This window comes from Sturnira hondurensis, unplaced genomic scaffold (genome assembly GCF_014824575.4).
Source record: "Sturnira hondurensis isolate 20B ecotype Veracruz unplaced genomic scaffold, ASM1482457v3 Scaffold0024822, whole genome shotgun sequence".
Classification (NCBI taxonomy): Eukaryota; Metazoa; Chordata; class Mammalia; order Chiroptera; family Phyllostomidae; genus Sturnira; species Sturnira hondurensis.
The window spans coordinates 3,220,025-3,364,203 of NW_028097453.1; the positions used below are offsets into that span (position 1 = coordinate 3,220,025).

The 144,179-nt window shown below is 41.3% G+C and overlaps 1 protein-coding gene and 1 non-coding gene across 3 annotated transcripts; one reads left to right on the plus strand and one right to left on the minus strand.

The window, feature by feature from the left end:
• Positions 1-3,643: 3,643 nt before the first annotated feature.
• On the minus strand, positions 3,644-114,337 carry TRIM33 (tripartite motif containing 33). Of its 2 annotated transcripts, XM_037038930.1 has the most exons (20): positions 113,774-114,337; positions 74,331-74,449; positions 73,715-73,859; positions 73,418-73,550; positions 44,554-44,670; positions 41,798-41,912; positions 38,576-38,722; positions 38,019-38,136; positions 36,380-36,654; positions 35,629-35,793; positions 32,296-32,493; positions 21,859-21,991; positions 20,649-20,712; positions 18,214-18,373; positions 16,770-17,119; positions 14,307-14,430; positions 12,607-12,681; positions 10,168-10,320; positions 8,648-8,698; positions 3,644-8,568 (listed from the first exon to the last, which is right to left on the minus strand). In XM_037038930.1, the coding sequence occupies exons 1-20, from the start codon at positions 114,300-114,302 to the stop codon at positions 8,356-8,358; spliced, it is 3,384 nt and encodes a 1,127-aa protein (XP_036894825.1). In that variant the 5' UTR covers positions 114,303-114,337; the 3' UTR covers positions 3,644-8,355. The 2 variants fall into 2 exon arrangements, with proteins under 2 accessions (XP_036894825.1, XP_036894826.1); XM_037038931.1 differs by lacking the exon at positions 8,648-8,698.
• On the plus strand, positions 14,080-14,210 carry LOC118982043 (small nucleolar RNA SNORA44). Its single transcript, XR_005065464.1, has one exon. It is a non-coding gene; the product is annotated as a small nucleolar RNA SNORA44 (small nucleolar RNA).
• Positions 114,338-144,179: the final 29,842 nt, after the last annotated feature.

Consider the following 144,179-nt stretch of genomic DNA (forward strand, 5'->3'; position numbering starts at 1 on the left):
ATCCACAGCCTTCTGGCCTCCACTGTTACTGCTGGGAAGTCGACTTTTAATCCTACTTCCTGGAAAGGAAGGAATTGTTTTTTTCTTGTTGCTTCCGCTATTCCTCTTTGACTTTCAGAATCTTTCACTGTAATGCATCTGAGGACCTATTTTTGATCACATTTGAGGTTCAGTGAAGTTCCTGAGATTAGGTTTAAAAAGTGTTTTAAGAATTAACATTTGTGCCCTGGCTGGTGTGGCTCAGTAGATTGAGCACAGGCCTGTGAACCAAAGGGCTGCTGGTTGGATTCCCAGTCAGGGCACATGCCTGGGTTGTGGGCCAGGTCCCCAGTTGGGGGCGTACTAGAGGCAACCACACACTGATGTTTCTCCTGCTCTTTCTTCCTCCCTTCCCTCCTCTCTAAAAAAAATTTTTTTAATCTTAAAAAAAAGAATTAACATTTGTTTGTTAAGTACCTGGCTCACTTGTAACCTGAAACCACTTTTAAAGTCTTAATTTTCCTGACCACACCGGTAGTAAGTCCAGTTCCAAATCTGTTGTGTCAGCATGTGGATACAAATTATCTGGGAGATTTTTCTTCCTTCCTTCCACCTACTTCTCTTTCTCTCCTCTCTGATGTGCGTATGGTATTTGTTCTCACTGGGTGTTCTGTTAGTTTGAGGCCCCAGGTTTTGAAGAGTATCTCACTCTGACTTCACACTCACGTTGGCCCTATCCTTCGCCTTCCTTTTAAAACTAGCCCATCCCAGCCCTGACTGGTGTAGCTGGGCTGGGCATCGGCCTGCAACGGAAACAGTCACTCACTGGCTCAATTCCTGGGCAGGTCTCGTGCCTGCGTGGTGGGCCTGGTCCCTGTCCAGGGTGCGTGCTGGAGGCAACCCGTCGATGTTCCACTCACACGTGGATTTTCCCTCTTTCTCCCTCCCTTCCAAGAATAAAAAAATCAACTCTTTTTAAAAATAAGTAAAGTGCAGCCCATTCCAGTATTTAGGACACAAATACTGGTGGCAATTGTGGCACCAGAGGGCAATTGGTGGCAATTGTCCTCTTTAACACTTCATGACTTCATGCTTTTAATTCCACGCCCCCTCCCCAACTAAACCTTACTTTGAAGATTGTTAAGTCTCCCAAATTTTTAAGCAGTAAAAAACCCATCTACCTTTCACCATGACCCCAGCTGGTGTTCTGCCTCATCTGCACCGTCTCCCATCGACACTTCACACACAGTTCGCCTAACCACCTGCAACGGAATGACACGTCACCCCTGTGTTTCAGTACGCACCTCCAAAGAGAAAGGACATTCTCCTCTGCAAGTGCAAGTCCATGATCATACCTAAGAGACTTACACGTTCCACCACCATATAAGAATTCATGTGCAAATTTCCAGAGGTCCCCAGAATGTCTTTCATGGCCGGGCTTAAGTCAAGATCGAATCTAAGCCACACCCTACATGTCGTCTCCCGTGGAATCGTCTCCCCATATGTTTTACGCAACAGTCCCTTTAAGACTCCACATCGGGTGTCTTTGTGAAATGTCCTACATCCATTTCACGTATTTAATCATTCCACATAATTCGATTCAGATCAAACACTCTGGGGGAAAACGCTACAGGTGACTGGGCTGGACTGCAAGCACCCTTCTTTCTTGCTAGCTCAGCAGTCCATTAAAACAGTTTTTAAAAAATGAATCTCACCAAGCGGCGGGAGAGGTCCTCGCTGCCACCTGCCACGCTGACAGAGCAGAGGGCCCCACGCTGCCTTTCCAGGTCACCAACAGCCACATCTTCACAAATGAAACAGCGACACTATCTACCTCCACCTGAGCACAGGTAATATGGAAAAGGGAAGCCTGGGACGAAACCATGCGTGAAGCATTGTAGCCCACCCATCTGTGGAGTCCGGAGTCAAATTGGTGAAGGACAAGCTACACCGTTAAGAGCTGAGGATGTATTTTAAAGTCTTGTCTATAGTTGTCTTATCATCATAACAAGGGGAAGATCCCATTTCTAACCTGTCTGCATGGCAACAGTAGGAAGAGGAACAGGGACAAAGGACACGGTTGAGAACCAGGGGCAGGACATGCCTACTCTCATTTCCCAAATAAAGCGAAACTCGGAGTTCATACAGGTCTCTGCCGGTTTACCATTTCAAGCCAAAGGGTTCAAACCAGTCTACCCTATGGTCAAAACCCATGCTTTTTCCACACACAAAATGCATCTAGAAAGGTAGCAATTTTGAAGTTCCAGTCTGATGTTTTACCTGGTTATTTATGGCCATAACTGACATATAACCTAAAGAAATACCACCCAAGTCCAATTTCTTGGGGGGGGGGGGGAGTCTGCACACAATCCACCTAACCCATTGTACTCTTGCTATGCAACACAGAACAGCCCATACCAAGGTCATGTATGGCTTCCATGTTGCTAAGTTCAATGGCCACTTTATTTCTACTTCATCTCTTGCTGTAACACTTGGTAGATCACCGATTCCTCACACTCCTTCTCAAAACCTTTCTCTCTTATCTTCCATTAGAGCTCTTTGGCTTTGCTCCATCACTAATCTGTGGTCTTTTTTTCCTTTTTGTCCTCTTTAAATGTCTCCTCTGCTACCCTAAGTGTCCTACTCTTCTCACTCCGTGATATCCCGGGCAGCAGCACACCCTCACTGCTCCTGGTTCCTATCACACGGGCGGCCCGCCGTCACTGAGGCCTTCCACGTGCTGGGCACAACTGGTGAAGGACGAAGGACGTGATTCCCAAGGATCTGCCAGGCTCTGTCTGTGGCCCGGGGACTTCACATGAGAACCGGAACAGCGGACCCTGCGCTCTAGTTGTCCGTAAGTGCCGTAAGCTCCAGGGATCTCCAAACTGAACTCATTCCCCTCCACTCATAATCTACTCCTTCCTCTCCTCTTTATTACTTTCGTAGGTGCCAAACTAAATGTGCCCTGGGCAACCTCACAGCCTCAATTATTGGTCTATTTTACTTTCTTAATCTGTCTAAAATTTGACTGCTGTCTTCCATTTCCACTGCCAGTAGCTTAGTTTAGGGCTCACCTGGATTACTCACAGCCTGTGACTGCCTCTGTTTCCAATCTTCTCGATAGCCCATTCTTCCCAGCTACAATGGCTGAAAGGCAACTCTGATTATGTCAACTCTCCAAGCCCAACTCTGCTTCCAATTCTTGGCAGGGGGCTCCTTGCTGCCCTCAGGGTAAGCCCCAGACCCTTTAAAATGATTCTGTGCTCCGGCTCAGTGTTTTCTGCTCCCATGTTACCTCTAGTCCAGGCAAACTGAGCTCTTTTCCAGTCCCGAAACACACACCCATTCTCTTCCATTTTCAGGCTTCTGTATATTTTAGTCTCTTCTTACTCTCTGCTTGGCACACTGTCCTACCTTGTATGGGACAAAGAGGTGGCCACTCTGACCGAAAGTGCGGGGCCAGGGCCTTCTGTGAGGCCGGCTCCGCTCTGAGTCCTGCCGGTCACAGCACTCACCGCCCTCACCGTGCCTAAAGCCATACCTAGTTCACTGACTGCTGTTACCTCCAAGGCCTGTGGAAGTAGCTCCAATGAACTCACATGAAGTCTCAAATCAGTGAGAAAGAAAAAAAGAAATTCATTTGAAAACTTTTTCCATTTTCTAATTTAATAGAAATAACCAAAACAATGTGGCTTTCAAACAAGGATTTAAACTAATCTAATACAACTTCTACAACACATTCCAGAGCATTATAACAAGAAATATTTACAGGCAGCTAGTGTATTAAATAACCATGAAAAGAAAATCTTGCTTTTTTATTACATACCAGCAAAAAACACAGGAACGGAACAATTAGAAACTGCAACTTTTCCAAAAAAATTAAATATGATTATTTAGAGGATACAATACCACAGAAACAGCACTTTTTCTTTAAGAATCATACTGAAGGGTAAGTTAACTATGTGCAAAAATAACAGGAGTTGTGGTGGTAGGAGTAGTAGCAATAAAAACAAAGAGGGAAGGAAACCAACTGAAATACCGGGAGCAAGGAAGTAGTAAGGCCATGAATTTAACCCTTGCGTGTGTATTTCTACACAGAAAATTAACAGGCTTTCAGATCGTACAAACCTTTCTTGATAAGCCTACAGACACCTTTCGCTGATTGAAAACATAGTGAATGCCCACATTTTTCAGACCAGGAGACAGACCAGACATGCCCTTTCATTCTTAAGGTTGAGATTCAGGCCACACTCGAAAGGTCATATTGATTACAGTGGCACTTGGAAGTCGCTTCTGTGCCTTCCTACATACAAACTTGGTGAATTTAGAAGAACAGCATTTTTAGTTTTAAAGATCACTTGCTACAAGCGGGCAAAGCTTAATTTTGTACATTTGGTAGTTTGATTATGACAAATGTATCCAAATGGACTTAATTTTGTTTCTCTGATACAATAAAAAGTATATATAAAAGACCACAAAGGCAAACACAAGGAACCAAGACGGAAGGAACACTATCCATGCACTCTGACCCAGGAACAGAAACCATTATATCCCAGAGTACGTGTTGAAATCTGAACCGTCTACGTAAACTGAGGCATATAAATTTTTTTCTTAAAAAAGTACCTTCAATTTTTTTTACTCAAACACCTACATTTAAAAAAATATGCAACTTTCCCCAATTTTTAAAATAAAATGCCACAATATATTGTCATTAGCTCCAGCACACATTTCATTTTCTTCCTTCTTAAAAGATAGACGGGGTGATATGCATACAAACTTTCCTATAAAACCACCCCCGGGCGAGGACGTGACAGGCTTAGGCAGCAGACCGAGAGCAGTGTTATTGCTTTTATCGAGGAGAGCACGGGGGAGAAACAAAGGAAACATCTAGGTCAGCACAGGGTCGAACTGGGACGCACCTCGGAAGCCCTGCATCGCCTTCAGCAGACTATCAACACAGATGGTGCGAGTTAAGAAATCATAGTATGAATCCAGAACTTAATTGTTCTAGTGAAGCGAGTTGGGGTGGATAGGTTTTTCTGAAGCTACTCACTGATCCAATCCTGATTATGCAAATACGCAATGCTAACAAGAAGAGAGAGTTTGTTACTTCGTGTGCTATGTGTGAGTGGGAGGAGGGAGGGAACTGAAAAGGTCAAGGGCGAGGGAGCCACAGCATCCGCTCCCATTTCAAAACACGAGGAGACGGCTGAGAAACATCTGGTGGGCCCCCGTCCAAGGGCAGAGTCAGGAGACCTACACCTATGAACTTGTTAACACTAATCACTAATTATATGGCAGGATACCTGCTGAGGTAATTAATAAATCTACAGTTTGCACACTGTAAACCCTTTGCTTCTATTTAAAAACATCATTTCTTTGGATTAACAAAAATTTTGAAAAACTGTTAACAAAAAGTGAGAATTATAACTGACTTTAAACTTTATTTAAAATTCCTTAAGAAATAGAAGTCAGAAAGTACCTGGTTATTCCGAAAAGGGTAACCTCAACAGTGGGTCCAGCGCCTGGTCACTTCTCTGTGGTCACGACTGGGTGTTTCTCTACAGAGCATGACCTACAATCTGACTGTCTGGGACACGCACGTGGCTTGACCTTGCAATGCAATTTCTGCAGCAAATCAGCTCAGCTAAGCACTAATAAAACACACACATTTAGGCCAGCAAAACAGACTAAGGAATACTTTGTTCTTGGTGTTCTGATAGAAGATAGAAACTGAAATGTGGCAAAAACCTTGCAAGCTTTTAATAACATCTCCTAATTGAAAATACTACCTTTGAATAAAGAACGCAAGTGCCAGCGATCGAAAGAAACCGCCTCAGTAACTGCTGTTCAACATTCGTCTTTTTAAAACGTGATAGGGAAACATGTAAGCTATCTCAAATATCAATTTGTTTTTATACTTTTGAACAGTTAAATTAGCGCTGAACAGATCAACTTAGAAACAGCTTAGATCAGTTGATCAGTGTGCAGACAAAAGTTGTAAACAAAATCTAAAGTGAACACCTTCAGTTAATGGTAATTCCTCAGTGGCACGAGGGCTTCTGTTAACAGAAACGGAGCCCATTAAAGGCTGACAATCAAGTGGCTTTTTAAGAACCAATCCGGAAATAAAACAAAGGGGGAAAACCCCATCTAACATGGAAATGTCTTTAAGGGAACATACTATCTTTTAAGGCCCCAAACATTGAGAAATAAACATTTACTTTAAATTTTGTTTCTCCCTCCATTGGTAGAAACTATATATATGACTCACCTAATAACTGTGAAAGAGAAGAGCAAGTATTAAATATCAGACAAAATAAAGATAGACAGCTACTTGTCACTTCCCAAACACGTGCCCTTAGGTACGTCTCCTGACAAATTAAAATCACAGATGTTGTAGGGAAGAGGGAAATGAGCACAGAGAAAAGTATTTTAAGACAGTTTTCTCCTTCTTGTAAGGAAACTTTTCATAGGAATTTGAAATTTGAGTTAGATAACAGAACAGTTAGGGATGGTTTCAGGTGCAGCTCACAAGGAGGCCCAGAGAGAGGCGGAAAGGAGCTGGAGAACGAGGTCGGTCAACAGCGGTGGCAAAGCCAGCGCTGTTCGCACACCATCGAAGGCCTGAACTGTGTTCATGTCCACCCCATCCCTTGTCAACAAAAGAAAAACCCAAAGGAGTTTGCATAATAATTTCTTTAGAGCACTTTATTTGATTCAATATGCACTAAAAAATATTTACCTCTTAAACAATCATGTCAGATAATTGTTACTGTGTAATCTGAACCACTTAAGCTGTATTTTTTAAAAGGCAAACAATTTGCCACAAATCTGCTGATGTCTGAAAATATCTAATGGAGAGTCTTCTATTTTGGTCACTTTATATTCTAACAGGTCCATACAAAAGTAGGACTACAATTTTAAACCCAACAGAAGAGAAGCCTGTATGTACACAGTCTAAAGCACACATCTTGGACAAGAGCATCACAAATGAAGAGAAGAAAAACGAAGCAGAGCCAAGGTGGTCTGTCTGCCTTGGGTGCCAAAATCCAGGTGAGATTGCTCCACTGCCCATCCAAGTGGGAACTGGTGCATTCTCAGGATTTCCTTACAGCTCTCTTCTGTCCTTCAGGCCCTCGGTCCATGCAAATGTCCCACTTGGGGGCAGATGAGTCATCTAACCCTACCAGCTTTCTTTCAATATTTTGATGTTTTCATAATAAGCTGCTTCTGAAGATTTTCTGAGAAGTCTGTTCTCTATTAAAATAACATAGAACCTCAAAATATGAATGTGAACATTAGAAATAGACAGCATATATTACAAATCCATTCTTGATAGGAACATTAGTAAGAATACACATTAGCTTAAAAAACAGGCTCAGCAAATGTTGCTGATCTGCCAGAAGTTTTCGTTCACTATTTACAAATAAGACAAAGTGAAGTACAGAAGATTTTACACATTTGGTAGCTGACGGGTTACTGTTTGCCAATAGTGGTCTATCAGGAAACGGATACGAAGGAAGACTGGATCAGATCCAGTTGTCACCTTCTCAATCAAACTTAAATACACAGAAAACTAGGTTAATTTTGAAACACACATTCTGCCTTTCACGGGAATATAACTCTGTGACATGGTGATTGGTTGAGAGGTGCAATTCTGTGGAAGGAGTTTCTGGAAAAGGTTACTGTAATCATGTGATCTGCTACGGGAAAGTTACCATGTTTATTTCAGTAGACCATTGAAACAGATTAAATGATGATCAGTGGTCACGTTTCCTAGACTCCAAGTATGAACAGAAAATACAACTGTTGAATCTTTAAACCAATATAAAAACTAAGGCCCAAGAGCATCGAAATGAGAAATAATATAAAGGTATGATTCAATGCACACCTGCACTGACATCAAAAATGGAATCTGAACAACTTTGACTTTACCTAGAAAACAAGCCGGTGCGCGTGCGGGGGAGGCACACACGCTGTTTTCATAACCGTGCACTGTGGTCCAAAAAAGCAACGGATGGCGCAACGGGACCCTCAGGTGTTCACGCCCTGCACCCGGCAGCGGCGCGGCTACCAACGCCTGCCAGTTCTAACAACGATCAGAACTCTTCTTTCTAGTGACACAGCTTTTCGTATCATTCCGCTTTTGCTTCTCGTTTTTACTTTTAATGGTGCAAATAGAGTTCTCTCCCCCTTTCTTGACAAGAATGTGTTTCTGTCCATCACTTCCATCTAATACTATGGAAAAGCTATCGGCTTCTTCAAGGAGGTGCCCACTGTAGGCAGGATATTCGAGTAACACTTCAGTAAAAAGCATTATTTCTCTTCTTTCTCTCTCTGTTTAAACAGTTGGTTTAAGTCCATGTCATTCTATTTTATATGTATCGGTCTGTCATCCGACTTTAGGCGCTTTCTGCGGGGTTGTATAAAGTCTTCATCAGAGTCCTCAGTCACCTCACCATCATCCTCTTCCTGCTCAAACTCTGGCAGAGGCGCGAAGGTCCTGTCTGAGTAGATCTCTGTGAGTTTATCTTCAAAGTACAACGCAACTGCTTTCCCTGCCTGAGCTACTTCTGAATCAGCCTGCAAGCAAAAGACAGGAATATTCACCTATTGGTAACGCATAATCCTTCACCAAGTTTGCATGGTCTGAAAAGCTTACCTTCAAATTAATCTCTTGTGTTTCTGCATAAACTTGAACAACTCTCATCATCTAAAAAGGATACCAGAGTCAAAAAAAAAAAGGGAAATTATAATCCTTTCTAAAGTTATAAAACTGCATAGGATTGGCGACAAAAGTCAGCCATACTAGGGGAAACAGATTATAAATGCTATGACCAGATTATAAGTGCTTTCTGAAATTTACAGAACACGGAACCACTTTCTTTACCAAGTTCTATTCCTAAAGCTACTGTGAAACTTCAATTGTCTCAGATTCTGAATTACTAAGGTCATCTGAATAAAAATCGGTCTGAATACATCAATCTACTTAAGAGACATACATTTGTGAAATGAATATTGGAAAAAATATGCTGCTTTGAAAAATCTGCCCAACTTTCAACATACCACTTAATTGGAACTCCACCCATATGCAATTTATTAATCATAAATTATTTATTATTAAAGCAGATAAAATGGACCTTCTTCCTGACAAGCGTTAGCTATATATAGTTCATGAGAGCATATTTACTTAAAATACTCTAGGTGGATTAGAAAATAAGACAAAAAACTTGAGACTGTATCAACCTAACTCTGAGTGAAGTTTTACTCTGTTCTCTGTGGCACATTGTTTTTAAGGTGACTAGACTTTTAACCTAATTAAGAACCTTTTAAAAAATTTTACAAAGTCACCTGGATGCTCCCAGAGGTAGCTATCAGTACATTTTAATAGTTCAATATGATTTATTTTAGTAATAGTCATATGGCACCCAAATTTCATCAACAATAAATGAGATTTTAGTATTAATCTTGAAAAGATTTTCTGAATTCTCATCCAATTTCATTTTCTTCTCCTATAATAATGAAAATTTTCCTTCACAATAGGAGACTCAACTTTTTCAAAAGATAACCAAAATTATTTCCTTTAAGGAGGCAGATATCTATTTCTTTTCAAGGTATGGATAACAAAGCTTTATCCTCAAAACAAACAAAAAGCAAACAAACAACAACAAAAAACACAACCAAAGTTAACGAAAGCCATACATTGCTGAGATCCCAAAACTCAACACTATACACTCTGAGCTACTCTTTAAAATGAGCCACCAGGGATCAGTTTATGACTTTAAGGTTCTACAGCAACATGGTCAATAATGAAGTCGAAGGACACCGCCACAAATGTCCTTTCTTAAAGGTACCCAAAATGCAGGCTGTCTGTAATCACTGCCTATGAAATACACTTAACTACAGACTACTTCCTATACTTATCGCAACCCTCAACTTGTTTCCAAAGGGATATTCAATAATATTGCTAATTTATTATATTTAAGTATACACTTCAAATTACACATAGTAAACATTCTTCTTTGGAACTGTGGATGAAAATTTTACTATTGACAGAATTGAAGCAGAAAAAAATTTTAGATCAAATTAGAAAAATCACTTGGCGGGAAAAGCAAAACCCAAACAAAACAAGTGAACAAACAAAAACTAATCCGAAACTCTATAGTTTGGAAGCTAACATACTTCATTAAACCTTTCACAGTTCTTGAAGATCAAGCGGACGTCAGCCACGAAGTCATCTGGGACTTGGTAGTGTTGGGAATGTTTCTTCTGAAGCTTCTTTTTCACAGTGGATAAATCCATTGGTTTCTTTATAATTTTATAGTAGTTTGGTATCTTAAAAAAACACAAATAGTGACGGCTAGATAAGTATTCTTCAAAAACATCAAATTGTTTCATTTGAAAATGTACATCATATGAATTTTACAAAAAATACGTGGTGTTAATCGCTGAGCCAGCTACTTGCAGACTTGGGTACAGTGAATGGACTTTGAATCTCTGGCCCCGATCATACCACAAATCATGTCCGGAATGGGTGGCAGTCCCCATGTTAATGAAGGTCCCCAATTTCTACCTTTAATGAGTAGATTTGGAAAGAAAGCAAATGGCAAGGCTAGCCAGTCACTAATGTTAAGGACACATCCGGCTAATCAGAATGTTATGATTCCTCAAGAGGTTATTTTCAAATAACAAAGAAAAAATGGTTGCAAAAGGTATTATTATTAGAATGATATGTTTATATCACAAAGTACTCTGGACATAGCAACAGAAGAAGCAAGACTATGATAACCACCCAAATTTTTTTCTTAACCATTTAGTGGTTATGCTGGAAAGTTCCGGCCCCCGCTCTTGGTCAAAAATTTGTGTCCTTGAGAAATAAATGAACATGGAGAAGCTATTTAAATAGTTCATGAAAAGCAGTTATTTGAAAGTAATTTTCTGCTATTATTTGAAAGTAAATTATTTGAAAGTAGTTTTCTACTATTTCTACTAATTTTAATAAAGCCCCTGAATTTTATTAAAGACAAGACAGGCTTCTCATCGGGTGATTACTCTCTGCAGAAAACATCTTCCTCATGTCCAGACTTCTGTGCTTCGCAGCTCATTTCTGAGCCTCTGCAGTGTACAAGCCTACCAGTCCGTGCTCTGTAACAGGCCTACCAGTCCGTGCTCTGTAACAGGCCTGGCATTCCCCAGTATCTTCATTCGACAGCTGATGGCTAGCAAATAAATGTGTGCAGCATGATCCTGTCTCATCGGTGACGCACTGAGCACCTCCTATGTTCCTTCTGCCATGGGAGTTTAGAGCCTTTATTCCTTACAAAAGCCTCTTAAGTTAAATAAATAGCACTGACTTACACAATTTTCCCAGTCTTTTCTTAATCTTGACTTTTCCAAAGAGGGTTTATGAAAGCAGAGCCAGTGTGAAATTCATTTTTACATGTTTATTCAAGTAATACTTACAGACTGTTTTCTCCCCAACATACAGAGCCTATATTATACAACTGGAATCTTAAGAAATAATTTAGTCCAATACTCTCACTGCAAAGTTTAAAGAGTAAAGGTGAAAAATTATGTCACTTTCCCAAAGTTATAAGGATGGTTAATGGCAGAACTAAGAGAAGAAGTTGTCTTCTGACTCCTAGGTTCAAGTTTATTTCACTGTATCCTGTACACCCATCTTGAAAGTAAAAGAGGACATGGAGCCCTGGCTGGTGTATAGCTCGGGGGGGGGTGAACGCAGGCTGCAAACCAAAGGGTCGCCAGTTCGATTCCTAGTCAGGGCGCATGCCTGGGTTGCAGGCCAGATCCCCAGTGGGGGCCACATGAGAGGCAACCACACACTGATGTTTCTCTCTCTTTCTCCTTCCCTTCCCCCTCTCTAAAAATAAGTTAAATAAATAAAATCTTTTAAAAAAAGTAAAAGAGGACATGGAAATTCAATTCATTAAGTTTTCATTACAGCAACAAAATCTTTAAAAATAAACCTCAATTTTTAACAAGTGAATCTCACATCCATTTGGCCCTAGTGAAATTTCTGANACCCATCTTGAAAGTAAAAGAGGACATGGAGCCCTGGCTGGTGTATAGCTCGGGGGGGTGAACGCAGGCTGCAAACCAAAGGGTCGCCAGTTCGATTCCTAGTCAGGGCGCATGCCTGGGTTGCAGGCCAGATCCCCAGTGGGGGCCGCATGAGAGGCAACCACACACTGATGTTTCTCTCTCTTTCTCCTTCCCTTCCCCCTCTCTAAAAATAAGTTAAATAAATAAAATCTTTTAAAAAAAGTAAAAGAGGACATGGAAATTCAATTCATTAAGTTTTCATTACAGCAACAAAATCTTTAAAAATAAACCTCAATTTTTAACAAGTGAATCTCACATCCATTTGGCCCTAGTGAAATTTCTGATTATAAGAAATACTTAAAATGTTACTAGGTACTATGCTAAAACATTTTACACGGGTTATCACATACAATCCTTCAAAGTACCCAATGAGGGAAGAAACAGTATTAGGAAAGAAATCTGAGCCTTGGAAAGGTCAAGGAGATTATTCAAGAAGCCTGAGTTTTAACACAGGAGTCTAACTTCTTTACCAGGGAGGCACTAAGGTGAACAACTTACCGAAGCAGGAACTGGCTCCTGGAATTCAATACTTAACTCATGACAATAGAGGTAAAGCAGGAGACGTTCACATTTCTGGCCCCCAAAAAAGAAAAGAAAACCCTTAATAAGTTCTTACTGCAAACTGATCATAAGCCTCCTACATCCTAGTCTCCACCTGAACACACATCCAAGTAAAACTGCCTGGTTTCCCATACAGTTTTGGAACGATCTTCTGCTCTACTGTAAACGAACTTACCAACGACAGAAGGCCATTGTTCTGATGTATTATTGACTCAACAATTTATATACATGGAAAGGAGTGAGCCAAGTAACACACAGCGCTCTATACAACAATTTACAGACAGCCTGGTAATCTATAAATTATCGCTGTTGCTGTTCATTGTGTTTCCCTTAGGCCGGCCAGCCATGTGTTATTATTCCCTTTCTTCAAATGATTCCACTCAGGGTCTAAATTAATAAAAACTACCTGTGTAAGTCTTCTCAATCTGATTCTAGAGTTTTTTTTACACAAACAGAAATAAATTGAAATGCATTTTACATTTACGATTTTCATTTACTTAAACTTCTTTTAATATTAAGTTTGTACACTCTAAACACATTCTCTTTATAAACGGCGGACAAAGGATTCTGTAAGTGTGTACATCGGATGAGAGCCAAACATCATGAACCACAGAACTATGTGAACGCTACTCTGTCTTTGGAGATCGGACTATGGACCACATGAGCAGAAATTCAACTGAAGATGAGGAAAAGATTTCAGATCTCGTTTCTAATATGATGAGAAGTTATTAGAGGGTTTTAGGCAAGACAGTGACAGCCTTGTTTGCATTTTCAAAAATAACACTGTACCCAGCACAGAAAATGACCGCAGAGGGCCAAGGGCAGAATCAGGGAGCCCGGTGATGGGACTATCACAACAGTGCAGAGGACAGACCATGACGGTGGTCTCAGAAGGTCGTGGTTAGGGAAAGTAAGAAACACGATTACAGTCATTCCTGTTTCTTTTGTTTCTCAGAGATTTCTGATCTGAGCAACAGAGGTAAACAGTGGTGCCATTCCATGATGTAAAACACTGGGGGAAAAGCAGTTTTTTACGTTGTTATCGCTTGTTTACTGCTTTTACTGTTTGAAGGTAATTTTTTAAAACTCAACATTTTGGTCGGGGCTCTGACTGGTGCAGATCGGTTGGCTGGGTGTGGTCCCAGAAAGCGAAAGATCACAGGTTCGATTCCTGGCAAGCAGCTGACGTCCCTCTCTCACACTGACTATCTCTCCCTCTCCTCCTCCCTCCCTCCCTCCCTCTCTGTCTACAAAAACATTGTGCTTGGGACAGGTTAAATGTGAGAAAGCTGGATATAAGAGTCTAGAGCTGAGGGCTAAAGATTTCAGAGGTCATCAATATACCATTAGACGCAGAGATTAACAAATGAAAATGTATCAAGTTACATGTATATTACACTTAAAAAAATTCAGCATGTTTCCAAGGGCTGTGGCTGGTTGTAGCCACGGGGTCTCCAACTGCGTGCACAAGCAACCTGGAGAGGGTCTGACAGCTCAGGTCAGCACGGTACCTGCAGCGGCCACTCACCTTTCCTGTTACAGCTCAGGGGGAAATAAGTAAATAAATAAAATTTACAGGATGTTTAGCGAGGCAACTGCAGAATCCCTAATAATACATCAATTCATTTGACACTTACCCTTTGGTCCACAGGGCTTAATCCCTGTGCAGTTTTCCCCTTCTTACTATGCTGCAAATTGTCACAATCATATTCAACCTCTGGTTTCCCAATATCTCTGCAAAATGTGCATATCCAGTCCCCACTGAGGAAAGAAACAGGCAATCAGTCCATATTTTTATAACTCACTCTAGAGAAGCTAATTTCCTAGAGGTTAAGACTAATTTGTTGTTTTCTTTCTTTACTACTCAATTGGGGGGGGGGTTCTAATCTTGTTAAATCTCATAAAGAGTGGCTGTATGATAAAAACTTTCCCAGTCATTCTTCAATTGATTACCTACAGAAAGCAGTATGAAACTGATACCTTGGCATTCAGAAGTGGTTTTTTCCTTGTACGGAGCTGATGGTCTGTATTTGTAGCATAAGACCAACTCTCAGGCCCCAGTGATTATAATGGCCCCGTATCCACAGACAAGAGCACAGGATACGGCATCCCTCAGGGGTCCTGTACTCTCTCAGCATGTATTGAGCAATGCGGAATACATGCCAAATAAAACAACTCTCCTCATGGCCGGTCAGAAGCCTAGGAGACACACGCACGGCCTCCTGCAAGTGCAAGCACACGCATACACACCCCTAAGCTTTTAAATCCGCTCAGTCTGTGGTTTGTTTACACCAAGATTTCCATCAAAGCATAAACTCCAGTGAATCACCCATACTCAACCCCGCCTCGTTCCGACCACAGATAAACACGTTCTGAGTGCAGAGACCCTACTAATGTGTGCCAACGGTTTCACTCCCTTCCAAAGCATCTGCCTTTGAGAGAAAGCACTCGGTGCAGAATTCTAATGTTCCAGCAGATGTTACTATTCAAAGGAAAAATACGAAAAGCCTTAATTTCTAACCAAAATGCCAATGCTTTTCTTTTCTAAAAAAGTTAAAAAAAAAAAGAAGGGTTGTTATTGTATCTCTGGCAAATGACTACACCTCCTAAGATTTAGGTAAGAATTACAATTCTTCAGAAAAATATTCTGACACTATTTCTATATCCACCACTTTTCTAAGGCAAAAGGTCGAATTTTTCAAAAAGGGCAGCATTACTCAACTAAAATTATTGCTTCTCAGAAATCTAAGAGGAGCCCTAGCCAGTGTGGGTTGGTTGGAGCATCATCTCGTCAACTGAAAGGTTACAGGTTCGATTCCCAGTCAGGGCACATGCCAAGGTTGTGGGTTCCATCCTGGGTCTGGGAGCATACTAGAGGCAACCGATCGATGTTTCACTCACACTGATGTCTCTCTCCCTCTCTTACCCCGCTCCTCCGCAACCCCTTAAACCAGCAAGGATGTCCTCCAGTGAGAAAGAAGAGAAGGGGATGGGAAAAAAGAAAAGAAATCTAATCATCTACAGATAGAAAAGCAGCTAGGTGTTCCCAAGAACACTGGTTTACCTTGACTTGAAAAGAAACCCAGGGGAAGGGCTGTAGAAGGGTAAAGGGTGAAAGAAAGATGTACGACTCTACTACTTCACGGTCTCTGAAATCAAATGAAGATAAAACAATGGAAAGAAGAAAAAGAGCTCTTCTAAAGGGAACTGCCACATGTAGGTGCAAACAATAATCCCCAAAAGTTTGTGAACTGCCCAAAGTAACGAGGCCAGTGCACAGCAGAGTCGCCGCCAGACTACAGGCTGTGAAGTCCAGTCCAACGCATCGGGTCCACGGTATTAGCTATTGTCGCGGCTTGCCACGGGGTCACCCAGTCTGAGGACAACGCTCTTTTACTTATTTTATTCCCCAAATGGTTCACTTTTAAATAAGTCAGTAACCGTTCATTCCAAAGTCAATGGCTGAAAGACATTCCAACCAGATTTAAGGACAAGTCTGAGAAGTCTGCACGGTGCTTCGGGCAGGCACTGCCACCAAATTAACTGCCTCCAGTGGTCAAGAGGAAGCTATTTCTTAAAAAAGTCAAGACACAGAAGGCGATTTTACAAAGGTGTTTTTTTCTTTAAAATGTCTTCTGAGAGCTTTCAAACATTACAAAAGTAACTTTGGGTGAGATCCAAACGAGTTTCCACAAAACTAAATAGTATTCATAAATAAAATCCTAACTGTAGACCCCATTAAAATTAATAGATTTTTTAAAATTCAGCTTCAAGAGGAAATCTACTTTCTCCAACACCCAAGGACCCTCGCCCCTCATAATTTGGAGTTTTATCTAATTTGTTTACATTAAGTATAAACTGAAGGTAGGAAATGAACTATTTTTTATTATTAATGTTCCACTTATATCTTGGGCGTTTTATCATTCAGCTATTAGCTTCTCTTGAAGGTAGCACCAAAAGAAAAATAAATAGGCCCACGTTTTACAGAAATACTGTGTATGCATTGGTTTAGAAGGCCATCTGCCCTGAATAACTTTCTGGAGTTTTTTTTTTAGCTCATGAAAGTAAACAACAAAAAAAATCAATTCTTTCTCTGATACCTTGGAAAGCTAAGAAGTGTTGGAACATGACAAGTTAGATGGAAAACCTTGGGGCATTTTTCACAACACAAGAGGTCCCCTCCATTTTGGCAGACAGCACACCAGTCCTCATTTGGGTCATCGTCTTTGCTGTTACCGTCTCCTCCCATCCTGGCCGCCCTGTGCATGAGGCTTCGAATTGAGGACTTTCCATTAACGAGGCTGCTGAGCCCTGACTGTTTGCAGCTTTCATTCGTATCTGTGGGCTCAGTTTTCACGTGGTTTTCCAGGCTCGGTAATGCATCCAGCTCGCTCTCCAGGTGCAGGCTGGTCGAGAGAGGCGGAGTCAGACTGCTCTCCGGACTGCTCAGCTGCAACAGAACAAGGACGAATGCCTGAACAATCACCTACTCACTGCTGTTTGCAGTGTGGGTGTGTGTTTAAAGTTTATGTCAACATACGTACAGATAGACTAGCTTAAAATTACTCTGGACATTACATTAGTTACATAAAGGAACAAAATCAGCCCTAAAATTATTTAGGCACACTAATTTATAGTGAATTTAGGCATGTTAATACCGGATCAATCAGATAGTAAGGAAATTAATTTAACAGTTAAGCACACTGATGTGGGAGTGAGCACAGGGTTACACTTTTCCCACCCAGAGTTGACTTAGTATGTTATTTTTCACACAAGAATCTGCTGCATGGTTTTTGAGAAGCATTCTGAAATAGTCTTCCGCTCACTTATCATTATACAACTGCAGGAGGATCGTAACAGTGTAACACAGAATGCTTTACCCTGTTCTGGGGGCACGACCCACACCAAGCTCTGGGCGAAGAGGAGACACTGCTCCTGAACACCGGACTCAGTGTGGGGCTCACTACCTCCGCACACACCGCATTCAACACACAGGGGATCGAGCTGAAATTTCTGGGCCAACCACACAGAACATGAGGCTTTAAGTCTGGGAAGGAAGAAAAACCAAGATCGAAATATCAAAACGAAGAGGGAATTGGGCCTTCTTTCATCCTATATAAAAATTCTATAGTGTTCCACCTGGGAACTCTAAAATGGTTGGTAATTCGTAAGCTAAAGGTAATCTTCCCATCACAGAACTCTTTGTTTAAACTTCTCTCATGTCAGCAGCCTTAATTCTGAACTTACAGGCCCGGAAAATAGCCAAGGACCATTTGTGGCCTGAGACTCAATGGGACTATTGAGATGATTAATAAATTCAGAGTAAGACAGAACTTGATTTAGAATCATGGCAACGATACTGACCAATTACAAACTAAAAGATCATCTGAAATGAGTCCTTAATGTGATTACGTCTGTTCTGATTAGAAAGAGATATTTAGCGAGTACCAGGCGCAAACAGTCACACACAAATACACGTTTGCAGACGCACTGGTCCGTCTGACACACGCAGGGGAGGCCCCTGGCGGCCCAGCAGGACTTTACCATGCAGGCGCTCCTCCTGCCATCCTCCGTCTTCTCCTGCTTCACGGCGCCTGAGAAGCTACATATTTCATCTTCGGTCCCAGGTTCTTGCTTGACCTTCACCTGATCAGACTTGAAACTAAGACTTGTCTTCTCAGCAGTTCTTCCTGATGACCCACAGCTAGTAAGACAACAAAGGCCATGTATGTTTGGCTATGTGGTGTATATAAAAGCAATCATCATTAATGTGAAAACAGATAATTTATTAACTTTAAAATGATAAGGACACTTTAGAATGGTGTTAAAAGGACTGTGCTATAAACTTAGCTTCCACTTCTCAAAAATGGAGATGGCACTTTCAGAAGACCTTACACACACCGCATTACGGTCTGATGCACTCACACTACATCATGGAAAAAGTCTAGGAAGTAACAGTTTCCCAAGGCTAACAGCACAGAATGCTGGTGTTGGCCATGGCGCCTCTCTATGAAAGCAGTTTCAATTCTTCTCTACCCACAAGTATGCGAAGAAAATATCATCAACAGTAGTTCATGAAGCCTCCTCAAAGGAACTGCCACTTTAATTTTTGAGGGCAGGCAATTGGGAAAAGAGGATAACAAATAGTGAAGAACCCAGAAAGTCCTTATTTGGAATCAATGAAATGATACGTGGCTAACCAGTTCCATCTAGATCACGAAGCGAAACCCCTGGCAAGAGGAAGTGAGTAACTGATTGGAAAGACCGCATTACTTCTAAGAATGAACCTTTCTCAGTTTATACTTTTCTTCTAAAAATACTGATCACTGCCCTGCCTGGTGTGGCTCCGTACAAGCCAGCCTGCAAACCAGTGTTGCTGGTTCGATTCCCAGGTAGGGCACATGCCTGGGTTGCGGGCCAGGTCCCAGTTGGGGGCACACAAGAGGCAACTACACACTAATATTTCTCTCCGTCTCTTTCTCCCTTCCTTCCCCTCTGTCTAAAAATGAACAAAGCATTTTAAGATAAAAAAATAAAATACTGATCATTAACAAAATATAATGAACAAGTCATGCAAATGTTTAAAAGGACTAGTCTTCAAAAGTGCACGTGCACACATAATATACAAACTCAGAGTGCACGTCTTTCCTGCGCTATACTAAATTATTGACACTGGAGAGTAAAAGTCAGTTAACACTACTGTCTTCTGTCTTAAACACACCCTTAGTGTGTCCCCCAAAAGACAGAGGAACAGCGAACAATTCGGGAGTAACGAGCATCCCTAGCACCTGGAAGAGAGTCTCCAAGCACCGTCCTCCTCATCAACACGACCCAAGTTCTTAGCGACGTGGCTCCAGGTCTGAGGCTGGGAACGTACAAGACGAGCCTGGAATATCATTTCATAAGAAACGAGGAAGCTTTCAGAGACTCCGGGTTGTAACAGAACAACTACAGGGGCCAGCTTTTTTAGCTGATAGGCCAAAAATAGAAAACTTTAAGCATCAATGAAAATCACATCTATAATGGTTGAGAACATATAAAATATGTTTAAGTGTGAGGTGATAAAGTTAAAAATAATAAGACTCACTGACCACTGTTGGATGGTGTTGGGAAATCAATTCATTATAAAAATCCATAAATAAAGAAAAGAATTAATTCATTCAGCCTTTCCTATAACCAAATGATGACGAAGTTTCTCTTCACAGAAACAGTTTAAAATAGTAAACTAAGAAAGAATACAATAATTTAAAACACATCATTTTTCAATTAGTTAAAAAAGAGAAAATGAGTATTAATGGTTGTTATCATAAAACACACAAAAACCAACCAGACACCACGTGCCCCTCACAGAAGTACCGGCCACCCCCCGTGAAGCAGACCCCCCCAGACCAAACTGAATCTAGTCACACCTCTGATCTAAAGAGGGACAGGGAAAACACAGCAGGCAGTGTACCCCAGAACAGAGCGGGGGAAACACCGTAGGGGAAACAGTGCACCCCCAATAACACCGACCTGAACTTCAACACCTCTACCGATGGCAACGCAAAGAGCTTATCGGAATCTGATCCAAGGAAACCTTTTTTTGTAAAGGCACTTATAGGAAAAACTGGGAAATCTGAACATTAACTGGATCTCTATTGATATTAAAGAACTATCTGCTAATTTTTTTCTGGGTATGATAACAGTTTTGTAGCTATACAATTTTAAAATCCTTATATTTTAAGTGATATATTCTGAAGCAGTCAGAAGTAAAATAAGATGTCTGAGATTTGTTTCAAACTAATCCAGACCAAGAAAGAATGAGTGCGAGTACAGAAGAATTGACAGTGGCCACAACTGTTGAATTAGGAGTGGTAACTGTTGAAGCTGGGCTGTAAGTACATAAGAGTTCACTGTGATAGTCTATTTTTTCAAACATGTATTTAAAATATTTCTTAATAAAAAACAAAATATGTATCTATTCACAATGTGATACTCACCTGCCTCGACTGCCAGTACTAGAGGTACTAGGGGGTCTCACGGGCGTGTGAGAGTTGGATAAACCTGCAACCAATAGGTTAAAATAAATATCAATGCAGATAAGAGTATTCAGAATTCTACCTAATTACAGAATTAAAGGTGATTATAATGAAACTCATTAATTCTCAGAAACCAGACACAGGCTTGGCCTCAGGCTGGCAGACCTCAGCCAGTCTCTCGGTCGAGCCCCATTCCCAGAATTCTTCTCCCGGCAACACCTTCCGATGAGTGACAACCGAGCAGTAAGAGAAGGCTGTCTGCTGTCCTGCCCCAAGTCAGCTGGTAAGCATGCTACTTAGAGCCCTATTATTCACCCCTTATTTTAGAAGTCCTACAATAATTACAGTAAACCTCAAAAATTATATGATCCAAAAAAGGTATTAATGATGCATCTCATGCAAAACTCACATTGAAATCTGAACTATTCTTACTCTGGAAACAATGAGATGGTCTGTTCTAGTAAGGAAAAAATCACAGTTAAGTTACAGCGGAAAAATCTGCACTGTCAATTTGCGGGGAGTTGCTGCAACCAACTCACCGTAAAGTCAAAAAAACAACTGGGATTTGGGAAAAGCTGTATTTCACGAACTTGGTTAGTCACACATCTTAACAGTTTCCAATAAAATTTTGTTTTAAAATTACAATTTGAAAATTCACTTGCTTTCCCCTCCACTTTTTTTCAACAAATTTTCCACTTTTCATTGTTTTACAAAATGTGTTACACTTGGGTTGAAAACGAACAGCAGAGCTCGGGGAGGGGGTGCCGAGTTCTGAACAGCACACACAGAGAGAAATTCATAATTCGTTTCGCTTCAGTTAGCTATGGACTGCCAGACTGCCAACACTACCTGAAAAAAAATAACCAGAAGGAGCAATCGGGGGGAAAATACGATATGTTATGAATTGTTAATTCTGTGGGTCACCTTGGCCAGAAGAGAGTACCCGGTTATTTGGCCAAACACCAGTCTAAATGTTGTCATGAGGGTATTTTTTTAGATGTGATTAAACAATCGCATGAGCTTATTCCTTCAAACCTCTCCCTCTCCCTACACAGGCACACACACACTCCCACTGATTCAGTTTTTTCTGAACACACACACACACACACACACACACTGTCTCTCTCTCTCTCGTTGTAACAGAGTGAGGAGGCACCTCAGCCGAGTTTACCTGACGATCCTGGAGACAGGGCAGAGGGGCCTGGAGAAGGGTTCATGGTGCTTGTAGGCTGTGGGGGTAGGTGACTGCCTGAGATGTATCTACTTAGTAGATTATCTAAACTACTTGAACCAGCATCTTCCAACTAAAGAAAACAAAAAGATAAATTTGCTTTGATTAAACACAGTAGAAGTTATTAATTTTATTAGGATCATCACTTACGCCCAGTTTCCTAATAAACAGATTATCCTACACCTAAACCAGCCTGTTGCTTCCTTGGGCACCCTAAGGGACCCACAGAGTGTAAAGTTTATGTGACTAAAGCTATACTAATATTATTCAACCAATACCCAGCAGAACAGGACAAAACCCAATAATACACTAAATTCTTTATGTTCTAATATGAAAACAGCGTTGACACACCCTGATATGTTTGCCTTTTCTCAAAGTTGATGCAAGACTCTGTTTTTCCATCATCCTTATCCCATCTTCCTTCCTCTATTTCAACATCCAAAAATCTCCCAGAATCATTTACCCAAACAGGAATTCAATGTCAACGCCCAACTCCAAAGCTGAGTCATGTGTATACGCAGGAGAAAGCCCTCAGCCCAAGACACGGGGTCCCTTACTTCACAAAAAGTGGTCATCAACAGGCTGTAGGCTAAAGCCAGAGGCCTGGCACGGAGACCGTGACCTGGTTTCCAACTTAGCATCAGTCCCCACCTTTAAACATTCGCCCACACTGAGAACTGTGATGATGAGATGAGAAAATATTTGTGTACCATTATAAAAACTGCCCTAAGTAAGAGTTCACACTATTCCACATCGGAGACGGCCCAACTGCCCTTAACTAACTGCCCGTCTTCCTGCTCACGTATCGGACTGGGTCTGCATGTGCCCCTCTGCGCCTTCTCTCCCCCTGGGGGCAGGGACGCTTCTTGAAAACTCAACAGATGCATTTACCACTTGGCTTTCCTTACCTCCCAAATAGAAAGAATGACTATAAAACAGGAAAAGATGGCATCAAAGCAGAAACTTTGGAAGAAACTATAAATATATATACCAAGGTAAAGTTGGACTGGCAGAAAAATGAACAGAATAAAGAAGCTCAAAACATACCACAGGCAAGGGAGGATTTTCCTAAAAATAATTCAGTATCCATTTATAATAAAAATTATCAACAAAGTGGGTACAGAGGGAATATACTGCAACATAATAAAGGTTATAAATTACAACTCAATAGCTAACAACATACTTAACAGTGAAAAGCTGAAAGCTCTTCCTTTAAGATCCAGAAAACAGACAAGGATGCCCACTCTCACCAGTTTTATTCAACATAGTTGGAAGTCCTGGCCAGAGCAATTAGGAAAGAAAAAGAAACGAAAGCATCTAACTTGGAAAGGAAGAAGTGAAACTGTCCTTATTTGCAGATGACATAGTATGGACAGAAAATCCTAAAGACTCCACCAAAAAACTGTTAGAATACATCAATTTGGTGAAACTGCAGGATACAAGAGCAATTAGGATTAGAGTAACTAACCCTAAAATTTATACAAAACCCAGAATTACTCTGAAGAGCCAAACTCTAAGAACAAAGTGGGATGTATCATACTCCCTGATATCAAGCTATAATACAAGCTACAATAATCAAAACAGTATGATACTGGCATAACAAATACAGATCCATAAAATAGAGAACCCAGAAATAAATTCTTGCATATACGGTCAATTAATCTACAACAAAGGAGGCAAGGATATACAATGGAGTAAAGACAGTCTCTTCAGTAAGTGGTATTGGGAAAACCTAACAGATACATGCAGAAAAATGTAAAATGGGGCCACTTTCTTACACCACATAAAAATAAACTCAAAATAGCTTGAAGACTTAAATGTAAGACGTGACACTGTAAAATTCCTGCACAGAACATAAGCAGCAAACTCTCTGACACCACTTGTAACGCTATTTTTTGGATATGTCTCCTTGGGCTGGAGCAACAAAAAATAAACAAATGGGACTATAGCAAACTAAAAAGTTTTTGCACAGCAAAGGAAACCATCAACGAAACAAAAAGACAACTGACTGAATGGGAGAAGATATTTGCAAATGATACATCTGGTAAGAGGTTAATATCCAAAATACATACGGAACTTACACAACTTAACATCAAAAAACCCCCTGAACAATCCAACTGAAAAATGGGCAGAGGACCTGAATAGACATTTCTCTAAGAAGGATATACAAATAAATAGCCCTGGCTGGTGTAGCTCAGTGGATTGACCGCGGGCCTGCGAACCAAAGGATCACGGTTTGATTCCCAAGTCAGGGCACATGCCTGGGTTGCAAGCCAGTGCCCAGTGGGAGACACACGAGAGGCAACCATACATTGATTTTTCTCTCCTTCTCTCCCCCTCTAAAAATAAATAAATAAAATCTTTTTTTAAAAAAGGATATACAAACAACAGACACGAGAAAACTGTTCATCACTAATCACCAGAGAAATGCATATTAAAACCCTAAAGAACTATCAATCATCTCATACACGTCAAAATGGCCATCATCAATAACTCGTAGTAAGTAACAAATGCTGGCAGGAAAAGGGAACCACCCATATACACTGATGGCCCATGTACACTGATGGTGGAATTATGAATTGGTGAAGCCACTTTGGAAAATACTATGGAGATTCCTCAAAAAATTAAAGATAGAGCTACCATATAACCCAGCAATTTCACTTCTGGGTGTTTATCTGATGAAACCAAAAACACCAACTTGAAAAGATATGTGGACCCCTAGGTTCACTGCAGCATTACTAATAATAGGCGAGATGGAAGCAGCCTATATGTCCATCAACAGATGAATGGATAAAGAAAACGTGTACACATACACCATGGAATTATTGCTCAACAATAAAAAAACAAAATGTTGCCATTTTGTAACAATATGGGGAACCTAGAGGGTATTATGCTAAATAAAATAAGTCAGATAGAAAAAGACAAACACTATACAATCCCACCTGTATGTGGAGCTTGAAAACAAAACAAACTCACAGAGAAGAGGAGGTGGGTGGGCGAAACGGGTGAGTCAAAAGATACAAACTTCCAATTATAAAATCAATAAATCACAGGGAGGTAATACATACAGCATAGTAACTAGATATACAATACTCAAATAATACCATACTTGAAAGCTAAGAGAGTAAATCTTAAAAGTCCTCACCACAAGAATATAACTTTCGTAACTGTATGGTGACAGATGGTAACTGTCACCATACTTATTGCGGTACAGTCGTCCCTTGCTATATTGCGGCTTATTGCGGCTTCACTATACCGCAGGTTTTAAAAGATACAGAATTTTATATGTTGTTAAAATTATGTAGGTTTAAGAATGTAGAAAGTGCCTTGGCTGGTGTAGCTCAGTGGATTGAGCGCGGGCCTGCAGGCCAGTTCCCAGCAGGGAATGCACAAGAGGCAACCATACATTGATGTTTCTCTCCCTCTCTCCTTCCCCTCCCCTCTAAAGATAAATAAAAAAGAATGATAAATTAAAACATCTTTTAAAAAAAGAATGGAGAAAGCATTTAAGATAAATTAAAAAATCTTTTAAAAAAGAATGTAGAAAGTATTTAAGAGCATATGAAGTGTTTATAAGATTGGAAAAGGTTAATAAGAAAGTGGGAACGGTTTATAGGAGTGTGGGCAGGGTTTATAAAGCCTTAATATATATATATATAATATATATATTATATTATATATATTATATATTAATATATTATATATATTATATATTAATATATATTAATAATATAATATATTATATACCTTAAATAATACAAAATATACAAAATATATACAAATAAATATACAAAATATATACAAAATAAATATAATGCTGCTACTTCACAGACTTTCACCTATCGTGGGGGTCTCTGGAACGTTACTCTTGCAATAGGTGACGGATCACTGTAGTCATTTCAAAATGTATACAAATACACAATCACTAATGCTATACACCTGAAATTAATGTAATGTTTGATGTCAATTATACCTCAATTTTTTAAAGGTAAATAGGCCCTTCTCATTAATGAAGTATTTTTCACTAAACACCTCAGAGAGCCGCATGTCAGCAACATAAAGGGCTGAATGCGGGAGCAGGCTACAGGCTAACAGAAGGGACAATTAAAGCAGACTGGGAGCCGCACCTGCCCACTGGTCACGGCTGCTGGCCGTGGCTTTACTCGTAAACTCTAATCCCTGGAGAACCCCTTGCCGCAGCCGCAGCCTGACTGCGGGAGGACGAGAGAGGAGGGCGGCTACTGCACTAACATACACCACAGACAGCAGCCAGGCCCCACCTCACCAAACAGGAAGGAGGGAACGACTCAGAACAAACACGAAGTCCCACGTTACCTACCTCCGCTCCCACTCTCTCTCACTCTCCTGCCTGCAATTTGTGTCTCTGCCGGAGAGACGACCTGAAGCTGGAAGAGTGAACAGGAAGAGGCAAACCCAGAGGACTCGGGCTTCCCAGAAACTACTGTCCCCAACAGGGAAATGGTGGCCGAAGCATCTGCCTCCAGGTTCCATGAGACACGGATAAAGTCACCGTAAAGTTAGACGTTTCAGTAGAACAACCCCCTTCCTCACTAAGCCAATGGTTTTTGAGCCCCCTGGATAACTGTACAGAACATGTGTGATATAATAACTTCTATGAACTGAAAGAAATACAGATATCAATGAGCCTAAGATAACCAACCATGCAAATAAAAGAAATGTAAATAAAATCAGTGTTATTTTTACCTATCACTCTGACAAAGATGGAAGAAAAGACTGATTTAACCAATGTTGGACAGAGTATAAAAATGAGTACTCTATAATATTTAAATTTGCATGTAAATATCAAAGTTTTCCAAAATTTCATAATATCCAATATAGTATCCAAGTAGTTACTAATACGCCAAATACAAAATTCTTTACAGGACTTCCACCAAGATGGAGGCATAGGTGGAAACACTGTGCCTTCTCCCACAACCAAGTTTGAATACAACAAAGGTTTGGAGAAACAAAGACACAACCAAACGACAGAAAATTGAATTATACGGAAGTCCGACTACATCTAACCGTTCAACGGGGATGGTAAGAGGGGCGGAGCCAGCAGCGAGCAGGGTCGGGCAGGACAGGGCCCCCGACCCAGGCGCGCAGGCAGACGGGAACCAGTTGGGGTGCGGGGCAGACCGTGGGCGCATATTCGCGCACAGTGAGACAGACCACGCAGGCCCCAGGGGGCGAGGGCTGACAGCGGTGGCACACTCGCGTGCAGTGGGACGAAACGCGTGGGCCCGGTGACGGCAGCAACTGTGGCACCGGTGAGGGCCGTGGCGGCAGGCAGTGGACAGGGCGCCATAGTCCCTCTTTGACCCCGCCCCCACATACAACATCACAACCCAGCGACTTAGTTGCCCTGTTCTAGTGAACATTTTAGGGCTCTGATCCTGCTATGGAACCGGCACGAACAACCCGAAAGATGGCGCAAGAAGAACTCAAAGTCCCAGAGCCAATAACTCTAAGCGACCGAGAAATTGCCAGCCTCTCAGAAGCACAATTCAGGACACTATTTATCAGGATGCTCACAGAACTGGCAGATTATAGTCACAAATTAGAGGAACAAAGTCACAAATTAGAGGAACATATGAAGGCTAAACTAATTGAAATGAAGGGAGATGCACAGGAAACCAACAGTGATGGAAAGGAAACGGGGACACAAATCAATGGAATGGACCAGAAGGAAGAACAAAACATCCCACCAGAAAGGAATGAAGAAATGAGAATTCAAAAAAATGAGGAGAGGCTTAGGAACCTCCAGGACAGCTTTAAACGTTCCAACATCCAAATTATAGGGGTACCAGAAGGGGGAAAGAAACAGCCACAAGTGGAAAACGTATTTGAACAAATAATAAAGGAGAACTTCCCCGGCCTGGCAAAGGAAATAGACTTCCAGGAAATCCAGGAAGCTCAGAGAGTGCCAAAGAAGTTGGACCCAAGAAGGAACACACCAAGGCACATCATCATTACATTAGCCAAGACTAAAATGAAGGAGAGAATCCTAGAAGCAGCAAGGGATAAGGGGACAGTCACCTACAAAGGAGTACCCATCAGACTGTCAGCGGATTTCTCAAAAGAGACCTTACAGGCAAGAAGGGGCTGGAAAGAAGTATTCCAAGTCATGAAATCCAAAGACCTACAGCCAAGATTGCTTTATCCAGCAAAACTTTCATTTAGAATGGAAGGACAGATAAAGTGCTTCTCAGATAAGGTCAAGTTCAAGGAGTTCATCATCACCAAGCCCTTATTATATGAAATGCTAAAGGGACTTATATAAGAAAGAGATGATGAAAAATATGAACAGTGAAAGGACAGCAAACACATAGTTATTAACAACCACACCTAAAACAAAAGCAAACCAAGAGGACAGCTAGATCAGGAGTGGAACCATAGAAATGAAGAACACATGGAGGGTTAGAAACAGGGGGGTGGGAGGGGGAGAAGGGGGGAGAAGGTACAGAAAATAGCATAGATGGTAGGTAGAAAATAGATAGGGGGAGGGCGAGAATAGTGGGGGAAATATAGAATCCAAAGAACTTGAGACACATGGTTATAAACTAAGGGGGAGAGAATAATGGGGGAGGGAGGGTGCGGGTGGAGGGGAATGAAGGGGGGGAATAGAACAACTGTAATGGTATAATCAATAAAATATATTTTAAAAAAATTCTTTACAAAAATATGAAAGAAATCATTAGAATACTAATCTGTCGATCATATTAGGAACAGAATCTCAGGTTCATGTATAAGTTCAGGATGTACTCAGGTTCACGGCATACTCCCTCAAAGTCAAATTACAAACACGCATTATCACTATGTAGTAGAGCAAAGTAAAAAATAATTCAAGTTGAGAGAATTTTATTTAAATCAAATTCTACTCTACACTGGGTGGCCATGATGATCAGTATAAAAATATGTCAGCAAACATCCCAAACTGTCTGTGTTTCCTGCCCGTCTGTGTGACATAATTAACACCGCCACAGCTCCTCCCGTAGAGCCCAGGTTTCCTTTTCCTGCGCCATGGAAACTACAGGACAGGAAAAGTGATTCTTCTAGAGATAACAGGTTTGCTTCCCTTTCTATTTTGGTTCATACAGTTAACTATTTCTTACTTTGTCACTCTGTGGTAACACCTCTAATTCCTCTCAAAAGTAAGTGACAGTAACAAGTGGTAGTGAGAATGTGGAGAAACAGAAACCCACACACACCACTGCCGGGGCTACAAAACGGGGCAGCCACTGTGGACAAGAGTCTGGCAGTTCCTCAAAAACACAGACACTCACAATATGACCCTGAATTTCCACTCCCAGAAATTCAGCACCGAGAGCTGATAGCCTGCGTTTGTTCACATGTTCAGAGCAACGTGACTCCTCACAGCCAAAAGTGGAGACCCAAATGTCCATCAGCTGATAGATGGATGAGCAAGTGTGGTTCATCCACACAACGGAACAGTCTGCCAAAAAAAGGAATGCAGTATCGACGCACGCAGCAATACAGAGGGACCTGGAACACACTATGCTCAGTGCAAGGTGCCAGTCACATAATTGTTGGGAACCATCCTGCCTGGTTTCAGAAGCTGTAATCCCCCATGGCTAAGTCTGAGTAAAAGATGTTGGGACTATAAACCACTGAGACAAAGCTTGTCTTCCTGGCTGGGGTGCTGCTTCTGCCTCCTTTACTTCACTCTGCTTGCCCACCCCCCCGCCACCCCCCACCCCTGGGGCCAAAGACTGGTTAGCCAATGATAGGTAAGATTCCTCAAGGGAGGGATGACGTAAGACAGGCACAGTCATGAAGGGGCCATCAGGGAAGGACTTGGGGGCTATAGAAAAAGGGGGTGATGGACCCTCACCCCTAGGCTTTGACATAGCCTGAGTCCACATTCTGTCCGTGAGAAGTCGCCTAATCTGCTGGCTGCCTTACTCCCCTGCCTGACTTAAGCCTGAAACAATGCCGGAGGGTGGTGCAGCCCTGGGCAGGAACACGCAGTTCTCTGGGGCCATCAGGCCTAAGAAAGAATGCATAAAATCCTGTGAAAACTGCTTTGCTAAGAATGCCCTCAATTTTCTAATAAGGGCCCAGGCACAAAATGAGTTTGTATCCCAAAGTTTTATGGCCCTTTAGCTAACTGACCCTGACAGAGATTAAGCCCCCATAGTTCTTTGAATGGTATCTACTGTTTGATCATTACTGCCTGATGATGTCTGATGAGCTGTACCTGTACCTGTGCAAACTGAACTCAATAAAAGCCCACTGAGGAACAGGCTCAAGGCTCTTTTCCTCTAAGAGATCGGCCACCTTTCTCCCCCAAGTAGATCATGTCTTGGTTAACTTACTCTCATCTGTGGACGCGGGGGGCAGCACTCTGTGGGCAGAGCCCCTCCACATACAATCTCAGTCATACAAAGTGTCCAGAAGAGGCAAATGCATAATCTCCTGGCCGCCTTACTTTCCCTGCCTGACTTAAGCCTGAGACAATACACGAGAACAGGAGCAGCCCTGGGCAGGAACAGGCAGAAATGAGTTGCTTCCAGGGTGGAGAGGGAAATAAAAAGTGGCTGCTAACAGGTCCAGAGTTTCTTTTGAGGGGTGGTGAAATGTTCTGGACACAGTAGTGACAGTGAATAGACTAAAAACCAATGAATTGTACATTTTTAAAAGTTGGATTTTATGGTATGTGAATTATATCTCAATTTCTAAAAGCATATGATAGTTTCATAAATCTATAAATAAAAATAAGATCAGATGTGTGCAAGGAAGAAAAAGCTCCTCGGCGAAGTCATGGCCTCTGGTCTTCGACCCACTTTAAAAGCTGAACACAGAGGGCACACATTCCGAGCTTCTCTTCTTGATCGCACAGCTCTTCTGGGCGAGATGACAAGGAAGGTGTAATGTGAGCCTACTTCCCCCGGGATGTCCAACTTCTCAAGGATGCGGAGCACCTACACTTCCAGCACCTGGTGTGTGTGAGAAAGGACCAGACCAAGGGCCAGAGTGACCCTAGCAAAGTATTTTAAGTTTCACATTAGCAAGTCTCTTAAGAACTGAAACCAAGTCTTGTTTATCTTTTTATTGTTAATGCCCCAGGACTTTAGCGCACAGTAAGTGCTTCGTATAACGTGCACGACTGACTCCTTGGACATGACTGACTCCTTGGACACCGTCACACACCTCCTCTGAGTGCCCAAAGCCCCTCAACACTAACGCCTTTCCAGGCCTCCAACCCCAACCACCTCCCTGCTACCTACTATTCATAGAATAGGGGAGGAACTGCACTGGTAATCAGGAGTTGCACTTTCTATTGCAACTTTTCCATTTACTGGGTGACTCTGAGAAAGTCACTAACTTCTCACTCTCACCCATAAAGCAGAGATATTACATATATGAAACAATTTCAAGTATTAAACTGATATACTATGAAAGTTCTTTGTAAATTATAAACTTATAAGTTAGCAATTTTATTTATATACTCCAAAATTTTCCATATATAATCCAGAATTCTCAGTACCAACACAACTACAACTTGCTTTGCCAATAAAGATCTCCCCTAACATCAGGAAAGCAATCAGATTAAGAGAATTTACAGTGAATGAGTGGTTCTGAAACAACACTGGAATTAAAGAAACACCCCTTACACTAAGTCACAGAAACCCAGCAAACACACTGAAATGTTCAACAGCTGCCATGGACAGTCAGGGCCCCAGTGACGCAGACGTCTCCCTGCACCTTGCTCCCACGGCACCCCATGAGAATACGACTCAGTATAATCTTCAAAGGTTATATTTACATTTAAGAATACAAACTGTTTTTGAATCAAATAAATTAGCCAAATTTCAGAAAGCACTGAAAGACTTTTGTTCAGTAAAAAGTTGCAAGAGAAAGGTACAGCGTGCCTCAGAGGCCCTGCAGGCCCGCCCTTCCCCTCGCCACGCCCTCCCGCCGCAGCCTGCACCGCCAGGGCGCCTGACGCCAGGGCGCCTGACACCTGGCTCTCCAGCCTCTCCCGCCTCGGCCCGGCCTGTCTGCGCAATGAACCTAACAGAAACGACAAAGACTTGACCACATTTTGGTCCTGGGTCTCCTCTCTGGATCCAAACCACACAAGGAGGGCTTCACCTAACTCAAGATTTACCTGTTGGCAGGTGAGAGAAAGATAAGCAGTTTACATCTTATAACTTAAAAATACCGAGGAGTAGTTTTAGTTCACGCAACTTTTAAAAATTCAAATATAACCAACTCTTCAGAAATTTCAAAAAATAAGTTTTACCTAAATTTTAAAACAACCAGAAAAATATACTCAAATTCCCTAATAAACACAAGATTTGAAATCTTTCATTCAACTTAAATACAAACCTGTATGGGTGGAATATCTGGTAGCGATGGAAGGTTTTCTGGATTGGTGACCGAGGGGATCAGCTCTATTGCTGTGACGGACGGGCTGGTGGGGCCGCGATTCGCACTTGCCATAGTGGCTGTGGTGGGGCTGGTCGGATTGATCGTGTTGTGCGCCGACACGACAGGGAAGGGCCCGGCATGCCCCGGGTTTGAGTGCTGTCAGGGAGGAAAGTGTCATCATCACTAACTGGCCAAGATAATCCTCACAGGAATGTACCCTGACAACCAGTTTCAACTTAGGAAGGATATACGGGTGTCTGATACCTATGGTTGAGAAACAAAGAAGCAAGCCCTCTCAAGCTTACACAGGTAAAAAACTGTAATTCTAACTTAAGTCTTTTCATTTTTCTATTCATTTTTGTGCAGTATTTAGGAGAAAACAGATTTGGCAGAGATTTTCAACCTGTCAGTCTGGTAACATGGTCTCACTCAGAACAAAGATGTATGTAACTAGAAACCCCCAAGTAAGTCTTCATACAGCATACCAGCAAAACCACCGTTCTGTCTGCATTCCTCTTTTGAGTCTTTGTGTTTTTAAAAATAAAAGTAATAAGCCCTGGCTGGTTCAGTAGATTGAGTGCTGGCCTGCAAACCAAAGTGTTGCTGGTTAAATTCCAAATGAGGGCACATACCTGGGTTGTGGGCTGGGTCCCCAGTAGGGAACACATGAGAGGCAACTGCAAATTGATATTTCTCTCTTTCTCCCTCCCTTCCCCTCTGTCTAAACACAAATAAAATCTTTTTTAAAAAAAGCAAACCTATGACAATTCCTAATCCCATCTACCACAGCCCCAGGGTTTGAGAGAGAGGGAGGGAGGGAAAGGGGGGGAAAGGGGGAGGGAGGGGGAGGGAGAGGGGAAGCAGAGGTGCAACGAGGCTGTCAAGCTGCTGGTCAAGTGCCTAGCTCCAAAACCTGCATACTAATCTTCAAGTGGGTTCTGATATGTGATGAACAACAAAAATTAAGATAAAGACTTGATAAGATTTTTTTAAGTTTTCACAGCTCATTGTGAGATTAAGCTTTGATAACCTAGAAAATGCCCAAAGAATTGAGAAATATTCATTTAATTCCCAGATACGTACTTTTGAGAACAAGTTTCCCAAGCGTTACATTAAAAAAAAACCTCCCACACAAGCTAGTAATAAAAACTGATGTTGAAATTCTGACTTACTCGAACAGTAAGAGGCACACAAACGTACACAACTGGGAAGGAGTGGGAAAGGTTCCACTTCACTCACAAAGAAATGCAGATCCAAAAAAATTTTACTGTTTCCTAATATTCTTCAAGCATGTGAACATGTATGTTGTTTGAACAACTGTACAGGAATAATTGTAATAAAATCTGATCTAAAGATAGTCAAAGTTCAATAACAGCCTTACTATCACTAGATATTTAAGAATTTTTAAATTAAAAGACATTTTTCCACAGAAAAATTCCAAGACTGATTTATAACTTCATCAAACAAATATACATATTATGATAAAATGCTATAGAAGAATTAATAGAAGAGACAGTCAACTTCCAGGAAAGAAGGGAGTGTAAAATGTTGACTTTCAAAAGACTGTGCACCCTGGCCGATGTGGCCCAGTTGTTGGAATGTCGTCCCGTAAACCAAAAGGTTGCAGGTCCAATTCTCCATCAGGGCACATGCCCAGGTTACAGGTCCAGTCTCCAGTCAGGGCCCACTTGGAAGGCAAACTATTGACGTTTCTCTCTCACATGGATGTTTTTCCCCATCTCTTCCTCCCTTCCCCTCCCTCTAAAATCAATGAGCATGTCCTCAGGAGAAGAATTAGAAAAAAGAGGAAGAGTATGCCATGGTATTTGGGACTCCAGTGGATTCACTCACTAGAACAAAATAAAGGTTTTAGCCACGGCCAGTGTGTGGCTCAGTTGGTTGGAGCGTCGTCCCAGAACTGAAAGGTTATGGGTTCGATTCCTGGTCAGGAAGTACACCAGGTCTTGAGTTCAATACCTGGTTGGGGTACTTTTGATGGCAACCATTCCACGTTTCTCTCTCTCTCCCCCTTGCTCTTTGTAAAAGCAATGAAAAAATATCCTCAGGTGAGGATAAAATAAATTTTTTAAACTGTGTTTTACTTTATGTAAGTATTTACAACATACCAGAAACAAACCATATCCTTGCAACCATTTACACTTAAACTTATAATGAAAACGTGAGGGAGCACATATTTTTCCAAAGCCTTTCCAGAAGTACCTGGGCCAAAAGTTGAGGGCCCGCTGCTCTAGGAAGACAGTATTTGTCAATTTTAGTACACAGATGGAACCAAGAGAGTTAGTAAACATTTACACATTTCTGAGTATCCACTCCTAGAAATTGATTCGGAGGGTATGGCTTTGAAGCTGTTTCTGACAAGGCCTCCGAGTCACTCTGATGGTCTTTAAAGAAACATCACTGTTAAAAAGTGGACTGCATTATTTTATAACTAAAAAACCCATGTAAAAGTAGCTTCATTTCAAAATCATGTCTCTGCCCTGACCAGTGTGGCTCAGATAATTACGCAATGCCCTGCAAAGCAGAAGGGTCATCAGGTTGACTCCTGCTCAAAGCACCTGCCTAGGTTGCAGGTTTGGTCCCTGGTTGTGACACTTGTGAGAGGCAACCAATTGATGTTTCTTTCTCACGTTGATGTTTCTCTCCTCTTTGTCTCTCCCTTCCCCCTTCTCTAAAAGTAAATAAATAAAATCTTTAAAAATCTAATGTCCCCTATATAAAGATAATCGATCTGTTATATTATTCCAGAAAAGATAGAAAATGTGTCTCTAAATACATTTATTTTTAAGGGTAGGCTTATCTATATCCTGAAAAGACAGTAAGTACAGAGAAGTAAAACCAAAAATTAATAATAGCACAAGCTCATTTTCAAAGTCCTTTTTATATATTAGGTTCAAAACTTCATGTTTAAAAGAGCAAAAAAAACACTGCAGGAAACTAAGGTTCTAATCTCGATTTCACCATTGTACCTTGTGGTTGTGGGCAAATAATGAGCTCCTGTGTTACTTAACTCTGTAAAATGAATCGGGAGGACTAGATTAAGGGTTCTAAACCCAGAGTACATAAAAGATTTAATGGCGTCAAATAAACTCTTAAAACGAAATACAAAATGTTATATCTATGTGCATTTTTCTGGGACAAGAAGATACACAGCATTTCACAAATTCTCAAAGGTGTCAATGACCTGACCCGCCTCCCACCAAGTGATTAAGAAAAACGGAGTCTTTTAGTTTTAAAATCGTGTGATTCTTACAAATGTAACTCTAGGCATACTTGTCTTTGGAGGTGCGGCTGCATCATGGAATACTGAGGGCCGCTGTGCCGGGGAATCCCTGATATCCGGGCAGCGTTCTGGGCCAGTCTCATCTGATGGGCTTGGAAAGGTCCACAGTTCATGCTGTTCCTCTGCATTGCTTGCACACTGATCAGCCTGGGGGGCTACGGAGGGCAGAGACTGCATTTACATAATGTTTTGACTACATTTATATTTCTCATAAAATGTTATGGTGAAAGTAACTCAGTCAGGATACATAAGAGCATAAATTAAAAAACGAGTAAGTCATTCACCCCATCTCTAGCCCAAAAGCCCCTTCTCTCCAGGTTTTATGTGTTTAAAGCATTAACTTTCCCAACTCCAGATTAAGATCTGATTTGGATAGGGGAAGAGAAGGCAGGAGAGATACAAGGATGGGAATGGTTTTAACAAAAGCCCAAAGCATGTATTAGAAATTGGGCAAAAATAATCTGGCTCTTTGGCCCAAAACCACATGTATAAACCAAAAAAAAAAAAAACCAGGTATGGAAGAACAATAATTTGTGTACCAGTGAGTTAATTGTGTTTCCCATGCTTACTTACTGTCCTTCCTCACAATTGCCCCGCCATACCCAGAACAAATATTTAAACTCTGACCTTGGAGCTCTTTCCCTACATGTCACTTTGAAATGCATGATTCATCTATAGGGGACAGTGTGAAGTCCTGAAGTCTTCACCAGTCATATCGAAATGCAGTGATGTAATACCCACCTGCTGTTGTAACATCTGAGGGGCTGCCTGTCGTGGATGCTGCTGTGTCGTTGTCGTCGTTGTCGCTACAGGTGCGGGGGGTTGCTGCATCCTCATTTGTTGCAACTGCTGATGCTTCTGTGCATACACTTGCTGTTGCATGTGCTGGAGTCGAAGCTGTGCTAAGTTAATCTGTCCAGGGGTTTTACTAATGTGGTTTGTCCCTGGAGGGACTTGCCCGACTACAACATTAGGAGTATACCCAGGAGCTGGTTTACTCTCTATTACTAGATTACCTGAAAGATTTAAAAAATGAAAATGATTTGCATATAATCAAATAAATCATCTACACTTTGTGGATTAATCATTATCTTTTCCCCTTTCCTCTGAAAACTCTCAGAACTCAAAGCTTCCAACAGTACAGTAGAAATGGGAGCTAGGTTTAAAAGATGATAAAGATCAGAAACCTAGTACAGTCCAAAGCCAAATAACTGACTTTTGATTATTCAGAATATATTCTTTTATTTATATACATGTACAGAAAATGAAAGAGCTAAAAGAGATGTTATCAGAGGAGGCACATCTAGTCCATCTAAATCAATTCTCCTTTGACAAGATACAAGAATACTCAAGATTACAATTGCTGATTCCATCTGCCTTTGAATTGCCAAAATACGCAGGGCAGAATACTACAATGCTACGAAACTGCCTCCTGTGGAAATATGTCCTTAGAAATGACAATTTTCCTTACTTTTCACAGAGCCCATTGCTTTCTAAAAGGAGGAAGAAATTTCAGGAAGGTCTGATATGAAGTAGAGCTGACAAACCTTTCCTGTAATGAGCCAGATAGTTTAGGCTTCACGAAAACTGTCATATATTCTTTTTTTATTCATTTCTTTTTACAACCCTTTAAAATGTAAAAAACTTTAGCTATCATGCCACTCAAAAACAGTTTGCTGATGCCTGATCTAAGGCTATAGCCAAATTTGAACAAACACAGAGATTACTTTTTTATGGAAGGCCATCGCTTCTGCTTTTACAGCTTCCAATGGTAAGGGTCTGGCTACTTGAAAAGCGAGTTTACGCCATCTGTACCCAGCTCTGCTGGTCAAGTTTTACGGTTTTGCCTTAGTACAAGCGGAGCAACTGGTCCGTTGCTCTGTAACTCTCATCGGTGGTCTGTAGTCCCCCACTGTGGAGTGACAAAAGCAAAGTCCGTTTCTCCACCATGTGAAAGAAGCTACTCTGACCCTTCAAACACTCCTCAGGACACGCCTCTCAGACACATCAGCATCCTGGACGTCCTCCTCTAGAGGACGAGGTGGGACAATTACATACAAACTACTGAGCATCTAACACGTTCTTCCAGGCAGCTAAGACCTGTTCGCTGGGTTTTCAATATGAAACAGCCAATGTCAATTTAAAAGATGTGGGGAAATGTTTAGAATGATACACATTTTTAAAACTATACAAGAAACTCTCAATATTCTTAAAAATGTAATGAACATAGTCTAAGTGAGTTTCCAATGAAAAACATATTTTCCAAGTTTATATGTTAGAGTGAAGTTAAAAAAATTTCAGTATCTAAAATTTGCTTCAGATGCTTCCTCCTCCTAATTCAGTGTTTCAAGTTAAATTCATAAAACTAATTATTTCTCACCTAAATTGACTACATTCTTTGCCCAGAAGGTGGGATCACAATGGAAACGTATTGCTCCATTAGCAGCAGGGACAGGATCACAACGAGCTTTCAAAATATGGCGCAATTGAAAAGTAATCTTAAAGGGAAAAAATTCACATTAGTCTTAAAATTAAGTACCACTTGAAAAAACATACAAGGTAAAGACATAAAAGCTCACGTAGCCCCACAGTGCCAGTCTCAAAAGAGACAGGATCAGCGCTGAAAGACCACCTAGTATCTACATCAGCAATCAAATGCACATGCTTGAGTTTCTGCCATTCTGGTGGTGCCTTCAAAATAGAATACTGTGGGATTCCACTCATATGAAATTCCATAAAAGACAGAAATCAGGCTAATAATTGCCTAGGGCCAGGGGTAGAGGGGAACGAGGAAACTTTGGTGGCTGATGGAGATTTTCTGTATCTTGATGTGGTAGTGAACACATCTACCAAAATTCAAAGTCTACGCTTTAAACAGGTGCAGTTCACTAAATGCGCAATAAAGCTGCCTTAACATAAAGACCCCGCGTGTCTCACCAGTCGCTTGCTGTACAGCAGGGCTGTGCTGCTGCCACTTGCAATCGCCCAGTTTGTGAAGTTCATAACGTGCTTCACCTGCCGGGACAGGCCTGTGATGTCATTCTGCTGCTGCAGTAACTTCATCTGTCTTTCTTTTGTAACATTCTGAAACAGAACAAGAGATTCACCAAAGAATTCTATGTGAAAAAAAAAAATCAAGTCATAATTTCTATTGAAAACGAACACAGTACGTCTATTTCTTTTTAAGAATGGGAACAGTACAAACAGAAGCTAAAAACGGGCAAGTTAACGAGTTCCTCATTATTCAATGAGCCATTAATCAAGTGAAGACTCACTCACGAAAATGGGACCGAAAATTAGTTCTCCAGACTAAAAAGGACATTCCATATACAGAAATTAATGTTACATATATATTATTTTCCTTCAAAAGATTAAATGTCTTTGTTAAAGATAGCATCTTTCTATATTAGGCTAATCCAGCAATTTTCAACCAGTGTGCTGCAAGAATTTTTGAAGCATGCAATACCTGACAGTATAGTCAGGGGCACTGGTGTCTTTTCCCTTAGATTGTCACATTAAAAAATGACAACATGCCCTGGCCAGTGTAGCTCAGCTGACTGAAGCGCTGTCCCATAAACCAAAAGGCTGCAGGTTTGATCCCCAGTCAGGGCACATGTCTAGGCTGCATGTTCAGTTCCCACTCGGGGCACGTACAAGAGGCAACCGATGGATGTTTCTCTCTCTCTCATCAATGTTTCTCTCCTCTCTGTCTCCTTCCCTTTCCCTCTCTCTAAAGTCAATAAGCATGTCCTTGGGTGAGGATAAAAAATTTTTAAATGATAACAGCCAACACGATAATAGCTATCTAGTGCAAAGGATCCAAAATTATGCTTACTTTTTATCAGATCAGCAAAAAAATGTATTTTTTAGTGTGCCAGAGAATTTTAGTAATTAGTTTACGTGTGCCATAAGATGAAAGAGGTTGAAAATTGCTGGGCTAACCCATTATATGGAGTCTGTTGTGTAATAAGCTCAGAAATAACCTTCAGAAATAACGTTATATAATCTTATTACACTTCTCAGGCCAAAGAAAACTTCCTGTTACCAGTGCCCCCTCCGGGCGCGGCATGAGGTGGATGTTCAAATCTCGTCTTTTAAATACTCAGACAAAATGAGAAAGATGAACTTTAAAGCTCTAGAGTAGAGGTTAGGGAAACTTTTGATCTGACAAAAGTACATAAAGAACAAGTGACTAAGTGAGGGTTGAAGGAAAGAGGAATCTGGAAGAAACGCTACAGAAGAAAAATGAACTGCCTTCTGGGAAGCATGACCCCCAGAAAGGAGAGGTGACGCCCACCGTGCTCTGACACTGGCCTAGCACACAGAACCACCCATCTACTTCCTTCTCAACCCCTCTTCAGTCAACTTGATTTATTGGACAATTTTCTCCTAAGGAAACAAGTGTCTCATTTTATAATGTAAATTAATGAGTAACAGTATCCAGCTGACAAAAGTTTGACACCTTCACTGGAAATCATCCCTCTTATAAAACCTAGGAAAAACTCTTTTTTCTACAAAGTTCCGGAACACATTACACTAGAAAACATCTATTATTTCAATTATCATCAACAGAGTGTGTGGCAAATTTACTATTAGGTATTTATGAATATTTTAGCATTACAAGGCATCTCTTAATTCCACAGTTCTTGAAATGGCTTAAAAACATTATTTTAGACCTATAGTAAAACTGCATTTACAGTAAGTTAAAAGTCATCAAAAATAGCGCCCTGGCTGGCATAGCTCAGTGGATTGAGTGTGGGCCTTCAACCCACACGATTGCGGTTCGATTCCCAGTCAGGGCACATGCCTAGGTTGAAGGCCAGTTCCCAGCAGAGAACTCATGAGAGGCAACCATACATTGATACTTCTCTCCTTCCCTTCCCTTCTAAAGATAAATAAATAAAATCTTAAAAAAAAATAGTTATATACTCAGTGTTCTCTCTATTAACAGAGTCTTTTTGAAAACAAAAATCTATCAGGTTTAAGTGCCACTGGCTAGATATATAACAGGAAAGAAACCACCAACTTTAATGATATGTGTTAGAGCCCTGGCTGGTGTGGCTCAGTGGATTGAGTGCGAGCCCGTGAACCAAAGGGTCGCTGGTTCAATTACCAATCAGGGCGCATGCCTGGGTTTTGGGCTGGGTCCTCAGTGGGGGGCACATGAGAGGCAACCACACATTGATGTTTAAACCACACATTGATGTTTCCCTCCCTCCTTCTCCTTCCTTTCCCCTCTCTCTAAAAATAAGTAAATAAATTATTTTTTTAGAAAACAGTATGTGTTAAAGTATGTTTGTATCTCAATGAAAAAATGAAATTCATAAATAACACTATGCTAACATAATTTCTTTAATTTGTATGTAATTATGTGTCTAATATTTCTCCAGCATTCTACAAAAAAATGGAACAGAAAAAAGATCTGCTATGGAAAATCTGAAGTTAATAGTAATGAAGTTAATCAAATACTCATGTGTAGTTGAAACTGTTATTATTAAGTGGTGCATAAAATATAACTGCCTATCATCTAAGCCTACTTAAGAGCATGAAGTTTTGAGAACCAATAAACTGTAGTCAGCAGAGATGCATCTCTGATTAAAGCTTAATTTGGGTTTCACAAAATGACTGGATTCACATCCATAAATTTACATATACAAATTAATCTCCAATATGCAAAAAAAAGACCTAATATAACAAAACTCAGTACTTTTAAAGTTTACAAATTTCAAAATGAGCAATTTTTGTAAAACTATGGAGTATTTTTAAAATAAAGTGAAACATGCAAATGATTCAAGCAGGCTCCCAATATACATTCATATGCAGGTAAAAGTTAAATTGGGAAGGGGGACACCAATATCATCACATTGGTGATGTGATGGTCAGCCTTGTCTGCATTTACGTCACATTTTAGTAATAATTCTTTCATTCCTAAGAGGACAACACTCTCTCCTAATTTACATAGCTAAAATCAGTGGTATTAAATTGTGGGGCAAAGTAACTAACTCGAAAAAAGGTCCATTTTCCAACAGCACATGAAAAAAATTTTTGTACTTTACTCCCCTATCCCCCACAACCAATCTAAAAGAGCCTTCAATAAACATTAAAAACAGCTAAAGAGTAAGAGAAGCGGTTTTTGTTGAGTTTGGCTTTGAACCATACCTCTAGCTGCTGTAAGAGAGATTTTCCCTTCTTATTAATTTCATTGATAAGGGTGAAAATGGCCACTTTTATTTCCTGTTCTACTCGCTTGTTAGTCTCGTTTACTTCTTTTATCCTGAAGAGAAATGCATCATCAGGTTATCAATTTATCTCTAAATCATCAACTATTACAGAAATTCATCCATTCTGGGCACTTAACCAAGCAATTAAAATTAAACCTTTGTCAAAATGTGTAACTTATGTTTCAGCAGACCCAACCACTCAATTTAGTCAAAACAAGTTATATATATAGACAAAGAATGGATTAAATATTGTCATTTTAAATTAAATTCATAAAGGCCAGTTTATTAATCTAGATGGTACTCTCCTCTAGTTCCTATAACGAACATATTATACAGACATTTGGCATCAACAACGGCTGGTTAGTATCAATTCTGGCACACTGATTCTAATTAATCTTAATGCTTTTCAAGAACAATGTGCAAAAAAAACCCCAATGTTGCAACCAATAATTATCTTTTCAAATAGTAGGAATTAAGCTTAGAGGCATTAATTTTCATTTATAACTTATCCACTTCACACATGGGTCCTAACATACCCCTTTCACGGATCTTCTCAAAATAGTTTCTTACTGCATGCAGTTAAAGGCATAAAACATTTCAATCCATTCCTTCAAAATAGCTATTAAAGGTTCTAGAAATAGATGTAAGTTACCACTGTGGCTGAAAGTTTTTGTTGCAAATATGAAATAGCTGATACCCTGTTATTTACAAATTAGAAAGGGGGAAATCCCACCGATATAAATAAATAAAATGTTAAACAACAATAAGGAAGCCTTCGACTTTCAAAGATGAAGGCGCCTTCAGCTCTGCTTCTGTACAAACCATATATAACCCACACTTTCAACCCCCAAAATGACCTTAATTTGCCAAAATCAAATCTGAGTAACTTTCAACACAATCAATCGTAATAACACAGTTTTCCCTCCTTTGTCTATATATCGGTGCTTATTTGAAAACTTATTTAAAAATTGTATTCAATTCTGTCCTTAAAGTTAATGGAAAACATTTTCTAAAAAATGAGTATTCTGATTACTCATAAGACATAGGGGACTCAAAATGATTTGCCAAAGACAAAAATCATCAAATGTGCTCAAAGCAGAGAACAGTCAGCCACAGTCAGACTCTCAATGGACTTAGGAATGCCTATTGTATGTTCAATCATGTCAAAGAAAAAAAATGCATGTATATTAAAAAATGAAGACAGGTCATCAAAAAATGTGTCTAAAAAGGAAAGTACTATTAGAGATTTTAACACCTTTTTTTTAAGCCTTTCTGAAGATGAAAACATCAATCTTTCCAATCCTTTGCAATCTTACAAAACATAAACTTCTTGTTCTACTTCTCTACACAGATTCAAGAACATACATAAAAAACAGGGCCCTGGCTGGCATAGCTCAGTGGATTGAGTGCGGGCCTGCGAACCACACGATCGTGGTTCGATTCCCAGTCAGGGCACATGCCTGGGCTGCAGGCCAGTTCCCAGCAGGGGACTCACGAGAGGCAACCATACATGGATACTTCTCTCCTTCCCTTCCCCTCTAAAGATAAATAAATAAAATCTTAAAAAAAAAAAAAGCACCTGTTGGTGTTTAAAAAAAAAAAGAAAAATAGGCAAAAGCATGAGACTGCCATGTGCATCAACTCACCATCCTTTCTCTGAAAGACGTACATGTGTAATTTATGGGAAGACAACAGTTATTGTCTCCAGCATCACCCACAACACCTCAGCATATCCAAAACACCCTGACATACCCAAGAACCTAACCATCCGTGATTACTGTGTTATTTACATATACCTGCAACTTCTTAAGATGAAAATTCTACCACCTTACTGTTCAATGTATAATGTACTATTTTCTAACTCATAATGAACCACTCATTCATCTATTTAAGGTTTTTAGTACTATGTGAAATTTGGTTTTAAATAATCATAAAATTAACTGTTATATTCTGAAAGTACCTAAAAGTCCTATTATTTGTGCATCCAAAGAACAAACATCATCAACCCTATCCACACCTCCAGGAACACAGAAGCCTTAATTATGCCAGCTCCAAGTGCTTGTCAACCTATGTGAAGAGTCCTCATTTTGTCCATCTGTTCACTTCTGGAACTTACTCCCCACTACTTTATCAATAAACTTAATTTATTTAGAAATGAACCAATATAGACTTTTTAATACTGATGGTGTTACTGATAAAATCAATAGACTCTTCTCAGATCAAAATAAAAATTTAAGAGTTTACTATGTGCCAGAAACTGTGCTATGTATTCACCTTACAATAATACTATTAATAAGTACTGTTTTTTAGTGCTTGTTTTAGATGAGAAAATAAATCTGCCCACCACTCTTCACACTCTCCTCTATTCTGTGTCTTCAATAGTCTGTAGTTAAAATTTTGTAATTCAACTATATGTATCAATTGCATTTTTCACATTTAACTAAGGCTTACCAAGATTAGAGTCTTACTAATTATAAAAACAGTCAAAGACATACCCAACCTAAAAGACTATTCAAAATTTTGGTCTATTAAATTTTACTTAATTAACAAATACAGTCTAAACTGAAACTTATACCATTTACCCCTCCCCCAAAACAGTATTTTAATATGCTTAATATTAAAAGAAAAAATTTAAATTGGACCATGTTTAATAATTATGAAAGTGAAATTACAGTTTTACGACAACATACTTACCTATTCTGCACCTGAGTAGCTGCAAAATGAACATAATTCTTCTTCTCAAGAAGTTTGGCCAGTAGGTTCTCAATTGCACCTTTCTGGTTTTGAAAAGCTTCTTCTAAAAACTGGTACCTTAAAACCAAAACAAAAATGACATTTAAAACAGGAAATTTATGATGAATATTTTGGAACTGAAACATTGCTGCATGGGTAAGCCCTGACACCTTCCTTAAATGGATCAACATTCTATGCTGGCCATGCATACCTGTGTCATGTCAACTTTTAACTACCAGTCCCTCCCCATCAGACCCAATGTTGAAAAGCCATTGTAAGATTAAAGAACTACTCAAAAACTGTTCAAGTGTTGGCTCTTTACATTAGAATTTTGATTCAAGATTAAATTTTTTTTAAGAAATCCTAATACTGGCATATGTGGTATACATTTTATACCATAAGATATAATCACATCATAGAAAATACTTTCCAAAGAAAATCACCCATATTTCCAACATCATAGAATTGCTACCACTGTAATATATAATTCCTCAGACTCTTATTATGCATCTTTAGATTCAACTGTGATCATAATGTACATGCAATTTTGCATCTGACTTAGTCTTTCTTTATTTGGTCTTTATAATCACCACTTAAAACATTTTTTCAGTTCTAGATGCTTTATGTTGTCAAATTTTTCCAAAAAGAGCTTATCAAAGAAAAAAATCACTGATATCAGTTTTATTGTAACTATCAACATGAGTGATGTATGTTAAAATTTTCTAATATTACAAGAGTGAAAATTAAGACTTGATAGTAAAGACTATCAAGTCACTGGTTACTAGAAGGCAGAATAATTTTCTTTGCTACAGTTTCATTTTCTTTGTGTAAATTGTTCATTCAGTCAACAAATATTCTGGGGCTTCTTCTATATGCTAGGAATACATGGATTTAAAAAATCTATTATTCATATGCTCATAATAAATCAGCACAAAGATAAAATGATAGCTAGCACAATGACAAGAGCTATGAGGGACGTATATAAGGTCTGCCCAGAAAAAGTCCAGACGTTGTTAATACAACAAGAACAGTTTGCATAACATCAATATAAACTGGCAGCCAAGGAGAGTGGACTGGAATGTGCATGTGTGGACAATGATGACTTCACTGTACTACTAGTCAGTAGGGGTGGTAGACGCTGTTGAGTGAGCATGTGCCACTGTGTGGCCATCACATTCAAAATGACTGAGCAAGTAGAACACTGCACTGAATTTTGTGTTAAGCTTGAACATTCCTCCACAAATACTACTGAGATGATTCAGAAGGCCACGGCCATGGGCAACTGGGCACTGGCAGCTTCATCACAACACCACGCCTGCTCTTGCATCACATCTGCAGTTTTTTGGTGAAACATCAAATCACCCGGGTTACTCAGATTTTTTTACCCAAAGCTAAAATCACCTTTGCAAAGAAAGAGATTTCAGATCATTGATGAGATTCAGGAAAATATGATGGGCAGCTGATGGCGACTGGGAGAACTGGGTGAGGTCCCAATGTGCCTACTCTGAAGGGGGCCGAGGCATCATTGGGCTGTGTCTCTGTTTTTCACATTACACGGCTAGATACTTTCTGTTCAGACCTCCTATCTAGTTTGCAACAGGAGACTACCTTATTCTGTCTCACGACCAAGGAGAGTTTCACATGGAAGTCACAACAAAGGCACACGGGAACTAGAAATAATTCAATGTAGCCAAAGAAAACCATGCAAAGGTCAGAATATGAGACAATGACTAATAAACTTGAGAACAGACTGTGAAGGGCTGAGTATAACCAGACTAATTTTTGGATTTTCATTCTCTCAGTAATGGGAAACCTTTGAAGAATTCTAACCAAGATGTAGTATACAGACAGACACACATTCTAGGACAATAATCAGACAAGAATACAAATGACAGACCCAAAGAAGAAAGAAGGGGAAGAGCAACTAGAAACCTACGATGGTAGCTCTGATGAGTAATCAAAGTATAAAACCAGTCAGTACAGTTAAACAAGTAAGCTTGAACAACAAACTGTATCAGAGAGATCGGCACCTTGGTGATTTGGGAGTTCATCTGGCTCGAGTTAAAGAAAGTGAGATCCACAGTATAACCTAAAAATTGAATGTCTAGCTAAGGCAGAGTCAAAGCAGGGAGGGGTATCACTGGAACTAAGGAATTCAAGCTACTACCAAAGTTCTAACTGTCTATAGGGATACCGAAATCACTATAGGCAGGAACTGAGATGAACAGGAAGACTAGAAGCTATCTATCTAGGTACCTGGGTCTTCACTGAAATCTCAGTGAAGGTAAATACAGGAGGAAAGGTGATATAGTTGTAAGCATTAAAGAAAGTTTTCCTATGGTGAGATTCAAGAGATAAAGGAAAAATAAAAAGCAGTATAAGAACTAAGTATAAAGCAGTATGGGAACCATCAGTGTTACAGGGAACGTCTGGCAATGAGGTTTCTATTTTGTGCAGTAAGAATTTTTTACTGTAGCAAAATAGACATTAAAAATTTACCATTTTACAATTTTAAGGCAAATATTTTAACGCAAAAATACTGCTGTCTATATTGTACAGTCTAGCACATTATAATTTGCATTAGATATTAATTAAACAGCACAAAAACATGTGGGCACCTTAAAGAGCTTTTAAAAAAGAGGTCCTACTGTTACCAAGGTGACCCAAAGACTGCTCCTTCATTGAAGAGCAGCACTTATTTACCATAATTTCTCCACATTCAAAATATAATTTTTGTTAAATTTGTAAAAATAAAGTAGAAATATGGGATTAGCTTGTTTAACCCTTTTGACCTAATAAGCTTTATATTGTGAGGAAGAAAATCTTTTGACGCAGTTTGATTATGTCAGCACAAAAAGAAAAGCGCTGGGTAGAAAGGTGCCAGAATCATAATCCACAAATATTTAATTGAGAAGTTTTATCTTGTACAAATTCATTTCTCTTTTCCCCTAAAAGTAAATGTTTCAGAATCCTCTTTCCAAAAACATCTTTGTTGCTTTCACATGAACAAGTAGCAAGGAAACACACTGGGAATACACGTAGGGGAAAGTGTGCATCATCTCCTTCCCTCACATACATAAGAGTTTACGACTGAGCTGGATGTTAAAAATGTGTAAGAGCTTTCTAGGTAATAAACACACTTGGGAGAAAGATGCTTTCTTTTTTTCTTTAAAGATTTTTCTTTACTTTTAGACAGAGGAGAAGGGTCAGAGAAAGAGAGGGAGAGAAACATCCATGTGTGGTTGCGTTTCGAGTGCCCCCTACTTGGGACCTAGGACCTGGTCCACAACCCAGGCACGTGCCCTGACTGGGAATCAAACCAGGACTCTCTGGTTTGCAGGCCTGCACTCAATCCACTGAGCCACACCAGCCACGGCAGAAAGGTGCTTTCATTGAGGGAAAAAATATGAATGGACAAAAAATACCAATTCTGAAGCCATTTATTTTTAAAGGCCTTGGAAAAGAAGGCAAAGCTCTGAAAGTAGGTAAGTAAAGAGCCATTTTGCTGAAATTGGACTCAGATAATAAATAATAGTGAGCCATCATGATATTAGCTGCAAAGTGATGATCAGATGTCTCTGTTCACTTGAATAAATTTCAATTGTATTATTAGAAGAAAAATACTAGCTGGAGCTTGCAAAACAAAGGAGCAATAGGAAAGCAGTTTTGTCTACATCCTACTTCTGATTTTCTTAGCTAATAGAATAAACTAACACTGCATTTTCTTTTCTAACTAATCAAAATTATAACTGAAATACTTCAGAAATGGGGAGAACGAATAACCGATAAATGGATTAAATGTAAATCGGATTAATATGTAAATACATGGAAGCAGTTTCTTAAATTTTAATTTTGCATATGAAGCACTGATTCTTTTTTTCTTTAAAGATTTTATTTATTTACCTTTAGAGGGGAAGGGAAGGAGAGAGGGAGAGAAATATCAATGTATGGTTGTCTTTCGTGTGTCCCCCGCGAGGAACTGGCCTGCAGCCCAAGCATGTGCCCTGACTGGGAACCGAACTGCGATCCTCTGGTTCACAGGCCTGCGCTCAATCCACTGAGCTACACCAGCCAGGGCTGAAGCAGTGATTCTTAACATAGGCTTCTTAATCACAGTGAGCTATTTTTAATATTTCAAAATACCTAGGTAAAAGTTAGATAGGCCTGTGATTTAGTCAGGACAGGCTAAGTAAGACTTTCTGTGCTTTTGGCTAGAATTATAGAAACTCAGTATAATAAATATACCACTGGTTATTCTGGTTTTGAACAGAATTCATTGCTATGCTTACATGCTTTTTTCTTATTAAGAAATGAATTAATGCAGTTCACTAAAGTTTTTGAAAATCTGGTTCTCATAAGTAAATAATGTGCAATGAGTAATAAAAGGATTATTTTTTAAAAGGCTGAGAATCACTTAGCTAATAACTTAGAGCTAAAACTTTTGAATGCACATTTAGAATCTTATCAGGTCCTGGGCTGCACAGGAATTCTGCTATTCTTGCCAAGTAATTACAGTAGTATTATTCTTAGTAATTCAGCACGTAAACAATTGGCAAGATTTTACTCTGGCACTCCTAGGGAAATAAGTCATCTTAGTTTGTATCCAAACTGTATACCAAAAAATAAAATAGTAATTCTGACTCAGTTTCTTTAATTCAGATATTCCACTTAAAACTTACATAATATTTCACATATACACTAGAGGTTCCATGAGAACCTTTACCCACTTGAGAAAGTATTCATTTATAGCCAATTTTGTCAAAATATCCACCCACTATGTCCTCAAGATTACTTTGAAAAAAATCCCAAACATCACACTTTATCTGAAGATTTATCAACCTATAGCTAGCAACAGCTGGCTTGTTTTGAGAACTTGTATCTCCAGGCGCTGTACTAGTAAGTGTCTCACACAGACTTCCGTCTAATCTGTAGAAAAACTTAATGACTATCTTACTAGTGCATTGCTATCTTCACAGCATGAGTTGGATGATTTGGACAGCCCTCTATGTGTAAGTCCTTAAGTATGAAATAACCATATTTATCTTATAGGACTGTTCCAAAAATTACATTGAACAAAACACACAAAGCACATAGTACTTTGCTTATAAAAGCAAAATGGGGGCTTAATGCTAGTTATCACTGCTAGTTTTAGCAGTACTTTTAAACTGTCTCCTTTGTGACAAAATAAAACCTCAATCCTTCAACAATAAAAGCTTACTATGCACATACAGAGTGTTTTGAAGAATAATTTAAAATGAGATTCTGTTCCTTATTTAAGGCTCTAAATAAAGGGGAGATAATAGCCATAAGAGTTCAGGAAGAGTTGAGAGTGGGAACTCTAAGCAACCACAATGAGAACTGAAAAGGGTGGAAATTTTGAGAAAGCTTGGGGAAGACATTAGGATTGTCCCATAAATAGAACAAAGAACCAACTTTAAATCTCAGAGTGCATGTAGTGACATCAGCTGGTATTTCGGTTACATAAGATTTCGGTTAGAACAGGCTGCTGCTTTCCATTGCTGTCTTCAAATTCACTTATCTTTTCTTCCATAGCACATGCCCTGTTGTTAATGCCACACAAGATCAGACAAAAAACTGGGCACGGAGAATAACAGCAAAAAAGGTAAGTTTTGGAACAACTCAAATAACACTAATATTATCATTGTCATCCCCAAATGGGAAGGGAAAGGGAAAATAAAAATATACTGGAAGAAATTATAATGGAGTAAAATTTTCCGTATTTGGTATAAACTATATACCTACAAATCTAAAAAGCTCAATATCTCCAAGCACAAGAAAGATTAAGGAAACCACATCAAATTTTATTTCCAAACTGCTTAAAGCCAGTGATAAAGAAAAAGTCTTAAAAGTAGCTTTAGGAACAAAGATACATTACGTAAGAGGAAAAGAGAGAGAAGAGAGCAACATCTTTGAAGTGCTAAAAGAAAACTGTAGGCCCAGAATTAGTTAAGTAGCAAAAATACCTTCCCAATGTGACGGAATTTGGGGAGAAAATATGCTCACTGCCTTTGACTGGGAGGATGGTTTCACAAGCACATCCCTATGTCACCGTAAGGCAGGTACGTGAAAGGCCTCTGACCGCAGTGTAAGAATGCACAAGAGTAACCTGCGCCTCCATCACCTCTAAAGGACTCAGGAAACTTCCAATGATGCTGTAGAAGAGAGCAGGGAAGACCCCTGAGAAGTAGCAGATGCCGAAAACCCACGTGTGGATTTTTAGACAAAGTACACGTCATCTGGTGACCAAAACTCCATTCTAGAAACGTAATAGTCCCAACCTGGTAGTGCTGTGCATTGGACAAAAGGATATTCGCTTCTTCATAGAGGAAAGGACTGTAATTCTAGGCAAAATATGCAGAAATAACTTTTCGAGGAAACAGAGAAGTTCATAGTTTAAAGTAACCATTCATAAGGAAACACGGCACCCTGAGCAAAAAACAAGGGTAAAACAAGGAAGAAACAAGGATCTACCAACAGAAGGAAAACATCCCTGCTCACTACACCTAAAGAATGAGACAGAACCTGGCAAATATTCGGGCAACTTTTAAAAAGCAGGTAAAGGGCAGACAAAGAACCTCTAATTTTTTTTGGCAACTCTTTGTGAATCTATTGTATACTTTCATATCTCAAAATGAAACATTTTTTACAAAGGCAAGTGTGATAGGCAAATTCTAAATTTTTTAAATGCAACAATGGGTTTTAATGGAAGCTTCACATAGTTACAGAGAATATTCATTAAATGATATTACTCAGAAGAAAATGCCTTTCTGTTTTGTATTTTGAGCTAAAAAATATGGGAAAAATACACAAGGTAAAAAGACATGGAGAAATCATGAATGGTACAAGGAGATCATACACACACACCTAAGTTCCAGAAGGGGAGGCAGTAAGTGTAATATTTGGAGAGATTACTGATTAAAAGTCACAATCCGGAGATTGAGAAAACCAAACCAACGGAGGAATCTCAAAAAGCAGTCAGAAACCAAAGACAGGTTACTTTAAAAAAATAATAGGTAGAAAGTTTACTGATCTCTTATGGAGCAAACAGGCAATGTTCTTACACAATCAATGTCTTGGCAACGACAAAAAGTAGTAAATGACGACCTATACATAAAATGCTACACACAGCATAAATATCTTCCAATAAAGGGAGTAAAACAGGCATCTGTGGACCGACTAAAACAAATTTGTTAATAAAACAAGTGTTTAACAATTTCAAAAGACTGAAATCATGCAAGCCACATTCTCTAACAACAATGAAATTAGATTAAAAGTCCATTAAAAAAAGATGTTTTCCATATTTGGAAGTTAAAAATAAAACCCTACAACTGACCCTCGAAGTATGCATCTGACTATCACACAGATATTTTTCAATAAATATACACTTGGTCTTTGTAACCCTGGGTTTTGCATCTGTGGATTTAGCCAACTGCAGATTAAAGACACTATTTTCGACATTCAGTTGGGACCCCAGGGACGTGGAAGGCCGACGCTCTGCGCTGTTCCGTGCCGTTTTACATGAAGCACCTGAGCACTCGCTGTCTTGGGTATCCACAAGGTGTCCTGGAATCAAGCCCCTGTGGACTGGGTTCAAGTCTGGGAGGGTCAGAAGTTTTATACAGACTTTCAAATGCACGGTGGGAGTCAGTGCCCCTATTTGTCCAAGAGACAACTGCACTCTTTAATCTATCCATTGTTCAAGGAAGAAATTACAGTGGAAATTAGAAAACATGTTGAACTGAACTATTAGAATACCTTACATCAAAATCTGAGATAGGGCAAAGGCAACACTTAATAGGAAATTGCCACTTATTAGAAAAAGAGTATGCAACTTAGTAAGCCAAGCATTCATCTCATGAAGGTAGAAAAAAGAAATATAAATAAACCCCCCAAAAGTAAAAGGAATTAAGATGGATACAGAAAATAATGTAGAAAAAATATATAAGAGTACATATTAACAAGCCAAAACGTGGTTCTTTGAAAACACTAGTATTAACACATCTGAAATGACTGATAAAAAAAAGGGGGGGAGGGCCACAAAGAGCTAATGCCTGGGATTTAAAAGCGGTCACCAACACTACAGATCTGAAGACATTAAAAAGATCTTCATGACAACTGGTGTCAAGAAATTTGAAAATTTAGATAAAATGAACAAGTTTATAGAAATACATAACTTTGCAACACTGATATAACAAAAATCTGTACCACAAAAAAATCTGAACCTGTAGTTAAAAAATAAATAGACCCAACAAATTCTCATCCCAAATACATATCCTACAGAAACATACGCACATGTATCCCAGGAGATTTTTCCTCAGATATCTGAGGAAATATTCTTATTTTTCAATTTCCCTCAACTAGAAACAACCCAAGTTATTATTTAAAAAAAAGAATAGATAAACTATATCCAGGAGGTTTCCAAACTTTGTTTTTTCATTTAAATATTTTATTTTTATCCTCCCCAGAAAACCCACTGATTGTTAGAGCGGGGAGGGAGGCAGACGGAGGCAGAGAGAAAGAACCATCAGAACGAGAGAGAAACCGTCCAACAGCTGCCTCTCCTTCACCCCCCACCCACCAGAAACCAACCCAGAACTGAAGCCACAACCGGCTACCAAACCTGTGACCTTTTGGTTTCCAGGACAACACTCCAACTGACCAACAGCCCCAACCAGGGCCCCAGACTTTCTTGGATCAGTATGCCATTTATTCCAGCAATTTCTTTTTTCACAGAACTAAAAGAAATACCTAATAGTTTCATTTATCAAGTAGCTAGGAAAAAAATTGAAACTACCAAAATTCCATATTTTTAAAGATATTTTAGTAATTCTTTATACTGTATTTTGAGGTATCCCCTCACTCAAAGGTTTTTGAAAGTATGCACAGATATGCACTGAATTCTTCTATTTGTCAGAAAGGACTGAAGGTTTTGCATGCTACAGTAAAAAAAGACAAAATACGGTGTTCTCCTTTCTTTCCACACATTCTAATTAATGAGAAAAAATTTAAACAGAGTGATGTGGTAAGAGAGGACACGAGCAGCAGGAACTCCTAGACGGCACACAGTACAGAGCTCTGGACGAGCGATGGCATTTACACCACGACCTCAGAGACAGGAACCGGCCTTGCGGAGATCGGGGACAGGGGACCAGAGGCAGGTCTCCGCTACTGCAACAGAAAACAGCCAACCAACAGGGTTTCTACTTTCGTCACAATTTTACCAATTAACAACAGTTTTAGCACCATAGTCTCAACCTGTAAGTCCCGTTGCCAAAAGGATAACTAACATTCTGAATAGCATGCTTCTCTCTCGGATTCTCCCCTGGTATCCTCTCTGTCAGGCTAGCTCTCAGCCATTCTCAGTTCTTCTCTTCCTAGTCACAAAAGCAGTCACTCTGTTGGGTGACTGACTCGCTGAGCCTGAGTTACTCAGTTTGTTTGATAGGCCTACAAACTATGATACTAAAATTCACAAGGCTTTCCCCTCAGCAACACCAAAATGAATTAACTCCATTTTGGACATCATCACTGAAATGAACTACTATCAAACCCCATACTCAATCTCAAGTCTCATACAGACTAAAAGAATACAAGATAGCAAAAACAGTCTCAGTTTTTTAAATTATTTTATAGTCATTAGCTAGTATGGTAGCTGGTACCTGGTGAGAACTCACATATCTACTGAACTGATCTTATGAATACTGAATAAAAGTTCAATAAATAAGCTGCTTTTGCTCTGAAAACAAATGTACCTTATAAAAACAATATGCTTAGATCAGAAACCTTGACCTGTCTCCAGAGCTCTAAAATATAGCTCCCTGAGAGGACTGACAATAGAAATGAATTTCTATGTCATTTCTACCAGCCATGTGGATCTCATCTGAAAAGCTTTTTCAACTTTAGAAGAATTTGCAGAGAAAAACAAAAGTAAGTTTGGTACAGGTTCTTCTTAAAAGTAGTGGTTTTCAACTTCCACTGAAAAATCAAGAAACACCTCAGGTGACTTACCAGTATTCTTAAAATACTGTAAAAAATTTTGGGAGCCCTGGCTAGTGTGGCTCAGTGGAAGAGTGTCAGCCTGCAAAGTGCGGGGTCACTGGTTCGATTCCCAGTCAGGGCACGTGCCCAGGTTGCAGATCATGTCCCCAGCTGGGGGCATGTGGGAGGCAACCATGGGTGGTTCTCTCACACATTAATGTTTCTCTCCCTCTCTAGCCACCCCCCCGAAAAAACAAATAAAACCTAAAAAACAAAACTATTAAAAAATTTTAATACCCAAAATATAATTTAAGATTCTTATCAGGCAGTCTGGAGCAGCACCAAAGCATCAGCATTTGTTTGTAAGTTCTCTACACAGCTCTAATATACATCGAGGATTATCTATCTGGATATTCATCTATCCGCTCATTTTTTAGTTTAAAGGACTAAATCCAAGAAAAGTTGTTTCTTTAGGAAAATATTTGAGAGAAATGTTATTTACATAGTTCCATTCAAGTGACCACCATTATAAATCATCTTACTCTTTAATAAAAATGCCTGATATTAGGTTTTAAGTAACCACTCTCTCTTAAACCATATTGGTGCTCAAAAACAATCTACAAATATCCTTCTCTAACTATATATACAAAATTGCAACTGGGATAAAAATATTCAGGTGAAGCTAAGCTAACTTTCACTCTCAGCCATGTCAGAGTAACAGGCACCAGGCTAGCCTGCTACCAAAAACTAAAGATCAAGAGGCAGATCTACAGGGCATTCAGTCATTGGGGAACCTTTGCTAAACTCATTTTCAAAGAAATCCTACAGTCCTTTGCAAGAGCATCACTGTCACCCTGCCTCTCTGTCAGTAGACAATTTCATGGTAACTGGCAAAGAGAACTGTGACCAAGCAGAGTACAAAAGCCTCTTTGTACTGAGGAGGCAGAAATCAGAGTTTGGGACTGCTCAGCACCTGGAGTCCATGGAGCAGGGTACTGGAATAGAGGGAGCTGTGCAGGGAAGATACAGAGTGAGCTAACTGCTCACAAATCCATACGCAGTGCCTGAGCTGTACACGCACAGGATGAGGTCATACGCTGCTATGAAGTTGACAATGAAGGTAAAAAACCTAGAGGTCATGCAGTTCTGGGAGACAGAACTCCAGCTGAGCCAGTGGGGGAAAAGACTCTGTTCACCTTCCAGGACTCCAGTTGGAAAAGTTCTACCCTAGGCCTATCCTGTTCTAACAAAGCCTAAAACCAAGTCTTTACATGATCTTTCAAGAAACATTGTTTAGAAGGTGAGTCCAAACAAGTTAGAGGCTTGGGCAAGATAACGGGCTTTCACAGTTCATCCCTAGCAAAGCATAAAGCTTACAAAAATCAAGGTAATCAATCAACCACTAATTTAACCGTGTGTCAGAACAACAATTAAAAGTATGCAGTGGGGACTTCCACCAAGATGGAGGCGTAGGTGGAAACACTGTGCCTTCTCCCACAACCAAGTTTGAATACAACAAAGGTTTGGAGAACAAAGAAACAGCCAAAGAACAGAAAATTGAACTATATTGAAGTCCGACAACAACAAACCGTTCAACCAGCACCGGTAAGAGGAGCGGAGCCAGCAGCGGAGGGGGGACAGGCAAGAAAGATCCCCTGACCCCAGGTGCCCAGGCAGCTCCGTGTGGGACTGACCCAGTGAGGGCTCAGGGCAGCGGGCTGGCCACGGTCACACATACGTGCGCAGATAAACCAGCAAAGGAGTGAGCAGTGAGACAACCACTCAGGCCCCAGAGGGCAAACCCAGCGGTGGGCTGACCGCAGCTGCACATTTGAGCGCAGTGGGACAGACCGCCCAGCCGTGGTGGTGGTGGCGGGAGGCAGCAGAGGGGGCCCGCCATTGCTTTCCTTTGGCCCCGCCCCCACATACAGCGTCACAACCCAGTGACTGAGTGGCTTGGCCCTGGTGAACACCTAGGACTCTGCTTCTCATACATAACACAGGCGCGAACAGTCCAAAATATGGCTCAAGAAGAACTCAAATCCCCAGAGCCGATAACGATAAGCGACCAGGAAATAGCGAATCTCTCAGATGCACAGTTCAACACTGGTGATCAGGATGCTCACAGAACTGGTTGATTTTAGCCACAATTGAGAGGAACATATAAAGGCTAAACTAATTGAAATGAAGGGAAATGCACAGGAAACCAATAGTGATGGAAAGGAAACTGGGACTCAAATCAAGGGAGTGGACCAGAAGGAAGAACAAAACATCCCACCAGAAAAGAATGAAGAAACAAGAATTCAAAAAAATGAGGAGAGGCTTAGGAACCTCCAGGACAGCTTTAAACTTTCCAACATCCGAATTATAGGGGTACCAGAAGGGGAAAAGAAACAGCCACGAGTAGAAAACTTATTTGAACAAACAATAAAGGAGAACTTCCCCGGTCTGGCAAAGGAAATAGACTTCCAGGAAATCCAGGAAGCTCAGAGAGTCCCAGAGAACTTGGACCCAAGAAGGAACACACCAAGGCACATCATAATTACATTAGCCAAGACCAAAATGAAGGAGAGAATCCTAGAAGCAGCAAGGGATAAGGGGACAGTCACCTACAAAGGAGTACCCATCAGACTGTCAGCGGATTTCTCAAAAGAGACCTTACAGGCAAGAAGGGGCTGGAAAGAAGTATTCCAAGTCATGAAATCCAAAGACCTACATCCAAGACTGCTCTATCCAGCAAAGCTTTCATTTAGAGTGGAAGGGCAGATAAAGTGCTTCTCGGATAAGATCAAATTCAAGGAGTTCATCATCACCAAGCCCTTATTATATGAAATGTTAAAGGGGCCCTGGCTGGTGTAGCTCAGTGGATTGATGGCGGGCCTGCGAACCACACAATCGCGGTTTGATTCCCAGTCAGGGCACATGCCTGGGTTGCAAGCCAGTTTCCGGTTCCCGGCAGGGGAAGCATGAGAGGCAACCATACATTGATATATATATATATATATATTTCTTTCTTTCTTTGTTTCTTTCTTTCTCTCTCTCTCTCTTTCTTTCTTTCTTTCTTTCTTTCCTTTTCTTTCTCTCTCTCCCTTTCCCTTCCCCTCTAAGATAAATAAATAAAATCTTAAAAAAAATGTTAAAGGGACTTATCTAAGAAAAAGAAGATAAAAAGTAGGAACAGTGAAAGGACAGAAAACTCACAGTTACTAACAACCACACCTAAAACAAAAGCAAACCAAGAGGACAGCTAGATCAGGAGTGGAACCATAGAAATGAAGAACACCTGGAGGGTTAGCAACAGGGGAGTGGGAGGAGGAGAAGGGGAGAAGATACAGAGAATAAGTAGCATAGACGGTAGAAAACAGATAGGGGGGAGGGCAAGAATAGTAAGGGAAATACAGTATCTAAAGAACTTGAGACACGTGGTCATAAACTAAAAGGGGAATGGTCGGGGAGAGGGTGTACAAGGTGGAGGGGAATGAAGGGGGGGAATAGAACAACTGTAATGGTATAATCAATAAAATATATATATTTTTTTAAATTTAAAAAATAAATAAAAAATAAAAGTCTGCAGTGGAAGACAGAACCCAGAGTTTCAATAATAAATTACCCACAATGTCCAAATCTCAGTAAAAACTCATTAGGCATTCAAAACCACAAGAAAGTATGACTCAGAGAAAAATATACTCTACAGAACTGACACCAAGATAGTCCATGTGTTCTACTTAGGACACTTTAAATGGGCTATTACATATTTTTTCAAAATTTAAATGAAAACAGGTTCTTAATAGTGAACTGATAAATGATATCATTAAAGACAAATAGAGGCCAGCCCTGGCTGGTGTGGCTCAGTGGATTGAGCACGGGCCTGCAAACCACACGATCGAGGTTCGATTCCCAGTCAGGGCGCATGCCTGGGTTGCAGGCCAGTTCCCAGCAGGGGACACACTGGAGGCAACCATACATTGATGTTTCTCTACTTCTCTCCTTCCCTTCCCCTCTAAAGACAAATAAATAAAATCTTAAAAAAAAAAAAACGCAAATATAGGCCAAAATACAAAGTATTGGCAGCTTTTAAGTGTTACAAAAAATGTCAACCCAGAATTCTCTAGTACAAACATCCTTCTAAACTGAGGATTTTCTGCTGAACAGAAGCTAAAAGTATTTCTCCTCAGCAGACCTGAAGGATATCCTTCACAACAAAGTAACATGGTAAGAGATGGTAACCCATATACTTCAAAGAGCATCGTCCAATATATCAAAAGGTTGTGGGTTCAATTCCCGGTCAGGGTATGTGCAGAAGGCAACCAATTGATTTTTCCCTCTGCTTCTCTCTCTTACCCTCTAAAAAGAGAAATCAATTAAAAAAAAAAAACATATCCTCAGGTTTCTGGGACAACACTCCCAGAGAGATGGATTAAAACCATATTTTTTAAAAAGCATTTTAAGGTAAAATTTATAATGTAGGCATGAACAGCTGATATGGCATTAGTACAAAGAATAAGGGTTTGATAAACTAAATTATTCTTTTGTGAGGTTACTATATCTTGAAGTTAGAAACAATATAACATTTTAAGCAGACTTTAAGTTAAAGCTGCCTACCATTAGCTCCAGCATAATCACTAAAAATACAGAGGTATAACTTAAGCCAAAAGTGGGTGGAAAATGAAATACCAAAAGAAGTTTCAACTTAGAAGATGATGGGAAAGAAACAACAGAACAAAAGCACAAGAGAAAAACAGAAAATAAAAAGTAAATGGCAAACTTAAACCTAACCACAGCAATAATTACATTAAATATAACAGTATTAAAATATTCCAATTAAAAGAGCGAGGGCCTTCAATTAAGAGATAGAGCAAAGGGCCCTCAACTATTTTTACAATGAAAAATTGACTTCTATGAAAATACAGACATATAATTGATAACTCCTATACTCAGGCAGCTCTATTACCTCTTTTTTCCCCCTCTATCTAAATTAACAAACATCTGTTAGTGAAATGGTCTAAACCTGTGTTATGCAGATGTTCCTCAAGTTACAATAGAGTCATGTCCCCATAAACCCATTGTAAGTTGAAAATACCTTGTCAAAAATGTATTTAATACACCTAACCTACTGAATTCAAAGCTTAGCCAGAACACGTACATTAGCCTACATTTGGGCACAGTCACTTGCTGTCGCTGCTCAGCATCACAAGAGACTATCACAGCACATGTACCTAGCTCAGGAAAAGAACAAAATTCAAAGTTTTTAAGTCAAAAAATTCTAAGTCAAAACACTGTAAATCAGGAACCATCTGTCCTGTCCTAGGCTCTTGGGACTCAGTGAATAAAAAATGAAGCCCAAAGAGTGTTTCCATGAATTTGGGTCTGGGCATGAAAAAACAGTGGAGGCAAAAGGGGTGCCGGGATACCTGACCTACGCAATGACCACACATTGAGATGGGGCAAGGCAGATGGTGGAAAGGGTTTGGAGAAGGTGATTAGTTCAATTTTACATGTTGTATTTGATAAAGCAGACATACAGAATACTGAGAGAGAAATATACATTTGGACATCACCAGCACATGAATGGCATTTAAAGCCACAGGACTGCAGCTGGAGGTAATGGACGAAGGCCTGGACACCCAACATGAAGAGATCCAGGAGAACGAGCAAATGAGACTGAGGAGCAGCAAGCACTGTAGTAGGAAGACAACTAAAAAATGTGGTCTCCTGGTAGCCAACTAACTAGAATGTACTGAGTGATGACAGAGCACGCCAGGTGTGGCTGACATATACGGTAGTAAGTCGACCACCAGGAAATCGCCTCCAGAGGTAGCAGAGCAGTGCTGTTGGTGACCTGGAAAGAGCAGTGCTGGCTGAGTGCTGACAGTGCAGCGTGAGTATACCTAAGAGAAAACAGGGCAGAAAAAATAGGAGACGGTGACTATAAGCAATCCTTTCAAAAACTTTTGCCACCAAGAGGAGTAGGAACAGCTGTCAGTAGAGAAAAATAGGTTAAAGAAAAGGTTTGGTGTTTTGTATTTAAAAATAGGGAAAAAACAGCACAATATTGAAGTACTGATAGGAATAACTGCTAGAGATGGAAAAACCGACATTCGCAGAAAAGGTCAAGCTACTGAAGCAATGTCATTGGCTATACAGGATGGAATGAATCTAAGTGTGTAAGTGGAGAAATCAGCTTCATAGAGAGTTCAAGTAAGGTAACAAACAGAAATGGAGAAATGGGGATGCAGGTGTTTGGCAGATTAGTAGACGTGGCAGACCGAATCTGTTCAAGTTCTCTGTTGATTGCTTCAATGTTTTCAATGAAGGGGAAAGCAATGTCAGTATCTCAGAGTGAGCACTGAGGATGCAATGCCTGCATATGTGACAGGAAAAGGCATGAATGCACAGTATGACTGCCTGTTAACAGCAGGGTCTACTTGAGATAAGTGGACCAGCCAAAAACAAGACTAGATGGTGTCATTATGCAGTTTTTCCCTCCTTTGATGGTCAGCTGCATGAGCAAAGCATGACAAAAAGGAAGCTGGGTTTCATCACGATTGTGGTTTTGCCAAGCGAGTTTAACCAAGGGGGATATAGGAGTCAAGGTTAAAGGCCAAGGAAGTGAACAGGATTAGTGTTGAAATTAAACAGGAAAAGGGTTAAGTGAGGACAGAAGGAAAGGTATATTAGCAGTGGATTAAAATTCAAGTCACTGTGTGGTAAATAAATGTGGAGAGCTAATACTACGCAGAATAAGCTAGAATAATAAATGTGATCACAGACAGGAATGCCTGAAATTGAAAAGAACTACTGGAAATGCCACGGTCTAGTGTATAGACATGGGTGTAAGTGGCAATGTAAATGAAACCATCTTAGAAAGGAGTTCACAGAGCATGCAGACTGGGGTCTGAAGAATCAAATATTAAAAGCACAGGAATTAAGAGAGTAGTAGTAGACCACAGATTACCACTGAGTTAGGAACTCAGATCTTTAAGAGATGAAGTGGGATGCTCCAAGGTCTTTTAATACATGCCAACACCAACGAGGTGTGTGATAATGATATGTGATTAAAAATCAGAAACTTTTAAGGAGGAAGAATGGTCTAAACAGTAGCAAACAGAAGGTGGCCCTCGTGCCTCCAGGCCCCCTGACACACGGGACACCAAAGAAAACCCCGCTACCAGTTAAGAAGGCAGGCGGGCAGGCGATGTCCTAGAGCTGTTCCACTGCAGCAAAGTACAGAGAAGGGTCCAACGCGACCCTGAGCATACGGAGATCCTGCTGATTACAAACCGTGAATCCCAGAGAACAAAGTGGCAGAGAGAAGACAAACTGTCACATGCAGAGCCTTGTGGGAATTAAAGCATGGCCAATGAGGAGACACCTAGAAGTGCAGGAACTTTCCTTGGGTGACAGGAGTAAAGAACGTAATAATGTCAATAGTGGCCCTCGTAGATTTAAAGCAGGTAATGATGGAGAACAAAAGTCGGAGGTAAAAAGGGATGGGGCCTGAGGCAATCTCTTTTAAGCTGTTCATGGGGAAGAAATTGTAGTTCCAGCAACTTAACGTCTTCAGCCCAGATGAGGATAGAAGAGCCCGAACTGCGTGGTCTTAGAACGTGCAGATTTACGCATGACCCTAACTTCAGCAGAAGCAAACCCACCCCAAACCTCTAGGCTCCATCCGGCCTCCAGACAACAGTTACTAGGACTGAGAAGGTGTACAGAATGTGAGGACCCGCTCTGCCTGCCCGATGGGAGCAGTCTAGGCGATACCTTCTAAAATAGGTCTAACAGCTTTATCAGCTTTAGACGATTAAGAATTCAACACTTGTACTACCAACCTCTCCACCCCTCCTATCATTCCCCCAAATCAGTCCGTGCTTTTGCTGAACACTTGCGTGCTGAAAGGGTCTACATCTAACATTTCCGCTCTCATCCTATCACTATGAAGGCAACTGCCCCCACTAACACCCCCGGAATTACCTTCTGGAGGGCAGGCCTCTGGTAGTGCAGGCTTCCCCAGCTAGCAGAGAGTTCTAGGAACCCACCTGTGTCAGTGCACCAGCCGACACTATTGTGAGAGACTCGTCTTCCGTTTCAGTGAATTCTTTTTGAAGATTCGATGCGTTTGCCCATTTCGTGATGGGTGATTTAGGAGCAAATCTATTCCCATGCTAAGTGCTCAGCAGTTTCTGACCAAAAATGGCATGACCCCCATGTCTCACCCAGAGGGACTCTGTTTGTTTGTTTGTTTACCCAATGGGAAAGTGCTCAAAGGGAAACATTCTGATGACATAGAAGAGGTGAAACAACAACCAGCAGAAGCACTAAAAGGCATCAAAATCAACCAGTTCAAAAATTGTTTTGAGCAGTAGAAAAACATCTAGATAGGTGTAATGCATTAAATGGAGAGTACTTTGAAAGTGACTGATGTTTAAACATGTGAGATAAATACCTAATTTTTATAAATAAATTCCAGGGGTTTTGGGGTTCCCCTCATATAAAATCTCAGATGCGACCAAAACTTAACTACCAATTCCTTAAATACACCTGACAAACCATGCCTTCCCCACCTCAGTAAATTCAATTCCATCCTTCCAGTTACTCCTAATAGTAGCTTGAAAGCCAAAAATCTTGGTGTTCTTGATATCCTCTAACTCATAGAACCCATAACTCAGCAAATCCGTACATCCTGATTTCAGGACTCAAATTCAAAATATATGTAGAATCTGCTATCTTACTATCTCCAATGTCAGCACTCCAGTCTAAGCCCCCAAATCACTTGCCTGAAAACAGCGTCCTAATTAACCACCTGATTCAGTCCTTGCTCCCCTGAAATCTCCCCTCACCACAGCTAGTGTGATTCTTTTAAAACAATCATCAGTCACATCATGTCCTTGGGGACAGCAATTCTGCTTAATGACTATGTAAATATTGTCCAATAATGGGGCAAGTGTATAATAATTTCTTTTCTTGTAGAACTTTTGTTTTTTTGGAATTAATAGACGCCTTTTGTTCTCATTTGCTTAATTTTCAATGTACCTAATGTTTCTCATGTTCCATCAACTATATAAAAAAGTTGTATTATTTTTCCAGTATTTTTCTAATCTAACGAATTTAACAGAAGTGGCTCATTTTTTCCTGGAGACATCCTTCATGGGTCCTCAGCCCTCTGCTTCAGTCTGGACTAGCTACTACACAGCTGCCACTCCGGGCACTCCCGTTCACTGTCTTGGTTTACTAACATTTTTAGTAGCTCTGCAGCAAGAGGTCCATGAAAGGCAGCTGCTGAGCCCTTGCGTGCTGAAAAGGTCTACACCTCACTCACACTAATTTAGAGGTAAGCTAGAGAATTCTAGGTTGAAATCTTTCCCTCTCACAGCTCAACTTTTGAAGTCACTGTTTGAGCATCCTCTACCTCCTGGGCTTGTTATTTTTAAAGATCCTACTTAAATTTCCATTTCATTGCAGGGTCAGCTACTTCTATTCTTTGGGAACTTCGGTGATCATTTAATCCACACACACTGTCATTATATATGATGATATACGCCTTCGTACGGGTCTCTGACAAGCAGCACACTTGGCACCAAACAGGTCATTTCAAACTGGCAACTCTAGGGTCTTAAAAGCAAATTTCTTGTACTGTTCATATAATAATTTCTTTCTGCTTTTTGCTCTATTTTCTAAACTACTAACTAGAATTTATCTACCAAACATGTCAATTTTTTATTTACGCTCTCATACTTTCAAGAATTTTTTTTATTTTAGTTACTTCTTTCCCGGAGATTCTGCTGCTATTTTGTAACCAATAGCAGCTTGCTGTATCTTTCAGGATGTTATCCTTTTGTTTTACATATCCTTTTGCTCCCATATTATCTTACGCCCTTTCGTGTCCTTTCTTTCAGTATACTTTGGCCTCTTTCATGCGGGTGGCTGTGAGTCAGAAAGATGTCCAGCTACAGTGACTAATAATGCATGACGTAACAAGACCAAACAGAGGCGGCTGATGGTGTTAGCTTAACAGTTCAACAACATCAGATCTACACTCTGTGAGGTGATCTTGGCTTCATACCTCAGGAGCATATAATGGTGTCCCAGTTTCAGCTACCACAATCAAATCAAGGAAGGAAAAAGCTGAAAAAAGGCTGACATCTGCAACATTTGTCCCTTTTATCAGAAAGGCAAAAGCTTTCTGAAAAATCACCCACAAAGCAGAATTCCACTTGTTTTATGGCCATAAACTGTGGATCAGAGCTATCAAAGCCAGGAATGCTGAGAAAGGAGATACTTAGCTTCTCCAGTTTTTTGTATTTGATGCCAGACAAAAGACAGGAGTCGAGAATTCTCAACATACCCCACCATGTATGACATGTAACAGTGGCTCTCTTCAAACATCAGGTAATCCTACCAACCATTCATATTTAAGTATATTTTAAAATTGCTTAGAATTATGGGTGAGAGAGAGCGGACTTCACTGGAAGGCAATCTTTTTCACTTAAAATGGACCCCAAAATGTCAACATTTAGAAGCCTCTTCTGATCATTCACGTTCTCCACGGAGTGGAAAGGCCTCTAACCCCAGAAAAGGGAACAAAGAGAAATAGCGAAACGGAAAGGCGCCACTCTGGGCAATCTGGAAGCGGGTCGCGGTGAGGGAAGGTCCCGCAGTTTCACGTGCAGATCTACACCTACTTTCCAATTTCAGCCAAGTTACCCTTCTCCACCCTCCAGTTAGACCTAATGGCCCCAAGTCCAGAGCCTCTGACTGTATTTATTCAAAGAATACGCTCAACTTTTGTGACACCTATTACTGCTAGATCCTGCGCTACAGTAAATTTCTAGGAAGTAAATCAAGTGGCTTCCTTTCTATGTCCTTTGCCCTTTGGTTGTGGTTTATTCAACACAACTAGGACAATTATCAGATCCACTCAACATTCAATCCATTTCCCCACTTTTGAAAAATGAACAGAAGTCGCCATTGGTGACTTCTTGGTATTCGCAAGTCTATACCATTTTTTATTCAGGTACTGTGAGAAGAATTACTAGAGAACAGAGGGACAGATATCCCCAGTTTAGAAACCACGTAATGGTTTAAGGTACAAAACTTGATAAAGTTTTACGCCTGCTTTACTTATGGAGAACGTACAAGACCACAAAGAAAACCAAAGACTCCAACAAAGCGTTTTAAAAAAGAGAAAAGGCCTGCCCTGGTGGATCAGGGATTGGAGCATTATCCTCACGCACCAAAGGTCGCAGGTTTGATCCCAGTCAGGGTACATGCCTAGGCTGCGCCCTGGTTGGGTACACACAAGAGGCAACCCGATGTTTCTTTCTCACACTGATGTTTCTTTCTCTCTCTTTATTCTCCACACATCCCCTCTTTCCTTAAAAATCAACAAACATATCCTAGGGTAAGGATTTTTTTTAATAATTTAAAATTTAAAAAAGAGGAAAAAAGAAAATACATGGGTTACAATGTTGGTAATAATAGTTCAACACACACAGTTTATCATCTTAATTGCTAAATACTACGTAGTAATTATCTTTAAAGAGGGGGCAAAAATATAATTATAGACTGTGTTAAGTTAAAAATGATTATGGAATAAGGCTAAATTTTAATCAGAGGAAAATCCCCTTATTTTGATAAACAAGAGTCCATTAAGAATCAAAGAAAAGTACAACAATAATCAAACTAAGGAAAGAATAAAAATAAAAGAGAAGCATGAGAATTAGAATACTTTTAAAGAATAGAATAAATGCCTTCAAGAGCCAGATCACTAAAATGAGCAATAAAAGCCTCAAATCTGTGGCCAGGTAAATAAAGAACAAGGAAATAAACTTAGCTGCACAACATTATAAACAAGAAAGTGACATAACCACAGATTTTTGCAAAATTTTAATGCTCCTTAATTCCAAGCAAGTATGTTTTTAAAATCTCCACGGAATAGTCCTGACTGTTGTGGCTCAGGGTTAGAGTGCTGGCCTGTAAACCAAAAGGTCACTGGTTCGATTCCCAATCAGGGCACATGTCTGGGTTGCAGGCCAGGTCCCCCCGGTTGGGGGCATGAGAGAGTCAACTGATCGATGTTTCTTTCACACATCAATATTTCTTGCTTTCTCCCTCCTTTCCCCTGTTTCTGAAAATAAGTAAAATCTTTTAAAAAATTTAAAAATACAATCTCCACTGAATATCCTAAGAAAATATCAAAATTGCATAGTTGACTCAAGAAGAGATGAGAAATCTGATCTGATCAGTGGCATGGGAGAAATTAGGCCTCTTAAAGAACAACTCCTAAAAAGCCTTAAGTCCATCCAGAGAAGAGGGGTGGGAAAGACAAAACAAAAAGTGTTAGTAAAGATAACACACAGAAGTGAACTGGTTTTAAGGTTAAACAGTTCTGACAGATAAGGAAAGTTCCTTAAGTTAAGATGTAGCATTTAGAGGCAGAAAAATTTAAACAGAGGGCTTTATACTTCGAAGTGCAGGTAGGAGATAACAGACTATGTAGTAAAGAATTTAGCCTTGACTAAGAAAGGTTTGCCCTTTGACCTCACCTACTGGCCCTTGTAATGTAATGCCTGATAAAGGTATCTCTGTTTACCTGAGGCCTTGGGTCCCATGCTGAGTATATAATTTATAGTGGGGGCTTTGAGTCACAGGGTATCGATTAGTCCAACCTCCTAACTACCTAGTCACTCATGGTATGTAACACAGTTACTGGAGGGAAAAATTACCAATGGAATTGAGAAATGGTAGGCCTGCTCCCTTAGGAGCTGAATTCCTGGACAATCCCTTGGTTACCGTTATCCACAGGAGCTAAAATGAAAACAGTGTGTTAGGACAGATTCTGACGCTGGTAACAGTCACACAGATTTCAGCCAGACTGAGCTCTAGCCACTAGCCTCAGGGCCACTCCCAAGGCAAAAATTATGCTGGGAAAACAGACAACACCTCTACTACCTCTGGTCACAAGAAAGTAATCCAGGTCCAGGAAAGACAAAACCACGAAACTAATGGCACCAGAGAGTGTACGTAAAGCATCTGTCTCGTTTTGTGGATTGACACTGTCTACTCCCTGAAGGAAAACCTTTACTAAATATTATGAGTGATCAGTTAGAGGCAGTATCGTTGGTTTTGAACACTGCAGAATAGAGGAGCAATGTCTGGGGTGCATGCAGGACCCATAGCGCACTAGGGAATGAGCGCAGGAAAGGTTACAAATAATTTGGACACAGAGCAGGTCACTCCTGAATAAAAGCCCCTGTAAAGTCTGACTACCCTGAAATAGGTGACTGGCCTTCTTTGACAAAAGGTGAGTGGAGCCCTGGCTGCTGCAGCTCCGTGGATTGAGCGCGGGCCTGTGAACCACACGATCGCGGTTCTATTCCCAGTCAGGGCACATGCCTGGGTTGCAGGCCAGTTTTCGGTTCCTGGCAGGGGATGCACAAGAGGCAACCACACATTGATATTTCTCTCTCTCTCCTTCCCTTCCCCTCTAAGATAAATAAAATCTCTAAAAAAAAAAAAAAAAGTGAGTGGAACTGCCCAGAAGTAGTGACTGACATGTTTCTTACGAAAATTATGCTGGATCAGCATTATGAAGATTGGGATATTCATCTACTGTCTCTGACTTAGGTTACAGTAAATACTATGATTAAGGGGAACACTTTTCATGGGTGTGCCCATGTGACCACACTGCTGCAAAATCCAGCAACAATCTGAGAAGCCATATCAGACTTATTGCCTCAAATTCTCTTTATTGGCCTTATAAATGCTAAGAGAATTAGAGTGGTTCATGAGGAAATATGGAAAGATAAAGAGTCAAAAGATTTATCTCAGCAGAATGGAAACTTTAAGATGGCTATTTAAAAAATGGAATGAATAGCCCTGGCTAGTGTAGCTCAGTGGACTGAATACCAGCCTGTGAACCAGAAAGTCACCAGTTCGATTCCCAGCCAGGGTACATGCCTGTGTTGTGGGCCAGACCCCCCAGTTGGGGTATGCAAGAGGCAACACTGATGTATCTCTCACACAATGATGTTTCTCCCTTTCTCCCTTCTTTCCCCTCTCTCCAAAAGTAAACACATAAAATTTTTTTAAAAATGGGATGAACAAAAAAGACATTGCTGGGGTTGAAACAAAGGTTTCTTTGTTTTTTTAAGATTTTATTTATTTATCTTTAGGGGGAAGGGAAGGAGAGGAGGAGAGAAATATCAATGTGTGGTTGCCTCTCGTTCGTCCCCTGCTGGGAACTGGCCTGCAACCCAGGCATGTGCCCTGACTGGGAATCGAACCACGATCGTGTGGTTCACAGGCCCGTGCTCAATCCACTGAGCTATACCAGCCATGCTGAAACAAAGGTCTTAATGCAGCCCCACTGAAGGCTGGGTGGACCAATGGGACCCACTGCTACTCCCCAACATTAAAGGGGCCAAACAACTGTTACGTTGGAGCAATTTAAAAACCTGGAGGGCAAATATGACAATGAAAAACCTAACCTCACGCCCGGAGAGATTATTCTATGGATTAACCAAACTGAAGTCTGAAGAAGAGGCCAGAGTCTTCTGATTCAACCCCAAGATGGAGAACCAAGGAGATATGCCCTGTGTGCATAAAACAGCCAGGGGGTGAGGAATAAACATTTCTGGGACTCCTTGACCAATGTCTGGGTCTCCCAGTGCATGGGAGACTAATGCACTATGGCTTAAGTCCTAACGGGCGCTAAAGTTAAATTGGGAAGTGAGGCAACAGTTGAGAGGACTAAGGCAAAAACTTGGACAAAAAATGTCGTGTATGAACAGACTGTCTGAAGCAATTACATCTCCTTTACATGAATGTATTAATGGGCTGGACAATGTGTCTGGCTGGTATTGTAAAAGAGAATGGATATAATTTCGTCGCAAGGCCAGGCTTGATTAGTCATGCTAAATGGGAACCACTGGAAATGTCCGAGCTCACAGAAGTTGTTAACGTGAGACACTGTGGGAAACATGTGGACAAAAAGAGATTACCACTTTAGCAACAAATCAGAAGCTAAAGGGCTGGTACCACTGAATTCCCTGTACAGTAGTTAACCCTCTGTAGTCTGTGAAGAAGTGGACGGCTCATCAAGACTAATGGTAGAATAGTAAAGCCTGAATACAGTCATGCCACCATGGTGCCACCAGTCCCTGACAGGGTTTCCACAGCACAAAAAACATACAGCAGGCTAAAGGAGCAAGGTACTCACTCAGGGATTGATTCTGCAGATGTTTTCTTCTCTGCCTAATCCCCCAAAAATGCCAACAGCAATTTTCCTTCCTGTGTAAGGATCCCAGTTTACATTTACTATACTGCCACAAGGTTATTCCAATTCACCAGTTTACTGGTATAATTTGGTTAGAAGGAATTTGGACCTGATGCAGGTCCTGAATATATAATACACTATATGGATGAGACCACGGTATCAGAAAGTGAAGACTTCAGTGTGTTGGTAACACACACGACTAACAGAGAGGCTATTATCAGGTCTGAGGACCTGCTAAAGTTGGGGAAATCCTCAGGAATAACCTAGGCAAAAGCCACCCTCGATATTCACAGGTAAATATACTAAATCACTTTAATCACTTACTTTTAGAACTAAACAAGAAGCCTGGTTGATTTTATGTATTTCCTTTGAGCAAGCAAGATCTCTGTTTGCATTTTGTATTATAAAAACAGTATTTTTTCAGACATACAATTATAAACTTGAGTTTAACAGTGTACACATGTCTACACATGTACACATGTCTACACAGTGTACACATGTACACATGCAAAAATGATATTCCTACTTTCAGAATGACATTTTATCGATGTTTCCACTTTTCATTAGAATTACTGTGTAAGTTTCTGTAGTTTGTGTATTCACAACTCTTGGGGACTCTTGCTAACCATCCTAGTCTCTTTCTGGTGCTTCCTATAGCTGTGCATGACATAGATGGTGAAAACTGTATACTAGTCTTGAACCCTTTCTTGAAGCAAGGATGTGTCATTTATGCTGTATCCTCCATTTTATCGCTGACACATAGAGTAATCAGCTTGCCATGTTGACTGTGATGCTATTTTTCAGTTCCTAACTTTAATTCCCGTGTGCTACCTCAGCAGGTTTATCTGTTTCTACAGATGCTGGAACACCAGCCAATTACGGCACAGATGATCTTTGCTCCCATGCTAGCATGAACGGGGCAGGCCATGTCTGAACTGCAAAAAGGGGTCTCTCTCCAGATGGTTTTGGGCCCCTACGATCCACACTCAGACGTGATTTTGGAAGTGTTAGCAACATGGATTATGCAGACCGGAGCTTACGGCAAAAACCTATGAGAGCTACTCGGCAGCAACCACTGAGATTTTTAGACCAGAAAATTTCTGAATGCTTTGGTAAATATATGTCATTTAAGAGCAAGTTACTGGCTTGCTGTCAGACATTAATTGAGACCCACTCTACACCTGAAGAACATAAAATAACCCTGAATCCTGAGATAGTCATGTCCTGGGTTGGAGGACACTCTAATGAGGAAGGCACTGCCCAGAACAGTTCCGTGCAGAAACATGCAACCAGGAGGATGCAAAGGCTGTTTATGGTATTTGTGAGCAGGTAGCTGCCCTCCTTTCCCATAAGCATGAATTTGGAACCACTGGGGAGATGATGAATTCTGCGATTGCACAGGTGCTATCCTATGAACAGCTCTGTTGACCATAAGGGAACTGCTTCATTTATGAATGGCAGTTCTCAGGTGAGGGTTCAGCATTCTGTCTGGACAGCTACCACTCTAACTGAAGAAGGTAATAGCAAATCATATCAGTGAGCTGAACTGCATGCTGTTCAAACCCGAAAACCTATGCTTGAGTTTTTACCAAACTCTGCAACTGGTGTAAGTGAGGGTGGTTTTGTGGACTATTTCCTAACTTCATACAGATGGTGAGGAGAAAGGCTCTGGTGAGACTCAATATTAAGGACGCAGCACTGAACGAACACTCTAAACTTTGACTAGGGGGAACCCCTGAGGGGTGTTTAAAAGAAGGCAGGGAGGAGGGTGGCGGCTCTATGCCTTACAAAGTAAGCCTGGCCGAAATGTGGACAGAATGAATTTAACAAGGTAAACCTCAAAGCTGCTGCACCAATTATAAATGTGCTGTAGTAACAGACGGTTAGGCTTCTCATTCCAACAACATGGGCTCTGTGACAGCCTGTCTAGGAAATGTATAAAGTGTGACATAAAGAAAAGGGAGAGAACAGTCCAGAGATAATTAGGACTTGGATATAAGTGGTCAAGGAAAATGATAAAGAAAAGGATCACAGTCAAAGTTTGAGAGAGGGGTGGTTGAAATTATTCTTTCATATGGAAAAAACCCACCACCTTACTGTTCTTTTTGCTTCTCGTCATCAATTTAAAAAGCTCTAATAAATTTAAGATTTCTCAAAACATCTGAATGCAGCTGTAATCTAACATCTTACCGAGGTTAGTACAGAACAATCAACGGTAAGATTTGGCCCTGAGGTAACAGCAGCCATAAGATTAGTAACCTGAAGTAACACGTTAGCCAAAATGAAACATTCTGGGCCAAATTAAGAATACGGAAATTTTAAGTAGATTTCTAAACAAATGCTCTGTCAAACAGTAAGAGCAGCCTTGAAAAAGAACAAAGGGCATTATCTTTACATACAGTCAATTCTGAGAGGTCCCACATATTGCATTCACATTCTGCATTCTATATTCCATACGGGAGAAAATAAGCATTTGAGCTACAGGAGACGTGGAGTATGACCACCTGTGTTCAAATCCTGGCTCCACCACATACGGTGAGACCCTGTGCAGATCACTGAAGCTCCCTGGGGGCTCCCTCTCCTTTGTCCTGATACTAGTACCAACACTCCGGGGGGGGGGGGGGGGCTACTGTGAATTACACCAACACACAGCATTCGGAAAGTGACTGGAACAAACTGGGACTAATGCATCCCCTCCTCTTTAGGAGAATTCCAAATGAATTCCAGAGAATCTAACAAATTCAAAGCTCTACGACATCTTACAGTTAAGAAACACATTTAAGTGTGGATGATCAACTCAACCTACTCTCTTATGACAGGAGGTTCATAAAACCTATTTCCATCAATTCAGCAGAACTATTGTAAGAAAAACACTTTAGAAAATGCTGTATAAGAAAGCAAGACCATCTTTTTAACTATAATAAATAGATGTGATAGCAACTGGGAAAATTACTAGAGGATGTTGTTATATAACTAACTAGGTATTTCAGAACATTTCCAGAACAGTAAGAATGTAACAGAGTGGTGATAAGTGAATTATTATTAAATTCTGTGGGTATAACAGAGGTGAAATACTAAGATATTTATTAAAGAATTAGTAACTATGCTTACTTAGATGCTCATAAATCTCTAGTTTTTCTGCATTGTGATATCTAACATGAAATCGGTATATTTATGCTTTTTCACTCAAATGGGTACCATTTATCCACATCCAGGGGAGTATTACTGTTTTAGGTGGCAGCCCACAGCCTAAATCCCACAGTGCTGGAAAAAAAGCGTGTCTGAACCAAGGCAGAACAAAGAAATACCACTCCATTCTTACAAACCCAAACTCTTATAACACATTTTTAACAAATCATAAGACTGTTAGATATGAATGTGGAAATCATTAAATAACTTATCAAAAACATATTTTAAGAAATATACAAAATTGTGAATTAAAATGCTAACAAACAAAAATATGGAGTAAATATTTGCTTCAGGAAGAAAAATAAGAACTTTTTAAGGATTTTTATAATATTTCTTGATAAGCAATTATGATTTCTGTACCTATGTTCTTTGTGTTCCAATAGCTGACAGTCTCTACATGTCAGTCTATCGCATGTCTCACAGAAAAGTTTCAACTGTTCTTGTTTGTGTACAGGGCAGAAAACAGGGCGCTGACCAGATGCTCCAACAGACTCTGTAGTAAAATAAAACATATATTTTTAAACTAAACAACACTTTTGTCTAACTTTCAAAATTCTTATTGATACTGGTATCCAAAGCTTATAAAGAACACGCAGAAATGCTATAGGGGCAAAAGAGGGAGATTAAGAGTAATCATTAAAACTGCTGCTATCTTACCTGAGACATCTTCTTTCTTCCTGATCAAGTGATCTTTAGTGAATTTTACTCTTTGATGTGCTTCAATACATGTCTTACATAGCCACTCTCCACATTCTACACAAAAGCCAACTGCACTGGCATTGTCTTCACAACTAGTACATACCTAAAAGAGGAAATAAACACTAATCTACATGAAATTTACAAAGTAGAGGTCCACAAAATCAAATGTAAAAACTAACCTGCTCCCAAACATACTAATTCACTGCACCTAATATAAAATTATTTTGTTAACCATTTATCTTTAATGAAATCCTTTTCCTTCCAGATCAAACATTTAGGTTGGTAACAATCTAAATCTCAGAACACAAAATTTATACAGGATTTCAATTTTTCAGTAATTGTCTACTGTCTCATTTAGCCAGATCTGAGCAGATGTAGAAGGTACCCTTGATTTTCAGACGAGATCGGGCGCATTCAGGGTGGTATGGCCATAGACAGATACCCCTGACTTCCAATTTGAAAGATGAAACTATAGCAGAACTGGTCTAATTTACGTAACAATCTAAGTATGTTTTTCTAGTAATTTACATTTTGATATCAAGATAGGAATATAAAGAAAAATTGAGAAGCATACCTGTTCTGATTTCTCATCAGAACTGCTAGGAGCTTCAGATGTATCTTTCACAAAATAATTATCCACAAGGTCTATCTGTCTGCATTCTTGGCGGCATACTGGGCACCGTATTACACCAACTACAACACAAAATGATAACATTAAAAACTATTTTTTCAGGAAAATTGTGCATGATGCCCATATGAAAACTACTCATTCAATATGCAACAGACAAGACCAAAGAAATGAGCATTGGGAGCTGAGTAAAATAACCCACTGAGTTATTCCATTGGGAACAAAAAAACGACACCCTATTTAGGAAGAGAAAGGAAGCATTAATATGCAAAAAAAAAGAGAAAAGTTTAAAAGTGAGTCGTTATTATAATATGTGATTGGCTGAGTAATGGTCCCCAAAGATATCCAGGTCCTACTTCTTGGAAAACCTGTCAATGTCACTTTACACAGCAAAAAGATTTTGCAGATGTGATTAAATTAAGGCTCTCAAAATGGGAATGTTGTCCTGGATTATCTGAAGGGCCCTAAATGCCATCACAAGTGATTTTACAAGAAGGGAGCAGAAGAAGATTAGATTACCAAAAAAAGGAGAACCCAACTAATAATGGGAGCTTTTAAGATGGAGCCACAAGCCAAGAAACAGAGGTAGCCACTATTAGCTGAAAAAGACAAAGCAGCAGATTCTTTTCTCAAAGCTACCAGAAAGAGCCAGAGCTGCTGACAAAACTCTGACTCTGAAACACACTTTGACTTCAGCTCAGTACAAATGAATTCAGCTTTGGCTGGTGTGGCTCAGGGGAATGAGTGGGGGCCTGAGACCCAAAGGGTGACCAGTTTGATTCCCAGTCTAGGACAACTGGGAATTTGATTCTTGCCTGAATTGTGGGCCAGGTCTCCAGTTGGGGGCCTGTGAAAGATAACCATAAATGATGTTTCTCTTCCTTTCTCCCTCCCTACACCTTTCTCTAAAAATAAATAAAATCTTAAAAAAAGAAAAAAAAAGAATTCAAAATTTTAGCCTCCAGAACAGTAAGAGAATAAAATCTACTGCATTAAGGCCCCAAGTTTATGGCACAGTCTATCGTCTTATAAATTCTAACTTGGCTCAGTACTACTTAAATTCATGCTACTGTAGAAAGAAAAATCATCTGCACTTTAGTGTTCCAGCATCTGTAAAAACAGATAAACCTGCTGAGGTAGCACAGAGAAGTTAAAGTTAGGAACTAAAAAACAACACAACAGTCAACACGGCAAACTGATTACTGTATGTGTCAGCCATAAAATTGAGGATACAGCATAAATGACATAATCCTTGCTTCAAGAAAGCGTTCAAGACTAGTATACAATTTTTACCATTTATATCATGCACAGCTATAGGAAGCACCAGAAAGAGACTAGGATGGTTAGCAAGAGTCCCCTAGAGTTGTGAATACACAAACTACAGAAACTTACACAGTAATTCTAATGAAAAGTGGAAACATCGATAAAATGTCATTCTGAAAGTAGGAATATCACTCTCGAAGTAGACACGTGTACACTGTTAAAACAAACTCGTTTATAATTGTATGTCTGAAAAAATACTGTTTTTATAATACAAAATGCAAAGAAAGATCTTGCTCAAAGGAAAAGGTATTTTTTCAAATCAAAGGTATGGTGAGAAGACAGGAAAAAAAGAATATAAATATTTTTACACTTGAGATGGCTTGAGTCAAAAACCTTTTAAGAACTAAAGCGCGTAATAAAACTACAAAGGAAATAAGCATATGTACTTGTTAGAAGCAGAAATATGGGAGCAATGAACTCCTCACAGTGAACCCGGCAAGTTCTCACTGAAGAGGTGGCACTGAAATGTGGTCCTGAAGGGTTAACATGCATTTACTAACACGCAAGAAAGCGTTTGCTTGGCTGGCCTATGTTCCTCAAGCTCTGAACTTTCCCAGGAAGGCTGTCCTCAACACTTGCCCTTGACTGGCTTCTGAGAGATGACTCTTGGAATATTATGCCTGATAAGAGTATTTTTTGCATACCTGAGACCCTGGGCCACACTGTGTTCAGTTTGACCTCTGGGGATGGTTGGCGTCCAAGCAGGTGGTGTCAGTTCTGTGAAGGCTGCACCCCCTGTGCGATTGACCCCCTCCCCCAACAAAAACCCTAGACAGGAAGGCTCAGGTGAGCTTCTCTGGTTGGCAGTACTCCTGCCTACTGACACATTGTTACCGGGAGAACTAAGTATCTCCCAGGGCAACTCCACTGAAAGGAGATACTTGGAAGCTTGTTCCTGCTTCCTCCTGGACTTCACACCATGGACCTTTTGTCTTTGCTAATTTTAATCTGTATCCTTTCACTGTAATAAAACATAACCCTGAGTCTAACAGTTTTTCTAAATCCTGAGAGTCCTAGCCAATCACTGTCCCTGAAGGTGGTCTTGGGGACCCCTAACTCAACTAGAAAAAGGATAAAACAACATGCAAACCAAGAACAGCAGGTGCTAAGCTCAGAAATGGGGGGGGGAGGAGGCTAGCCAAGGCTGGCATGGGTCAGTTTGTTAGGCATGGTTCCACAAAGCGAAAGGTCACCATTTTGATTCACAGTCAAGGCACATGCCTGGGTTGCGGGTTCAGCCCCCTGCCAGGCGCAGGGGAGAAGCAATCGATGTTTCTCTCTCACATCCATGTTTCTCTCCCTCTCATTCTCCCTGCCTTCCCCTCTCTCTTAAATTAAAAAAAAAAAATGTCTACAATAGGAGACTATAATATAATTTTACATAGAAATTGATGTACACATGTAATTTAAAAAGTTAAGAAATTTGCAACATCCAAATAAGAAATATTTTTGTGGAAGGATACAAAAGATGGAGAGACATTCTGTTCTGAGCAAGAAAACACTCAATGTTACCCATTACAAGCACTATCCGGGTAAAAGTATCCATGATACCTGTATAAATGAGGGATTTAATGCAGGTCATGTCTTACCAGTTTTTGGGGGTTATTTCTCAACTCAGTAAATTCTCAGATTCTTAAAATTTCTGCTTTCATCTGGCAAGCTTTACTGACATCACAGTAAATGACAACACAAATTCTTCTTCTTCTCAATCCAAATACACATTAAAATAACATTAAGGAATTTAGAAGATAAACACAATATCCAAAAAACCTCAGGTGGAAGAAGGGACAAGGCACAGAAATCCATATTCAAGCCATTTCGAGCCGTACAGACGGCAAAGCGGCAGCCGAAGGCTGCAGAAGAAACCCACCCAGAGCACACAGGCACTGGGGGTACAGCTGGGAAGGACCCTTATCTGCCGCAAAGATTTCACAGAAGCTTAATTCAGAAATTCGAGGCATTAAAGAAGTCCCAATGAGAGACACAAGGGAAAAAAGTCTGTGGATATCAGCAAATCCCACCCCTATGGTAAGTATTTACGTCAGGTTACCCAGAAACCAAGGTGTCTGTCTCACCACCAAGACAAAACGGGTTAAAGCTTCTTCAAGCAATTCTTTGCTATTTGCTCCCATATTTACCCATAAATTTAAAAATATACAAAAGTTTGCTTTAAAAGTGAGAACCATGTACCGTTTGAATTTAGGGGCAAGTACGGCCTCATAGTAAGAGATCAGATGAGTGTGCTCCAGATTCGATCTCTCTTGGTGCTAGCTGTCATGGTGAGTTTTGAAGATTACATAAAACTGAAACCCAAACTCCAGAGCCAAAGCTTCTGACCACTTTTATGTATAATGTTCCTAGACCTGATTTCATCACTTCAAAGGTCAACTTTTGAGAGTCCCATTGATGTCTATTAGATTAATTTCTTTTCAATGCCAGTTTACTGAAATGTGTAATTAAGGGGAAGGATGGGGCGTGAGGGAGACTTTTTAAAAGGCCAAAATACACAAGTTTACAAACTAGTTGATCTCCAGAGTGTTAAGGGGACTTTGTTTCAGTAAACTGACTGGTGGACTTCCACTCAAGATAGACGAGTATGTCTTTCTAGATGTGGAAAGACCACCTGACCTCCAACTCAAACACAGAAATGGCTAAAATATAACAACGTGTAGTTTGACAAATATGTAACCAAGTCCACACCCAAGAAGGCAAAGTTTTCAAGTGCCAGAAACAAAAAAGTTTTCAAAAACTCAAAATCCAAACAGTGAGGCACCGATGCAAGTGGGCCACGGGGGTCATCAGTACCACTGCTGGGAAAAGGACAAAGGTTTACAGGTAAAAACAAATAAAGTCCCTCAATGAAGCTAGACAGCAGGTTCAAGTCCATGTCATCCCTGCAGTCATTCACAAGAAGTCAGAACACCAAACAAGCTTTATGTAGAGACATAATCAAAATTTATATTACCTGCACAGTATACAGAAGGAAGAAACTATGAAGAAGCTTCAAGTCAAGGAACTAAGAAGCTTGTCTGAGAGCTTCCAGATCGGTGAACTTGGGAAAATTGGGAAAGGATGGTACGGCACACTCAGAAGACATGGAATCTCCGGGCCCCCTCCTACATACCTTGCCCTACACAACTCTTCTATCTGGTTGTTGCCGAGCTACATCCTTTTCAAATAAGCAAGTATGGCCCCGGCCAGGTGACTCAGTTGGTTGGAACATCATCCTGATACACCAAGGTTGCAGGTTCGATCTCCGGTCAGGGCACATACAAGGAGCAATCAATGAATGCGTATGTAAGTGGAACAACAAATAGATGTGTATGTGTGCCTCCCCCTTCCTCTCAAATAAATAAATAAAATTACAAATAAATAGGTAATCTGTCTGGTGGTTAATGACTTAGGGAAAGTTCATGTAAGGATGTGACCTCCAGCCCTGCATCTTCATGTCCTGACACCAGTTTTGCTGAGACTTCAGAAACAGAGTGAAAAACTGGGAGTAAATCAACTATAAACCAGAAGGAATTCAAGGAATCCAGTCCATAATACCAGTCATCTTCCCCAAGACTGAAGCCAACGCCTCTCTTCTCTTTTCAGCCCTAAGTTCAAGTTCTTATTTAAAGTTTCACCCTGCCCTGGCTGGTATGGGTCAGTAGACTGGGTGCTGGCCTGTAAACCAAAGGGTCGCCGGTTAAATTCCCGGGCAAGGCACATGCCTGGGTTACAGGCCAGGTCCCCATCTGGGGGTGTGTGAGAGGCAACCAATCCATGTATCTCTCACACATTGATGTTTCTCTCCCTCTCTTTCTTGCCTCCTCTCTAAGTAAATAAATCTTTTAAAAAACCCAATACTATTAGAGTGAATCAACAAACACAATAAACTAGGAAGTAATGACCTAAAATCACAGAAGCAGTATGAAAAAGACTGCAAATATGTGTAAAATGTTCAAGGCTACAAAGGAACAATCTATGAAAATGGGTAAATATGAAAAAGAATCAAAGAAAAATAAAACAAACTTATTGAATAAACTCAAAACACAAATTAAGCAGCAAGTAAGAGAAATGAAAATAAAATTACAGAGATAAAACATAAATATGAAGAAATCACATAGAATTTAGCCAAGATAAAGAGAGATGGAAATTACAAACAAGAAGAAAGCTAAAGAAGTGAGTGAGAAACTCCAGAATGTGTCAAACAGAAGTTCTAGAAGCTCATGAAGGAAATTAGGCAGAGATGCAGCTTAAAGAGATAACAGCTGAGAATTCCACAGCTGAATAAATGAGTTCTTAAACTGCAAGTCAAGTCCTGAGCAGGATACCTAAAAATAAATCCACACCTAAACAAAGCAAAGATGGAGCAAAAACTCTTCATAACTCCAAGTACTAGAAGATAGTCAAGACTAACAATAGACCTCATCAGTAAAAACAATACTGAAAGATAGCAGGCATATCTTCAAAGTTTTTAGAGAAAATAATAGTCAACCTAGCAATCTATATCCTGATAAAGCCATTATTCAAGTCTAAAAGAAAATTCAGTTTTCAGACCTGTAACAGTAACATTCACTGTTATAAGAACTAATAAAGCATTGAGCTGAACTATATAAAATTGGCTGAGTTCATTGGAATACCGTCCAGTACAATGGAAGGTTCTAGGTTCAATTCCCAGTCAGGCATGTACGGGAGGCAACACATCAGTGTTTCTTCCTCCTCTCTCTCTGTCTCCGTGTGTGTCTGTCTCTCTGTCAAATCAGTAAATACATCCTTGGGTGAGGATTAAAAACAAACAAACAAACAAAAAACCTACCAATGGTAGACTACTTCTCATGTGCAAATACATCAATTTTATATGGTTCAATTTACCTTAAGAATATGGAAAAATAGGACTTCCAGCCAAGATGGAGGCGTAGGTGGAAACACTGTGCCCCCTCCCACAACTAAATTTAAAGACAGCGAAGTTTTAGTAACAATAATGCAGCCAAAACAGTGAAAATTGAACTGTACGGAAGTCCGACAACAACGAACCACTCAGCCAGACCGGTAAGAGGGGCAGAGTCAGCAGCCAAGTAGGGTCAGGCTGGAAAGATCGACCCAGGAGCAGAGGTGGTTGGTGGCAACAGGCAGACCCAGTGAGGGCGCAGGGCGGCTGGCTGACTGCGGTGACACATTCCTGCGCAGATGAACCAAGCGAACAGTGAGACAGACCACTAAGGCTGGGGCCCCAGCGACAGGAATTAGAACCTGAAAGCACCAGCTGGAAAGACTTTCTCGGGGTCGAGGGACCGGGAGAGGCTCCCAGGCTCACAGAGTTTGCTGGAGAGACCCATGGGGTCCTGGAGAGTACACGGGCCCACACACCCGGGAACCAACACCAGAGGGGCCAAATTTGCTTGTGGGAAGCTGCAGAGGGGACAGAAATCTGAGAAAGAGTGGAGCGGAGCAAGGCGCCATTTTTTTCCTTCTCTGACCCCCCCCCCACAAACAACGTCACAACCCAGCAACTGGATCACCCACCCCGATGCACACCTAAGGCTCTGTCCCTCATACATAACAGGTGTGAAGAAACCAAACATTATGACTCAAGAACAGCTCAAAGCCCCAGAGCCTATATTTCTAAATGACCAAGAAATAGCCAACCTTTCAGACACTGGTGATCAGGATGCTCCCAGAATTGGTTGATTTTAGCCACAGATTAGAGGAACATATGAAGGCTAAACTAATTGAAATGAAGGGAAATGCACAGGAAACCAACAGTGATAGAAAGGAAACTGGGACTCAAATCAAGGGAGTGGACCAGAAGGAAGAACAAAACATCCAACCAGAAAAGAATGAAGAAATGAGAATTCAAAAAAATGAGGAGAGGCTTAGGAACCTCCAGGACAGCTTTAAACGTTCCAACATCTGAATTATAGGGGTACCAGAAGGGGAAAAGAAACAGCCACAAGTGGAACACTTATTTGAACAAATAATAAAGGAGAACCTTCCCAGTCTGCCAAAGGAAATAAGACTTCCAGGAAGTCCAGGAAGTTCAGAGAGTCCCAAAGAAGTTGGACCCAAGAAGGAACACACCAAGGCACATCATAATTACATTAGCCAAGATTAAAATGAAGGAGAGAGGACTTCCGCCAAGATGGAGGCATAGGTGGAAACACTGTGCCTTCTCCCACAACCAAGTTTGGATACAACAAAAGTTTTGGTGAACTACCACACACCCAGAGGCCAGAAAACCGAATTATACGGAAGTCCGACAGCTACGAACCGTTCAACGAGGACAGTAAGAGGTGGAGCCAGCAGCGGAGCTGGGTCGGGCAGGGCAGACCTAGGAGCGCAGGCAGCCCAGAACTAGTCGGGGTGCGGAACAGACTGACCAAGGTCGCACATTCGAGCGCAGTGAGACGGACCACACAGGCCCCAGGTGGCAAACCCAGTGGTGGAAGGCTGACAGCAGTGGCACACCCGCGTGCCGAGGAGCGGGGCGCGTGGCCCTGGTGACGGTGGTGGCTGCGGTGCTGGTGGGGGTCGAGGCTGCGGCAGGCGCTGGAGAGAAGCCATTGTCCCTCTTTGACCCCGCCCCCATATACGACGTCACAACCCAGCGACTGAGTTGCCCTGCTCTGGTGAAAACCTAGGGCTCCGTTCCTGCTACTTAAAAGGCACAAATAGCCCAAAGGATGGCTCAAGAAGAACTCAAAGTCCCAGAGCCAGTAACTCTAAGCGACCAACAGATTGCCAGGCTCTCAGAAGCCCAATTTAAAACACTATTTATTAGGATGCTCACAGAATTGGTAGAGTACAGTCACAAATTAGAGAAACATATGAAGGCTAAACTAATTGAAATGAAGGGAGATGTCCAGGAATCCAATAGTGATGAAAAGGAAACTGGGACTCAAATCAATGGAATGGACCAGAAGGAAGAATGAAACAAACGACCAGAAAGGAATGAAGAAATGAGAATTCAAAAAAATGAGGAGAGGCTTAGGAACCTCCAGGACAGCTTTAAACGTTCCAACATCCGGATTACAGGGGTACCAGAAGGGGGAAGGAAACAGCCACGAGTGGAAAATGTATTTGAACAAATAATAAAAGAGAACTTCCCCAGTCTGGCAAAGGAAATAGACTTCCAGGAAATCCAGGAAGCTCAGAGAGTGCCACAGAAGTTGGACCCAAGGAGGAACACACCAAGGCACATCATAATTACATTAGCCAAGACTAAAATGAAGGAGAGAATCCTAGAAGCAGCAAGGGATAAGGGGACAGTCACCTACAAAGGAGTACCCATCAGACTGTCAGCGGATTTCTCAAAAGAGACCTTACAGGCAAGAAGGGGCTGGAAAGAAGTATTCCAAGTCATGAAATCCAAAGACCTACAGCCAAGATTGCTTTATCCAGCAAAACTTTCATTTAGAATGGAAGGACAGATAAAGTGCTTCTCAGATAAGGTCAAGTTCAAGGAGTTCATCATCACCAAGCCCTTATTATATGAAATGCTAAAGGGACTTATATAAGAAAAAGAAGATGAAAAATATGAACAGTGAAAGGACAGCAAACACACAGTTATTAACAACCACACCTAAAACAAAAGCAAACCAAGAGGACAGCTAGATCAGGAGTGGAACCATAGAAATGAAGAACACATGGAGGGTTAGCAACAGGGGAGTGGGAGGAGGAGAAGGGGGGAGAAGGTACAGAAAATAGCATAGACGGTAGGTAGAAAATAGATAGGGGGCAGGGCGAGAATAGTGGGGGAAATATAGAATCTGAAGAACCTGAGACACGTGGTCATGAACTAAAACGGGGGAATGGTGGGGGAGGGGTGTGCAGGGGAGTGAAAGGGTGAGTAGAACAACTGTAATGGTATAATCAATAAAATATACATATATAAATAAATAAAATAAAATATATTTTAAAAAGAATATGGAAAAATATTTAGAAGTTAAATTTTAAAAATAATTAGCAAAAGCATCAATAATATATGTTGATATCTAAATATGCATGGACTGAAAGTAAATAAACATTAATTTGGGAAGTAAAAAATGAATATATTAAACTATAATAATCTGTTCTAATTAAACTAAAGCTTGAAAAAACCGATTCTAATTACAATATGAAGGGACAATTAAGATAAAGGTTTAATTAAAAATAAGGTAAAACCTTGCCTTGACAAAATATGTAAGTGAGGCCCCAAAATTCAACTGCATAAAATACAGTCAGTTGTTGGAAAGTGAAATAACTGTGTGTAAGCTTTCTTTACCAGCCAAAGACTAACACAAACTAGACTGTAGTTTGATGCCTGGCTGAAGATGTTGTTCTAAGGATGACACTGTGAAAACAACAGTTATAAAATATCAGCAAGAATTCCAGGAATCTCTCCCTAGTTGGCCATTTTTCCCATCTGATTCATAAAAACTGGCTCAGAAGACCACTGGGACACAGGCACTCTCTGTCACCCATGTCCCTTCTCTGATGTTTCCCAACCCAACCTTGCTCTACTCAGCTCTTCCGTCCTCACGCCAGGAAGAATTTTAATCTGCCTATTTGAGAATGAGGAGACAATCATGGTCAAAGTACATCTAAATTTGAATTAATACAAGGTTTTACTGTAAGATCCATCAGTGTAATATCATTGAGAAATTACAGTGCATTAGTTCATTTAGTCCTCACAAAACAGCTATGTAAAGTAGGTTCAATTACTACCATCCCTTCAAAGGTGAGGAAATCGTGGTTCAGAGATCTCAGATAACAGTCTCAAGGTCATACGACAAGGTAAATAATGGCGGTAAATAATGGCCGGGGGAAGGATCAAGATCTGAACTATGATATCTGAATATCTAGCCCTTGCTCTTAGAACCTGTGCTACACTGACTTTCTGGTTAAAAGGTTGGTCCATTAGTAATGAAATCTGAGATTAAAGAAATAAAAAAAGATCGAGGATAAATTAGAGGCAAAACTGAATGACTTGAGGACTGTATGATGGAGACACAGCAGTTAAAGCAAGGAAAAACATTTTACATTCTAAACGATCACCAAGTTTCTGATGTGAGTAATTTGAGGACAATCACACAATTACACAAAATGAGGGAGAAACAATTTTAGCCAGAACATAGTAACTTTACGATAGATCATGTTTAGCACAGTTCCAGAGTGAACCACTAGCATTGTAAAAGTAACTCAAATCCGAAGTTCAGTTAAGATGAGTGAGGGAGAATAGAATCAAGGACAGCACCTTTCAGAATACCCATATTTATGAGTCAAACAGAAAAGGAGTCCTCTAGGTTTATGAGACAGATTTCAAACAGTTTCAAATGTAAATCGCAAGTACATTTTGTGTACAAGTTTGTATACAAGTACAAAAGCTGGTATACAAACACTGACACATTTTTACTGAAATAAATGAGAATCAAACGGCATCAACTACTTTTTCCATCAACCACTCATGATTGACTTTTCATCACTCGACCAATTTACTTTTAGAAATGCATACAACCTCTAAATGTCAATTGACTCAGTATGACCTAAAAATCTTTCTATTAAGCTCAAGCTTCTCTTTCCTATACTCTGGATCAGTTAGTCTAAAACCTTCAATCATCAATTCCCCTCTCCTTTCCCTTAGAAAGTAATTATGAGTGAAAAAAATACTGATACATTTTCGAGGTGGAAGAGGGAGTGGAGGGGAATGCACACCTATGGCCTTTGCTTACTTAAGTAGGAGGCCAGATCAAGTGATAAGAGCAAGAGTCTAATGAGCTGAGTGTTGAAAGTCTGAACTGACTAATCCAAGGAACTGGAAAAGAGGCTGAAAAGACAGTAATTATATCAGGAAGTACCAAGAGCCCCAAGTTAGAAAGGTATCAACATTCCCAAGGCTAATTCCTCCTTCCACCTTGCATTCCTATTTCCTGTTCATTGCTATTCCTTCCCCCATGCACACAGTAACAGGCACCTAGGAAGCAGCATGTATTTGCTAAGAGGAAAGCAAAGAAATAGTAACTAGATTATGAAGCAATATGTCACTGATCTTTTCTACAGAAATTCTATAGCATTGGAGATAGCAGCAGAAAGACTTTAGTATTAAAACTAGGGCAGCTGGAGATTTGGAATGTTGAATGCTGCCCATTCTTAGAAAAAGTTGCCAACCATTCTTACAAAAAGTTGGCAATTGAAACAAGGAGAGACAATGATTTGCTATCACAGGCAGAATAAAGAATACTGCTTTATGCAGGGAAAAACTGGATATAATATAGAAAACAACTGAAATTAATGTATAATCAAAACTGACTTAACTCCTACAGAATAACACCATATAGTAACATATTTAAAATTATGCTGGTAAGTATCCGGCCAATTACCTCAAGTAAATTTTACCACTAAATATAAAGCTGGCTTAACTTAAGTCATAGTTACATATGGCCACTTATGTGTACATATAAACATGTAAGACCTGACACATTATCAAACTTAACAAACAAAATATATTTAGGAAATGCATTAAGCATGGATGTCATCATAAAGCTCCTTGGTATTCTTTAAGCTTAAGTCTTAAAGATATACCAGTCTTTAAATTAAAATTCAGAACCCCTGCATAGACAGAAAACTAAGTTCATTACCAAATGTATTAATCTAATTCCAATACACAGCATTATCTGAAATAAAGTACCCAAGATTCTTCAAATTGGAAACTTGTGTAAAAATATTAAGTACACTTTTTCACTGGTGATATGGACAGGTTATAGCATGCTAGTTATAAAAAATGCAATTTTAAACAATAATAAACAGTTCAGCCAGCAATTTATTAAGAATGATTTTTATACTTTTAAAGAAAAGAAGAAAGGAAGAAGGAAAATGCTATGAAAATATATTTGGACCACAAAGACCTAAAGTGTTTATCTGGTCCTCTATAGAAAAAGTATTGAACATCTAATTTAAATAAATGACCTTTCACTAACCCAGGTAAAAACAATGTGATATGACCAGAAACTTCAAGAATCCAAGTGCTTCCCGAAATCAAGTACTCGGCTTCAAAAATACAAGAAATCTGCATCTTAGCAGGTACAGTTCACAGGAGAGAGGGCTCCAGTATGTGTTATCTACACGTGTGATTCTGAGAAAACCTCAATGCACTTCGGCTTTCTTTTCTCTCTTGTTGAGAGAAAAAAGTATGGAGCTGAAAAAGGCCCAGCGGAGCCTGGAGCCATGGTCACCAAGACCCAGGATTCGATGGCTACAGGGGTTCACTGCGCCTGCTCATTCACTGCATCCTTGGGAATCCATCTGAACTCTGCACTGGTAAACTCCATCAGTAAGTCCCGGGAGAAGTCTACTCTAACCCCAGGTTACTAGCTAGTGGGGAAACGGTAAGGCTCTGCTACTGGTGGGATAAAGTATTTAATGTGAAAACACATTCAGTACAGGGACACCGAAACAAAGTTTATCATGTCCTCCATGGTCTACTGGTTTACCACTAACCACCACACAGCCATCCCCGAACCTGAACCTGTAAAGAGGGCTTTACTCATAACAGGCAAAGAACAAGTATATCCCATTTGAAGAGGTTCAGTAACTTGAGGGAGACCAAGATGGACAATCAAAACCAGCTGACTAGCTCCTAATGAAGCAGAACTAATGGCAGAAACAAAAAAGAACTTGAGCATTAAAAAAAAAAAGTAAGAAGAACTCTCAGAAATGCAATCAGAATACACATCACAAATTAAGAAAAAAAGTTCTGCTGTAATTAAACATGATTTCCATGTTTATAAAAACTGAAGACCTGAAAAAAAAGGAAAGAAAAACTGGCAACTCCTAAGAAGCAAACTGATAGTTTGAAAGATCAAATTAAATACATACTGCCCTGACTAGCATGGCTCAGTTAGTTGAGTGTCATCCTGCAAAAGCTAAAGGTCGGTGGTTCGATTCCCAGTCAGGGCACATACCTAGGTTATGGGCCAAGTCCCCAGTAGGGGGTGTGCAAGAGGGAGCCAAACCTTGATGTTTCTCTCCCTCTCTTTCTCCCTCCCCCCTCTCTAAAAATAAATAAAATGTTTTAGAAAATAAATAAAAATAAAAACAATAAATAAAAATGTGAAACCCATGAATAGGAAGAACCGGAAGGCCAACTGTATTTATTGAAAAAAATCCACGTGTAAGGAACATGTGCAGTTTAAAACTGTATTGTTCCAGGGTCATCTGTGTGTGTAACTGGAGTCCCAGTAAAAGACTAAAAATAATCAGAAAACTATTTTTTAAATGGCCAATTTTCTTTTCCAACTTGAACAAAACAATAATCCAAAGGTATAAGACTCTCAATAATCCCTGCCCTGGCTGGTGTAGCTCAGTGGATTGAGCTCGGGTCTACAGACCACATGATCGCGGTCTGATTCCCAGTCGGGGCACATGCCTGGGGTGCAGGCCAGTTCCCGGTTCCCGGCGGGGGGAGAATGAGAGGCAACCATACATTGATGTTTCTCTCTCTCTCTCCTTCCCTTCCCCTCCAAGATGGATGAATAAAATCTTTAAAGAAAAAAAAAGACTCTCAATAATCCCTTAAGATAACACCTCTAAATAAAACCATACCAAAGCACATCATAAAATTAAATTGCTGCCCGGGGCAGTGTGGCTCAAAGGGTCACAGGTTTAATTCCTGGTCAAGGCACATACCCAGGTTGTGAGTTCAATCCCCAGCTGAGGCACATACGAGAGGCAACCAATCAATGTTTCTCACATCACCACCCACCCCACCAAAGCAATGAAAAAAATGTCTTCTGGTGAAGATAGAAAAAATGTTTTTAAGCTGACAAAGAATGCAAAAGATGAAAATTGCAGACCACATTCTAATACATTGATTTCTACATTTATGAATGAAATATTGGTAGTCAACCTGGCAATCTGTCAACCAAGTTTTACATCAGGAATTCAGTTATTCAACAGCAGAAACATTAACAAAATAGTCCTACCAAAACAACTGAAGAAGAAAACTACATGGTTATATAAGTAGATGCTGATGGGGCACAGGAGGGGGAGGAACCCCCCAAAAAAACAGAATTACCTTCTTGAGGGCGAGCACCTTGTAATGCAGGCTTCCCCCACTAGATGAGCATTCTAGGAACCCATCTGTAGCGGTGTACCAGCTGATGTTGTTGTGAAAGTCTGTACTGGCTTCAGTGATTTTTTTGAAGACTGTTTAATGCATTTGCCAAATTTATGACAGGTGAGGTATGAGCACACCTGCCCAAAATCAGAGTGTTCAGCAGTTTTTGACATGACTCTGTGCCCCACCTTCCCTATTTACCCGATCTCACCTCAAGTGACTTTTTTTTGTTTCCTCAGATGAAAAAAGACCTCAAAGGGAAACATTTTTGCTGATGTGGAAGAGGTAAAACAAAAAATAGCAGAAGCACTAACAGACACCAAAATCGATGAGTTCAAAACTGTTTCGAGCAGTAGAAAAAAAAGGCTTGATAGGTGTATCGCATTCAGTGGAGAGCACTTGGAAGGTGGCTGAAGGTTAAACACGTAAGAATAAAGCCATAACTTTTTATAAATAAATTCCGGGAGGTTTGGGGGGGGACCCCTCTTCATGATAAAAATTCAGATGTTAATAAAATAAAAAGTCTGGGAAATAAAAGCAAACAACTTAAATATGAAAAGAATCATTTACCAAAAAAAAATCAAACAGTATTCAGAAGTGGCCAAAACATTAAATGCCTTTTCAACTTAAGTTAGAAACCAAGCATCACTTATCAAAAAGGCAAATCCAACAAAATAATAAATGACACAACCTCTGAAACCAGACAAATTAGGTATAAATTCCAAGCCCGCCTCCTTCTGAGCCGCGTGGATCTGGGTTAGTAGTTCTTTAACACTGGAGTCTGAAGACAAATGGGATGATGATAATAGCATCTACATCTCAAGGGGTATTGGAGATCTGTGTATATTAATAACTGCAGTATCTGACACAGTTAAGTACTCAGAAAATGTTAGCTATTATTAGTTACTATTGGTATCAAGGGTTTTTAAAGCATCACTGTGTAATGAATGGAACTTTCCACAATAGTGAAAATGTGCTCTATCTGCAGTGTCCAACACTGCAAACAATACTCCAGGTGGCCCTGACCACTTGGTAAAGGGCTTAATGCAACTTAATAAATTGAATATTTTAACTAGCCACAAGTAACTAGTAGCAATAGTATAGGACAATGCAAATCAAGAAAATGTAGAATATTTGAGATGTTATTTATTTTTCTAAAATACTAAAATTAAAAAGATAATTTGACAGCAAAATGAATGTACAAAAGAAAAATTCCACAGCTAGCCAACTTCAACTAATGGAAGAATAAAAAGCAAATCCTGTCTTCAAAGCACACACACAAAACTGGACAAAACCGTCACACACATGTACACAAACATACACACACAAAACCACTTATTTCAGGGAAGTGGGAAACAACCACTGTCAGACAAAATGCTAAGTGCTTCTTCTACAAACACTGCAAGAGTCTCCAGTAAAAACAGTGGGAGGCACAGTACTGGCTGGCCTTTTTGCCTGAGAAGAATCCTATGATTCCCTACTCCCACCCAGACTGTCTGGTCTGCTAGATCAGTAAGTTTATTAGAATACAGACTGATCATAAAACAGCAGCTTTGCTGCCATATGACAGAGAATCACCTGGGGGAGGAGAGCAAAGGTAAAAACAGAAGCTTTGCCAGTTAAAAGTAGGTATCTCAGAAGAAAACAGCTTTGCTGCCTTGAGGTTATTTAGGTCACAGTTAGAGAGCATGCAGCAAGTGCAACAGAAGATTCAGACACTTAACACGACAGAGTCACAGAGGACTATGATGAAACTCTCCACATGTGCCTAGCCAACTGAAAGAGAGACCCAAGAAAGCCCAGCAAAAACTGAAGGCCAAGCAACAAGACTAAAAACTGGCTGCAACTTTGAATGTGATTCCAAAACCACAGAGATCAATCATCAGTGGGTATAAGGACAGGTTCAAGCTACCTGATCACAACTTCCGCCCAAAGCACTGGCTGACCACCAAGCTCTGCAGGTACAGGAGCAACCCCCCGAAGCCAGGCAAAACAATTTCTTAAAAAATACTGAAAAGAGACGTCAGTGGCTATATACTATACAGAAGACAAGATTCCATACTTAAGTCTAAACAAGTTATTAAAAAATAATCAACAACCTACAGATATATAGAACAGAATTCAGAGTTGCTACATTATCTTAGATGTTACATTGTGGAAACATTCAAAGAAACAAAAAAAAGTATAACCTAATCTTGGGGGGGGAAATCAGTCACTAATCAAATGAGTCCAGAGACTTCAGTTAGAAGACAAAGATTTCAGAACAGCTATTATAAATATTTCCAAGAATAAAAAGAACATTTCAAATCATAAAATGAGCCCTGGCTGATGTAGCTCAGTAGATTGAGCACAGGCCTGTGAAGCAAAGGGTCGCCAGTTCAATTCCCAGTCAGGGTACATGCCTAGGTTGCAGGCCAGGTCCCCAGGAGGGACACATGAGAGGCAATCACACACTGATGGTTCTCTCCCACTCTTTCTCCTTCCCTTCCCTTCTCTCAATAAATAAATAAATAAATAAATCCTGATTTTTTTTTTTTTAAAATCATAAAATGAAATACGAAGGCTGCACCTCAACATATAGAAAGCCTCAGGAGAGAACTAAAAATGATAGTAACAACCTATAAAACTAAAATGTACAATGTCCATAATAAAAATTTCATCACATATTTCAGCTCAATAGATAAATTAAAAGTGTCCAATCCAAAAGAAGAAAACAGACTAAAAAAAAAAAAAAACAGATCCTCAGGGTCCACTGAGCTCACACCAAGGATTCCAACATAATGTAATGGGAGTCCCAGGAGGTGAATAAGAAGGGGGAAAGTAAAGAAAAAACGGACAAAAACATTCCAAACTTCATAAGCTACATTAATCCAAAGATCCCAAAGTCAGAAGAACTCCAAATACGATAAATGCCGAGTGAATCAAACCTAAAGGTATCATAGTCAAAGAGCTGAAAAACCAAGATTTTCTTTGAAAATCTTGAAAGGAAGAAAAAAACAATTCACATCTAGACAAACACCAATACCACTAACATCTGACTTTCCATCAGAAACACTAAAGGCCAGAAAGCAATTAAAGGGCAAAATTAAAGTACTGAAAGAAGACTATAAACCAAGACTTCTATATCAAGCAAAAATATTCTTCAAAATGAAGGCAAAATAAACACACCCACAGATGAACAAGAACTGGGACTGTCCCACGTTTACACCACAAGGAATACGTCGTGAGATCCATGAGGCATAAAGGGTTGAAACCAGACTGTAAGTCAGGTCCGCAGGAAGGAAATGAGGAGCACTAATGGATAAACACGGAAGACACAAAAGACTATTTTTCCTCTGCATTTCTTTAAAAGGAACATGAGATGTTTAAAGCAATAATCGTAACAATGTACTGGTAACTTTTTAAACATATAAAGAGAATAACGTAACAATAACAGTACAGAGTATGGGATGGGTGGGTCTATAGTGGAACAAGGATGCTATATATTTTTTAACTTTTTAAAACTGATTCCAGAAAGAGGATAAGGGAGGGAGAAAGGGACAGAGAGAATCATCAATGTGAGAAAGAAACATCAATCGGTTGCCTTTTGCATGCGCCACAACCAAGAATCAAACCCGCAACTCAGGCATGTGCCCTGACCAAGAATCCAGCCGGTGACCTTGCGGTGTGCGGGACAACACTCAACCAACTGAGCCACGTCGGCCAGGGCAAGATGCCATATTTTAAGAAAATTAAGCCCTGGCTGGCATAGCTCAGTGGATTGAGCTCAGGCCTGTGAACCACACGATCGGAGTTCGATTCCCAGTCAGGGCACATGCCTGGGTTGCAGGCCAGGTCCCAGCAGGGGACTCACGAGAGACAACTATACATTGATATTTCTCTCCTTCTCTCCTTCCCTTCCCCTCTAAAGATAAATAAATGAAATCTTTAAAAAAATAAAATTAACACTAAGCACTCCAATAAAAAGGAAGATATTGTTAGACTGGGTAAAATACAAAATCCAACTATATGCTGTCAAAATAAGCATTTTTAGATTAGAAAGCACAACAGGCTGAAAGTAAAAGGAGGCAGAAAGGTACATCATGAGAACAGTAACCGTAAGAAAGACGGAGTGGCCATATTAACCCGGGGGGTGGGGGAAGCTCTCAGATGAAGAACATTACTACTCAGGAAGATGAACATTTTGTATGTTAAAGGGTGACTACGTAAGGAATGAGTGACAGTTATAAATGTCTATGTACCTAACAAATATACGAAGCAAAAACTAATATATTAAAGAAGAAACGAAAAATTCAACAATTTCAGTTGAACATTTCAATATTAATCTCTCAGGAATTGATTTTTCAAAAACTGTTAGTAAGGAGACAGAAGTTGTGAACAATATGCTACCCAATTTGATGTAACTGACATATAGAACACTCCATTCAGAAACCATGCAATACACCTTCTGTGCAAGCACCAAGAGAACATTCTCAAGGACATCATTCCTTAGTTCCAAGAAGGGCACACCTCGGCCCACAGGCCAAATCAGGCACAGTATGTTCCTGTATGGCCCACCAACTAAGAAGTGGTTTTTACTTTTAAAGTGCCATCAGAGGTTTCTTTCCTCCTGACACCAAGTGTCTAGTATCTTTTCCAACACAGCTTTTCCCACTCTCTGACACCAACTGGGTGTCCTACAATTCAATTCTGACCCTAACTACCTTTGAGTTAGCATTAGACTCCACATGTTAAGTCTCATTCTCACAAGACAGCCCCCACTTAAGATGCCAGTCACAGTTCAGGGGGTTTCACAACCTGTTCTTCAGGTTCAATTATTCACAAGAGCAACTCACAGAACTCAAGGAAAAGTGCTTTCCTTACTATTAGTGATTTATTACAAAGGATACGATTCAGGAACACGCACATGGAAGAGATCCGTTGGGAGAGGTATGGGGAGGAGTGGGGAGCACAGGGCTTCCATACCCTACCTGGGCACTGCACACTTTCCCAACACATGGATGGCTTCACAGAGTCAAACCTCTCCAAACCCCACTGCTTACAGGTTTTTATGGAGATTCCATTATATAGGCACAATTGAACCCAATGTCCTTGCCCTTCTCAGAGGTCCAGGAACATTTAGCTCCACCCTCTAGTCATGTGATTGATTTCTCCTACCGGAGCCCATCCTGAAGCTATCCATGCCCTGGCTGAGTAGCTCAGCTGGTTAGAGCAGTGTTCCTCTGTGCCAGGGTTGTAGGTTCGATCCCCAGTAAAAAGACACATACAACAGTCAACCAATGAATGCATAAAGAAGTGGAACAATTATTAGATGGTTTTAATTTAAAATAAAAAGTATCCAGAGGCCCACTAAGAATCATGTTCTTAGGAGGCCTACCTCTGGTGCAGCAAAAAGGGGTTTATTATGGGCAACAAAAGATGTTCCTTTCACCCCTATCACTCAGCCTTACACGCTCTATGTCAGGAACCAGGGACAAAGACCAATGGAGATCTTATGTGCCCTACAAAGCCTAAAATATATACTCCCTGGTCCTTTCCAGAAATAGCTTGCCAACTCTTATGCTAATTAAGACAAAGCTCCCTGGCTGGTGTGGCTCAGTGGACCGAGCTCCCGTCTGTGAACCAAATGCTGTTGTTCAATTCCCGGTCGGGACACATGTCTGGGTTGCAGCTCAGGTCCTCAGTAGGGGGTGCGAGAGGCAACCACACATTAATGTTTTTCTCTCTTTCACCCTCCCTTCCCCTTTCTCTAAAAAAATAAAAATAAAACAAAAGTGTAAAAAAGGGTAAATCTCAATAATCTGAAAAGGCTTTAAATCATACATAGTTTATTTTCCTACCAAAATTAAATTTAATTAGAAAATAAAAACAAACAAATCTGGAAAGCTCCAGATATTTAAAAATTTAAACAAACTTCTACTTAGAAGAAGTTTGTTCACTGCTTTTACCAATAGGCAAAAGGAGAAATAACAAAGATATAATAAAACATCTTGAAATGAATAAAAATTAAAACTAACATGTATGTCATAGCATGCAGTGAAAGCAGAGCTTATCAGCAGAACTTTCTACTTCTGCACCGTCCAGTGTGGCAGCCACTGGACGCAGTACTACAGCACACCTCCAATGTGACTAGAGCACTGAGGTTCCCAGTCCATTTTACTTAGCTTTAATTTTTATACTAACAGGATATTAGCCAACATGTGACAACACAGGATTAGAAGAAATTTTATAGCTTTAAAGCTTTAAACAAAAAGAAAAGATCTAGCCCTGGCTGGTGTAGCTCAGTGGATTGAGCGAGGGACTGCAAACCATACGATCGCGGTTCAATTCCCAGTCAGGGCACATGCCTGGGTTGCAGGACAGTTCCCAGCAGCGGACTCATGAGAGGCAACCATACATTGCTATTTCTCTCCTTCTCTCCTTCCCTTCCCATCTAAAGATAAATAAATAAATAAATTTAAAAAAAGAAATAAAAGATCTAAAATCAATTATCTGAATAGGCCCCTCAATACAGCAAATCAAATCTGTATTAAATATAATAGAATGAAATAAAGATCAGAGCAGTTATCAATTGTGGGAGGCAGGGGTGCAACCCAAAGATGGTTCTTCAAAAAGACCAACAAACTGATACACGATGAGATGATGGAGGAGAAGGTTCACCTAAGAAAGGGAAGACGCAACCCTGACCAGTGTAGCTCAGATGGCTGGACGTCCTTCCAAAGTGAAAGGCTGCCACTCAGAGCACAGGCCTGGATTCCAGGTTAACCAATAGATGTTTTCCTCTCACAGTGATGTTTCTCTTCCTCCCTTCCGTCCCTTCTTTCTAAAAATAAGTAAATAAATAAAAACTTTTTTAAAAAAGAAAGGGAAGATGGAAAGGGAGGGAAGAAGAGGGAGGGGAAGGAGAGGAGGGGGAGGGAAGGAGAGGGAAGCGGGGGAAGAAGGGGAAGGGGAGGGAGGGTGGGGCAAGAGACCAAAGATTACCAAAATCAACAGTGTAAGAATAAAACACAGGATCTATAACAATAGATCCTATAGATATCAGAAGTATTAAGACAGTATTATGAATGCGTTTAAGACAACGAGTTAGGTAAGTCAAATTCCTAGACAACATTAATTATCAAAACTGACTCAAGAAGAAAAAAATAGAGAAACTGAATATACTGGTATCAAGTAAAGAAACTGCATTAGTAATTAAACATCTTCTACAAAACAAAGTCCAGCCCCACCTGGTTTCAATGGTGAATTCTCTCAAAGAGAAAAACAACATAAACCATACACAAACTCTTTAGGAAACATTTCACAGATCATTTTAAGAGGCCAACATCACCTTGTTACCAAGGACATAAGACAAAAGCATCACGAATAAAACATCACCAGAAAATTACAGAGGGGGGTAGAGAGGTGTTTAGAAGAAGTAACGAGGATCATTCCCAAGTTTCTGGCTTAGGAAATAACAGTGGTTAGGCAGTAAGATAGAGCTTATAAAAAGAGGTATAGAAACTGCTGAGATTAATTCAATTTCAGACGTGGTGAAATTGAGGTGCATCTGAGCCATTCAAGAAGAGATGTTAGTTAGAGAGGCAGTTATGTTAAAACTCTACTTAACTGAGACTGAATAAGGTAAGGTAATGTAGTGTCTTATTATGAAGTAATGGCCTACCTGACAAGATTGTACACTTAATATCTTCCTAGCCATTATGGTGTTTTAAATTTTCTGATAATGTAACTACTATTTCGTATTTTAGAGATCTGTGATTTTAAGTGAGTTGTCACTATATAACTATTTATATTTTCCATGTCTTATTTATAAAAGTTGAATTGGAGGAAGAACATCTTAGCGAAATAACCTTGACTAAGACATTCTGACCTGTAATTTTTTCATTTGCAAAAGTAAATTGCACTGATCATTGCTTCAATCTTTAAAATTAAGTGCGCACTTCAGGCACTGCACTCCCACACTCACCACCACGTTATTCCCATCAGCCAGAGCATGGCAACAACCAGAATGTCACCAACAGAAAAATGGATGAAGTGATACAATGACATTGGCAAACACACCGATGCATCTTCAGGACATTATGCTAAGTGAAATAAGCCAAACAAACACAACTGCTGCATGGTATCACTTACATGTGGAAGTTTTAAAACAGTCAAACTCACAAAACAGTAAGAGTCACTGCCAGGAACTGGAAGACAGGGGAACAGGGAGAAGTTGGTGCGAGGGCTACAAACTCTCTGCCGTGAGGTAAGATCTGAGGACCTGAAGAGTAACAGGCGGACTACACTTGTTAACACCACACTGAATATCCAAAATCTGTTGAAAGAGTAGAACTTAAATGTGCTCACCAATATAGACATAAAAATACATGCGGTGACGGATGTGTTCATTGAATAGATGGGAGGTATTCTTTCACAATGTATACGTACAGCAAATCATGACATAAACATGAACATCTTAGAATTCTGTCCATTATCCCTCAATAACACTGGAAAAAGGGCGGGGACCCTCAGAATTTCCACTGCCATGTTTTTCTAAAAATTATTTTTTTAAATATATTTTATTGATTATACCCTTTCAGTTGTTCTATTCCCCTCCTTCATTCCCCTCCACCCATACACTCCCTCCCCCACCATTCTCCCCCCTTAGTTTATAACCATGTGTCTCAAGTTCTCTAGATTCTTTATTTCCCCCACTATTCTCGCCCTCCCCGCTATTTTCTACCTACCATCTATGCTATTTTCTGTGCCTTCTCCCCCCTTCTCCTCCTCCCACCCCCCTGTTGCTAACCCTCCACGTGTTCTTCATTTCTATGCTTCCACTCCTGATCTAGCTGTCCTCTTGGTTTGCTTTTGTTTTAGGTGTGGTTGTTAATAACTGTGCGTTTGCTGTCCTTTCACTGTTCATATTTTTCATCATCTCTTTCTTATATAAGTCCCTTTAGCATTTCATATAATAAGGGCTTGGTGATGATGAACTCCTTGAACTTGACCTTATCTGAGAAGCACTTTATCTGTCCTTCCATTCTAAATGAAAGTTTTGCTGGATAAAGCAATCTTGGCTGTAGGTCTTTGGATTTCATGACTTGGAATACTTCTTTCCAGCCCCTTCTTGCCTGTAAGGTCTCTTTTGAGAAATCTGCTGACAGTCTGATGGGTACTCCTTTGTAGGTGACTGTCTCCTTATCCCTTGCTGCTTCTAGGATTCTCTCCTTCATTTTAGTCTTGGCTAATGTAATTATGATGTGCCTTGGTGTGTTCCTTCTTGGGTCCAACTTCTGTGGCACTCTCTGAGCTTCCTGGATTTCCTGGAAGTCTATTTCCTTTGCCAGACTGAGGAAGTTCTCCTTTATTATTTGTTCAAATAAGTTTTCCACTTGTGGCTGTTTCTTTCCCCCTTCTGGTACCCCTATAATCCGGATGTTGGAACATTTAAAGATGTCCTGGAGGTTCCTTAGCCTCTCCTCATTTTTTTGAATTCTCGTTTCTTCATTCCTTTCTGGTCGATGTTTCGTTCTTCCTTCTGGTTCATTCCATTGATGTGAGTCCCAGTTTCCTTTCCATCGCTATTGGTTTCCTGACATCTCCCTTCATTTCAATTAGTTTATCCTTCATATGTTCCTCTAATTTGTGACTATAATCAACCAGTTCTGTGAGCATCCTGATAAATAGTGTCTTGAATTGTGCTTCTGATAGGCCAGCAATCTCTTGGTCGCTTAGAGTTATCGGCTCTGGGACTTTGAGTTCTTTTTGCGCCATGTTTTGGGCTGTTCGTGCCTGTTCCGTAGCAGGATCGGAGCCCTAGGTGTTCACCAGGGTGAGGCAACTCAGTCACTGGGTTGTGACACTGTATGTGGGGCGGGGTCAAAGAGGAACAATTGTGTCCTGTCTGCCGCCTGCCGCGGCCCCCACCAGCACCGCAGCCACCACCGTCACCAGGTCCACGTGTTTCGTTCCACTGCACGCGAGTGTGCCACCGCCGTCAGCTCTCCACCACTGGGTTCGCCCCCTGGGGCCTGCGTGGTCCGTCTCACTGTGCGCAAATGTGCGACCTTGGTCAGTCTGCCCCACACCCTGACTGGTTCCGGGCTGCCTGCACGCCTAGGTCGGGGGATCTTTCCTGCCCGACCCAGCTCCACTGCTGGCTCCGCCTCTCTTACTGTCTCGGTTGAATGGTTCGTAGTTGTCGGACTTCCGTATAATTCAGTTTTCTGGTCTTTGGGTGTGTCCTTGTTCTCCAAACCTTTGTTGTATTCAAACTTGCTTGTGGGAGAAGGCACAGTGTTTCCACCTACGCCTCCATCTTGACTGGAAGTCTCAAAATAATTTTTAGAGACTTCCGCCAAGATGGAGGCGTAGGCGGAAACACTGTGCCTCCTCGCACAACCAAGTTTAAAGACAACAAAGTTTTAGTAACAAAACACAACCAAAACACAGAAAATTGAACTATACGGAAGTCCGACAACAACGAACCATTCAGCCATACAGGTAAGAGGGGCAGAGCCAGAGGCTGGCTGAACAGGGTTGTGCAGGAAAACTCGGCCAGACCGATCCAGGCACACAGGTGACTGTTGGCAGATCCCAGGTGTGGGTGTGCAACGGGCAGACCCAGTGAGGGCGCAAGGTGGCAGGTTGACCTCGGTCACACATTCGCACACAGATAAACCAGGCAAAGGAGTGAGCAGTGAGACAGACCACGCAGGTCCCAACAGTGGGAAGCAGTAGAGGGGACCACCATTGCCCCTCTTGGACCCCGTCCCCGCATACAGCATCACAACCCAGTGACCTGGGTCGCCCCACCCTGGTGAACACCTGAGGCTCTGCCCCTCGTACGTAAAACAAGCGCGAACAGACCAAAATGTTATGGCTCAAGAAGAGCTCAAAGCCCCAGAGCCAATAACTCTAAGTGAGACCAGGAAATAGCGAACCTCTCAGATGCACAATTCAAGACACTGGTGATCAGGATGCTCACAGAACTGGTTGACTTTAGTCACAAATTAGAGGAACATCCAGCAAAGCTTTCATTTAGAATGGAAGGGCAGATAAAGTGCTTCTCAGATAAGATCAAATTCAAGGAGTTCATCATCACCAAGCCCTTATTATATGAAATGTTAAAGGGACTTATCTAAGAACAAGAAGATAAAAAATAGGAACAGTGAAAGGACAGCAAACTCACAGTTACTAACAACCACACCTAAAACAAAAGCAAACCAAGAGGACAGCTGGATCAGGAGTGGAACCACAGAAATGGAGATCACAAGGAGGGTTAGCAACAGGGGAGTGGGAGGAGGAGAAGGGGGGGGAAGGTGCAGAGAATAAGTAGCATAGACGGTAGGTAGAAAATAGACAGGCGGGAGAGCAGGAATACTATCTGAAATATAGAATCTAAAGAACCTGAGACACGTGGTCATAAACTAAAGGGGGCCAATGGTGGGGGAGGGGTGTGCAGGGTGGAGGGGAATGAAGGGGGGAATAGAACAACTGTGATGGTATAATCAATAAAATATATATATATAAATAAAACAAAATAAAATTTTAAAAAATTACTTCTGAAAAAAAAAGAGTACATCTTCGTGACCTGGGACTAGGGAGTGGCTTTTTAGATGTGACATCAAACCCAAAGCACACACACACACACACAAAATCAATTGGACTTCGCTGAAACTGGACTTCAGCACAACTTTTGTGCTGCCAACTTTATGAATACAATGAATGCCAATGAGTGGTTCACTTACTAATGGGTAAAATGGCAAATTTCCTTACATATTTTTCACAATAAAAGAGAAGTTTTTAAAAAATAGCAAAGTGTTAAAAATATTTGTGCAACATACCATCAAAAAAGTGAAAGACAACCCAAAAATACAAGATACAATATATGCAAATCATATATAAGAATCTACTACCTAGAATACACCAAAAACTCTGACAATTTCATATCAAATAATCCAATTAAATAATGCGCAAGACCCTGACTGGTGTGGTTCAGTCGGTTGGGGATCATCTACAAAGTGAAAGGTCGCTGGTTCGATTCCTGGTCAGGGCACATGCCTAGGTTCCAGGTTCTGCCCCTGGTCAGGGGAATTCAAGAGGCAACAGATCAATGTTTCTCCCTCACATTGATGTTTCTCTCCCTCTTTCTCCTTCCCTTTACCTCTCTCTAAAAATAAGTAAACTATTTTTTAAAATCCTTCAATAATGGGCAAAAGGCTTAGGGTCATGTTCCATTTGCTCAAAGAAGAAATACAAATAAAATACACGAGAAGATGTTCAACATCACTAGCCATTAGGAAAAGGCAAATAAAAACCACAATGAGACCCTACTTCACGCCCACCAGATGGCACCGATACAAAAGATATAACAACTGTTGGCAAGATTATGGAGAAATCGAGACCCTCACACATGTTGCTGATAGGAATATACTCGTAAAATGGTACAGCCACTTTGGGAAACAGTCTGGCAGTTCCTCAAAGAGTAAATAGAGTTACTATACAAACTTGAAATCCCATTCTCATAAACACACATAATAAAAGTGAAAACATATTTGTTCATGCAAAAATTTGTAAAAAACATTCGTAGCATATTTATAATAGTCAAAAAAGGGGGAACTCAACTGATGAACAGATAATCAAAATGTGGTATAACCACAAAACAAAATACTATTCAAACCCAAAAAGAATGATGACCTGCCCTGGCCAGTGTGGCTCAGTTGGTTGGAGCATGGTCTGTAAACCAAAAGGTCACAGGTTCAACCCCCAATCAGGCACAGGACTAGGTTGTGTGCAGGTTCGGTCCCCACTCAGGATGCATACAAGGGGCAACCGATCTATGTTTCTCTCCCTCCCGCCCTTCCCCTTTCCCTCAAAATAAATAAATAATTTCTTGGGGGGGAAAATGAAAGAAAAAAAAGAATTTTGTGTCAAAGCGTGCTACAGCATATACGAATCTTGAAAACTCTGTAGTGAATGAAAGAAGCCTGTGACTGAAGACCACCTACCTCCATCCCATTTATATGAAATGTTCCGAAAAGGCCAATCTGGAAGAGACTGAAAGCAGATCAGTGGTGATGTCTGGGTCTCAGAGAGGGTACTGTGAGTAAATGGGAAGTGACCACCAACTGAGTACAGAGTTTCTTTTTGGGGTGATGAAAACATTCTAAAATAGACTGTGTGAAGGTGCACAACTCTTGTGAATATACCTAAAACCACTGTACACTTCGATTGTGTGAACTGTACTGTTTGTGAATTATACCTCAATAAAATCCTCATATTTTTTAAAGAACAGCTACACTAAGATCAAATAGATTTCAGAGCAAAAGACAAAGTATCTCCAAGATACATTTTTAAATGAAAAAATTAAACATGGCTATTTACATAAAAGAGAAAAACGGTTTTATTTGCATTTACATAGGGTCAGGTCTCACTGTTTACAGTAGTTATATTCTATGAAGTTACTACAAAATATAAATTAGCAGATATTGAACCATCACTAGGGGAAATTCAGGGCTGGTTCCTATAAGACAGTGGCACATTTTCATCTACCAATCAAATACAATCTTCTTTTATGTGTATTTCTTAAACACAATTTAATATGTATTCTAGATTTATTAACACTGAAATCAAGCCATCAGCACTGTAACTCCAATAACACTATAAATACCTTGAAATAATCTAACATGTACTTTCTCCATAAAGTATATATAGTCTTTTTTTTAAAGATTTTATTTATTTATCTTTAGAGGGGAAGGGAAGGAGAGAAGGAGAGAAATATCAATGTATGGTTGTCTCTCATGAGTCCCCTGCTGGGAACTTGGTCTGCAACACAGGCATGTGCCCTGACTGGGAATCGAACCACGATCATGTGGTTCGCAGGCCCTTGCTCAATCCACTGAGCTACACCAGCCAGGGCAAGTATATATAGTCTTCTTGCACTTAGAAACACTACACAGCACTTCAGCTCTACCATTTGAGGGTCATTTTAAACAGAGAAATCAACAAAATGTAAAAAATGAGAAACCGTGGCACCAAATTGGGATACGAAAGATTTTAATTTCCAGTATGAGAGCTGAAGGAAGGCAGAGCATCGCCTTGTTCCCCCTCTGCTGGGAACACATGCATTGGGCAACTCAAGTACTCTGCCATTTTGCACATGCCCACGAATTAGAAAGTGCCACAATGACTGATTTTAGGGTTAGAAATGAATTTTAGTGACTAGGTGAATTCTAAAACACAGAACCACAAATAATGAGAAATGATTCTATGTAGTTTTAAAATCTCTGGAAGGGAAAGCAATTTTAAAGTATTTTTTATTGTGGCAAAATTAAGTTTACCATTTTCACATATCTCATTCTGTAGCATTAAATTACCTTCAGAATGCAGTGCAACCAAACTGTCTTCTACAATGGCAACACCATTTTACATTCCCACAAGCCATCTTCAAGGGTTCTAATTTTTCCACACCCTTACCAACACTTTTTGATTTTTTCATTAGAAGCAACCTAGAAGTGGTGTCTTGTGGTTTTCATTTACATCTCTAATAACTAATGATCCTGAACATCTTTTCATGTGCTATTGGCTACATGTATATCTTCATTTACTTATCTATCTATTCATTCATTCATTCATTCATTCATTTATTTTCAGACAGAGGGGAAGGGAAGGAGAAAGAGGAGAGAAACATCAATGCGTAGTTGCCTCTCACACGCACGCTCTACTAGAACCTGACCCACAACCCAGGCATGTACCCTGACTGGGAATCAAACCAGCGACCTTTTGCTTCTCAGGCTGGCGTTCAATCCACTGAGCCACACCAGCCAGAGCAAAGAGAAAAATGTTTAACTTGGATATTAGCATTCTAGTAAATCACAAGTGGGATGACAGGCCACAGTGGTCTAGAATTTTTCTCTGGCAGTCAAAATGAGGCATGGCATCAGAAAGCACAGTAAATACTTTCTGCCTGTGGACAAAGACAGTATCAAGAATACTGTGTAGGTATGTATGTAAAAAAGAAAACAAATTTCCAAATAAAATTCACAAAATTCATAATAATAATTTAGTAAAGATTTTTGTAATACAAATCTACTAATAAGATGATGAGATTCTTTGTAAGAGATAATGTTTTACTTAACTGGGAGGATTTAATTAACTCACCATCAGTAAAGAGTTTTTCCTTGCCTGGATAACAAATAATCCATGCAAAAAGTAACCTTGATTTCATTATTATTTTTTTTATTTTAAAGTCTGCTGTGATGTGATAATCTATTTTTAATTTTCTAATTTCTCTGTCCATTGCTTTCCTGTGAATTGGGAATATCAAGACTAGTACTTAAGGTGGTATTGTCCATATGTTGTACTGTTATATAAACAAGTAAATATATAGCTATGTAGAACTATAGTAAAGTGAGTAATAAACACTTTGCCAACTAATTCAAAAAAGAAATAATTCACACTCCACTGTGCATTAAATGCAAGACATGTGAAATCTACTTTTATTTCAAATGATAGGCATGCACCAAAAATTAAAGTATTTCTGTAAATGTCATGCTACAGCCATACATATACGTCTACAAAGTTATTACCGCATCACTACAATTTGTAGTGCGCCAAAAAGCAGTGCAGAGCAATGAGCACCACACACAGTCTCTGTCACAACTATTCATTTTGCCATTGCAGCATGAAAACAGTCCTAGATAATACTTAAAGAAATGAGCATAGCTGTATTCCAAAAATGTTACTTATGGCCCTGACCAATATGGCTCAGTTGGTTGGGCATCATTCCACAAAGTGAAGGGTCGTCTGTTTGATTCCCATGCAGGGCACACGCCTGGGTTGTAGGTGTGTCCCCAGTAAGGGCATGTACGAGAGGCAACCAACTGATGCTTCTCTCTCACATTGATATTTCTCTCCCTCTCTTTCTCCCTCCCTCCGCCCCCCCTCCCCCGCTCAAAATAACTAAAATCTTTTTTTAAATGTTACTTAAAGCACAAATTTTAATTTCATGCAATTTTTACATGTCACAAAATATCGCTTTTATTTTTTCAATTGTTTAAAGATATAAAAATCATTCTTATCTCATAAGCCATATAAAACCAGGCAGCAGGCTACATCTGGCCCTTGGGCCTCAGTGTGCCAACCCCCTCCACTGAGTTAAAGCGAAGTCCAACAACTAACAAGTACAAAGCCTCCCATCAGCATTTTCTTGCCTTAGATGGATGAGTGCAAGGATTCTACCACTTGAAGAAGCCTCAAACAAAAAGGAGCAAAAGAAATTAACATAAAAAGAAAAAAGATTAGAAAACAAAGTCAAGGAGGTCTTTCAGAATGTGAGTTGAATAAGAAAGCACAAAGAGAGCCCTGGCGGGTGTAACTTAGTGGATTGAGCACGGGCCTGTGAAACAAAGAGTCGCTGGTTCGATTCCCAGTCAGGGCACATGCCTGGGTTGCAGGCCAGGTCCCTAATAGGGGACACATGAGAGGCAACCACACATTGATGTTTCTCTCCCACCCTTTCTCCTTCCCGTCCGCTCTCTCTAAAAATAAATAAGTAAAATATTTTTTTAAAAAATAAAGCACAAAGAGAAGGAAAACAGAAGACAAAAGGTAGGAGAGAGAGTGTGAATTCAAAAGTACCAACCTCCAAACAGTAACAGTTCCAAAAAGTGTTTGGGGGATGTAGAAGGTGAGGGGAAGAAGGGTATCCTTACAAAAAAAATTTAAGATTTTATTTATTTACTTTTAGAGAGAGGGGAAAGGAGGGAGAAAGAGGGAAGAGAAACATCAATGCATCGACACACAAAATCAGCTGCCTCTTGCGTGCTCCCAACTGGGGACCTGGCCCACAACCTGGGCATGTGCCCTGACTGGGAATCAAACCAGCAATCTTTCAGGTACAGGCTGGTGCTCAATCCACTGAGACACACCAGTAAGGGCTAAAAATTTTAAAGTTTAAAATGTGTTACTACAAAGATCACAAGACTAAAAGAAAACAGACAGTGAATTATTAAAAACAATGTAAGAGAAAAAATCAATAGAAGCACATCATTATATTTCAGAACAAGGATAAAGAGATTAAAAGGTTCCAGGAAGAGTAAATAAAACAATCAGACTAGCGCTGGCAACACAAGTTGGAGATACTGCGAGAGAGCTTTCCTCAAAGTTCTGAGGAAAAAAAAATATTCAACCTAGAATTTCATATTCAGTCATGCTATAACCATTTAAGTAGAAGGGTAAAATACAGAGAACTTTGAAAATGCAAAGGCTCAGAAATGGTATTCTCGGCAACTGTTGGGATGTACAAACAGGGTAATGAACCGAGAATGGAGATGATGTGGGAGACTAGAGCTTATGCAAAGTAAGTAGAACCAACGTTCTTCAGAAAGCAGGCCCAAATTACACTCTCAGAGGGCGCATAAGCAAATAGTAGTAAATTTTTTTAATCTGACCAATAGCACAGAAATAAAATTGTCACTGCCTAAATTCAGAGTGAGGAACTTTCCTCCTGAGAATTTCCAAATACAGGTCAGCCTACGAAGTAAACCCTAAATCAACCTATGCCAGTTCTGAGAAACACCGACCTAACTTAATTTCAATGATTTTGTGTTGGTGGCACCCAAAAGAAGCAAAGACAAAACACTCTTCGGAAGCTGGTAGTTGCAAACCAGCTGACAGGATTCATACTTAAAAGCCCTGGTAAACACGGTTACCATCAAAATCTGTAAAACACTGGAACACACTATCTACCATACTATGATCAAGAGTAGGCAGAAGCTAGACCGGCTGGGATAACTCAGGGGATTGAGTGTGGGTTTATGAACCAAAGGGTTGCCAGTTCGATTCCCAGTCAGGGCACATGCTTGGGCTGCAGGCCAGGTCCCTAGAATCTGGCATGCAGGAGGCAACCACACATTGATGTTTCTCTCCCTTTCTCCCTCCCCTCTCCTCTCTAAAAATAAATAAATAAAAAAAATTTTTTTAAAAGACCAGGCAGAAGCTAGAAGTAGTAAAATAAGACCTCAAAACCTCAGATGATGAAATTATCAAACACAGATAGAAAATTAATATACTTCAGATATTTAAAATGAAGAACCAAAAAAAGCAAAAGCAAACACAGCTAAGTATAATCTGAGATAAATCATTTACATTAAAAGTAAAAATATAAAGTATAGCCCTGATCCAGGTGGCTCAGTTGATTGGAGCATCATCCTGTAACTGAAAGATTATTGGTTTGATTCTGCTCAGGGCACATACCTAGGTGTTCCTGAGCTTACAATGGATTATGTCCCAATAAACCCACTGTAAGTATAAAATATTAAGTTGAAAATGCTTTTAACCTACCATGAGTCCATCATAGCTTAGCCTGGCCAATTTCTACCTAATGGATATTACTTTCACACCATGGTAAGGTAGAAAAATCATTTAAGTCATACTATGGCAAATCAGGGACCATGTATATATAGGAATAACTCAAAAAGATGTGGAAGAACTTCCTAGGAAAAAGACTACATAATATTCAAAACCAGAAGATTTCAGTAAATGGTAAGGCATACAATGTTTATGAACAGGCAGACACCAAACTGTTATGAAAGCATGTTTACCCAAATTTACCCATATACGCAAAGCAATTCCAACAAAAATACTGACAAGTTTTTTTAACAAACTTTTACAAGGTGATTCTAAAATGTGTAAGAGCAAAAAGTCGAGATAAGTCAAAATAATCTTGATGATGAAGAAGGGGTATGTGGAGGGGAATGAAATTACCTTAATGAATCCAAGCAGACTTCATTTTACTGTGCCTTGCATATTTTGCCTTTTCTACAAATTGAAGGCAAGACCCTCTACCAGCAAAAGATTACAATTCACTGAGGCTCAGATGATCATTAGCATTTTTAAGCAGTAGTTTTAATTAAGCTATATGTAAATTGCTTTATTTGACACAATGCTACTTACTGCATACTCAAAAGACTACAGTATCATGTAAATACTGTAAATGCACTGGGAAACCAAAAAATGTGTGTGGCTCACTTTATTGTGATATTCACACTTCACTGCAGTGGTCTGGAACCAAACCTGCAATATCTCCAAAGTATGCCTGTAACGAAGTGTACCTCAGCTTTGTAACAGGCAATAAAATCAGAAACATTGGGGGTGGGGGGTTTTAATAAGAAAAATGCACCTGTCATATATCAAGACAAGTTTCTAAAGAGTAAAAAAAAAAAAGTCAAGTGTATTAGTTATCTATTGCTACGTAACAAATTATCCCCAAACTTAGCGGCTTAAAACAGTAGTTCACTAGCTCAGTTTCTTAGAGTGAGGAATTTGGAAGTGACTTGGCAGGTGGCTGTCTCTGGGCCTCCCGTGAGGTTNATTGGGGGTGGGGGGTTTTAATAAGAAAAATGCACCTGTCATATATCAAGACACGTTTCTAAAGAGTAAAAAAAAAAAAGTCAAGTGTATTAGTTATCTATTGCTACGTAACAAATTACCCCCAAACTTAGCGGCTTAAAACAGTAGTTCACTAGCTCAGTTTCTTAGAGTGAGGAATTTGGAAGTGACTTGGCAGGTGGCTGTCTCTGGGCCTCCCGTGAGGTTGGAGCCAGGTGGCAGCCAGGACTGCAGTCATCTGAGAGCCTGACCGTGCTACCAAAGTGGCTCATTCACGTGGCTAGCAAGCTGGTGCTGGAGGTTGGCAGAAGGTCTCAGTTCTTCTCTACACGGGCTTCTTCTCAGGACTGCTAGAGTAGCAGTTGTTTTCACTGACAACACGGGATCCAACGAGTATGTCTTTAATGGCCTAGCCTCAGAAGTTACTGTTAATTCTGCCCAGTCTCTCGGCTGCCCAGAACAGCGAGTCACTGTAGGCAGAGACTGCAGAGGGGGTGAACACCAGGAGAAAGGAATACAGGCATCTGGAGGCTAGCTGCCACACCAAGCCACGGTAGGCTCAGAATAAATCTTCAACTTACATAACTAACAAAGGTTCAGTATATGGAGCTTACCAAGAATTCTTGCAAATCAAAGCAAAAAATATAAACAAGCTAAAAAAAATAGAACATACAGAGACAAGCAATTCACAGAAGCAGCAACATAAATCACATATAATCAGCATTCAAAAGTGTTATTCATTAGTACCACATTAATTCGTGCTATTTACCCATCGTGAAAGCACAGACTTCAAATATTTTTCTAAAAATAACCTACTTATATTCATTCATCCTTGGTCTTTTTCCCCTCTTTCCCTTGGGACCTGCGTCCATTCTAGAAGCTGACTCCCTAGTAGGTAGTTTGTGGCCACAGAAGAGACAGAGATTAATTTACCCAATACTATAAAAGCTCAACCTCCAATCCTGGACCGAGGAAGAGTAAAATGATACAACCCAGTCAACCAGTCTTAATATGCAGGGTAGGGGGGAGTAAGAACTACAGTGAGGAATTTACAAAAGGTCAACCAGTTATTAAGTACTTTTTTCACCTTTACGTTCTTTTTAGTGAGCCCTTTATAAACTACAATGGGTACCCAAAATGAACTCTAAATGTATGAATCTGCAACCTTCCACTATTCCACGGCCTGACATCCCTCCCAATGACTCTACATCATCATTTTCTGATTGTCCTTTACGGAGCAGGTCTCAAACTTTTTTGTCTCAGGATCCCTCTTATCCTCTTAATTATGACAATCTCCAAGAGCTTTTATTTAGATGGGTTTTACCCATCAATATGCACAGTACTAGAAGAATTTTAAACTATATTAATATTTTAATTTGTTGCCCTGGCTGGTGTGGCTCACTGGATTCAGGGCCAGCCTGCGAACCAGAAGGTCTCCAGTTCAATCGTGCCTGGGTTGTAAGCCAGGTTCCCACGGGGGGGTTGGGGGGTGGGGGTGCATGAGAGGCAACCACCCATCGGCTGTTTCTCTCCCTCCTTCCCTCTCTCTAAAAATAAATAGTTTAAATATTTTATTTTGTTAATAGTTGTATTGCAATTAAATACTGTATTAATTTATTTAAAAATAAATGCATGACCTGCTTAAATAACGTATCAGACATAACTACGTTTTCTGAAACAAAAATATCTCTTTAATGTCTGCTTTAATAGATGACTAAATCTGTTGTGATGGGTTGTTTTATCTGAAGAATACGAAGAAAACCTGGCCTCACACAGCTGTGTATTTAAGAAAAGGGCAGAGTATTTTAGTAGCCTTTTCAGACAAATATGTGGCTCTTTTTTGATATAATAAAAAATACATAATAAGTGTATTTATTTCTTTTCCTTTTGTTTTTGAGAGGGGAGGAGAGAAAGAGAGGAAGAGAAATACTGATGTGAGAGAGAAACACTGACGGGCTAGCTGCCTTCCATACGAGCCCACGGAGACCCAGCCAGGGACCAAACCTGCAACCTGAGCATGTGCCGACTGGGAACCAAACCCGCGGCACCCGACCAACTAAAAGCCACACCAACCATGGCAAAAAGCACATTTATTCTTTAAATATCTGCTGTAATGTGGAACTTCAATCCATACTGATAACTTTTACTACTCTTACATTAAAATCTATTGGTCTATTTTGCACTTTACATCTTTTTTCTACACGCAATTTTGTAATATCATGCATTTGGTCATCTAGAAAATGTCAGTTCACTATGTTAATACTTCACTGCACGATATTCCAGAAAAAAAGTGCTAATATCACTACCAACCGCATCATAAATGCCTTTACATACTGAGAAGCTGTCAAGCTCGTGGAGGCAGATAAAAGTTTTCCAAGATTCTAATTTTCATTTAAAGGTTCCATATATCCCTCTTAATTTTGCTATGAACCTAATATTTCTCTTAAAAAATAAAGCATTTAAGAAAAAGTACTCAGAAAAAGCCTTCCTCAGGAGGCAACAAGTGAAGTGAGGAGCCCTTCACTCAAGAACCTACTTCGTGTGCATCAAAATCGCCTGGAGGGCTTGTGAGCACAGACTGCTGGCCAGCAGTGGGCACAAAATTTCCATTCTTATGATCACAGATGATACTGATGCTGCCGGTCCAGAAGCTACACTTGGAGAACCATCGATCTACAGGAAACAGCTAAAGAACGGGAGTAACCTCAGTGTGCTGGGGATCAGAAGGTCAGGCAGAAGGGAGGGCAATGTACCTGTCAGCAATTCCGAACCACTTAAGATGAAAAACTACCAGCTCTGGCTGCCCAGACCAGAGATGGACCCACAAGTTGTCTGATAAAACCTTGCATTTGCAAAGCATTTCACAATTTATAAAAGCATTTTCACATGTATTATTTAATTTGACTTCGTGAGATATAAGTGAAGGCCTATTAGCTACATTTTAGAGATAAACTAAAGGACAGAAACATCATGAACCTGAGGGAACCAGAAAGCAAGTGGCAGAACTATGTTCCCTGACTCCAAATCCCGTGTTCCTTCCAGAAGAGCACGCTCACTTTTTTAAAGAGCAAAGCAAAAGACACAAACAGGAGTTAATACTAACATTATTTTCTAGACTCCTTGCCTAAAAACATGGTGGCCGCCAGACTTCATTTGCTTTAGATAGTGGTTAGAATGCAGTATTTCCTTAAAACTAACAGTACTTAGACCCATCGACTTATTTCTCCTAGTTCAAAACAAAGGATGGAGAAATGAAGTGGGGATTTACGGACTGTTATTCTCTCACCTGCACAAATATCAGAGAGCCAACCCCATTAGTTCAGTCCCTCCGCCACAGCAGTCAAACCCAATTTTCATCCTGTGCTCCCGCTCACCTAATCCAGGTTCCCACAAGAACACTAAATCCCAAATGTCTTACTACACTCATGAGGCCATGAGCAGTTACCTACACAACCATTATCCACCTTCTATATGCCCATTACCATTTACTATCTTCTCCATCAATCAAATCCTTATTCTTAACATCCTTTCCTGCATGCCTCAATACCTCAAAACCAAAATATCCAAAACTAAAATTTATCACCTCTCCACCACACACACACACACAACCTGTTCTATGGCTGAATTACTTTATTTGCATTAAGAGCACTGCTACCCACCAAACAAGAAACCTGGAACTCCAGGCCCTGGCTGGATGGCTCAGTTCGTTACAGCGTCGTCCCCATACATCAAGGTTGTGGTTTCCATCTCCGGTCAGGGCACATACAAGCAGGAACCAATGAGTGCATTAATAAGTGGAACAACAAATCTCCCCACTGCCCTCTCAAAAAGCAATAAATAATTAAATTTAATTTAAAAGCCTGGAACTCTCAATGCTCTTATCTCCATTACCATGGCTACTTACAATTAGTTACTATTACTAAAACACTCACTGCCATTTCATTAGTAACTATCATGTACTAGTCACTATACATACTTTATTCTATCAGTGAAATAACTCTATCAGGAAGGTAATTCTGTCCTTGTTCCGCAAATGAGAAAACTTAAACTAAGAAAAATTAATCTGTCCAAGTCACAAGCAGGAAGTAACAAAGCAAACATCTAAACTCAAATGTCTCCCAAGTCAATTCCATTCCTCCAGAGCAAAATGCTTACTTCTTCAATACAGGACACCAGTCCGTCACTATCTATCCCCAATGGTAATTTCTCACCCAGATTACTTCCAAGATTCCCCTTGCTAACTGGGCCTGCCTCCAGCCTTGCCTTCTCCTGCCCTCCGATGAGCCAAAGTGCTTCAGAATTCCCTTCGGTCTACACTGCACAAGATATACCCTACAGAATGAATCCCAAATGCTTTCGTGCAGATCCACAAACCCTTATTACTTGCAGCTCCTAACCTCAAAAGCTTTGTGAATTTCTTTTCATAAATTTGTAACAAAACCCACCCCGAATTGTGGAAGGCTATTTATTGTCTACCCTATTAGTGTGATATTTGCACATTTCACTACAGAAGTATTGTGTTTGATGATGTGTTGTTAACCCAGACCCTGCTGGAGCATTAAAGACCTTACCAGGAAGAAAAATTTCCAAACTATTCTGAAGGGTTTCAGATAAGGGATTGCAGACCCTTTACCCATTCAGCCCCTGAATCCAACCTGGTTTCCACCAATCACCTCACACATCCTTTAACTGCAGAGATGTGTAAGGTGCCCTGTGAGTTACCTTTCAAGAAACCTGCCCAAGGGTGTTCTATTCAGTGACGTTTCCCCAACCTTCTCTAGATTGCGCCACTCCAATGCAGCAAGTACCCACCTCCACTGCTGTAGGTTCTGTATTTGTTTCCCTTAGACTGTGAATAAGCTCCTCAATAAGAATTTCATTCAGTGTCCTACAGTGTCCAAAACACCAGGGGCTCATTAATGCACAATGAACTGAAATTCAGGCCCAGCTCTCCCTAATTTCCAATTCCCTTCAAAGTTCATTTCTCCTTCACCCCTAAACATTAGTATTTTCCCTAACTAGGCAGGCCTCTATTTTCCTACCAGAGTTTCTCCTTCCCAATGTCATCTTAAAATTACTTTCTACCAAACGCCTCCTCTTAACTCCAAACTCTCCAACGCCCTTTATCCTCTATTTAATCCCTAGTCCTTCTTTCCTCTAGTCTTGAACAGGTCAAGTTCTCTCCACTCGGACAATTCCCCCTTACAGCCCTCATCTCTTACCGACTCCCTCCTCAACACCTCTCCCACCTCTGGGCCTTCCCACACCAAGCGCTTCCCACCAGCCCTTTCCCAGACCCCCTCTTCTCTCCGAACCTGCGCCCGCTCCGAGTCCACGCCTTCCCGGCGTGTATCCGCACCGCACAAACCTCCCCTGGAGCGATGTCCCCTCCCCCAGTCTCCCGCAGCTGGCACCCCCTCCCTCCACCGTCCTCGTATCTCTGGCGGTCCAGCTGCTCTGGAAACTGTCCCAGGGGCCGTGTCTTTCACCTTACAACCCTCGAGACCGCTCCGCTCGGAGCAGTCCCCGGCCCGAGCACCTCCGTGCCCAGCTCTTCCTCGGCCCCGCCAAGCCCCTTCAGCCCAGACCTCCGACAGGGCCTCCAGCTCACCTTGCTGGATGTCGCCGTTGCTGCCCCCCGGGATGGGCACGTTGAGCTGGCGCTCCGGCTCCGGCAGGCAGCGCAGGCAGAAGGAGTGAAGACAGGGCAGCAGCTTGGGCTCCGCCTCACGCCGGCTCTGCAAGCTCTGCTGACACACCGCGCAGGTGTCCAGGAGGGAGGCTGGAGGTCCAAGGGGCGGCCCCGCGGAAGGACCTGGAGCGGGAGCCGAGGCTGGAGCTGGGGCCGGCGTCAATACCGCCCCCCCGGGAACCGCAGGGCCCACGGAGGCCGCAGGGGCCGAAGCAGCAGGGGCCGAGCCTGAGGAGGCCGCGGCCACCCCCCCGTCATCGGGCCGGGCCGCGCTGCTCTCCGCGTCGGCCCTGCCGCCTTCCTCCTCCTCCTCCTCCTCCACCAGCACCGCGGCGAGAGGCGGCTCCGCCTCCTGCGCCGCGGGCCCGACGGCCCCGGCAGTTACCGGCGCACTGCCGCTGCCCCCGCCGCCGCTCTCAGCCTCACCGCCGCCTTTGTTTTCCGCCATGTTTTCCTCTTTGAACCCGCCGGACCGCCCCGCGCCGCCCGCCGCCCGCGCCGCCACCGCCCCCAGCCCCAGCCGCAGCCGCAGCAAGAGCGGCCGCCGAGAGCGAGCGAACGAACGAACGGACGAGAGCGCGCGCGCACGCGGCGCCCCCGCCCTCGCGTCGCGCTGTGGAAGAGGGGCGGTGCGCGCACGTACGTAGGACGTCCTCAGAGGGAGGCGGGAACTCAGGGCGCGGTTGCGGTGTTGTCCTCGCCGGCCCTCCAGCCCTGCGGTCCTGCCCCTTGCGGTGCGGTGCCGTGGTTCAGCGGGCTTGAAAAGCCAGAGGCATTGAGCGCCGCACTGCCTTTGGCTGGGGGTGGTTATGAGCTGGTACGCTGAAGTCGAGCTGGGAGAAGAGTGGAAAGGATGGCGAGTAGGAGGTCAGAACTGGTTCCCGCAGAGCGAGCGTCTCCCGGGCGTCGCTGTCCCTAGACGCGGGCGGTTCCCCGCGGAGACGTCACTTGCACTGTCGGGGCCCCGGGCCCCGGGCTCCGAGGTGATGACCTCCTGGGTCTCTCTGCTTTAACCGGCCGCGTTCCCTTGAGTGGTTGTTCCTCAGGGGAGCAGTTAAGGGGGTTGATTGCTTGCTTTTTTTTTTAACTGGGGGGCTACCAGAAATAAGCTCCAAAGACCTGGTGAGGAAGAAACTCTGTAATAGCTGTGTCTAGATTCTTAAGGTGGCTGATTCTCAGTCGTGGCTTCATATCAGAAAACCAATCAACTGAGGGCGCTTTCAGAGGTAGACAGCAGGACCACACCCCAGACCTGCATCGGGAAGTGGGGAGGCTGAATGATGTTGCAAAGTCACTTGGGCTGCTTGTGATGTGCGTCAGTTTGGGGAGGCACCAATGTTAGGGATTACGAATGCCCTAACAATGTTGATAACAGAAGTTTTCAGAAAGGTCTTTATTTGAGAAATAAGTACTCTGGGGATTTTCATGTAATGCAAGGATTGTTTTCATGTAGGGATGATGAAGTGCTTTTGTGTTCTGGCTGTTCCTCCCCAAACTGAACTCTTTGAGCTGATACATAAATCCTTCAAAGAAACCAGCCGGAAACATTTTCAATTTATTTGTTCGAAAATATTGGCCTCTGCTATGTATCCGATAGTGTTTTAGAGACTGGGATAACAGCAGAGAGTAAAAATCCTTGCCTTCAAGGAGTTTACACATAATGAATGGAGTGAAAGACTGAATTACTGAAATCAAGTAGGTTGAGGTATGAGGAAACTGTTCTATTCTTGTTTTAACAAGCCTAGGAACTTAAACTTTTGAACGTTTCAGCCCTGCAGCAATGCCTGAATATTCATTAGACCTCCAGATGACCTTCTGATTACCTGCTGAAGGACTCACCAATGTGGATTACCTGACATCTGGACCAGTTTTAGGGTTAAAAATGCAGAGCTCATTATACTCAAGAATGCACTTGGGGGGGGGGTGTTATTTTAAGAGAAAGGGAGAGAGGAAAAGAAACATCAGTGTGTGGTTGCCTCTTGGGCAACCCCAACTGGGGACCTGGCCCACAACCCAGGCATGTGCCCTGACTGAAAATCGAACTGGTGACCCTTTGGCTCGCAGGCCAGCCCTCAATCCACACTGAGCCACACCAGCCAGGCCAAGAATGTGCTTCTTACTATAACAACTCAACTTTTCTTTCTTCTTCTTTGGACCACTTCTGGTTTTTGCGCAGTTTTACTTCCTGTTGGCAGACCTCTAGACCCTCGAATAAATCTATCATTTATTTCTAACCAGAGCCTCCAAACTCTTTGAGTTTATTCGACACTAATGGGAGAAGAGTGAAAATAAACGTATGCCAGGGAGTAATACATGCTATGAAGAAAAATAAGCAGAGTAAAAGAGATCAAAGATTACTGGGGAAAGCCTCTGGTGATAGGAGAATGAGCCTGTAGCTCTGTTGCAGAAGAACGTGCCAAGCAGAGGAACGAACAGTAAGTACTAAGCGAAGGTCCTGAGGCGACAGAGATCCTTGGACTGTTAGAGGGACAGCAAGGAGCCAGTTTGGATGGGGTGGCTGCAACACGGAAAAGAATAGTACAACGTGCGATAAGAGAATTGAGGAGACCAGGTCATACACAGAAATGGTCTTCAATTTTTTTAACCTTTTTTGCCCTTGAAAAGAATTCTGAGCCCTGCCTGCTGTAGCTCAGTGGGTTGAGCACAGGCCTGCAAACCAAAGGGTTGCCAGTTCGATTCCCATCAGGGCACATGCCTGGTTGTGGGCCAGGTCCCTAGTGCGGGGCGCATGAGAGGCAGCCACACACCGATGTTTCTCTCCCTCTCCTTCCCTTCTCCTCCCTCTTTCTTTTGAAAGAAAAAATATTTTCTTTCAAACATTGTAACTTGACTCTAACATTTTATCATGAGTCTAAATAGTTGCAGAGTATAATTTCCACCATTTTGCAGAATTAACATTCTTGAATTGCTACATTACTTTTCAATCTACCCAATGGGAAAGTAAACACTAAAGTGGCTTAAACACTAGCATCCATTTTAAAGGTACATAATAAAAAATGTTTTAGTAAATAAATATTAAACATGAAAAGTGAAGTGTTATTGGGAATGTTTTAATGAAATGGCTGGTAGTTGTTTTTTTTCCCAATTTGTTCATGTAGACATGAGTGTATACAAAACTACTAAGAGACAGGGTCCTGTATCAATTCCACTTTTCATAAACATAAGCACTATATTAAAAAACTATAGATATATACATACTTATGTATCCCTTGGGAAAAAATTTCCTCCATTGGAGTACCCGGGGTACTCATTCCCAAGTTTTGGGGGTTTTTTTAAAGATTTTATTTATCTTTAGAGGGGAAGGGAAGGAGAGAGGGAGAGATATCAATGTATGGTTGCCTCTGGTATTGTTGCCTGCTAGGAACTGGCCTGCAACTGGGAATCAAACCTCGATCCTTTAGTTCGCAGGCCTGTGCTCAATCCACTGAGCTACACCAGCCAGGCTCATTCCCAAGTTTTAACATGCTGAGTGAGATGGGAAGTCTTGGATGAGTTTTGAGCAAAGACTCAAAAGTCGAAAAGAATCACTATGGCTTTCCTAGAGAAGTCACTTGGGGGTCAGAGTGGAAGAAGGGAAACCAGTTAGGCTGTTAATCCAATAATGGCTGATTGGACCAGGGTGGCTTCTGGGCAGCTGGGGAAAAAGATGGAGCATATGTAATAAGAAGCAAATGCTCTTCTCCAAATTGACTTAAGAAAAAGTGAATGGGCTGAACTTCTCAACCAAAATCTTTGAATTTTTCTTAACATTTTGATGCCTACTACTGCTTGCCTTTAATAAAATCTAGTATAAAAGTGTTTTGAAAACCAAATAATTTTATAGAGAGGACTAGCCTGTTTTCCCCCATGCAATTTATCGTGTGCTCTGAGAAGGCAGTGCCTGGAATTGAACTGTCGTGGAGTACTTGGGGATGTTGAAACAGATACCTAGCTACACCCTTGATTGGCAATGGGAGCCCAAAAATCTTGGAGGAGAAACAGCTCATTCTTGTGGCTGAAATACTGATAAATCTATGGTGGAGAGACTGCATGGCGTGGAGAGTGAATCTGCTCTGAAGACAAAATTACGGGTTTGAAGCCTGGTACCACCACCTACTACCTGTGTGATTTAGGGTAACTTATTTAACTTGCTTCAGTTTCCTCATTTGTCAAAGAACATTTGTTACTAGTAGGACCCACCTCAAGGTTTTCTGACAATTAAATATTTGTAAAATGCTAACAGTACCTGGAATAGGGTAAACATGAAATATTTGGAAAAGAAGACCCAAAGATTCCTGAGAAGGCCAGAACTGGAGAGAGAAACAAAAGTACCTGAGAGATGAGGTGAAATGAGCGGCGGTTTTAGAGGCTATATCCAACCATTCCCCTAACACAGGCTGTCTTTTACCCCAACCCACCTGCCTGAGCATTGTAAGAAAAACATATTTCTGAAATAAAAGAGAGAGCTATCAGTAGGCACCTAGCAGCTGTACCATGGGGAAAATCCCCTAGAAATTGCTAGTAACCAGAAGTAGAAGGAACTTTCCCATTGTTCAGAAAGGAGAAGGAGAACTAGGAGGGACACAGGTGAGCGTTGGTAAGAGCATAATCCACCAACTGGGCGTGGGAGATTGACAACGGGAAGGCCCATTCTGCAACTCGGACAGAGCAACCACGGCCAACAGCAGGAGCAGAAGTGGGATGCTGAGCTGCCGTTGAGATACGGGGCATTTCTGCTAATGCGCGATACTTGCAGTCAGGTGTGGGTGAGGCCAGAGGGCATAGAGGTGACATTTTGTGATTTCAACTTCACTTCTCTGAACACAGGTACATAGGTGCATGTGTCCTTAGACTTAGGAGATGTCCGGCTATACAGCAGGGACCTTCCTAACATGCATGTTGAAAGAGCAAAGTGGAAATGGATGATGTTGAAATGGGCAAGATTTTTGTGTAGAAGTGCGGCCAGTGCCACCCCAGGAATCAGGGTCTGGCCCTGGCCAGGAGGCTCAGTTGGAGCGTCATCCTGTACCCCAAAAGGTTAGGGGTCTGAGCTTCCAACCAGGGCACAGGCTGGTACCCAGATTGTCCAGGTCCCATCCCCAGTCAGGGAGCACGCAAGAGGCAACAGATTTATGTTTCTCACATCAATGCTTCTCTCTCTGAAATCAATAAATACACCCTTGAGTGAGGGTTAAAAATGTACACTTTAAAATGAAAAAAGAAAAGAAACAGTCTGGGCAGAAGGTAGATCAATCCCCTGGATTCTCTTACACTCACGCCAACAAGAAAAAAAGGCATCACCTGAGAAGAAATGTGTGGAGAACCCCAGGGAGGACCTCCCTGGGACAAAAACCATCTTCACTGGCATTAAGCAGGCAGAAAGGGCTGGTTGGTTGTTGATCTCCAAGTGCTTGTGAGTGATCGTGGGCCACCGCCTTATTTGTTTCAAACAGGGATGTCTTGAATTCTTTTAAGTGTCACGTATTACATCGACCTCATACACAAAAATTCATATCCTGAAGGGCTGATAGAATATCTTTCCTGGGCAGTCCTGATTTAAATAAGAGTCGCTTGTTCTTAGTTGATATAATTAGCTTTTAAAATGTTGACAGTACTTCCGGTTAAGCAAATACAACCAATCACTGTTTTCTCATTCTAAAGATATGATGGGACATGATTAGTAATGTTCAACTTTTCACAAAGACAGTGAATGACATCTCAAAACCTATAGATTGGTTTTCTATTTAGATCAAAACAATTGGTTTCATAAGGAGATAGTATTTAAATACTGGAGAAATCCATTCACTGTCTCATAGAACTGAGCAAGACTCAGCTGTTTTCCAATTTGGGTTCATTCTGGTGTAAAAGGGCTAGAGATAAGGTTTCAATATCCACTTTATCTTTTTGGCCTTGACTATGCCAATCTAAAATTCCCTGTATCTAAAATGTAGCCTTTTACTTCATGACAGGTACATTAGTGTGGTATATGTACACTATCAAAGAATATTTAACACTTCTCACATTGTATAGATAATCTATACAGTCAGGTGCTTTTAAAAGTCATCATGACAAGATACAATAGCAACTTAATCTTTGCTTTTGAATATTTTCTAGCTAAGTCAGTCAAAGTTATAATTCAGGATTGTCTTTAAATAGCTATTCAAAAACACAAGAACCTGTAAAACTATATATGTGTGATTAGTGATGATGCTCTAGCCAACTCATTAGAAGGATTAAAGTAGAGGAGATATGGACATCACAGATTTGTAAATGATATGATCATAAGACTTAATTCAACATAAATCTTGGGGAAAGGAGTAGAGTTCACTTCTCCGCATGTTATGATGCTGTGCGAAGTGCACTTGGGCTTCCAGGTTCTGTGTGGTCGGACCGAGTCTGAGGACTGCTGCTGAGAGGAGAGGAACAATGGCAGAGTGCCGAGTCTAATGGCTGACTCTCGGCTTTTCTGTATCGCTAACACTGTCCAGGGGCACATGGGTAATCCCAATAAGCACAACATTTGAACAGCAATGTACAATTTACTTCCACACACATTTTTCTAATTCTGGCAACCCGTTAGATACATTCCAATTTAGACAATAAACAGCATTGATAATGTGAGTGTATTGTGACATAGTAGCTGTCTGTTACTACACAGTAAAGTTGTTTTCAATGTTTTGCTGTTATAAACAATATTGCGATGAATAACTCTTTGCGTGTCTATGATTATTTCTTCTGAATATTCCTACAAGTAAAATTGCTGATTCAGGACTTCCACCAAGATGGAGGCATAGGTGGAAACACTGTGCCTTCTCTCACAACTAAGTTTGAATACAACAAAGGTTTGGAGAACAAAGATGCAGCCAAAGAACAGAAAATTGAACTATATGGAAGTCTGACAACAACAAACCGTTCAACCTGACCAGTAAGGGGTGGAGCCAGCAGCAGAGCAGGGTCAGGCAAGAAAGATCCCCCAACTCCAGGTGCCCGGGCAGCTCCGTGTCAGGCTGACCCAGTGAGGGCTTGGGGTGGCGGGCTGGCTTCAGTCACACATTCACACACAGATAAAACCAGCAAAGGAGTGAGCAGTGAGACAGATTGTGCGGGCCCCAGCGGGCAATACCAGAGGTGGGCTGATCGCAGTTGCACATTCCCACACTGTGCAACTGTGGGACACACTGCGCAGCCTGCGGTGGTGGCGGGAGGCAGCAGAGGGGGCCCGCCATTGCTTTCCTTTGGCCCCACCCCCACATACAGTGTCACAACCCAGTGACTGAGTGGCCCAGCCCTAGTGAACACCTAGGGCTCTGCTCCTCGTACGTAACAGGCACGAACAATCCAAAATATAGCTCAAAAAGAACTCAAAGCCCCAGAGCCAATAACTCTAAGCGACCAGGAAATAGCGAACCTCTCAGATGCACAATTCAAGACACTGGTGATCAGGATGCTCACAGAACTGGTTGATTTTAGCCACAAATTAGAGGAACATATAAAGGCTAAACTAATTGAAATGAAGGGAAATGCACAGGAAACCAATAGTGATGGAAAGGAAACTGGGACTCAAATCAAGGGGGTGGACCAGAAGGAAGGAAGAAATGACCAAACAGGAAAAAGTGAAGTTGCAAGAAATCAAAAAAAATGAGGAGAGGCTTAGGAACCTCCAGGACAGCTTTAAACGTTCCAACATCCAAATTATAGGGGTACCAGAAGGGGAAAAGAAACAGCCACGAGTGGAACACTTATTTGAACAAATAATAAAGGATAACTTCCCCAGTCTGGCAAAGGAAATAGACTTCCAGAAAATCCAGGAAGCTCAGAGAGTCCCAAAGAACTTGGACCCAAGAAGGAACACACCAAGGCACATCATCATTACATTAGCCAAGATTAAAATGAAGGAGAGAATCCTAGAAGCAGCAAGAGATAAGGGGACAGTCACCTACAAAGGAGTTCCCATCAGACTGTCAGCGGATTTCTCAAAAGAGACCTTACAGGCAAGAAGGGGCTGGAAAGAAGTATTCCAAGTCATGAAATCCAAAGACCTACAGCCAAGATTGCTTTATCCAGCAAAACTTTCATTTAGAATGGAAGGACAGATAAAGTGCTTCTCAGATAAGGTCAAGTTCAAGGAGTTCATCATCACCAAGCCCTTATTATATGAAATGCTAAAGGGACTTATATAAGAAAAAGAAGATGAAAAATATGAACAGTGAAAGGACAGCAAACACACAGTTATTAACAACCACACCTAAAACAAAAGCAAACCAAGAGGACAGCTAGATCAGGAGTGGAAGCATAGAAATGAAGAACACATGGAGGGTTAGCAACAGGGGAGTGGGAGCAGGAGAAGGGGGGAGAAGATACAGAAAATAAGTAGCATAGACGGTAGGTAAAAAATAGGGGGGAGGACAAGGATAGTAGGGGAAATATAGAATCTAAAGAACTTGAGACGTCATCATAAACTAAAGGGGAGAAGGGGGGAGGGGTGTGCAGGGTGGAGGGGAATGAAGGAGGGGAATAGAACAACTAATGGTATAATCAATAAAATATATTTTAAAAAATTGCTGATTCAACAAGTATACCTATTGTGAAAAGTTTAAATCAAAGGGTTCCTATTAAGTTATCAGAAAACTAGATTGATATCTGTTGCTACAATAAATAAAGGTAAATTAACATAAAATCTTTTTTTCTGATTATGTTTGTTTCTGTCTCAGTCTCTGCCTCCACACATCCCACTTGGTCCTCAAGCCGCTCCAGCCTGGCTTCCCCCGCCCATCACTCTTCACAACAGTTCTCCCCAAGGCCAAGGCCTTCAAAGAGCCCCAAGAGTATTTCAAAGGCACTCAGATTCAGCACATCCAAGACTCAGTAATCTTCTCCCCAAACCTCCTCATCTTCTTTCACACTCCCTATCTCAATGAAAGTATTACCATTCACTTATTTTCTAGAAATAAAGGTATTAAGAAGATCAATTAACTGATTTTGACAGATTGGATCTAGGAAGACGCCACCCTGGAAACCTAAAACTTCTCATCCCACATGTCCAACCTAGTACCCAGTCTTGTCCATCTGACTTTTTAAATGTTTCTCCATATCCCTCTATTTCTCTCTATTTCCACTGTCATCACCCTAAATCAATTTACAGCCCTGCAGGTACCACCACCTTCCCCTCTGCCTGTGCTGTGACCCCTGCAATCATCCACTGTGTAAACTGCAGTAAGAGTGATCTTTGCAAAGAGAAACTGACCACTGCTCCCTCAACCCTCACCTCCATGGCTTTCCCAGCTCTTAGGATGGAAACAAAATCCTCAAGCGCCTGTAGGACCCTGATTCATCCAGCCTGGATACCTCTCTAGTTACATGATCTCCCACCCTCCCCTTGCTTTCTACATCCAAGCCGTACTTCCCTTGCAAGTTCTTCACAGTGCCATGCTCCCTCTTGTCTCAGGCCTTTGCACATTCTGCCCTCTAGTTAGACTGATCATTCTCTCTACTACCACTTGCTTTGCAGAGTTCATGCCTACCCAGACTTGAGGTCAGAGCTCAAGCAGTACTTCCCCAGAGAGCTCCTGTCTAGAGCAGAATTCTTTGGCAAATGTTCTCATAGATCTCTGTTTCTCTCCTTCATAGCTACTTGCAAGAAGCCAGACTACCTGGGTTTGAGTTCCAGCTCTATCACTTATTGGCTGTATGACCTTGGGTAAGTTACTCAACCTCTCTCTACCTCAGTCTCATTGTCTGCAAGTGGGTTTAATAGTGGTGGCCATAATAAAACTATACATATTTTTTATGATTAAATTAATACAAGGAAAAAGTTCGGAATAGGGACCAGCAAATATAAGTAAATAATATTTCATTAATCATTGAGGTCTCAGTTTGCAATAATGCATTCATTAGTGATTACCTGATTGGTATTTGTCTCTCTCATTAAGTTCCATGAAAGCAAGAGATGCTATGTTTCTGCTTACCATTTTGTTCCAGTGCCTGGTACTAAGGTACTCATAAATATCTGATAAATGGGTAAGTGATTCTTAGAAGTAGAATTGTTGGACCAAAACACTTGCACATAGTACATGTTTTCTGATACTTAGCCAAATGTTTGGAGGAGGGTTTATTCTGTTAATAAGATGGGAGAGACTTAATCATGTTTCTGCTTAAAGGAAAGAATTAACAATAATCCTGAGTGTGGAGCTAAAGAAAGTAAACTTACAAAGCAGTCTCCCTGAGCACCTGGGAGAAAACAGGATGCACTGAAGAGAAGATGGATGAGAAAAAAGAAAGAATACCACCACTGTAAAATTATGAAAGAGACTACTGTGCAGATGCAGGTAACTTCGTGGTTCAGGTGTCGAAGGGCAGGAAAAGGCTGCAGCCTCAGAGGAAGGAGCACGGCATATCCAGAGAGAATATGGCGTCAGTTTAGTTGGGCAGCTAGAATTCTTTTGGCTGCAAGGAATAAAAGATGTGGGAAGAATTATTCTTAAGAAGATAATCAACATGGTCTCTTACAACTGATAAATATTAAAAATAGTCACCAAGCTCTTCTTCTTTCCCTTTTTTCCCTTCCCCAACAATTCAGTGCAAAAGCCAGGACGCATGCAGATCAACAATGTAGGCACCCAGGCCTGAGATGGAGGGCAGCTGTGGCCCAGAGCAGAGAGTCCCAGACCAAACAGGGTGTCCCCCGGGGAAGAGAGGGGTCTTCTCCATGCAGGGTGCCAGACCCGGGTAGGGTGAGGAGAAAGGCTTCTACGTTGCAGGGTGGGCCATCTGGGAGTTTAGAGCGCAAGCAGGATGAGGAGGGTATCCAGTACAGGCAGTCAAAACCAGAGCAGGGTAAGGGGGACATCCACATGGGGTGCGAGGGGGCACCCAGCAGGGGTGGCAAGATCAGGGTGAGGAGAGTGGCCAGGCCCCGGGGTGGGGTGGGGGGATGGCCTGGCCCTGGTATCAGGGCCCAAGATGGATCAGAATGGTATTTGTGGCCCTGGCTGGTGTAGCTCAGTGGATTGAGCGCACGGGCCTGCGAACCACATGATGGCGGTTCGATTCCCAGTCGGGGCACATGCCTGGGTTGCAGGCCAGTTCCCAGCAGGGGACGCAAGAGAGGCAGCCATACATTGATATTTCTCTCCTTCTCTCTTTCCCTTCCCCTCTAAAGATAAATAAATGAAATCTTGAAAAAAAAGTTTTTTAAAAAAAGGTATTTGTGTAGGAGGAAGGCCTAGTGAAGGATGTTAAAGGCTGAACAGGTGGGGCGGGGAGCGGGGGGATGTTATCCCAGCATGGGGTAACTCTAGGGGGTTAAGGAAGGTGTCAGTGCAGGAACAAGACCCCTCATAACGTGAGCCCTAATAGGGTAAGAAGGGCACCCATAGAGGGGAAGAGGTGACTGCCCAGGAAGCAGTTGTTGACAAACAGGCAGATTGAGCAAATAAGCAAACAATTAAACACAAAGTACCTTCCTGTGGAGAGCAGGACTGAAGTAAAATGGCATCAGTCCTGTCCACTAAGAAGCCGTAAGCATGCGCAGTGGAGCAGTGACCGGGAGGGATAGTGCAACCCCTCAAGCATGCGCAGTACAACGTGGAAGACGGCATGTGCTTACCTGAGGGGTAACACCACCCTCTCAGCACAAGCACAGTAGAGCGACATGTGCATAATCAACATGTGCATACCGAAGTGGCACAGACAACATGTGTTCATCAGAGGCTGATGCAGCACTACATCGCGCAAGAATAGGAAAGCAACGGCCTTCAGACAGGCAGCCCAGAGGAAGAGCGCTGCGCGCTGCTGCTGGGATGGACCCGCTCTCTCTGGCTGGCCCTGAAGCTGCTGCGGACTCTGCCTCCCAGACCCGGCATCTGATCTGGAGTCTCGGGACTCTGGCTCCTTAAACCCCAGGTCTCTTGTGTGATATTAGTGCTGATTGTTTCCGAGTGGTAATCAGTGTTATTCGGTTATTATAGATTTGGATCACATTTGTATTTTTAATAAAAGCTGAGTGATTTAGCAAAGTCACCTGGGTTGACTCACTGTTATTCCTTGGTGCCGGTGTTACCTGTAGTCCTGGGGCCATAATAGGTGGCCCGGCGCTTTTGATTCGTAAAGCCCAGGGGGCAAGTCAGGGGCTGATTTACAGGAAAGACTGTATCATAAGGCATTCGCTCCCGACACTTCCTCAGCTACAAATATGGAGAGAGAAAACTAGGATGAACACTGCAGTGCTGGGTTGGAATTGCGGCATTTATTTGTCCTCGTGGGTGTCAAAATATAGAGATAGTCACAGAAATAAATTTAGTCATAATGTGTTTGTAAATGTAGGGGAAACAAAAACTTTCACTCTACCCTCTTAAGGCTTCTGGCTGGGCCTGAGAATTAAATTGACATTAGATAGATTAAGAGAATAAGAGCATACCGTTTTATTTAAGTTTTATGTGACATAAGCTCTGGCTGGTGTGGCTCAGTGGACTGAGCACTGGCCTACAAACCAACTGGTGGCCAGTTCGATTCCCAGTCAGGGCACATGCCTGGGTTGCAGGCCAGGGGTTGCAGGCCAGGTCCCCAGTAGGGGGTACATGGGAGGCAACCACACGTTGATGTTTCTGTCTCTCTCTTTCTCCCTTCCCCTCTATCTAAAAATAAATAAATAATATATTTAAATAAAAGAGTTTTATGCAACATGGAAGCCCTTATTAGGAAATAAAGAACCAAAGCAGTGAGAAAACCTGAGGGCTTTAGGGTGAAAAGAGAGGCAATTGTGGACAAGCAACTAAAATATATGGGAGACTAAAGGAAGATGCGAGTTATTTTCCCAAGGTCTGTTTGTATGGAATTCTCTCAGCCTTGACTCCCTGTGTGAGAGGCAACAGATCGCTGTTTCTCTCGCACATTGATGTTTCTCTCCTTCTCTTTCTCCTTCCCTTCCCCTCTCTCTAAAAATCAATCAATCAATCAATCAATAAAGTCTTTTTTAAAAAGTGGCACATCTTGAGGAGACCTGTTCTGAACCCCTTCATTCACAATATCTAAGAGCTGGAAACAACTCCAATGTCTGTTGATTGATGAATGGATGAACACAATGTGGTGTATTATTCAGCCTTAAAAAGAAAGGAAATTCTGACATGCGCAACAAAATGGATGAAACCTCAAGACATTGTGCTAAATAAGCCAGATGCAAAAAGACAAATATTGCATGTTTCTGCTCTGTGAAGTACCTAAAGTAGTCAAATTCATTGAGACAGAAAACAGAATGGTGTTTGCTAGGGACTGGGCAAAGGGGAAAATGGTGAGTTATTGTTTAATGGGTATGAAGTTTCATTTGGGAAGGACTGGAGTTTTGGAGACAGCTGGTGGTGATGGAAGTTTCCAGACGGCTGGAAGTTTTGGAGACGGCACACCAATGGGAATGTACACTGCCACCGAACTGTACACTTAAAAACAGTTAAAATGGTAAATGTGCTTTGATACAAAGGGCATTTCTGGAATAATTGGTAAAACTTAAATGGGGTCTGAGGCAGTAGGAATGTACAAATGTCAGTATCCTGACTTTGCTGGTTGTGCTCTAGTTATTTCGGAGAATCTCACTGTTTGTAGAAAATATATGGAAATGTTTGGGAATGATGGGGCATCATACCTGCTGTTTGCTCAAACAAGCTAGGGAAAAAATGTTTTGCACCGTACTTATCACTTCAGTATGCTTCAGATTATTTCCAAAAATGTTTTCAAGGTAAAATAAAAATAAATGCAGTCATCTGTTAAACAGTTGATAAAAATAAATTCTGAATTATTTTTAGCATCAGCATTTCAGGACAGGGCTCCGGGATTACCATCCGGAGCACTTTCCAATATAGTCAATGCAATGTTAACATAATAAATACTCCATCGGTAGTTTGTATTTTGGATACATGGGGTTTTACGTGTTAAATGTCAGCTTTTTCTGTGTACCTAGCTCAGGACTGTGTTATGAGTCACCATTCTGCAGACAATGTGGCCTTAGGAAAGATATCTGTAAGCCAACAACAAGGAAATGAGAATAAAAATAGGGAAGCAAATATGATGGACAAAAAAAATGTGTTTGGATACTAACACTAACTACAAATAATTTTTTAATGTTTTTTGACATTTTTGTATTATATTTGTCAGAGAAATGTGTATACTTGCTAAAGGCTTCTTTATACCTTCCTTTAGTTGTAAGTATATTATGGTCAGACAGGAATTACTACCTGTTTCAAATTACTTTCATATTTTCTGCACCTTATCGTGGCATCTTTTCATTGTATGAATACACAAATGAATCACTGGAAGCTGGTCCGGGATTGGAACAGGACCCCTAAGTGCACCTGTGGCCAGCGTCACTGAAGAGCAGGGAAGAACTGACATCTGGAACTGGCCCTGGGGGTAGGAGGGACGGCTGTGGGCAGTTCTTATCTACTTAGTGGACTGAGGGAAGATGTTCAAGGTCAAGAGCCACATCTGGCCTGCTTTTTGCTTGGCCCCAGGAAGGAAGATGGTTTTAATGGATGAATATTTGCAAGTGATTTGAGCCCCAATTGAGGGAAATGTTATTCCTTAAAAAAATCCATTCTTCTCGTGGTATATCTTTTCTACGATATCCTTGATTTTGCCTCTTGGCCTTCAAAGTCTGAAATATTTGTTCTCTGTCCATTTACCGACGATGTCGGCCAGACCCCTTTCTTGAGGGAGGCCAGTCCGTGTCGACGCTTCTCAGCCGGGACGCTGCTGCACTCGGGCGCGCCGATGGATTCTTAAAGCTCTCGATACCTGACTGTTGAGTCAGGGACAGTGACCTCCTTTCCCTCAGATTGTCAAACCGAAAAATGACAACAGCTCTGGCCGGGCGTCTCCGGTGGTTACAGCCTCATCCCAATACACCAGGAGTCAACCAATGAATGCATAAATAAACGGAACAATGAAGACTGATGTCTCTCTCCCTCTCTCAAATCAATAGACAAATAAATAAATAATGACAGCAGCCAACACAACAATAGCCATCCAGTGTGACTGGGTCAAAATTACACCTAAATGTTTTTGTCAGACCTGCAAACAATGTATTTTTTGGTGTGGTGGAGAGTTTTAGTAACTAGTTTACGTGTGCTGGGAGACGAAAATGACTGAACATCGCTGGTCTGCGTGCATGTGAAGGATGGAGGCTTGGCGAAAGTTAAACGGGTTTTGGACAGAGCTCAGCATTCGTGAAGAGGGGCCTGCTGAGAGTGACGGAACGGTGGCTGATAGGGCCTGAAACAGCTGCAAAGTTTGGGAATAATCGCTGAGGGAACTGCCTGGATGTGATGAAGGGATAGTTCGAATCTCGGTGGAGAGTTAGATTGTTTTTTGAATAACTTTTTATTTTTAAATTACAGTTGACATACGATAGTGTATTAGCTTCAGCTAAACAACATAGTAGACACTTACATACTTCACAAAATGATCACCCCAATAAATCTAATCTGGCACCACACATAGTTATTACAGTGTTATTGACTATATTTCTAATGCTGTGTTTTACATCCTCGTGACTATTCTGTAACTACCCATTAGTACTTTGTAATCCCTCCCCTTTTTACACCTGTCCCCCCAACCCCCCTCCCATCTGGCAACCATCAAAATGTTCTCCGAATCTATGAGTTTCTTATGTTTTGTATGTTCATTTATTTTGGTTTTTTAGATTTCATGTATAAGTGAAGTCAAAAGGCATTTGTCCTTCTGTCTTGCACCCTCCAGGTCCATTCATGTTGTTGCAGAGAGCAAGGGTCCTTCTTTTTCATGGCTGAGTAATATTCCATCATTTATTTGTACCACTTCTTTTTTTTAACCCTCACCTGAGAACATGCGCATTGATTTTAGAGAGAAAGGAAAGGAGGGAGAGAGGGAAAGAAACATCAGCTGGCTGCCCCTCCCACTCTCCCTGCCTCCCAGGGACCACGCCCACAACCTAGGCCCGGGCCCTGACTGGGAATCCATCGTGGGACTTTTTGGTTTACAGGTGGATGCAGCACCCAGTAGAGCCGCACAAGCCAGGGGGAGGCACTTCTTCCGTGTCCGTGTCCATTCATCTATTAGTGGACACTTAGGCCGCTTCCACATCTTGGGTATTGTAATTACTGCCGCAATGACCAGAGAAGTGCAAATGTCTTCAAATTAGTGTTTTGGCTTTCTTCAGATAATTACCCAGAAGCGGAATTGCTAGGTCCTTTTTCTCTGGTTATAGCCTTTGTTTGAACATCTATTTTGCCTAGTATAAGTATTACTCTACCAGCTTTTCTTCCTTTTTTTTTTTTGCTTCTATTTTGATGAAACATCTTTTTCCATCCCTTTACTCTCAGTCTGTGTGTGTCTTTCACTCTGAAGTGTTTCCTGTAGGTAACATATGCACAGGCCTTGTTTTCTTACCCATTCAGCCACCCTGTGCCTTTTGATTGGAGCATTTAATCCATTTCCATTTAGAGTATTTGTTGATAGGTAGGTGGTTATTGCCATTTTATTATTCATATTTTTTATCTCGTTTTCTTCTTTTTAAAAAGGTCCCATTAACACTTCTTGAGATGAACTCCCTTAGCTTCTCCTGTCTGGGAGGGAGTTAGACTCCTCATGTGATGTTTGCGCAACTGGCTAGTCATCTGCAGTAGAAGGAAAATTAGATTCAAGTCCTGGCTAGTGTGGCTCAGTGGGTTGGGCATCATCCCACAAACCAAAAAGTTACCAGTTCGATTCCTGGTCAGGGAACATGCCTGGGTTGCAGGCTAGTTCCCCAGCGGGGGGCCTGCAAGAGGCGACCGATTGATGTTTCTCTCACACATCAGTGTTTCTCTCCCTCTCTTTATTCTTCCTTTCCTCTCTCTCTAAAAATAAATAAAATCTTTTAAAACAATTTTTAAAAAGAAACAAAAGTTGAGGTTATACATCTGAGTATATAAAAAATTGCAAACAGGTATAACATTCCTTTCCCCAAAATATTTTAATTAAAAAATAAGCAGGACTAGCCCTGGCTGGTGTAGCTCAGTGGATTGAGCGTGGGCCTGCAAACCACATGATTGCGGTTCGATTCCCAGTCAGGGCACATGCCTGGGTTGCAGGCCAGTTCCCAGCAGGGGACACACCAGAGGCAACCATACATTGATATTTCTCTCTCTCTCCTTCCTTTCCCCTCTAAAAATAAATAAATAAAATCTTAAAAAAAATAAGCAGGACTAGAAAGCAACCCACAAATGCACAAACATACATACAGCATACATTGTAAAGGATTAGTATTGTAGCTCTTAGCATAAGAGTATTTTTTTGCTTATTTTAAACATTTCATCAGATGAGGATGGTCTTTGTTCTGTGCAGAGTCGGGTGAGCAGCTATCTTAGTTATGAAACGTAACTGGTGAAGGTACCCACTGTCCTGCCAGAAGGTTCCAACAAAACTTTTGGGGTGTGTGTGTGTGTGTGTGTGTGTCTTTCCAAATTAGAAAATCTGCCCCATCCTCAGTATTGCATAGCTGGCCATTGGGGAGGAGGCGGATCAGTTCGCCTTAGGAACCTACTATCTTATAGGAAAGAGGGAATGAAGACCCCAGTTTCTGGTTACCAAGGTCTGAAGCTGAGACTCTATGTGGATGTGCAAAGGCCCAGTGGCAAAGGAGAACTGAATAAACACCAGTTTCAGCACTCTCCGTATTTGGCATTTAGAAGAGGACTCTGCTGCCCTTTGGACTAAATAAGCCCCCTTGAGATTCTTGGGCAATCAGTGGAGAGAAGGGAAACCCACGAAGGGAAAAACTACACTTATAATAAGACGAATGGGAGGCATCAACTCTTACAGAGAAAATTAGCAGCTGTAACTGACCACATTCGTACCTTGAGTTTACAGAGTCCATCATACTAGTTACACTGGTATGGGAAGCATTCTTCAACATTAAGGGGAAAAATGCATTCAATCAAAAACAGATAAAAAGCATGACTGACCAATTGTAGAAGAATAAACTTAAATGGCCATTAAGTAAAATGTTTAAGGTACACTGGTGACCAAAAAAGTATATAAATAAAATGTGATATCATTTGTCACAGATCACATGGTCCAAGAAGATATTGAGTGTTGTATTGAATACAAAGATATGAGGAAAAGTGTTTCCATATTCTATAAGTTAAGAGGTACAACAAATTGTCATCATATATTAAAATTAATATATATGGTTGTTTAATTTAAGAAAACAGCACTGGGCCCTGACTGGTGTAGCTCAGTGGATTGAGCGCAGACCTGTGAAGCAAAGGGTCACCAGTTCGATTACCAGTCAGGGCACATGCCTGGGTTGCCGGCCAGGTCCCCAGTGGGGGCCATGTGAGAGGCAACCACACATCAATTTTTCTCTCCCACTTTCTCCTTCCCTTCCCCTCTCTCTAAAAATAAATAAATAAAATATTTTAAAAAAAAAAGAAAACAGCACTGGGATTTCTAAGGAAATAATTGGGCGAGTGCTCAGAGATAGAATATTTGTAGCCCTGTTAAAAATATATACGGTTCAGAGTATGGCAGACTAATTGTGTCTCGGAGAAGAATTTAAGAAAAGAGTTTGATGCAATGCTTTCCAAATTTATGGAGTTCTAAGATTTCCCTTCTGTTGTAATGTCTACATTATTATGCACTTATTCACGGCCCTCCACCCCCAACTATGTCTTAATTGCAGGAAATTCTGTCAGCTGTTCTTAACGACAACAACAAAAGTCATATCAAAGTTGAATGAGAAGAAGAAAAGAACAGAGGAGAATGGGGATATCCAAGTCTACAGAAATTTTGACTTTTTCTGTGCCTACCGGGAACGTCAGAACTGAAGAAGGCCCTCTGATCTGCGTTGGCACAAGGGAGATTCTAGCGGGCTTCCGACGAAACGTAAATGTGATTTACTCCTCTCCGAACAGCAAAGTCTCTACTGACCCCTTCTAGGTCATTCCTAACAGCCCTGCCTGGACCAACTCATTTGCCCTCCTTCTTTAGCTATAAGGGAAAGCGGACCATTTATCATTTAGGCCAAGCACTGGAGAATGGAAGGGGATGCTAGTTGTAATTACACTTCTATGGTAATAGAAGGCCACAGAGTCACCCTGTTTACATACCGTGTGGTTGGCCGTGCTTGCGGGGAAAGCAGGTCTAACTGCTTTCTAACTGACTTTGTATGTTAGTGGCTCTACACTGGATTACATCGCAGCATGACCCAGACAGCTTCCTAGGTAGAGAGAGCGCTTTTGTTGGCCTGAGGAAGAGGGAGAGGTGCGTGGCGCCATGATTTTTACAAAAAATCATGTACAAAATCAACAGCCTGGCTCCTGTTTCACAAATAGGCAGCTTTCACTGTACCTATTTTAATAATTTTGAAAAATGCCGTCGCTAGCTCTTTAGTTTCTTGTCCATTCACACATAGGGGCGTAATCAGAGGGAGGGGAGTACAAGGCGACTGGATGGTAATGGAAAAAATACAACAAGAAATTGTAAAAAATAAAAATAAAAGGGAAGTAGTGGCAGATACACAGGTTGGTTTACTCAGCCTCCAGTGCAAACCCTTATTCTGTTTGCCTTAGTCTAACACAGAGGCTTATGTTCCCTGGCCCTCGTGGTGTTAACTGTGACCATGTGACTGATTTCTGGCTAATGAGATTTAAGTGGAAGTTGGCTGCTGCTTCTTCCTTTCCCTCCTTCCTCCTTGCAATGTATAGAATAGTTGATGCTCAGCATTCATTAGCAAGACAGCAGAATGGGAGGACAGAAGGAGATTGCTTCCTTTTTTTTAAGTATACTTAAAAAAAGACTCTTTTTTTTTTCTTAGAGAGAGGGGAAGGGAGGAAGAAAGAGAGGGAGAGAAACATCAATGTGTGGTTGTCTTTCATGTGCCCTCAACTGGGAACCTGGACCACAACCCAGGCTTGTGTCCTGACTGGGAATCGAACCAGCGACCCTTTGGTTTGCAGGCCACCACTCAATCCACTGAGCCACACCAGCCAGGGCAAGACTGCTTCTTTGATGTCATCTTTAAAGTCCCAACACCACCCTGGACTATAAACAATAAACAAATAAACCTCTTTCTTGTTTAAGAAAGTTTTCTGGTAACTCATAGCTAAATATAGTTTTAACTAATATAGCAATCATGAGTCAAAGATATATACATATAGGTATATATGTATGTACTATATTCTTAAAGACTAAGCAAATTTTGGAATATATATTAGTAGGCTAACTGCTATAACAATCCCAAAAACCTCAGTTTGAGCCCAAATAAATAAAAATGTATTTTTCCTCTTTCAGATCTCAGTACCATGCAGGGCAGGCATGTCGGATTTGGGGGCAGGGATGCATTCAGGCTGATTTCATATAGTAGCCACCTGCACATTTAAGGCCATTGAGAAGGGAGACGAAGGTGAGCAGAACTAGTCACATGGCCCTGCTTAGCGGAAAGATCCACCAGGAAATGTACTCTGTTCAGACGCTCACGAGGAAAATGAATTGGTTTAGTAAATAAATTCAATTGTTTTTGCCATGGGGGATTCTAGGGAGAAAGATAGAGAATTAAGAATATCAGACACTAAGATCCAAAACACAAACGCAAAGAAATAAAACTTCCTACATTTTGCGACAACATGGATGGAACTGGAGAGTATTCTGCTAAATGAAATAAGGCAGTTAGCGAAAGACAAATACCATATGCTCTCACCTATAAGAGGAATCTAATGAACAACAACAACAAAAACAAAAAAACCTAATGAGCAAACAGAACCAGAGGCATAGAAACATGGGACTGACCGACAGTGACCACAGGGGAGGGGTAATGGTGGAAAGAAGGGGGAGGGACTAGTCAGAGAACGTGTGTGAATGACCCACGGGCAGGGACAACAGTGTGGGGATGGGCTGTGGGAGCGGGGGTAGGGTAGATGGAAGAGCGCAAAGGGGGAAAATTGGGATAACTATAATAGAATAATGATAAAAAGTTATTTAAAAATGAAAGTGATTTTTAAAAATATTGCTACACCTGTCTCTTTAGAGTTCAGCACAAACTTAACTCATTATAGGACTTATGAAATACGGTATTCTGATAACCGTGTTTGCTTAATAACTTAGGAAAAAAACCCAGTGTTCTTACTGTTTTGACTTTTGCTTAAAATCTTCTAGAGTCTAAGTGTGATTTATATCTAAAGTAATATTGTATGAAAATATTTACTGCCCGTAACACTGTCCTACTGCCGCTGTGACAAAGGACCACGTGCTCAGGGACATAAGCGACCCAGATGTCTCCTTGTACAGTGCTGGATGGCCGAGTCTGACGGGGGTCTCACTTGGCTGAGATGAAGGTGTCAGCAGGGCTGTCTTCTCTACCCGGGGGAGAACCGATTTCCTTCCTTTTCCAGCTTCTAGAGGTCACCTATATTCCTTGGCACGTTGCCCCTTCCTCCCTATTCAAAGCCAATGGCAGGACATTCTCAAATCTCTCTCTGACTCTGACCTTTTTGCCTCTTTCTTCCACATTTAAAAGATCCTTGTGCCCTGGCTGGTGCGGCTCAGTGGACTGAGTACAGGCCTGTGAACCAAAAAGTGGCAGGTTTGATCACTGGTTAGGGCAGGAGCCTGGGTTGCAGGCCAGGTCCCACTGATGTTTTTCTCCCCCCTCCCCCCACCTTCTCTCTCTCTAAAAATAAATAAATAGAACCTTAAAAAAAATCTTGTGAATTACACTGGGCTCACCCCCAAAATCCAAGAGAATGTCTCTATTTTAACGTCTAGTGATTAGAAACTTCGATTCCATCGGCAATATGACATATTCCATGTAATATGTAACACATTCACCGGCCCCAGGGGTTCGTTCGTGGACATCTTTGAGGGGCCATTGTTATGTCTACTATATGCCACTGTTTCAGACGTTCCTTTGGTATTTATCTTGTATTTCTAAAGTTTTAAAACACTTTTTTTCTTGGCTTTCCAATTTTATGTGTTTTTCATGGACGATTAGAGGGAGATTTATTGTGAAGCTAATCAAGCTTCAGTCTCAGAGTCCCTCACTTTCACAAGCCCTTTCCAAGGTCTCATCTGTAACTTTGAATACGTAACTTTGCGTTACTTTTCTTAAAGGGCACCTCTCAAAATGTGTAAGTTTCTGGCCCTACAAAACCCCAATCCACCAGTTTATTGCTGGTTTACTACTAACTTCGGATGGTGAGGATTTAGCTAACATACCTCACTTCCTTCAACACACACCAAAACACGCGCATTTCCCCTCCCCAATCTCCCATAGTTTTATTACAGTTTTAAATTTTTGCTCATCTACCATGTTTTAACCCTCAAGGGCTCTTTCTTATCTTCTCTGCTTCTCTTGTTTTGTGGGTGCAATATTCCATCTCTGAGGTAATATTGTAAAGTTTACTTTGTTTGTTTCTTGTTTTTCTTTAGAGAGAGAAAGAAAGGGTGGGAGAAAAAAAGGCAGAGAAAACATGGATGTGAGAGAGAAACATTGGTTGCTCCTCATATGCCAGGACCAGGAACCTGGCCTGCAACCCAGGCATGTGCCCTGACCGGGAATTGAACCAGCAACCTTTCATGTTGTGGGACGTTTGTGAGATGACACCCAACCCACTGAGCCACACTGGTCAGGACTGGTTGGTTGTTTTTTTAAATTTAGTTTAGTTTTATTACCTGGATTGTCTGTTTCTGTTAATTCTATATACTACGTAGTTATAAAATAGTTAATTCTTTCTTTCCTCATGGTTTGTTTTGATCTTTCTCTTATATTGGAGACTAGAATGAGGCCCTCAAGAAGAGAAAAAGAACAAGGCACTTAAACATCTGATCAGGAACTCCTGTGGGGAAGTTGTCTAAGTGGTGGGTGTGGTAGGCAGGCTCACAGACACACCCAGGGGTCCTCACCTCCTGGTATCTAGTCTGTTCAGCGAAGGGTTAACCCTTCCCAAAGAGAGGTCTGACCTTTGTGCCCAGCTCCTGGGAGGTCATCTCTAAGCCCTTGGGATGTCCTGCCTGATCAGGGAGTCTTGTTTACCCAGGGGCCTTGAATACCATCCCAGATAATCTACGCTAATAATGGGATTTGTAGGGGGAAGGTGAGGGTTAGACGGCGCAGCGTCAGCTCACCCTCCAGGGCAGCTGGAGACTAAGGTCAGCCTTGCAGACAGTTTATCATGTTTACATGATCGAGCCTGACGGATGGACTCCAGGACCTGGGCGATCTTTGCTGGTTGGCAGTGCTTCACATGAAGGTCACACGTCGCTGCCGTGAGGAGTGTTACCTGGACAACTCCACATGGAGGACAGCTGTATGCTCTGCACTTCAAACTCTTCTGGCCCTGGCTGGTGTGGCTTAACGGATTGAGCACTGGCCTGTGAAACTGAAAGGTCACTGGTTCGATTCCCAGTCAGGGCACGTGCCAGGGTTAGGGGCCGGGCCCCCATTTGGGGGCCAACAAGAGGCAACCAATTGATGTCTCTCTTCCTCTCTTTCTCCCTCCCCTCTCCTTCATCTAAAAATAAATAAATAAAACATATTTCAAAATAAGAAGAACATAGGGTAACCACCTCGTGGAGGAGGGTGGCAGGGAAGGCTGTGGTGAGGCTGTACCCCTGACCTGTTCTTGGAAGGATGAACATAAATTCCTTAGCAGCCAAGTGGGGGAGGTATTCTAAGAAGAGGGGGAAAAAAAACACATGGAAAGGGACAAAATGATAAAAGAGTGTGTCACGGTGGGTTTGGAGAATAATGAAATTGTCACTACTTCTAGAATTGGTAGATAAGACTTAAAAGAAAACTTGCCTTAGATTTAGAAATAATAGCAGAATTTAATCCGTACCAGTCACTGTTTTATGCACTGGGTGTGTGTTAGTTCGTGTACTCCTGACAAAAACCCTATTAGACAGGTTCCATGTTTGTGCACGTGTTTTCACATGGGGAACAGGCACAAGGAATAAACAAATTTGCCTGCGGTCACAGAGCTATACGCGGCAATCAAAGTTTACTCCTGGAAGTTGGACAACTGGTAGGCTCATTATCTGCTTCTCTGAAAAGCTTTGTATGCCATGGTATTGAGTTTTGCTTTTTAAAACAATTAAAAAAACTTATTTATTTATTTTTACAACCCTCACCCAAGGAGAAGGGAAGATGGGGAGAAAGAGAGGGAGAGAAACTTTGATGTGAGAAACACTGATTGCTTGCCTCTCACACACGCCCTGACCAGGAATTGAACCCCAAACCTTTTGGTTTCCAGGAGGATGCTCCAACCAACTGAGCCACACGCACCAGAGCAAGTTTAGTTTTCAACTATAGGTAACAAAGAGCCAATAAAGATTTCTGAAGAAAGGAATGCATTAATAGGTTAACTTTGGGGGAGAATATTAGTTTGGTAGTGTTGGGAACAAGAAAAATAGTCTCAGCCCCAAGGAGCCTGTGTCCCTAGCAAACATCCTGTAAGTTGATTGCCATCTGTTTAGTTTCAAAATTTTCCTTTCAGTTGAGTCAGACCCCACCCTGTTCCCCGCTCGCGGGCTCTGTAAGCCAATAGCTAACCGCCACATCTGCTTCTGTGCAACGCTTGCTTGCTTGCCTCTATATAAGGACTTAGCTGTAAGCGCTGGGTGGGACTCTCGTTTGCAGCCCCTGCGGGCACTGTGTCTCCAGACACTTTAAGAGTTCGCCCCTGCGCAGGTTAAACTTGGCCAATAAAGTAACATCTTTGAAACCCTGAAAGTCTCCGACATTTGTTCTTGCTGTTGGTGGATGCAACAGTAGCAGCTCTGAGGGAGAAGTAGTAAGAAAAGAGTGTTTACAAGGAGAACAGGGAAGAAGCTACTCCTGACGTTTAGAGATGAGGAGGACCTGCATTCTTGACAAGAGGCCATGAAAACATGGAGGTCAGGGTTAGTGTGACATTTCCAAAGTCAATGAATAGGGTTAGGTGGCTAGTTGAACGTAAGGATTAGGAGGGTGTTGAAAACTTGTTGAGTCTGAGAATCTGGGAAAACACCCAAGCAGAGATGCCTAGGAACTGCCCTGGGCTAACGAAAACAGATTAGTGAGTCGCCCAGTTCATTGGGGTAATTGTGGCCTGTGGGAATGGATGCCTTCCGGAAAAGGAGAGAAGTGTTTTACAAAAGGACAGATGACGACTGGTAAAACAGATAGGAAAATAATAAACATAAAAATAGAAAGCAATAAATACCACAAAAGAAGTACAAACAAAGTGGGAGTTCAGAGACAGATTACAATTTAAGCTTCCTGAGCCTTTGTTAAATCACCTGTGAAATTAGGTTGGACTAAGTGGTCCCTGCAGTCTCTTTTGTTTCTAAACCTCTGCAGCCTATCACCTGGCCGCTAAGGTGGGAAGGCACAAAGTACAACCCCTGCTCTGGAGGAGCTTGCAATCCACTGGGACCCTCGCCTACACACACTCACACAGCCACTGGAGACAGAGCGTCTCTAAGGGGAGAACTTTGAGGCAGAGCCTATGGCTGCAAACGCAGAGATGGAGGGAGAACACAGTAATATGTGTGTAGAGGCTTAATGGACAGAGAGCGTGGTGACAGGCTGGACTTCACTGGTGACAGAGAAGAGGAAAAACCGGAACAGAAATAAAGATGTGAGTCCATGTACTTTGGTTGAACTTCTTACTTTGGTTGATGTGGGGGTGACTCTCCTTGCAAGTCCCCCCATGTGTCACGGATGAGAGTAAATATGACTGAGACATGATGTGATCTGCTTGGGGAGCAGAGGTGGCCAGTTTCTCAGGGAAAAAAGGCCTTGAGCCCCTTCCTCCAGGGGCTTTTATTGGGTTGTAATACACAGGAATACAGGGTGGCAAGGATCAAACAGTAGATAACAGTTCAAAGAAATCTGAGGGCTTAGTACGAGTCAGCGTCTATCAGGAAGAGAGTTTTAGTTTCCTGCTCGACCCCTTAACATATGAATGAAAGCACTATTAGCAGAGCAGATTTCACAGGTTTATCAGGAAGTCTTTGTGATGCCAGATTTTTCTCCAGGACTCCGTCTAGCAAGGCAAGGAGCTGCACCCCTCCCCATCAGGTATTCAGGCTTAAGTGGATTAGAACCAGGAAGCGCTTCTCCCAGAGAACATGGGGAGTAGAAGTGGTTTGCTTTTGTTTTAGGTGTGGTTGTTAATAACTGTGAGTTTGCTGTCCTTTCACTGTTAATATTTTTCATCTTCTTTTTCTTATATAAGTCCCTTTAGCATTTCATATAATAAGGGCTTGGTGATGATGAACTCCTTGAACTTGACCTTATCTGAGAAGCACTTTATCTGTCCTTCCATTCTAAATGAAAGCTTTGCTGGATAAAGCAATCTTGGCTGTAGGTCTTTGGATTTCATGACTTGGAATACTTCTTTCCAGCTCCTTCTTGCCTATAAGGTCCCTTTTGAGAAATCTACTGACAGTCTGATGGGTACTCCTTTGTAGGTGACTGTCCCCTTATCCCTTGCTGCTTCTAGGATTCTCTCCTTCATTTTAATCTTAGCTAATGTAATTATGATGTGCCTTGGTGTGTTCCTTCTTGGGTCCAACTTCTTTGGGACTCTCTGAGCTTCCTGGATTTCCTGGAAGTCTATTTCCTTTGCCAGACTGGGGAAGTTATCCTTTATTATTTGTTCAAATAAGTGTTCCACTTGTGGCTGTTTCCTTCCCCCTTCTGGTACCCCTATAATCTGGATGTTGGAACGTTTAAAGCTGTCCTGGAGGTTCCTAAGCCTCTCCTCATTTTTTTGAATTCTTGTTTCTTCATTCCTTTCTTGTTGGATGTTTCGTTCTTCCTTCTGGTCCATTCCATTGATTTGAGTCCCAGTTTCCTTTCCATCACTATTGGTTTCCTGTGCATCTTCCTTCATTTCAATTAGTTTAGCCTTCATATGTTCCTCTAATTTGTGACTATAATCAACCAGTTCTGTGAGCATCCTGATAAACAGTGTCTTGAACTGTGCTTCTGATAGGCTGGCAATCTGTTGGTCGTTTAGAGTTATTGGCTCTGGGACTTTGAGTTCTTCTTGCGCCATCTTTTGGGCTGTTTGTGCCTGCTCCGTAGCAGGATCGGAGCCCTAAGGTGTTCACTAGCTCAGGGCAACTAAGTAGCTGGGTTGTGATGTTGTATGTGGGGGCGGGGTCAAAGAGGGACTGGCGTCCCGTCTGCCGCCTGCCGCTGCGGCCCTCACCGGTGCTGCAGCTGCTGCCATCACCAGGTCCATGTGTTTCGTCCCACTGCACTCGAGTGTGCCACAGCCGTCAGCCCTCCACCACTGGGTTCGCCCCCTGGGGCCTGTGTGGTCCATCTCACTGTGCGCGAATGTGCGACTGCGGTCAGTCTGCCCCACACCCTGACTGGGTCCAGGCAACTTGCGCGCCTAGGTCTGAGGATCTTTCCTGCCCGACCCTGCTCCGCTGCTGGCTCCGCCTCTCTTACCATCCCGGTTGCACGGTTAGATGTAGTTGGAGGTATAATTCAATTTTCTGTTCTTTGGCTGTGTCTCTGTTCTCCAAACCTTTGTTGTATTCAAACTTGGTTGTGGGAGAAGGCACAGTGTTTCCACCTATGCCTCCATCTTGGCGGAAGTCTCTCATTTTTAAATATATATATATATATATGTGTGTGTGTATTTTAAATTTATTTTTAGAGAGGGGAAGGGAGGGAGAAAGAGAGGGAGAGAAACATCAATGTGAGAGAGATACATGGATCAGTTGCCTCTTGCATGCCCCCAACTGGAGACCTGGCCTGCAACACAGGCGTGTGCCCCAGACTGGGAATCAAAGGAATGATCTTTAGGTTCACAGACCTGCACTCCACTGAGCCACACCGGCCAGAGCAGGACACAGGTAATTTGATCGCAGCCATCTTTATTGCCCGAATGTTTTATTGCTATGACACTTTTCCCATTGCCGATCTCACACGGTAGTGAACTATGTGGTGTGCTGCCCAGGTCACTCCCTGCCTAGGTCTCAACCACGCCAGCTTCTAACCGAGTAACAGCTTGGAAACTTCCAGCTCAGTCCCTCTCTGGAACTCGCCCCCGACCGGAGAGAGCCGCCTTGGCCAAAGGCATGCCGCCGCAGCAAGTGCAGGGCACATTCAGTCACTGGTTGATGCTGCTCCCAAAGGCCCCGCCAACCCACCCCAGTCCAGAAAGACTTGGAAATGGCACGCAAGCAGCAGAGCTCCCAGGAGTGACGACAGCCCTTTGCTGCTACTGCACCCCAGTGTGCCTGGGTTCCCCTCCAGCCCGGGCCTTCTCCCTGCACTCTCCCGCAGGTGTGAATCCCGGAAACACTCCCTGACAAACTTCCTGCATGCTAATGTCCACCTCAGAGCTTTTTCCCTGGAGCACCTCACTGCAACACACCACACTGCTAATTTTATCTTCACTCAACTTTTCTCCTCTCTACTCCTGAACAATCTAATTGCAGAAAATTTGGCGAGCGCAGATTTTGCTCTGAGCAGTTGTTCTCAAAGCAAATGTCTCTTTGACTTTTGCAGTTTCGAACACCAAGATAACCTTTTAGAAAACCCGCAGGATCTAAACTCACATACCCCTTTAGGCAATATACAGCAGGGCAGGTGTGAAGAGAGTGTAGCCACAAACAGCCAAGTATAGCTAATGAACACCAACCGAAAGGAAATAACAACGGGGTTGGCTGGTGGTAGCCCTGTCTTGGCAGGATGCACCCTTGGCTAACGGAGCAATTGCCAGGTGCCTCGTACGATAAAACATGTGCAGGTCCCAGGTGCTCTGCCGAGGTGACCCACAGCTGGACATTTCACAGAGTGCTGCTTCAGGTCACAGAGAAACTGTGCCACCTTTTATTTTTGTTTTGGTTTTCAGTTGTCCAAAATGTCTTATTTTTATATGTTTTGCACTCAGCACCATTTTTTCTTTTTTTTTTTAAAGGTAAAAATTTACCTTTAGAGGTAATTATATTTATTTTTAGAGAGGGGGAAAGGAAGAAGAAAGAGAGGGAGAGAAACATCAATGTGTGGTTGTCTCCCACTCACTCCCCACTGGGGACCTGGCCTGCAACCCAGGCATGTGCCCCGACTAGGTTGGTTTCACAGGCATGTGGCCCTCTGGTTCACAGGCCCGAGCTCAATACACTGAGCTACACCAGCCAGGGCTCAGCACCCATTTTTTTAAATCACCATCCATTACACTACCAGATGGCTTTCAGCTAAGTACATTCCTCTCCTTCCGTTTCAAAGCGTCATGAATAAAATTCAGAAATTTAAAGCTTGGCATAAAAATAGGCAACAAAGCATTGTTATTCTAAAGTCGCCCATATGGTGGTTAGCACTGTTGGAATGGTCGCCTCAGTGCTCCTGGCCTCCAAGTACCCAGGCAAACTATCGTGCTAAGCTAATGACTAGTCTGGCAGCTTTTTGAGGGAAGAAAGTGGTATGGAAAAGGGACTGGAGAGATTGCCATCTGTATTGCTGGTGGCCTATGTTGCTGCTGTGTCTTTATGATGTTTTGTTTCTCAAAATGTCCTTTCCTCAACAAGATGAATAGACGTAGTTTAGAAATAAGCAATACCCAGACTCACTGAGATGATCGAGTTTCGGACCCTGAGCCGGAGGGGCTTTCGTGGCACCCTTTCTAACACACACGAAGTCTGTAAAGGGAAATGTATGGAAAGCTGGGTCTGTAATTGACATATTGCCAAAGAATAAATTATATCCTGTGCTATAATTATGTATTCAGCAATAATGAATACTAGGAGAAAATAGCAAAGTAGTAATTATGCCAATTACAATTGATTAGTTGGTATTAACATAAAAAGATGTGCTCATTTCATTATACTTTCTTACCCCACCAGAAAGCTCTAATGTCTTAAGCTATCTGGTTCAAAACTCCTTTTTATAATTGCTTAAATTCAGGGAATGTGGAGGACCACTGGAAATTTGTATTATCGCCCGTGATGAAGTTTTATCTAGTTGTGCTCCCATGTTTCACGGTTTCATGCTGTTGCAGTTTCTCATTTTCCAACCTGTTCTTCCTGTGCCACTGGAACTCTGTCTGCATTTTAAACATTTTTATTTTTCAATTACAATTTACATTCAACATTATTTTGTTTTAGTTTCAGGTGTATGCACTTTTTACATAGAGTAAAATAAGGCACAAGAAACTGTAATAAGTGGAGCACATCAGTATCCACTATTGCTTACCTTCTGTTAGAAACTGAGATGAAAGAAATGGAGGGTTTTTTTAAAATTTTATTTATTTATCTTTAGAGGGGAAGGGAAGGAGAGAGGGAGAGAAACATCAATGTATGGTTGCGTCTTGTGAGT

Coding starts and splice junctions, on each gene's coding strand:
- TRIM33 (XM_037038930.1), bottom strand. CDS start 114,302: ATGGCGGAAAACAAAGGCGGCGGTGAGGCTGAGAGCGGCGGCGGGGGC. Junction 73,551..73,714: donor GAAGAAAGAAGATGTCTCAG/GTAAGATAGCAG, acceptor ATTTTACTACAG/AGTCTGTTGGAGCATCTGGT. Junction 12,682..14,306: donor TAAGCCCTGTGGACCAAAGG/GTAAGTGTCAAA, acceptor TTTGGGGGCCAG/AAATGTGAACGTCTCCTGCT.